Source organism: Stegodyphus dumicola, chromosome 8, assembly GCF_044657685.1.
Source record: "Stegodyphus dumicola isolate Sdum_Otavi_A_Nest chromosome 8, ASM4465768v1".
Taxonomy (NCBI): Eukaryota; Metazoa; Arthropoda; class Arachnida; order Araneae; family Eresidae; genus Stegodyphus; species Stegodyphus dumicola.
In genome coordinates this window covers 86,742,855-86,887,033 of record NC_140775.1, presented here as the reverse complement: position 1 = coordinate 86,887,033, position 144,179 = coordinate 86,742,855, and the positions used below count along the sequence as shown (strand labels likewise).

Sequence of the window (144,179 nt, the reverse complement as noted above, 5' to 3'; positions counted from 1 at the left end):
TAGTGTACTCAACATATGAGTACATACGTTATGTATATATGCTACCGTATCCATGCTTTTGCATACACCTTGTAACATGGCAATGTATTATCCAGTGTCTAACATTAATTAGCTTTAACGCCACTGTATTAAGTGCCAAATTTGTATGTATGTTTATGTATTAGTGTATTAGCATAATTACCACGTATGGTTATCGATATAAAAATGGACGTGGCGCTATACCGATTAAGCGTATTGCTAGAGGGGTGGTGCCCACGTCCTCCGTCACATGTCGCATGCCATCGTGATGACCATATCTCTTGGAATGTTGTCTTGAGGAACCTTTTTGCAACTTCTGCGGAAAAAGGAACTTCCCTGTCAATTTCTGGCTTGAGAGCTGCTGTCTTACCTAGTTTATCCGCTCGTTCGTTGCCTTTCTGCCCGGTGTGTCCTTTTATCCTGTTGATCTTTAAAGGATGGAGGAGCCTAACGTCAAGAGGATTTTTCTAAGTGCTGCCGTGTGCGGATCTTTTGGAGGAAGGCGCATTCAGAACGCTCATGCTATCTGTGAAGAATGAATTAAAAAATTAGCAACGCCTTCGCCGGGAATCGAACCACGAGCCTCTAAAATACCTTCCCAAAGTGCAGAACCACTACACCACGAAGGCACGCTAGGAAAGTGGGAGAAATACCTTATATACTCCCCCTTTAAAAAAGGGCGACAAGGGTTTTCAGGGGACTCAATCGCCAAATTCTGGGTGTGGAGAAACCTCATCCAACACCCTTTTAGTTCGGGCGCTACTATAGAGACATTAGATATCCTTTTTAGAAACAGGCCAAATGAAAAATCAGCAAGCGCCTTCGCCGGGAATCGAACCATGGACCTCTGAAATACCGGCTCAGCGTGCGGAACCACTACACCACGAAAGCACGCTAGGAAGGCGAGAGAAATACCTTGTAATGTTGCGCGCTTCCAACCTGCACGCAACAATAGTGGTGACTGCTAAGAACTGGAAAGTTGACAAAGTCTTGAGAAGGGTTTAAATCCCTTTTTATTCAACTTTAGAAATTTCAAATGCGTGCTCTTGACGCTCACAAACTACGCCGACCCGGCGGTAAAATAAAAATAAGAAACTGAAAAGAGATAATAACAAGTGACTAACTACGAGGCTCTCTAAACGTAACTAACCTCACCGCGTTCTAAGATACCGCTGATAATTCAGCAAACTTCTGAATATTACGTTGAAAGATTAACAATCTGCCGAGGCAAGCACACAGGCCGAAACGCGTGGTTCTTCAATTTCTAACTAGCCACCTCCACGCTCGTGAAGCAAGAAAGCACACCTTCGAACTCGTTTCCCTTCTATTTAACTCAGATTACTTCCGCTGACAATTTGAATCCTTGCGCGTTCTACTAAAATTTACATACTCTGGCATTGGCAATTCCAGGGGAAGTAAGGCTTGACAGGAAAGGTAGTTTAAACTTAAAATAAATGTTAGTTAAAATAAATATAAACCCTACATTTGCCGCTGCCAGAATTTGGTAAACTTGGAAGCAGGTCCTAGAAACGACCTGTTGAAAAGTTTCAACAATTCTGAACTAAAGTTTAAGAGCCTCGTTTACATAAAAATAAAAAAAAAAAAATTAAAAAAAAAAATCTGTTACCTCACGAAAAGTAGAATAAATTTCTGTAGATACTTATTTAATTCTCTCTTCTTACAGCAACCTTTCCTGGACTTCAGCAATCAATCTGTTCTCTTCCTTCCAGCATCTGGAAGGAATAAGTATCAGTATCTTTCTAAATACATTTTAATTTACACTTTCTTGACACTGAATAAGTTTTTGTTTTTGAACGATTTATTTTCCTTAGTTACTGCTTAATTCACATTCATTCAAGTATTCAAACATGAATTTAACTTTACCCTGGCTCTTCACCATGTGTGGTGTCAAACGGGAATATTCGCGTTTTAGTATTGCAACACTTCCTCTAACCACCATGATTTGTTAGAATTCAACGACCAAATAGACACACCTTACTCGACATTCTACAACTCGATGAGCTACTTTAACATTCTTAAAATTCAAGTGTATGTGGAGAACCCTACAAAACACATTCATTCTAAATTCCCCCTCATTCATCTTTAGACATGCAGGCTTTCGCTCTAAAGCATGATTTTATCTACAATTTAATACTTAAATTTGAATTCATTGCTTTCATCGTCCAGTTTTATACGAGAAAGTGCGTCAGCTACATTGTTTTCCTTACCCGGTTTATATTTAATTAAGAGATTATATTCTTGGAGTTTTAAAGCCCATCTTATTAACCTGGGCGTTAGGTTTTTCCCTGAGTAAAGTCTACCAACAGCCGCATGATCCGAAAAGACTGTTACTGGCGCTTCGCCGAAATAAACTCGAAATTTGTGTACAGCCATTAATACGGCTAATGTTTCTCTCTCTGTAGCTGTATAATTCCTTTGTGTACGATTCAATGTTTTACTAAAAAATGCCAAAGGATGGCCATTTTGCATAAGAACCGCACCCACAGCATAGTCGGACGCATCTGCTGCAATTTCCAGGTTTTCGTCCCCCTCCGGGAATTTCAAAACAGGGGCATTGATAAGCGCTTCTTTTAACCTTTCGAATGCGGTATTTGCTTCTGCTGTCCACGTGAATTTACTTTTCCTTCTTTTAATTACTAACAAGGATTCAACAATATTAGCAAAATCTTTTATGAATGACCGATAATAAGAACATAGCCCAAGGAAAGAAGAAAGTTTCTTGGCGGTGCTGGGAGGTGGGAAATTCTTGATTGCTTTTATTTTTGAATCTTGAGTTTCTGTACCCTTTTGCGAAATTTTATAACCCAGATATTTAAGTTCTTTAGTTGCGAACTTGCATTTTGAGGCATTAATTGTAAGACCGGCCTCTTTTAATAATTTAAAAACTTCTTCTAGATCTTTAATATGTTGTTCCAACGTACTACTCGTTATAATTATATCATCTAGATAGATTAAAGTCGATTTTCCTAGGACAGGTTTTAGAACAATGTCCATAGCTCTCTGGAATGTTGACGGGGCCCCACACAACCCAAAGGGCATGCGTAAAAATGCATAAGTGCCCGATTTTGTTATAAACGCTGTTATATGTATGTCTTCGGGTCTCATAGCTATTTGATAGTAGCCAGACGTTAAGTCCAACGCAGTCATGTATCTTGTAGATTTAATCTTTCTAATAATTTCCTCTATAACCGGCAAAGGGTAAACTGGGAATTTAGTAATACTATTCAGTTTTCTGTAATCGATAGCAAACCTCCAAGCCCTTTTATCCGAAGGAGGAAACTCGTTCTTTTCCCTACATAGTACGACTGGACTCGCGCACTCACTATTTATGGGCGTTATTATTTGGTTCTTCAACATTTCCTGAATATGTTCTTCTATGATTTGCTCTTTCTGTTTATCATAGCGGTAAGGTTTAGTCCTACAGGGTTTGTCGGCAGTTAACTGTATCTCATGCGTAACTATTTGACAACTACCAGGCCGTTCTGAAAACAAGTTTGAAAAAGTACTCACCACTTGCTGGATGGCTTGGCTTTCATGGTCATTCAAATGGCTAAGGTCGACTTGCGGTTATTCCACTGGTTCCACCACCCTCCGATCCATCTCCAGCACGATAGAACTTTCCTGGAAATTCAGTTTGGCCCTCGCGGCCCTTAAAAACTCCATACCTAAAATAAGTGGACTTTGCAAATTTTTTACTACAAAAATTAATACTTTAAAGCTTTCATTTTGAACCTGTATCTTTAAAGATAGTTTTCCGATACATTGATAAGTTTGTCCTTGTGCTGCTATGATTTCTGTGTTTTTATTTTTAAATAATCGTAACCTATTAAAGTTCTTCTTAAAAAAATATCACTCATAAAATTACCTTCTGCTCCTGTATCGATGAGGGCTTCTACTGGTACATCGACAACCAGGACTTGTATAATTGGTAACTGTGAGTTCTTTACGATGACCGTATTTAAGTGTCTTCTTGAGGGTTTTTTCAAAACTTCCGGAGTCTGGACCCTCGCTTTCACAGGCCCCTCTACTCGTTTAAAGCTTTCCTTTCAACTTCTGCCTTCTGGGTACGCGGACGTTTGTTTTCGACTTTCCTTTTTGGGCCTTGACCTTCGAGCTTCGATGAATTAGCTTGATAGCTCTTTCCCCCATAACAGCGGTTTGCATTTCTGGTCTGCTCATTTGAAGATTGTCTTCGGATACTTTGAGAATACGATGCCCCTCTAGCTTTATCCGCTATTCTGCGATTTTGAAACTTGACCGCCAATTCGAAGAGCTCCTGCAATGTGCTTGGGTTTCTAATTTCGAAATAGTCTTGAACAGCAGGTAACAATCTCGGTAAGATTATTTCAATAATCTACGCGTCGGGTTTCTTCCCATACAGCATATCTGTCAGCTTAATTTTTCGCAGAATAAAGTCCGTCAACTCTTCTATATTCCGTTGATAAAAACTATATAGTTCGGCTTCTAGCCTTGCTCTATCTTTCACTATGGGGAAGGCCTTAAATAATGATTTTTTGAAATTTTTAAATGTATATGTCTGGCCTCCGAATTCCCCTAATAAAAATTTGCCTATATTCTTCCACCATAGCGCGGCCTGTCCTCTTAGTGCAGATGTGGCGATGGCAACTTTTTGTCTTTCAGGCACAGAGTAGAGCTGAAAGTGATTTTCTAGGCCTTCTAGAAATATCGCCACCGAAATTTTTCCGTCGAAATTGACGTTTGGCTTAATTGACGCTCTCATCGTCTGGACCAGGTATCCAAATCCTTCCAAATGGCATGCCATTTCTTATTGTTGTCCAGCAGTTTCCATCCAATTTTCTGCCATTTCAGTTTGACAAGTGTTCGGGCGCCAATGTAATGTTGCGCGCTTCCAACCTGCACGCAACAATAGTGGTGACTGCTAAGAACTGGAAAGTAGAAAAAGTCTTGAGAAGGGTTTAAATCCCTTTTTATTCAACTTTAGAAATTTCAAATGCGTGCTCTTGACGCTCACAAAGTACGCCGACCCGGCGGTAAAATAAAAATAAGAAACTGAAAAGAGATAATAACAAGTGACTAACTACGAGGCTCTCTAAACGTAACTAACCTCACCGCGTTCTAAGATACCGCTGATAATTCAGCAAACTTCTGAATATTACGTTGAAAGATTAACAATCTGCCGAGGCAAGCACACAGGCCGAAACGCGTGGTTCTTCAATTTCTAACTAGCCACCTCCACGCTCGTGAAGCAAGAAAGCACACCTTCGAACTCGTTTCCCTTCTATTTAACTCAGATTACTTCCGCTGACAATTTGAATCCTTGCGCGTTCTACTAAAATTTACATACTCTGGCATTGGCAATTCCAGGGGAAGTAAGGCTTGACAGGAAAGGTAGTTTAAACTTAAAATAAATGTTAGTTAAAATAAATATAAACCCTACATTTGCCGCTGCCAGAATTTGGTAAACTTGGAAGCAGGTCCTAGAAACGACCTGTTGAAAAGTTTCAACAATTCTGAACTAAAGTTTAAGAGCCTCGTTTACATAAAAATAAAAAAAAAAAAATTAAAAAAAAAAATCTGTTACCTCACGAAAAGTAGAATAAATTTCTGTAGATACTTATTTAATTCTCTCTTCTTACAGCAACCTTTCCTGGACTTCAGCAATCAATCTGTTCTCTTCCTTCCAGCATCTGGAAGGAATAAGTATCAGTATCTTTCTAAATACATTTTAATTTACACTTTCTTGACACTGAATAAGTTTTTGTTTTTGAACGATTTATTTTCCTTAGTTACTGCTTAATTCACATTCATTCAAGTATTCAAACATGAATTTAACTTTACCCTGGCTCTTCACCATGTGTGGTGTCAAACGGGAATATTCGCGTTTTAGTATTGCAACACTTCCTCTAACCACCATGATTTGTTAGAATTCAACGACCAAATAGACACACCTTACTCGACATTCTACAACTCGATGAGCTACTTTAACATTCTTAAAATTCAAGTGTATGTGGAGAACCCTACAAAACACATTCATTCTAAATTCCCCCTCATTCATCTTTAGACATGCAGGCTTTCGCTCTAAAGCATGATTTTATCTACAATTTAATACTTAAATTTGAATTCATTGCTTTCATCGTCCAGTTTTATACGAGAAAGTGCGTCAGCTACATTGTTTTCCTTACCCGGTTTATATTTAATTAAGAGATTATATTCTTGGAGTTTTAAAGCCCATCTTATTAACCTGGGCGTTAGGTTTTTCCCTGAGTAAAGTCTACCAACAGCCGCATGATCCGAAAAGACTGTTACTGGCGCTTCGCCGAAATAAACTCGAAATTTGTGTACAGCCATTAATACGGCTAATGTTTCTCTCTCTGTAGCTGTATAATTCCTTTGTGTACGATTCAATGTTTTACTAAAAAATGCCAAAGGATGGCCATTTTGCATAAGAACCGCACCCACAGCATAGTCGGACGCATCTGCTGCAATTTCCAGGTTTTCGTCCCCCTCCGGGAATTTCAAAACAGGGGCATTGATAAGCGCTTCTTTTAACCTTTCGAATGCGGTATTTGCTTCTGCTGTCCACGTGAATTTACTTTTCCTTCTTTTAATTACTAACAAGGATTCAACAATATTAGCAAAATCTTTTATGAATGACCGATAATAAGAACATAGCCCAAGGAAAGAAGAAAGTTTCTTGGCGGTGCTGGGAGGTGGGAAATTCTTGATTGCTTTTATTTTTGAATCTTGAGTTTCTGTACCCTTTTGCGAAATTTTATAACCCAGATATTTAAGTTCTTTAGTTGCGAACTTGCATTTTGAGGCATTAATTGTAAGACCGGCCTCTTTTAATAATTTAAAAACTTCTTCTAGATCTTTAATATGTTGTTCCAACGTACTACTCGTTATAATTATATCATCTAGATAGATTAAAGTCGATTTTCCTAGGACAGGTTTTAGAACAATGTCCATAGCTCTCTGGAATGTTGACGGGGCCCCACACAACCCAAAGGGCATGCGTAAAAATGCATAAGTGCCCGATTTTGTTATAAACGCTGTTATATGTATGTCTTCGGGTCTCATAGCTATTTGATAGTAGCCAGACGTTAAGTCCAACGTAGTCATGTATCTTGTAGATTTAATCTTTCTAATAATTTCCTCTATAACCGGCAAAGGGTAAACTGGGAATTTAGTAATACTATTCAGTTTTCTGTAATCGATAGCAAACCTCCAAGCCCTTTTATCCGAAGGAGGAAACTCGTTCTTTTCCCTACATAGTACGACTGGACTCGCGCACTCACTATTTATGGGCGTTATTATTTGGTTCTTCAACATTTCCTGAATATGTTCTTCTATGATTTGCTCTTTCTGTTTATCATAGCGGTAAGGTTTAGTCCTACAGGGTTTGTCGGCAGTTAACTGTATCTCATGCGTAACTATTTGACAACTACCAGGCCGTTCTGAAAACAAGTTTGAAAAAGTACTCACCACTTGCTGGATGGCTTGGCTTTCATGGTCATTCAAATGGCTAAGGTCGACTTGCGGTTATTCCACTGGTTCCACCACCCTCCGATCCATCTCCAGCACGATAGAACTTTCCTGGAAATTCAGTTTGGCCCTCGCGGCCCTTAAAAACTCCATACCTAAAATAAGTGGACTTTGCAAATTTTTTACTACAAAAATTAATACTTTAAAGCTTTCATTTTGAACCTGTATCTTTAAAGATAGTTTTCCGATACATTGATAAGTTTGTCCTTGTGCTGCTATGATTTCTGTGTTTTTATTTTTAAATAATCGTAACCTATTAAAGTTCTTCTTAAAAAAAATATCACTCATAAAATTACCTTCTGCTCCTGTATCGATGAGGGCTTCTACTGGTACATCGACAACCAGGACTTGTATAATTGGTAACTGTGAGTTCTTTACGATGACCGTATTTAAGTGTCTTCTTGAGGGTTTTTTCAAAACTTCCGGAGTCTGGACCCTCGCTTTCACAGGCCCCTCTACTCGTTTAAAGCTTTCCTTTCAACTTCTGCCTTCTGGGTACGCGGACGTTTGTTTTCGACTTTCCTTTTTGGGCCTTGACCTTCGAGCTTCGATGAATTAGCTTGATAGCTCTTTCCCCCATAACAGCGGTTTGCATTTCTGGTCTGCTCATTTGAAGATTGTCTTCGGATACTTTAAGAATACGATGCCCCTCTAGCTTTATCCGCTATTCTGCGATTTTGAAACTTGACCGCCAATTCGAAGAGCTCCTGCAATGTGCTTGGGTTTCTAATTTCGAAATAGTCTTGAACAGCAGGTAACAATCTCGGTAAGATTATTTCAATAATCTACGCGTCGGGTTTCTTCCCATACAGCATATGTCAGCTTAAATTTTCGCAGAATAAAGTCCGTCAACTCTTCTATATTCCGTTGATAAAAACTATATAGTTCGGCTTCTAGCCTTGCTCTATCTTTCACTATGGGGAAGGCCTTAAATAATGATTTTTTGAAATTTTTAAATGTATATGTCTGGCCTCCGAATTCCCCTAATAAAAATTTGCCTATATTCTTCCACCATAGCGCGGCCTGTCCTCTTAGTGCAGATGTGGCGATGGCAACTTTTTGTCTTTCAGGCACAGAGTAGAGCTGAAAGTGATTTTCTAGGCCTTCTAGAAATATCGCCACCGAAATTTTTCCGTCGAAATTGACGTTTGGCTTAATTGACGCTCTCATCGTCTGGACCAGGTATCCAAATCCTTCCAAATGGCATGCCATTTCTTATTGTTGTCCAGCAGTTTCCATCCAATTTTCTGCCATTTCAGTTTGACAAGTGTTCGGGCGCCAATGTAATGTTGCGCGCTTCCAACCTGCACGCAACAATAGTGGTGACTGCTAAGAACTGGAAAGTAGAAAAAGTCTTGAGAAGGGTTTAAATCCCTTTTTATTCAACTTTAGAAATTTCAAATGCGTGCTCTTGACGCTCACAAAGTACGCCGACCCGGCGGTAAAATAAAAATAAGAAACTGAAAAGAGATAATAACAAGTGACTAACTACGAGGCTCTCTAAACGTAACTAACCTCACCGCGTTCTAAGATACCGCTGATAATTCAGCAAACTTCTGAATATTACGTTGAAAGATTAACAATCTGCCGAGGCAAGCACACAGGCCGAAACGCGTGGTTCTTCAATTTCTAACTAGCCACCTCCACGCTCGTGAAGCAAGAAGGCACACCTTCGAACTCGTTTCCCTTCTATTTAACTCAGATTAATTCCGCTGACAGTTTGAATCCTTGCGCGTTCTACTAAAATTTACATACTCTGGCAATGGCAATTCCAGGGGAAAGTAAGGCTTAACAGGAAAGATAGTTTAAACTTAAAATAAATGTTAGTTAAAATAAATATAAACCCTACAACCTTATAAAACCTTTCAATTTTTAAAATTTTTTATTTATTTATTTATTTATTATACTGCTGAAACACGAACGTTTTTGTCATTTAAAACACTTCTGTAACTGGAAGTTATACTATGACTACTACGGACGATTAGGAAAATAAATTGTGTCTAAGAACTTTTAAGCCAGGTAATAAGGAATACGTTCGGTGGTGCCGATTGACCACGTGACATCTGTACGTTAGGAAAGTATGTATGTATGCAAAGTACATACATACATACGTACGTATGTATGTATCTTGCATAACTCAGAAACAAATTACCTCAGAATGTTGAAATTTTTTATGTGGGACTGCTATATAGATGTGCACCTCCCTTTCTGGTTGCAGTCGGCCTCACCAAAAGTGTATGTGTATATATATATAAAATAGTATACGTATAATATACATATATATATATATAGTATATATGTATTCAGAAGAAAATAGTAAATTTAAATTAAATTTAAATAATTCTCTTGCGCCATTGCTGCAAGGAATGAAATTTAAATTTAACTAATATTCTCTATTCCTATAAAGCTAATATTAAATTTAATTTTAATTAAGAAATTTTAGAAATTTTAATTATGCTTCCCTATATGGATGACGAAACATGAATTGAGTAATTGGTTTGGAACCAACTTGCCCTTGATAAGTCTGTCTCCTGCCTGCTCAACAATTATTCACTTAAGCAATTATTTTTTGGAAAAATATGCTTTTTCATGGTTTTAGATACGTGCACTTATTTTACATATGCTCTCTGAATTTAAATGATATTGTAAATTAGTTCGCAGCAATAATAATTTTTTGCCAAATTAAAATTTCTTAATTAAGATTTAATCCGTTAAAAGATTTTACTTTCAAGTTACTTCAAAACATCTTTTAAAATATAACTTACTAGTATGGATTCAATCTTTTAAAATAATTCTACTTTAATTAAACTTAGGAGATGATATAATCAATTAATCAATATTGCTTAGGAAATAAATTATGATATATATATATATATATATATATATATATATATATCCACTCTGTTACTCAGCTCAGTGAGCTCAGTTTCTTTATTCTTATATGTTTGTAAATTGTGCATTTTTTGCTTTAAAAATGATTGAATTATGTTGTTCTTATCTTCCGGTTAAGGTTTCTATGCTTTTAGTTAACCTGCATGTTAGAGTTGTAGAATTATCAACAATTTAAAAGTTATTAAAGGTGCTGCTAAATCTAATTTTTTTATTATTGCAAATGAAATTATGCTTATTCATTTCTGGAATTATTATTTAAGTTATCTCATATATTGACTCAACATAGCGTCCACAACAAATTAAGTCAGTTTCTATGCCTTCAGTGTCTTTTTGCCGAGGGAAATTAAAAGTAAACTTTCAGTTTTGTGCGCCGAAAAATCTGCCTTCTTGGCCGCTGGCCGAATTACTTGTTTTTGCGTAGAAACTGTAATTTTAATTGTAAAAAATCTGTTTTTAATTGCTTTAACTGTATATAGTGTTTTATGTTTTTCTATATCTTCTAATTTTTAATATAGATATTTTGAGTTTTTATTTATTTTTCCTTTTTGCGAAGTGAGAAATGAATTAATTGAATGAGAAATATATTTCTAATGAAATTCGACGAAATAAGTTTAAGTGAAATGCAGGAGAAAAATTGCGTGTACTTTAATATTCCGCATAAGGTTTTAGGCATGTGTTTTACACATCAGATTTTGTACTTCGTGTTGAGACATACGATTTGTTTTTCTTTCTCCGAAATCTGATATAATTTTAAATGTAGGCATATGATATTCAAATTATAAACAAGGTAATAGTTTTTATAAGTTTATAATGGAAAATGTTTTCCATTCATTAGGCTTTTCTAACCTGAATTCGATTTTCATAAGCTCAACTACCTGGAATTTTCACGTATCCGGAGTTCGGCATTTCCCGAACTTTTCGAATTGTCCAGCTTTTACTGTAGCTGTATAAGATTCAGGTCAGCTGCTATTCTAGTGGCATTAATAAAAAGTTTTAATTAAGTTGAATAATAACGAATGGTTATATCTTTTAGTCTGGAAATACGTTTTTGTTAGCAACTGTGAGGTAGCTAAATACAGCGATATATTGAAAGCTTCAAAATTCGATTAAATTATTTCAAATATTTAGAAAAGCTTCATTTTCAGGATTAGTTTTCGGTTTATTTTACTGTGCATTCGTTATTAAGCAGGGGTATATGAAAAAAATTTAGCTCTACATAAATAAAAAAAAAATAGGTAATCGAATTTGAAAAAAATTGCTTTGAAATAGCGTATTATTAATATAATTATTATGATCGGATAATTTTAAATTATCTTTTAAAATATTTAACTAAAGAGCATGGTTCATTGTGCCATCAATAAATACTAAATTATTTAATCCTGATGCTGACATGCACCCCTTCACACAAAAACACCTCCACCCTCAAGTTTTACTTTTCCAATGTATGAAGCATTTCACGATAATCGGTCCGTTAAATAATTACAAATATTTATTTGGTAATACGACCTAAACAAATAATCAAGCAGAAAAACTGCACTAATAAAACCTAGTAATTCTTCTGACCGTCATGTCAAACGATACCATGATATCCAGTTGTGCAGTTTGATCTTTTAAAAACTGCTGCTTTGTTCTTCCATACGTAGTTTTCATTTGTCACTGTACTTTCTGTTCCTCTTGTCAGTAGTGCGCCTTCGATATCATCAAAGTGTGATCTTATTTTTATGCCTTCCTCTTCATGATGTTCGACATAAAGCAGAGATTATTTAGCATGTTTTTCAGTAGCTATAGGTATTAATTTTCGAAAAATTGCTTAGTTTATTTTATTCAGTATCTTTTAATGTAAAAGTGTTAGTACACTTACGAGTTTCAGTGAAATATTGCTTTTTTCATTAATAAAAATTAATATCTTAGAATGAAAAATTTTTAATAATATCTGTAAATTTCTCTTAGCAAAACTACATAAATTATTTTATGGACATATTAAAACATTTTTTTTGGAAAATCTCTACATATAATAAAAGAAAGAGTCTGTCTGTGTGTGTGTATCTTTCGTTCGCGATGCGCGTAAGCTAATAGACCCACGGCTACGAAATTTGGTACATAGGTGCATCTAGACAAGAGCCAATGCACCTCGAAGCGATTTTTTCGAAATTCGAATTATAATTTTTTTATTTTATGTTTTGTGACGAAATCGCGTCATTTTGAGACATAATGGACTATAGGAAAGCCAGATTTTTCTCTACACACTCCATTTTCACATCGCCATGAAACGTAAGCACTAAGCTATTTTACAAACTTAAAATAAATTTCGTTTTTCAATAAATCGATTAAATACGAAATTATTTAACAAAGGGAGCATAACACCTTTTCAACGGGATTTTTTCTAAAAAGGTTTATTTTTAAAAATGTACAGTTTATTTTTCTTTGATTTTTGGACACGTTAAGCTTTCATCCTTGCGACTGCTTTTTCAAACAGAATTTTGGAAAAATGATAATATTTTGTATTTAAAAAAATTTTTTTAAATGAAGCTTCCGAGTACACTTCTCACATCTCACATCTTTAAAAATATGATTTTGGCAACAATTTTCCCCTCTTATTGTTGTTGATAGATTTTTGATAAAATCGCATCATTTTGAATAGTTTCATTCTTTTAGAAATATGGGTTTGGCAACAATTTTCCATCGTATTTCTTATGTCCCTGTTTTTAAGAGATTGGCATATTTCATATTCATATATATATATATATATATATATATATATATATAATGTTTTTTTTTTTTTTTGATAAAGTTGTTCTGCAGAGTAAAATTTTTCGCGGAAGTTTATGTTTTTTGAGTTGTTTTCATGTTATTTTTTTGCTTATTTCACTGTTTGTAAGATATTGAAAAGTTTTGCAGAATAACGGAAAGTTGGTTAATTTTTTATTAGGATGATTAATATTTGTATTAAGGGATATACAGGGGTTGGACAAAAATATGGAAACACCTTTAAAAAAAACATGTTTCTTTGCTTAATATGGTGTAGGAAACCCGTTGGCATCCAAAACAGCTTGCTGTCTTCTCGGAATGGATAAATACAGTTCCTGTATGTTTGCCAAGGGAATATTATACCATTCTTCCTGCAAAACGGTGGCAAGTTCAGATAACGATGTTGGCGGTGGATAACGAGAAAGCACTTTCCGTTCCAATGTAGACCACAAAGGTTCGATAATATTCAGGTCTGGTGACTGTGGTGGCCAGAGGAGATGGGACAACTCATTCTCGTGCTCAGAAAACCAGTCCCGGACAATGTGAGCTGTGTGAACAGGGGCTTTGTCGTCTTGGAAGACACCATCACCATCGGGGAACAAAGTTTGTACCATGGGATGAACTTGATCGGCCAAAATGTTCACATAAGTCTCGGCAGTCATGTGCCCTGACACAGTTATCATGGGGCTAGCAGAGAACCACGATATGGCTGCCCAAACCATAACAGAACCCCCGCCATGTTTCACTCTTGGCAACAAGCAGTCTGTATTATAGGCTTGAGATGGCGTTCTCCAGACGTAAACTCGGCCAGAAGTGGGAAACAATGTGAAAGAAGACTCGTCAGACCATATTACTCGCTTCCACTGCTCTATAGTCCAGGTCTTTATGACTTAAACACCACCTTTTCCTGTTACGGGCATTAGCATCGCTGATGAGTGGCTTCTCAATTGCAGCACGGCCAGCAATTGCCTGTTTATGAAGCTCCCTTCTAATTGTTTTGGTACTCACAGGGTTCGGTAACACAACATTCATTTCAGCAGTAACTTTTGCAGCCGTGGTCTTCTTATTTTTCGTCACAATTGCCCTTAATGATCGTCTGTCACGATCACTAAGGACACACTTTCGTCCGCGCTGTGATTTAGCAGATGATGTTTTCCCGCTTTTCAAATATGCAGAATAAATCTTCGATACAGTACCTCTTGAAACACTAAACACCTCGGCTAGCTTACGGAAGCACTTACCATACGTGCTCCAACTAGTCTGTTAACTCTGACATAATGCAATGACAACCTCACATAACAGTACGCCGACAACAACTGAACTGTTTAGCACATTTACGAAGTTGTATAGGTGGCGTCAGTAGTCAAAAATGCCAGCGCCACCTACATATTTCATTAAAATGAATCTTTCTTTTCAAACATGCATTTCACAAGGTGTTTCCATATTTTTGTCCATCCACTGTAGCTTATTTCATTGTAATTTTTTCTATTGAAAATATAAAATAAAATATCATTAATTACACTTTGCTTTTCAGAATGTTTTGTTTTTTTGTATTCGTTTATGTTATTTATTGCTCATTTCACTGTTTTTAAGATATTGAAAAGTTTTGAGTGATTTTTTTAGGAAACAAAGTTCTTAACCTCCTTTATACCATTTGAGTTCTTAAGATTTTGCAAAGGGAAGTTGTTTAATTTATTTATTAGGATAATTAATATTTGTATTAAGAGATATTGCTTATTTCATGGTAATTTTGTTATACGTAATAACTTTTTTTTATGAAGTTGTTCTGCAGAGTAAAATTCTACGCAGTTTTAAAATTTAACGTTTAGTGTTCCCTTCAGGCATTTTTCCGGTACATTTAAAAGCCAGACGAAGGCTGGCAGCGAAGCTGCTAGTCAGTAATAAAAATGTTACCTCGTCTTCGTACGCTTTAAATCTGCACCATATTAGTAAATGTTGTAGTATTTCTGTCGGTTAGTATTTTGTAGTATATCCTGCAGTATTTATGGCAGCTTTCAAACGTCTCTGGGTGTACAGTTTACCATTCTTTGGAATATATGCATCAATCTTCCTCCATTTTTTCATCATTATTATTTTAGGTTCAGCTTTTAAATTAATGTTATGTCTTCGTACTCCAACCTCTAATTCTTTCTAAATGTGCTTTGTTGAGTTTAAATCTGGGGATTGAGAAAGTGTTTTTAGAAATTTTGGACAATTATGGACATCCAAAAGGTGAATGTTGACGGCCGTGTGCTTAGGATCGTTATCCTGATAAAAAATAAAGTTGTTTCCAGTCCCCAAATTTTGATCGGATAATTTTAAATTATCTTTTAAAATATTTAAATAAAGAGCATGGTTCATTGTGCCATCAATAAATACTAAATTACTTAATTCTGATACTGGCATGCACCCTTCACACAAAAACACCTCCATCCTCATGTTTTACTTTTCCAATCATGGTCTTGGGATTTTTAAGCTCCTCAATTTTTTTCTCCGTATAATTATACACCCATCGGAATCCAAAATTTTCAGTTTGCTTTTATCTGCAAATAAGATATGATTTCAATGCACTTCGTGCTCATTTACCATTGATTTTGAGAAGAGCCTAAGCTTTCTATTTTTTGCACTTTCAAAAGTTTTCTTCGAGCAGAGCGCCATGTAATCAAACTGATCTGAATACTCGTCGAACAGTTTTAACTGAAACTGAAGTAGAAAAATGTTTTAGTAAATTCTGTAGAAATTTTTACAGCACTCAAAGGTAAATTTTTCACAGATTTTCTAACTATAAATCTCTGCCCACTTTGAATTTTTTCGAGTATTTTTTGCCGGACAACCTCTTCTTTTTTTATTTTTCGATCCAATTTTCTTCTTTAAAGCATTTTATCTCTTATTACAACGTATAATTGCATAAATTTACTAATTTAGCAATATCTCGAATCGAATATCCATCCTTTTGATAAAAAATTATCAATTTTCGAATGCTGTTCGTTGTTTCCATACAATTAAGAGCCATTTTTAAGCATTAGACAAAATATAAAGAAGTAAAGCAAAAAATGAACCTAACAATTATTTAAGCATCACCAAAATGACAAAATGACAAAATAATCAGTAGATGATAATTTTATTTAGGAAATTTTACGGAAATGTTTCGGTGTACGATCAATTTTTTGGCAGGTTTTTATCTATACCTCCTTACATTTTCAATTTTAGGAAAAGAAAATAAGTCAGAATTAAAATTTAAAAACAATTCAAAAAAAATTAAAATCTGAAAGCTTTTACATTTTACATTACGACTAAAGGGGCGTTTTTTTAACGTTTTGTGTGTTAGCCTTATTTATTGAATATCATGTTCTTCGCACTTAAACCATAAAATACATTTCAACAGCAATACCGTAAAATAATTTTAAAATCAGCATATCTTTAGAATTTCCGAGACGCAGTCTCGCGCGCTGGATATAATTTTTTGTTTTTCGTACAGTGTTGCCATTGCTCGCTTTGAAATCGTTGAGTTTGTTAATCAAAAATTCGTTAAAGGTTTACAAAATATGAAATAGATAATAAAACAAATTCCAAATTTGGTCTTCCAGATGCCCATATTCGGGTGGAAACGTAAGTTATTCAAAATTTGATTTCTCTAGGTACAGTTGTTTTATCACAGTCCGAGAAATATACATACACTTTTGCAGAGTCTTCATTATTTAATTTCTCTAAATATAATACAAGGCTCTAATATTTGGTGGCAACAATTTGAAAAGTGAACCGACATTTATAGTGAATCAACGCAAAATACCAAAACGAAATTTATAGTCCCTCTGGGCAGATTGCCTTTTTGGACAATAAAGTTTGATTTTATTCAAATCACATGGAGATGATATGAAAAAATATTCGGATTTATATTTGAATTCATTTCCGGGTAACAGCTCTTTCTCTGCAAATTCTTAAATTGTGCGAACACTTTTGGAAGACACTGCATTTGATTGAGTAATATTAAATCACTTATGATTTAATTTAAAGAGTTTTCTACTGAATTAATTTAACTGAGTTTTCTATTTTATTCTAATTTCAGGTCTTTATTTGAGTACAGCTTCATCTTTTCGTTTTAAGTTGTAGGTAGTATTTTAATATTTTCAAGTAATTTTGAGAAATAATCTTTGGAAAGTTCTTTTCTCTTCTGCAAAGATTTTTCTTTGATTAAGTTAGTTAAATAATTGCTTGAAAGTTGGTTTTCTAGCATTTGCAGAGCTGCTCATTTTAAACAGTACTCGATTTTTAACATAACTCTTGCGAATTAATGAAACACCCTATATGAAAACTCAAATTTTGGCGTTAAAAAGTAATATGCAGTATGCTCTAATAATTAAAAACGTATCGACACTTGAATTCTGGTGCATGTATTATGAACCACCCTCTTTTCAAGATAACTGTATTCAGTAAGTGTACGTCCAAACGTAAGTGTACGTAGGTGTCATACCAAATGCTCAATTTTGCCAGTTACTGAAATTCTACTCTGCATGATCAATTGTATCAAGCATATAGATATCCTTAAGAATCACATAGGTAAATGCATTTAACTGTAAAGCTAAAATAACAATTGCTTAAACTTCTAGTAAGCAAAGTATATAAATTACAGTTGGAAAATGACAAATACTACATGTTACTAATAACAAAGTAATATTCAAGCTTTATCCCAATAATTTATTTCAGGTGTCTTTAAAAACGAAAATATTTAAGCGTTTTTTTCTCTATGAAAGACGGTTTATGCTATTCAACTGTAGTTTTGATTCCAAATATTACTGATGCAATTAAATTAGGTATGATAATTTTTTTACGGAATACATTACTTTTAAAATTTTTCTTGTAGTTGAAATGCTAAATGAGTTACTATTATATGTGCAGACTGGCTTAAAATTTTAAAATGCTTTGATCGTACAAAAAAAATCGAAATTTATACGATACTTTAATTGATATACTTGTTATATTAAAGGAGATAATTAATCGATATACTTTTCTTGATCCTTGTTATGTTAAAGGAGATAATTAATCGATATACTTTTCTTGATCCTTGTTATGTTAAAGGTGATGCTTAATCGATATACTTGTGGATGGTTAATCGATATACTTGTGGATGATTAATCGATATACTTGTAGATATCGAAGACAAAAGACCAAAAAAGCAAACATCATCTGCCCAGAGAAGTAGAAATGAAGCATTTTTTGTTTCCTCTCGCGTGCTTCAGACTGCAATATATTTTTTAAAAATGTAGAAAATAGCTCAATTAATATTTCTTTATCACTCTTGTTTTAAAAGAAGGGGAAAAATTCATTTCTGATATAAAGTTTTAATCTGTAAGAGTTGCGAAACTTTATATACGATAAATTTCTAGATGTTGAAATTTTAAAATCTTAAACATCAGGTTCTCTAAAAAAATCAAGCGATTTTTAAAATTCGCCAAAGAGTCAGAAATTAAACTACAATTTTCACTGAGATTTTTTTGGGGGGAGGTGGGGGGTCCGCTGTATTCGGTGGGGTCCAAACAGTAAAATTTCAGAATGCTTAGTTCATTCGTTAAACGAAGATAAGTGAGTAAAATCATTTAAACATTAAATAAAAAAATTAATTGAATTTGAGAGGGGACTTCAATGCATTGTTATTGGCAAGCAGTGTGTGTACAAAATCTTAACTCTATAGCTAATTAGGAAGTGGCTTAAATCTCATTGGCAAAATTTCACCCACAGTGAATCACCATGAGTGAACTTAAAAGCTTATAATAAAGTTTGGTTCTTTGAAGATCATCCCTAATCATACGAAAAGTTAAGGAGCAATGAAAAAAGTAATGCATGCCGTTTTCTTCAAAAGTACGAGAATAGCCAAAGCCATGAAGTTGGAGAGATAGAAGACAATTACAATTAACTGGTACATCACTAAGTACCTTTTAAATGTTCAGTAAGAAGAGAATGTTAAGGAACTGCTGCTTCACCGTGATAGCGTATTTTCTCATTCAGCAAGGTTGACAGTCGAAATTTCTTGAACAAAAACTCAGTGATGAAACTTCCATTCTATTCTCCTGAACTTGATATATAGGACCTTCGGCTGTTTTTTAATCTAAAACAAATTTTAAGTAGCAGTCGTTTTCATTTCCGAGATGAAAATAGAGAAGTAATAAAACATATTTTTTCTCGGTTCCAAGAAATGGATAGTTTGAAGAATTTAATCTTTGGAAAATTCGCCTATAAAAGCGCGTTGATGTTGGACGAAACTACTTTGAACACACTTAAGATTTGGAAAGTTTAAATTGTATCATTTAGTTGTATCTCTAAAATTTCAAAGTGATCCTCGTATTTCAAACCAGACAGTGGATTTCTCTTGAGTTATAATCCGGAGCAGTTAATGGCACTATATCATGGCATTAAACGCATATGGCTCACCGATTATTTCAATAAATGTATGAAAGTATATCATGTTTCTTTCTCAATGACTTCGAACATTATAGAGACATTAAGTTTTTTTGGAAGCAGGCAAGATGAAAATGAGCAACGCCTTCGCCGGGAATCGAATCACCGACCTCTAAAATACAGGCCCAGCGTGTAGACCACTACACCACGAAGTCACGCTAAGAAGGCGGGAGAAAAACATAATATTATCGTGTTCAGTACACTCTGACAGGATGTGTATAATGCTGTGCAAACTTCTATCCTGTTAAACTATCATGTTAAACTTCTGTGCATTATGCAGGATATGTATAATGTACAGAAGTTTATCGGCCACTAGGAACTACTATTTTTATTTCATGCAGATTAAGAGAAATATTTTAATTTTTTTCTTCCAAATGTTACCTTTCTCCGCATCCTATAAACAACTCGAGAGCCCATAATTCTCAAACATAAAAGGCGAAATACCCATTTACAGAAATTTTCAAGACAATAGATCGAATTATCAGAAATATTGTAAGGAAAAAATATTGTCTAAATGCGAATCTTTCATTTTATGGTATATCTGCTTTTTTCTTTACATCAAAATCGATTTCCGTTGAAGAGCTGTTAAACGTTTGTTTTTATACAAAGTATTTATTCATATATGCATATATTAATACAAATAATCAAAAACTTGTAGTAATTACTATATCCATAATTACTTAAATATTTTTAGTCATGAAGAGGTGATTTTGACGTTAATTTCGGTATTTATTTTTCCATAATTGCAATTTTTGTAATCAACCGTTTAACCCCCAAAAAAGTTTTAATCACTTTCTAATAAAAACAAGGTATATTTATGGTACAAGTAGCAGCTGTTGGCACTTTTTCTGTTAAACAGAGTAACTGCCAAGCGCTGTCTATAAAAACTAAACGACCAGGGAAGTTTTTCTTCTAATGGGGAATAAATGAGACTGCGCGTAAGCTGTCATGTATTGCGACTTTTGTTCCACGGCAGTCAAGAGTGGGGAGGAAAACTTTTTCTATGGCTTATTCACCCATGAAATATGGTTATGTCACAGGTTGTATTTGAAGAGACAAAAACTTGGGTAAAACGAAAGCTCGCGTTTCTAAAAGTAGAAAAACTACAAAAGGCACTTCACTGCAAGCGAGGTGATACACCCGTTAGTGAAGGGAGCACATTTTGTGTCCTGTATACCCAACCCCCTAAAATTTTGAAAAAGGCCTCTCGGGTCTTATTTTTTCTATTACCCCTCTTCGCGTTTTTAGAGAATAATATTTCTTTAATTTGACAGGCTTTAAAGTTGAGTCGAATATAATTTTCCCTTTTAGACGGAATATTTCCTTTTCGAGAACTTTGTAGGGAATTTTCCATCATTTTTAACAATACTGAAATTGTTTTGTTGCATTAAAATTATTCCCCTAGGCAAAAATAAGAAATTAATAAAATAAGGTAAAAATGAATATTTTCATAAAATAAGCTTTTATTTAAATTCCACAAACTGTTTAATGAATTAAAAGAAGAAAGTAATTTATAATACAGTTTCATGGCAGCAAGACATTAAAGAATTCTCTTGACCAAAAACAAAGTTATACATTTTTAAATTTTCGATAAATTTCTCACCAAATATTACAAAATTTAATATCTAGGCATAATTTGAGTCATAGAATCGAAATGTGGAAAAAATGGTATGTTATTTCAGAAAAAATCCGATTTTGCGTCAAAATCAATGCTATTTATAAATCTAATACATATTCTAGGTTGCGCTTTCGAGACATAGAAAACGCAAGTTGAATTTCGTCCAAAGAATGAAACAGTTCTACTTTCTACTGGGCTGATTGACGACGAAATTCAACTTACGTTTTTCATGTCTAGAAACCGCGACTTAGGATATGTATTAGATTTTTTATATAGCATTGTTCTAATATAGATATTTTGACACAAAATCAGACTTTTTCTGAAATGACATGCCAATTGTTTTCCATATTTCGATTATACGAACTGTCAATTTCAGCCAAAGATTGTTGTTAATTCAATTTTTTTTATTTTATTTTATTTTATTTTATTTTATTTTTGCATTAAGTACTTTTGTTTACAATTGATAAATTCAAAAAACTTTCTGTTTGAGTATAATTTAACATTTATAAATAATAAGTGGCAATCTTACCAGCAAATGCGAAGTATTGCAGCTTTAAAAGACAATTCTTACAATTTATTTTTTTCAGTTTTATATTGGTTTAAATCTATTGATTTTCAGGCGATCCAACGACATAAGACCTTCGTCTTCAGGACAAAAAATAGTTCCCCCCCCCCTCGCCAAAAATTTATGGTTCAACTTTGAATACTTTGTTACGTCTTAATAGTAGCAAGAAAGGGAAACCAAAATCTTGCGGTTTTAACGTCTCTCAATTAAACCGAAATTGATTGTGTATGTGTGTGTGTATGTCTTTTTTTTTAAAAAAAGGGAAAAAATAAGAAGTTAATACTGGTGTATTATGATGTCTCTGATTAGAAACAGCATATATATATATATATATATACCGTCATAAGTTAAATTAATTGAAATTAAATCATTACTGACGATCCACTCCACAGCCAGACTCATTGTCCTCGTTTAATCGTTTAACAAGCAGTAGGGAAAACACTCTTATCAAAAGGGGAAAAAAGCCAAACGTCCATAGAGGGGAGAATAGTCCCAAAAAAAAAAAAAAAAAAAAAAAAAAAGAATCGTCACTTTTTGCTCATTATGTATGCATGCCAGAAAAATATACTCTATTATTCTTTTTGCTGTTACAATGGAGTGTTTCTACTCTATCTTGGCAAGTATTTTTTCATTTTTCATTTAACATGTTTCATACTTTAAAATTGATGAAAGAAAAGCAGGTGATAAAAATCTATTCAGCCCCTCCCCAAAGAAGTACTTTTTTAAGTTCCGCTTTATAAAGTGTTGTTAAAATAGACTAATTTATTAAAATGACATTTTTTTCCTCTTCTTTCAACTAATGGAAGTTTTATAAAAGTAACGGAATTCTAATGGCATGGGTTTATTGCTTTGTTTGTCTGCTAAATTTTGCAGATTTATTCCTTTGCTTTCTCTGATATTTTATTCGCTTTTACCTTTAAAAATGGTAAATTGAATTAAACGTAAGGATAACGTTTTTAATTCTCTTTAATTCTCGACGTTCCCTATTATGATTAGTCACATCTCTTGGCAATTGGCTCACACAATTTCTGTATATCACAATGTATTTCTCAAACAATTGCTTTATCCTTCGCCTATACATCAAAACTGACTCAAACTTCTGGAAGCACAAGTTATGACAGGTGAAGTGAATTAAAGGAAAAAACGGAAAATAAAACTAGCCCTCAGCAGTGTCGTCATAAGTCTAGTTCTTCGTCTCATGATGAATACTATACAAAATCATTGCGTTGCGAAATATATTCAAAGAATGATTTAATCATTTTTGTTTCCTGTCGTGTGGGGAGGCAAAAGTCGCTACGATGATAATGCGACTTCATGTGGTACCCGCTAATGGTTGCGTTTGTTGAGGTTGAATATTACTTATTGTATTACATTTAATATGGGAAGTTCTCTTCCAAAGCATAAAAACATTCAAGGCACAGAGAAAATTATTGTAAATTATTGTCCTCGTTAGGCGAGGATCTTGCTAGCTGCAAAATTCTCTCTAGTCGAGAGTTAAGGATCATTCTCAATTCTTGCCTTGTCTAAAACAGTTTGCAGACTGAATTGGTCATGCCTTCTTAATTTTTCGGTTGTATTTTACGTCCTTTGATTCGTTATAGTTAAAACGATATCATAGAAGCAACAGGATCCTTAGGCCGTCAGCCTCTCTGAAATCAAGAGGCTTTGGTGACAGATAGTGCAGACAGCTAATATCCCTTGACATTAGCCATGGAGTTATGATTCTTGTAATGTTAAGTGGAACTGTAACTGAATGAATTATTGTTTCTGCAATGCCAGAGCCTGTCGTCTCACACCTTGTAATAGCTCAAACACTGCGACCTGCATTGATTTTGCCAATATACTAGACTTAATATAAATGGCCCTGCTTGAATATTCTTCAGTGTACTCTTGCATACACTCTACAAAGAACTACATTTCTAACACTTATTTTCCTAGCCATCGTAGGCATTCTTCAACAATGGATGTTCTTTTAGTAAGCACATTCTTAGTGAAGAAATGCATCACAAGATTGAAACATTTGAAGTTCAAGACAATCAGATCAAAAATCATCTTCAGAATACTTTGCGCGCACCGATCTCCAATTTTGTAGCAAAGTTCAACAAGCTTGTCAACAGAAATCATTGTCAGTCGTTTACGTTGACATTTCAAAGAATTAATGTTTCCAGCATGAATTAATGTTTATTTATTTATTTTTTTCACTTATAAAAATATGCTGCAATGAAATTATTTTTGTATTTTTTTATGTTTCTACGTTAAGTACTTAATTTTTGAATCTGGCGTCTGCTAGAAAAATTAGCTGTGTGGGGCACTTCTAGCCCTTATGATAACGCGTAGCTCATGAATTATCTCTTCGGCCTTGCATTTAAAAGACACCTGCATCAGGTAAAATGCAGGTAATAAACCAATCGCTCTAGCACCTTTCTCGTATTCTTGAGATAGCTTTTCTAAACGTATAGTTGTTTTAGTAACCTAAAATTCTCTTAGATGGGCTATTCAATGATAACTTTTGGTTAATATGTAACGTTTATCCTAAGTTTTTAACAGTTATTTTTAGTTAAAGCTACTTTCCTATCCTTCCTAATTTCAGCTTACAATTTTCTACCAGAATGTAGTTTTAGAATCGCGTTTAATGCAAATGTGTAATTAAGTCGAAATTCCACTGACTTCGTTAGAGAGCCAGAGTATCTGACTAGAGCGCTTTCGCCTACGTTTCTTTTTAAGCTATTACTTTACTCGGCCGTATTTCAGGTCCTTGATAGCTTGCTAGATTATACGATATTTAGGGGCCAACTACTTAAAAATCTTGATAGCTTCGACTATATCTTTTTAGTTAAGCATTAATTAAGTTTATTTCTTATTACTCTGACTTCAAGCCCAAACGGAGGCTTTGCTGTACGCTCCGAGAAAGGAGCTTATTTTGAGAAATAAAGGGTAGGTTAAAAACTAACAAATAATTAAGTTTTAATTTTATATAAGAATTTTATGTTGATAGTATTATATTATTCAAATACTAAATATGCATCAATATCCTTCTTCATATCTTAATTTGTTGCCAAGTGCAAAATTGAAATGTATTTATTTTAAATAGAACGTTTGCTTTTGTCTTTTGGTCAAATTATAAGGTATTTCTCCCGCTTTCTTCGCGTGCCTTTGTGTCGTCTGCATGCTGCGCGCATATTCCAGAGGTCCGCGGTTCGATTCCCGGCGAATACGTTGCATATTTTTCATTTTTCCCGCTTCCAAAATACCTAATGTCTCTACAAATTCTGAAATTTAACGACTTCTGCTATGTTTAAAATGTAATTTCACCTTTGTAAGCCGTTCATAACAGTGAAACCACATTCTAGCTATAATAAAAGGGAATTCATAATCTATTAAATCTATCTTGGGGATTCTTTGAAGTTCCTTTGAATTATGGAAACCTAATAAACAACGAGTTACTACTCCTTGACCAGTTGTCAAGTGTGCACTTGAAGCCATCGGGCTGGTTGAGTACCTTTCAGAATGTTTTGATGGAAATTAACAAATTTCAGAATTCATGGAATGGTCCACCATCCAGGTGGACACTTCGTAGAATGCCGTTTGTGTTTCGCTAAACTTAGACAGTCCATATTAAGTTTTCAGCATTACAAATAATTGCATGATAACAATGCAGGAAAGTCAGTGAAATGGAAGAAAAAGAATATTCATATTTACATATATGCAGTGCACAGAGTCCATGGAGAGCCCACTTAGCTGGGAGGATATCAAAGTAAGAGGTCACGTGACTTGGTCATCCACAAAAGTCCGAGCTCTGAGAATTAATACTTTAGTTTGAAGAGACCAAGGCAATCCATCTGAGATTCGAATATTGTAGATGCAATCTTTATATGTTACAAGTCAAAGCTAGGTGGAAAAATTTTGATTTGCACAAAGATGTTATGCGTCTGATCGTAGATGTTAGGACTTCGTAGTGAAAGGTGCATAAGTAGTATTTGTTCATAATCTCGCGCACTGGTAAAGAATTTCTCATTAGCTTTTCGTAGACACATCTTCATTGGCTCAGTTTTCAAATCATGTAGCAGATTATTTCTAGAGAAAAAATTAGAGTTAATAATAATTCGTAGAAAGTAACTTCTATATGTCAGAATCGATAGCGGTAGTTCAGGCAGGTGAAGTGCAGGATATGAGGGATTTAATTGTGAAAAGATAAAGCAGTCTCTTTTTTGGCTAAGTTCGAGAGTTTTATGATAATAGAGTACAGACACTTTTAACTTTTAATGCTTTGTTGCAAACACATAGGATATAGGAGGTCCAGGTTAATTTACGATTCAAGATAACACCTAAGCACTTTGCTCCTTTAACCAATGGTACAGGTTTGTTAAAAAGTGTCAGGTTTGCCTTGCGTTGAATATTTTGCTTTTTCTTCATGATGATTAATAGTTGATGCACACTTTCCAGCTTTTGCCACAATCTTCAGTGACTTGCAACGTTATCTGCAAACTTCCTCGAAGGCTTTCGCCATGTCCAGCATGATTATAGCAACATTTAATTTACAATGTAGAGAATATCTGGGATATTCTGCGATCCTGATCAGCTGATTAGTGGTAGATAAAGTTTCCTGCAAACCAAACTGCCATGAAGGGAGCAAGCTTGGGTAAGGCTTCATTCTATAGAGTAAGATTCGCTCATAGACCTTTCCTGAGTCTCCGGAGTAGATTAATGGACCGAAAATCATCTATTGAAAACAGTGACGGATAGGGCCGGCGGGCGACCGGTCAAATGCCCAGTGGGCCGGAGCGATTTCGAGCCGATCAAGAAAGTCGAATGATCGAATCGACAGAGATGACTCGGCGAAACAACCCTGCGCGTGAGGGAGAATGGATGCGCGGACCACATATCGCACTGAAACTAACATGGGATACGGTAGCTGTAGGCTGTAGGGTAGGGGTAGTGCAGAGCCTATAGTCGACAGTGGCAATGTATGAAAATACAGTAGAGTTGAGTTATGTTCTAATTTAACTGTGAGGTTGAAAATATTGCATTATAACTGTAATTAAAGGAGACTCTAGCGAATTTTAATCTGTCACTGAATAATGTAAGATGATAACAAAAAATATTGCAATTGAATTTTTTTACATGACCTTTTAGGTGCGTAGAATGGACAAAAGGAAAATCAAAGGACTTGCACAAAAACTTTGAGAAAAGAGACGAAAACTAATGAAGGATTGTGCAAAACATTGCTCAACAATCACAGATATATATATATATATATAGATATATGTAACCTCGAGTCTCTTAACCAGCACCTTTTCCCACGACAAATACTGCACAAGCACAAGAAGGAGAGGCCACCACTTCAAAACATTTGAAGCTGAATATCAAATACATGTGAGGACAATTCGGTGCTGCTAACAACGGACACAACCAATATAGAAAATATTACCGTAGCAACAGCAAGCCGTCCTTTTTTTACCGTCCTTTTCACATTTGTCAGCTTTCTATTTTGGACGACCGGCAGCAGCTCAAGACAGACAAGATTTTATTATCCAAAATCCGTACCAACATTCAGCTTCAAAACATTTGCCTTTTCTTCCTCATCTAGTGTTTTATAATCCTAACAGAAGTAATAGAAAAAGGTTGAGTTTCTGCAAAGAGACAAAAGGATTACTCTGCTTCATTTGTTTCGGCATCTCTAACGAAAGTACTTTTGTTAATGGATGAATGAGAGATTGCTCCACGTAATGCAACGCGTGAGTGAACATGAAGGCTGTAAAATTCAAAATAAATGTACAGATGCACATATTATGAATGTAATAGGAAAATACTTATATAGTATTTTGTTCTCAGAAACGTCGACGATTTGTCAAAAAAATGCCATAGAACGAACACAAGTGTTGGGAGTAATTATTAATGTTGTTCAATTTATCTGAAAAAGAGGATTTGCTTTCAAGTCATAGAAATGAAAATGGGCTAAGCTTAACACGTGTTAATGTGGATCATAGAAATTTCTTGGAAACGATACTGTAACTTTCAAAATAATAATCTGTTCTTCAGAGGCATATAAATGTCATAACGAAACGCTGATTGTAAACGTAGAGAGAGTAGCGTAACATTGTTATCTAAAATGAAGATTGATAGCTAGCATCAATAATGTCATGAGACAGCTGTTAGCTGAGATTCAAAAAGCGAATTTTTACTCACTTCAACTACTACTGATATACTTGGATACTACTACTGACATAAACCAAATAACAGAGTGAGCAATTACTTGAAAATGTTTAAGTTTTTATGAGGAACCAGAAGCAGCTATCTCGTGTATCCAAAATTAAGCAACTTTTGCTGTCACGTTTCTTTTTATGTTATTTAATTACGTTTTAGTGTTCTTAGTGAGACTATTTATTTCACGCTTGATAGCGGGATCCCAGGAAAGGTGACAGCATTTACGAAATCGGTTTCACAGTATCATTAAATAGCAAATGACAGCAGAAAGGAGGTAGTAGAACTTATCGCGGTTGGTAATGATGTCGCTTGCTTCAGTAATAGGATTTTGAATATTTTAACAACAATCTAGCAATATATATTGCTCAGTCTTTAGATTACTAGACAGACAGATAGATAAGAGGGTCAGGGGATCAACGTTCATTATGTTTTCGAAGAGTATCCAGCCCATGGTGGTTTTATTGGTTGAAATTTCACGCTTAGAGATTCCGAGGATCGCAATCAGAGAAATGGTCTGAAGATATTTCATGCTTAATATTGTTATGAATTTTGTACTTAGATACGTAATTTTAGTAAAACTGTTGTATTTCTTTGTAACATGAAAAATCTAAGGATGAGCTTATGCTAGAAAAGTAAGAATATAGGAGCAAGTGAATTTAAGATTGAGTATATGGTATCTCGGTAATTTTGAGAGATATCTCAAACCTGACAAAGGTTTTGATGACTTATTACTGAATTTGACGAGAAATCTCCAAAAGTCGTCAAATTTGGCGGCCATTTGCCAACATTTTCGTCAAGTCCCTGTACCACAGTAATATGTATTGAAATTTAATAAATGTAATTGACAAATATGTTAGCTGTAACCGTAATTCCACCCTCCTATTGCTTTCGAGTAATTTAGAGAAGCAGAAAGTACTGGAAATATCTCGGCGGGCAATTGAAAACTATTTAAGATTGAAGAGAAAGCATCTGTTGTCAGTTGCTTAATTATTGTTTTTGCGAGTTGTTAGTTCGGTGTGAACTGAGATATCCGAATTAACTTTCTCTTTAGAAGCACTTTGCATTGCGCTGTGTTTAACATCCTTAGTAGTTAGATGCATAACTATTGATTACATTCTGTGATACTGTGAACTCCTGTACGAGTATTTCGGCGGAAGTATCCAGAACTTTGAAGTGTTTATTTTTGATAAAAAAAAAATATATTAATTTTTCATCGGACCTGTGTGCATTCAGTCTACACCGAACCCTCACGCGCGCAATAATATTGAAAAGAATAAGGATAGCAGTAGTTGAAAATACCATATCAAGTGTGTCAGAATGTTCAAGACTGTTCGGTCAGCCAGTATACTCAAGCGGAGCAGGAATTAATACATGGTCTGTGGTGATATAGTCATGTAAGATATTTCCTTTCAAGTTGCTCCATCTGCAGTTGCAAGCAACATTATCGTTAAGATCACCTGCCCTACTAGTAGGGAGGGCAAGTGGTCGGTCTTTCCTCAGGGGTTCTGGAACCTCCAAGCTCATAATGCTTTCCCCCCGGAGTACTCTGTCAGGATATAGAATCCAGCCAGTTGCACCCCAAGGGGTTCTGCTTGGTCAGCTTCCATCTTTTCTTGGAATGTAGCAAAGGCAGTTACAAGCTGTCTTAATTGTTCTTCCATCGCTTTTCTTACTGGCATTCAATCCCACTTCTGACACCAAAAGGTTATTGCGTGCGTACGTCTTTGTAATAGATTGAAAGCACAAGTCCGAAAAAAAGTTAATAAAATTTATTCTTATCACAAGATATATAATAAAACGCTGGATTTTTCCTCAAAGATATTCGTATAATATCACAATATCACGCAATATAATCAGTAGCTCTATTTTAAATTACTAAAACGTTAACTAGAATACAATCCAAAGCGCAGAGAAAGCTAATCCGGTCAATAATAATGTAACCGAAGAGGCTATAGGAACTATAGAATATAGAAAAAGGCTATAGGAATATAACTGAAGAAGCAGTCTGAACCTAGAAATCCAGCTGTATCATTACCTCTGCTACAGTGACAGCATCTTGATCAGGAATAGGATACGCTTCAGGCCACTTGGTTAAGAAATCAATGACAGCGAAGATGTATTTGTTGCCATCAGCAGTTCGTGGCAAAGGTCCTAAGATATCAAAAGCGATACGTTCGAAAGGCAAAAGGCGCTGCTACGTTGTAACGTTGCAGTTGGTCTCGGCTGCGTTTTTTTCGGTCCTTTCCGTCCCGCACTCGCATCGCATAATCGGCACCACTTTTACACGTCTTCCTTTGCATTACTCCAGTAGAACCGTTCATGAACTCTCTGCAAGGTTCTTCATTATTCCAAAGTGGCCTCTTGTAGGGCTGCTATGCAGTTCTTTAAGGACATTCGGGATGCAGAAGTCCGATAAAAAGTTAATAAAATTTATCCTTATCACAAGAAATATAACAAAACGCTGGATTTTTCATCGAAGATATTCGTATAATATCAGGCTGTATCGGGAGCTAATGGAATCCAAAGCGCAGAGAAAGCTAATCCGGTCAACAATAATGTAATTGAAGTTCGTGAGCGCTTCTACGGGTTCGGAGTAGGTTCAATGCACAAGTCCGATTAAAATTTAATAAAATTTATTCTTATCTTGTAGAGACATTAGGTATTTTTGGAAGCACGCAAGATGAAAAATTAGCAACGCCTTCTCCGGGAATCGAACAACGGACCTCTGGAATACGAGCCCAGCTTGCAGACTATCACACCACGAAGGCATGCGAAGAAGGCGGGAGAAATACTCCCCCTTTTAAAGGGCGTCTGGAGTTTTTAGGGAAACCAATTGCCAAATCTTGGGTGCGGAGAATCATTATTCAACACCCTTTTAGTTCGGGCGCCACCGTAGAGACATTAGGTATTTTTGGAAGCAGGCAAGATGAAAAATTAGCAACGCTTTCCTCGGGAAACGAACCGAACCGAGGACCTCTGGAATATGCGCCCAGCGCGCAGACCACCACACCACGAAGGCATGCGAAGAATCCGTGAGAAATACTTTATAGTCTCAAGAAATATAAGAAAACGCTGGATTTTTCATTAAAAATATTCGTACACTATCACGCTATATCGGTAGCTATATTTCAAACTACTAAAACGTTAAATAGAATGGAATCCAAAACGCAGAAAAAGCTAATCCGGTCAACAATAATAACAACAGTAGTGAATTACATTTATTCAAATTAAATATGAATTACGAAATATCTATTTATTAAATGTTAAATGCACGTGCTTCTGTATTTTTACTTTTCCAATGCAGCTTATCTCGTGCTGCATTGCACGAGGTAATAAAACAATTTTAATTATAATTCTACTAACATTGCTATCTAAAGACAAAATTCGTAACGATACATTCATGCAGATTCTTCATTATCTAATTTCTTTAAATATAATGCAGCGCTCTGATATTTGGAGGCAATAATTTGAAAAGGTGATTCAGACTTTTATAGTGAACCAAAAAGCGAAATTAATCAAAATCAATAAAATACTTCTTAGGATATTTTAGAAACCTTGGAAATTAATAGCCCTTCAGAGCTAACGCTCCTTTGGGCTAATGAAAAATTTCTCACAGGTCATAGATGCAGAAAGAGCATTTTCAACAAAAACATGTTGTCCACAAAAACATGTTCTAGGCTGATAGTTCAATAGATGCATTATGTTTTTTAGGATCGCATTTCAAAAATGCGCAGATAATAAATTATTCTTTCTATTAACAGACATTATATGACAGACTACAGAACAAGATTTTTATGAGATATGTAATGTTCTTAATAATACTATATGTCTTGTTCTTTTATTGCATTATAATACTGTTGTTGGGAATGAATCAATACTTTAATTAATCAAAAGCCAAAAAGACACAGGCGTCACTGAACTTGATGTCCCGTTCCGAGACTGAAAAGAAAGTTTTTTTTTTCTTTTGCAGTTGAACATTGAATATATATATTTCACCTATTGTTTATATATCTATAAATAAATGTTTTTTATTTTTGCGTTAGCACTATAAAGAGTGTTAAAAGTATATCTATTATTAAAACTGTATTTATTCAGCATAAGATAAGTGTTAATTCATTGAATAGATGACGATTTCTTACGAATCCAACTTCTGAGTTAGCCATTGTTTTGCAGTAAAACACCGTATTATGGTTTTCTAACTCCCAAACATGATAACAGCTAAAATAAATTGAAAATGGAGCTTATACAGCTGAAAACCTAACAGAAATGTCTGAGAACTTCCTTATCTTCCTGTTCAGAAAAAATTATGGGGAACTGAAATCAGAAATTCCCGATTTAAAGTCACTTTCAGTTCCGGAATTGCATCTCAAAGACAATTTTTATCAACTTGAAATTCTTCCGTTTGAATATGTTGAAAAGTTAGATGAAGAAGATCATATTTCATCTGAACACTATAGAGAAAGTTTTAAACCATGTTCTTGAAAAAGATATTAAAAAATTCTTTACCTGCTGAATTATTCGAGAAGTGCAAGTTTAAAGTGTCAGAGATCAAGCTAAAGAAATTTAGCGGGGAAGAAAAGGAATTTTTGACGTTTTGGAGCCAGTTTCCGAATGTCCATGAAGATCTGACTTTTCCACATGAAGATATACTCCACTATCTTTTGCAAGCAGTTGTTCCTCAGTCCAGAGCCGCTCGAGTAGTGAGAAGATTTCCAGCAAATGTGTCAAATTGTCCGAAAGCAATCGCTAGCTTCAAGAGAGGTTTAGAAGAGAAGATTTACTTGTAGAGATATACATAAGAGATCATTAAAGTATGGTTATGCGGTAAAACAAGCAATGCGTTTGTAGTGAACGCATTCTAGTTCAGGAGGAGTGGCGCTGCAGTCACTCTTCCCCACTGCTACGTCAGTGGACAATCCCCATGGACCTTATAAGATTTTCTATAACCTATTTCTTATAAGGTCCATGACAATCCCCGGCGTACCCACCTGTACGCGATCTTCTGCAGATATTATTTGTGCTGTAAGTAAAATACCGTTTTATAAAAATGGAAGCGTTCATCTCATAGCTGCATCTAGGATCATAACATACACACACGTATTCTTACGAATCGACAAAATTTGCCCTCCTCTCAAACCTCCATACTCTGGACCACACCCAGGAATAAAGCGAACAGACAAAACATTTGTAATAGATTTAAATGGGAAACCAACTGCCGTTAAAACAATAGATAGACTCAAACCTGCCTTTTCACTTTTCGGAAATTTTAGATTTGCCTAAGTTATCTTCAAACACTAAACAATCAATCGAATTTCAAAACAACCGATAGAAAGTAGACACACCAATCTTTGCTACTCCGTTTGCAGATACCAAAGTAACAAAATCAGACAGATGTGTCCATTTTCTAAAAAGACTAATTAGTGAAATGTAAACTTGTGCCAATCAATTATTATATATGAATGGTATTTTCGTTGTTATATTTGTTTATTGCATATTCATTATTTTAATTGTCATTCCTTTAACATGTATGTTATAAATATTTGATAATCTGTTTTAAATTTTGCATATATGCACTATCATTTGTATCATATATTTTGTTATTTTCTGTCATCTATTTAAGTACTTAGTTAGTATATGCCTCTCCTTCGTTCTATTTGTCACTGGGGGAAATCTTTGTAGTGAACGTAATTCTAGCTCAGGAGTGGCAGAGCAGTCATTCTTCCACACTCTCTTTCCACACTGCTGGCGTCAATGGACAGGCCGCCAGCTCCCGCACCTGTACGCGCTCTTCTGTCTTCTCCTAATATTATTTGCGTTGTAAATAAAATACTGTTTTTAAAAAATGCAAGTTTTCATATTAGCTGCATCTAGGATCACAACGTGATCATAGCAGCATCCAGGATCATAACAGAACGCATAAAGACGGATCTTTCCACCCTCAATAAAGATTAGAGCTTTGGAAAGTCTTGGGTGGACTTAAAGAGAAGTAAGATATTTCTTACCGCCTTTAGTTGAATCCTGTCTGCCGAAGAAATACCAATTGCTTGGGAGAGGAATAGAAATTAAAAAGAAGCACTTCAGGCTGATGACCGATTCCTTGAAAATTTTCTAAAACGAGAAGAGAAAGTAGAAGAACTGATTATGTTAACAGATACTGTGTTTTGTTTCTAATCATATTTCTAAGAAAAGCGACATACTAAATAAAAATGCACATTTCGCCACTGCAGCTGCATTAGTAAGTACATCAAATTCTGAGAACTTAAGGGCATTTTTAACTGCTTCATATGTTAAAAAAAGGCACTAAATGAAAAATGTTTTTCTGCTAAAAACGTGACATTAGAAGCGAAGAAAATATATTAATTAAAAAACGATGCCTGGTTGATGTTTTGGATTCAGACGCTCTTGTAAAATACGTAGAATAAAAAAACTCTTGCATGCGCTGCAATAAAAAAATCATTGTTTAACGTGCCCCAGTCGCCAAGAAAATAAACACAAATGGAAATACTTGTAAGTTAACGTAAGTAACTTAATTGAAACCAGTGCATCAACTAATAACGGTAGAATGGAAAATGTTTATTTGATGATTTTAGCATGATCCTTAAAATTAAGTTTAAAAACACTGAGCTTAAATTACGCCCATTATTGGATACAGCTTTTCAGCATATTTTGTTATGAATTTTGTACATAGATAGATGATTTTAGTGCAATTATAATTTTATTATTAAAATTTTTTTGGTATAATGTAACATGAAAATCTAGAGGGAGAATGCGGTTCTGGAAAGGCAAAGATACAGGGGCAAGTCTATTTAGTATTGAGTAAATGGCTATCTCGCTAAATTGGCGAGATATCGCCAAAAGGTAAGCTCCGTGTATCATCGTAACAGATATTGTAATATTGATAATATGATTATAATAACAGATATTATAATAACAGATATTGTAAATGTGATTGATCACTATATTAGTTTAAACAGTAATTCGGCCCTCATATGCCCTCCAGTAATTTCTAGAAGCAGAATGTACAATACTCTAATTTATAAGAACGGAGAGAGTAACTGCTTTCAGTTTTTGTTCTGTGTTATTAATTCAGAGCGACTTCGGAGCATTGAAAGTTTCGCCTTTTAGATGCGCTTTGCGTTGTATTTACCGTTCTTAGTAGTTAGTAGCATTCGTTCTTAGTAGTATTAGAAGAAAATTTACATTTAAAACCATTAAGGCAAATTCAATTAAAGCCTTCTTTATTCGAGGGGGGGGGGAGAGAAACGCAAACACAAGTTCGCGATATTTATAATTTGCTTATTTCGGCATTAGATGACACTAAGATTCCGTTTTATTTCGACATCCTTTCATATCGAAACACTTTAGGAAAATAAAATTTGTGGTACACCGTCAAAGTGAATGATAGAATTCTCAGTGAATTGAGAGAAAGATTAGCTGTTTTGTCTAAGGTTGATTCCTCAGACTGCGAAATAGGTCTTCTCTTAGGAGCTAATATTATCGCAACTTTATTTAGTAATAAATCTGTTCTATTGGAAACAGGATTGTTTTTATTAAATTCGCTTGGGTCATGTGTTAAGTGCGAAACGCGAGTCATCTGGAACTAAGAATGATGATACTATTTTAATGTAATTTCTCTATAAGTTTATAAGGTATTTCTCCCGCCTTCTTAGCGAGCCTTCGTGGTGTAGGGGTCTGCACGCTCAGCGCGTAATTGAGATATCCGCGGTTCGATTCCCGGCGAAGGCGTTGCTAATTTTTCATCTTTCCTGGCTCCAAATAACCTAATGTCTCTAGGTTAATAACTCATCTATAAAATATTTATGGTCTTTAGAAACAATCGGCATTTCAGATCCTGAAAATATTAAAAAGAATTTAGAATATTCTAAAGTTTTGGAAGAGTTTAAAAATGATATGAAATTTCTTTCAAACAGTAGATATGAACTCTTGTATACCTTTTAAATCAGATAGGACAGATTTGCGGAAAAACGAAGATTTAGTTTGGATTTATTTTAGGCTGGTTTAGTTTATTATGACAAAGTCTAAAGCTATCTGACTAAGAGAACCTAGCTCTTATACATGATAAACATGGGAAAACCTACGAAAATGCCCACGCAATGATATGACTTTTAAAGTAGATTCATCATTTCCTTCTTTCAGTAGATGTCACAATGTTAATCAGTTTTTTATCTTTATTTATCCTTCAATTCTTACACGTTTTTATGGGATAATCAATTTTTCTTATCAGATCAGATATAGCAAACCAAACTGCGCTATATCCGATCTTATGAGAAAAATTGATTACTGACTTTAAAATTCGTTACAGGGAAGTTCCACTATATACTTAATATGAAGGGAATGTTTATAAGGAAACAAATTCCTGATACATGAGAGGAAGTTAAAAATTTATATTATTATTAAAGCCAGTTAATCAAGGTTCAAGTTTGGAGCAAAAATTGGAATTCTTATGCTTATGCAGCATAAAAGTGAATTTATTCAACGAAATTTTAAACTGCAAAGATTAATCATAGCATAATTACCATCTAATGCGATTAGAATTGCTGACTTCCGTAATATAGAGTAATAACTGCTAACAGCAGATGGTTGTTAAATTGCGTCATTTCAAAATAATGTTTTAGCATAATTCTTACACAGAGCTTCAAACAATAATAATTTCACATTAGAGAACCGAAATATAAGATTAATCATCAAAATAAAGCTACACTAAAACTAAATAATTCTAAACGGGGATTTTTATCTTGGACACGGTGCATTGTCTCTCACTTTACATCTGCCAGGTTGTTGCTTCCTGCTGTCTTCTGCCCATCAAAATCAAAGCTGTAGAAAAGGCATAAATATGATTAAGAACGTGCCCGTAGATTACGCCTATTACGATGGGTAATTCAGGCTATGATTGTGCTTTTCAAAAATAAAGAAATGTTAAATCGGCTAGGACTACAGCTACTTCTTCATAAATCTCCATGTCATCCAAATTTCATACACGTCATAAGGATGTTAAAAGTAAAATTATATCTAAAATTTACATGTTAAAATTTAAGTAACAACACACATCGGTATAATTCTTGTGATTTGTAATCTTGTACGAAGCACATAAAAGTAGTAAATAATTCTGAGGAATATTTTTATTCATATCCGTGAATCATCAGGCGGTAGGCACGAGATCGACATAATGCTCGCGACGTTAACCGCTTCTTTAAAGCGGGGAACTAATTCTTATCCACTCTCTTGGTCTAAACTGTGCATCACCAAAGCTCCCAATCTCGAGAACCATTCCCACTGAAGAATCCATTGAAGAATTTTCTTTTCCATTCTCCATTGATTTTCCATTCTCTGTTTATTTCATTCCATTCTCCATTTCTGTCTCCATGGAAGAATTTTTTTTTTCGAGAATGTTATCAAGAAGGGGTAAAGAATTCATCATAGGTTGTAGAGACATTAGGTATTATTTGGAAGCAGGCAAGATGAAAAATTAGCAATCGCCTTCGCCGGGAATCGAACCACGGACCTCTGGAAGATAAGATAACTCTTGGCTGCCCCGCCCAGGGAACAATTAAGCACATTACCACGAAGTTCCCGAAGGGATCCACTTTCCCTTCGGGAACTTCGTGGAGAACTATTACCCTTCCAGGGGACCTCCACTATCACCCTTCCAGGGGAGGATATGACACCAGGCAGCACTGGTCGTCAATAGCTACCTGCCAGTCGCATGGGCGAGCCCGTCGCAGAAGGCCGTTACCCAGCAAACTGGGGGGGATAAATCCCCCGGCTACGGATCCAACCGCTCAGAAAATGCCAAACCCCGAGGCCAGCTAATAAGTGACCTTTCCCGGGGGCATATTTCACAAGCGCACATCTGCGTAGCCACTGAGGGAGGGGTTTCGAAAATGAACCAATCAGCTTCTATTGCTGTTGTGTCGCTAAATCTTTGTGCATGTGAGGGTATGTTGTTTACGTTTTAATTTGCATTCGTTTCGGAATTATAAATGTATGGCGTAATAGTAGAAAATCTCATTGTGCTTTCATTTTATGAGTTTAATAAATTTCTGACATTTCACGTTCGCGATTTTTATCAAGCATTAATATTTGGATTGATGTTCACGGCATATTATCGCTCTTTACATCGAAAAAACGACTCAAGCTACAATTAGCCTCGAATATTATGCATTTACTAACACCAGTGGATTAAGGGAATTCAAGTGTATATTTTTTTTTAATTCAGCTGAGAAGGACTGGAAGCGTTACAATGAATCTAGTGTTTTCTTATTTCAATGCTTGCATTCTTTTGATTTTGAAGAGGCAAGATTCATAATACATATTGTGTATAACCTGATTCGCTGTTAACATTAGAACTTATATTTGAATAAACTGAATATATTCGTTGTGATTAAGATAAATTCATTCTATTTGATGAGTATTTCTTGTGTAGACAATATATTTAAGAGTAAGCAGTTATTAAATGTGAAATTTCACACAGTGTATACGAACGCAAATTAGTAAAGTTCACTTTGAATAATATTCTGCACTGGCTACTATTATAGAACATCTTTTTCATATAGATTACAATAAAGAGTGCTGACTTCTATTTACATATATAATTGGTGTAAATATTTTTGTCATATGCATAGTTTTATATAAAGATAGCATTGGGGCTCAGATGTTTATCACATATTTCTTTAATCATCTTATTTACCATTTCTTAAGTAGTATTTCACATGGATATTTTTTCGGAGTGTCCAACATATGTTTGTATGTATTTCAAATTCTTTCAACCAGATAGTGAAATCTTCACAATTGCTTATATTTGATCTAACTTCGCAATGAAAATTTCCAGAAGAAATCAACTATACTTTAATTATTTTGTACAGAAAATTGAGTTGGAAAATATTTTCAACCATCTTGCTTAAATCTTAAAGCACGCGAAAGGTCATGTGACATGACAGAAATGTTACTGGATGCCCATTGGTCGATCCTAGAAGCCACTCCCTCGGTGGCTACACAGATGTGCACTTGTGAAATATGCTTCCCGGGGCCTTCAGAACCACCAAGTTCATAAATTTTATACCCCAGTGGCCGAGACTGCCTAGGTACAAATCCTAGCCAGTAGCTTCGCAGAGTTCTCGTCGACCCCCGGGGGGGAGGACCTGTGGAATACCGGCCCAGCGTGCAGAACCGCTACACCACGAAAGCACGCTAGGAAGACGGGAGAAATACCTTATAATGTTATAAAAAGTGCTGCAAAAGTTCAGAGCTCTTTTCCAGCACTTTTTATAACATTATTAATGTATCAGACGCATTACCTCCACAATATTGCTGAAGCGCAAAAGTAAGCTGTCGACCTGAATAGACAAGAACTATAATTGAAACATGCAATATGAATTCGTTAAGATAAGCGCGAAATCAGTAGGGCACGGCGTGAAAGTAATAAAGATAAAGTAACTAAATGGCATTAAAAACAGACCTGTAGGAACTACAACACATCAAGTACACACATAATTTATGCATAAAAAAATGCGGAAAATTAAAAATGTAAATAAACTTTAAGAAAAAAATACATACTCAAGGTTTAGTTAACGTGCTTAGATGCCTTGCATTAAAAATGGCTTCAAAGATTAAGAACAGTACGAAAACTTGCCGATGGGTGTCGGAACTTCTCTGATCTCCGACATTCTACCAGCTGTGGTTCGAGTTAGTCAATGGTGGAAAATCTGAAAATACGTTATTGATTTCTTTTGGGACTATAAAAAATATGGAAGAATGTAAGAGATGTTTACAAAATTATTATGTTGTCTAATAGTCTCAGGATCTTGTTTTTCTGGCCCTTTTCCATACTCAAAACGTTTTTTGAAATGATAATTGGATAAGGCTTCAGCTGTTTTGACGCTAGTTTCCCTGTTGCTGTCGGGTTTAGCAATTTCATCTGAACTGTTAATATCTTTTCCTTCAACATAGCAGGGAGAATATCAAACCTCATGTCCAGGCCAGATACGTTACGCTCCCTTATACTTTCAGAAGTTTTTTTTTTTTTTTTTTTTTTTTTTTTTTTTACATTTAATTTTACATTTAAGTGGTTTCGGGGACATAATTTATAATTAAACACGTGAGCCATATTACTGTTACAACACTTCAGGATTTTCATTCATTTTGCCTCATATTCATTGCTTCTGTAGCCACCGGAGCACGTGGAAGAAATGCTAACATTAGTATTGCAGTTTAAAAACACAAAAGCAAGATTAATTCCAGGATGTGAGTTAGCAAAAAGAACAGTGCTCATCCACAACTGTCAACCGAGCGAGTAAATGTTGTTTGAGTAATAATACCAGCTACGACTCTGTTTTAAGGTTTTTATGTTTTGGAAAATAAGCTCTATCTTTTTATAAATATACTGCTTCTAAATTCTGTAATTAAAGTGTTTTTTCATATTAAATACATAGTTATCTTCGAATCTTTTAAAATTCTGCGTCCGTGTAGCAGAACTATGGATAGTTTAAAACGGTAAAGAACACAACTATACAGAGATATTTTACAACGTCTTTGAAAAAAGTGGAAATTGTTCTAAAAAGTGAAACTGCAAGTAAGATTGATTTGATACCCGTGATTAATATTTTTAATGACAAAGCTGACAGATTATTTCAACTAGATGAAAAATTAAAGTAACGCGGCTAGAACTGGAAACTTTAAATGAAGATGACTTTTCTAAGAACGGATGATTTAACGGAAAGCTATCGAAACCAGTGGGTTGGTATGAAAACGAAAGTTGATTTAATGTTAAGACACAATAACACGCCGAATAAATACTAATTCAGAAGTCAAACAACAAAAATCAGCGTTAATTTACAAAATTTTCACAGGACTAGTTTCGATGATTTTACCGAACCATCATCTTCAGCTGCGAAACCGCAAATGAACAAGATAGGAAATAATGTTTAGATAAGATAAGAAAGCCTGGACAACCTTTGAAACCAAATCTAACTGCGATAATAAACCTTTGAAACCAAATCTAACTGCGAGAGAAAGAGCTACAATGCGCGACATTCATTCTAACCCGGATATTGTCATTTCAAAGGCCGACAAAGGTGGCCAGATAGTCGTCATGGATAAGAACACTTACATCGATGGTGTCACTAAACTCTTAAACGAAGGACCATATAATCCGATCCCTAAAGATCCTTCACCTTCGGACTTATCCAAAATAAAAACTGCGATCAAATCTTCGCAAATCATTTCAAGCAACTTAAAACATTCGCTTATCCCATCTGTTGCGAATTGTGCCAGATTATATGCTCTTCCCAAAATTCATAAAAGTGGTATTCCTTTCCGCCCTATTGTATCAAATTTAGGTACTGCCTCATATCCATTAGCTAAATATTTAGTTTCTAGATTTTCCACTCTATTAGACAATAACATTTACACCATAAAAAATTCAATAGAGTTTGTAAAAAAGGTTAAAAACATTTCTCCTCGTAATTTACTCATGGTTTCTTTTGATGTAAAATCATTATTCACCAATGTCCCAGTGGAGGGTGCATTAAGATGTCTAGAAACCAGACTTCGCGAATTTCATTTCTCTTGCATCGAAATTGATGAGCTAATTTCTCTCACTCAACTCTGTTTGAAACAAACACATTTTGTTTTCCAAAATAAATATTACAAGCAAACTGAGGGATTAGCCATGGGAAGCCCCCTCAGTCCCATCCTGGCTGATATCTACATGCATTATTATGAATCGAAATTGTTTGAAACTTTAAACTTCCCGGCATGGTTCCGCTACGTAGACGATACTTTTACCCTGTTTGAAGGTAATAAAGATGATTTAAATAGAGTTCTTTCAACAATGAATTCTATTGATCCTGCTATTCAGTTCACTTTTGAACTTGAGACTTGCAATTCTCTTCCGTTTCTCGACATTCTGGTCACACGTAACACATCCAACTTCAGTACTACAGTTTACCGTAAACCTTCATCGGTTTGCCTTCCACCACACTTTAAATCATGTCATCCGACTAAACAAAAGTTAGCTTCATTTTATTCCTATGTTTTCCGTGCTCTTCAAGTTTGCTCCTCCAAACTAGCCCTTGATGAAGAACTAAATTATTTAAAAGCAATAGCTATTGACAGGAGCTTTTCACCCAACATTATTAATCAAGCAGTTAAAAAATTCTCATCTCAACACACTAAAAGCCACACTCTTATTTTAGGAGATTATAAAAATTCTGTTGTCATTCCCTTCTTTCCATCAATTAGCTATAAAGTTGCACATATTTTGCAGAAATTTAACTTTCGGGTTGTTTACTCTCCCATCAATAAAATTCCAACTTCTATACTCAAGGACCCCATTCCCGATATGAATTTTTGGGGTATTTATAGGATTCCTTGCCAGTGCGGTTTAATTTACATTGGCCAAACTAAGAGAGCCTTAAAATTTCGCGTCAAAGAACATGAGGCATATGTTAGAAAAAAGGAAACACAGAAGTCTTCTGTTGCTCAACATTGTTGGTCCGAAAATCACACTTTCAATTTTTCTGCTGCCAAAATTATTCAAAAAACATCTTCCATTGGAGAACTGGATTTTCTAGAGGCATTTCACATTCATAAAAATCTTTCTGTTCTAGTTAACGATCCTAATTCCAATCCAAATTTGCCTTCGGGTTTTAGAGAAATTATGTTTTAGTTCTGGTTTCGCCAACAGATGGCGCCACTTGCTTATTCTTGTCCAGGCTTTCTTATCTTATCTAAACATTATTTCCTATCTTGTTCATTTGCGGTTTTGCAGCTGAAGATGATGGTTCGGTAAAACCATCGAAACTAGTCCTGTGAAAATTTTGTAAATTAACGCTGATTTTTGTTGTTTGACTTCTGAATTAGTGATTTAATGTTATCAATCACCGAAATATAGGGCGATATTTTCAGTGTAGTAAATGAAACTAAGCGAAATTTCCGTCTTCTTAAGTTAGAATTAAAGCCTTTTGACGGTAATATTAAAAACTGGCTAGGATTCTGAGGACAATTTAAAAAAATTCATGATGATAATAGCATTGATGCAGATGACAAATTTCAGTATCTTTTACAAGCAATTGAAGGAGGTTCATTGCCAGATATTTAGTTGCAAGTTTTCCACCATGTGGCGAAAACTATTATAATGCTATTGAACGGCTGAGATCTCGTTTTGCTAAAGATGAACTCTTAATTAAAATAATTAAAACTAGATTTAAAAGTTTTCATAATTAAAACTAGATTTAGTTTTAACGCAAGCGAAATATGGCAAAAATTTTACTTTCCGGGTTCTTTATGATAAATTCGAGGCTCAGATGCGAGCAGTAGAGTCTTTAAGGGTAACTTGTGAAAAATATGAAGCAATGTTATACCATTCAGTAGAATCAGCTCTACCAGAAGTTCTTATCAAGGAGTGGGAATGCACAAATAACCGCGTAGAAAATAAAGACAAGAATTTCTTCCTTTGGAAGTCGAAATTCAAAAGCGGTTGCAACTTGCTCGATCAGTGTTTGCGAATGATTAAGAATTTAGATAATTTAAAGTGGAAGAAAAAATTCCTACTGCAGCTTGCATTGTATCTAATGAAAAGCAAAGATCTGAAAAAAAATGGCAAGGATTGTTTAATTGGTAATGAGTCGTTTCATAATACCCCAGAATGCTTTAAGACTACGGAGATGTTACTGGAGGCAAAAAAGGGGGGCTTGATTCGTTTGTTTGAAACTAGGACACAATTCTGAGATCTGCAAAGCTTATTTAAATTATTTGTATTGTATACAATAAAAAACACCATAACATTATGAGTCTAAATATAAACCAAGCAAAACAAGACAAACAGTCTGAATCGGATGCACTGGGTCTTTTGTCACCAAAAAATTCGCCAACTTTATTGTTAACTGTGGGCCCTAGTCTGGACACCATCGAGAAGAAAGAATTGACTGGACCCCCAATATTTATATTTTATTATTAATTTTCCCCCATCTTCACATCTATTCAACTTTACAAAACACACTCATTACACACACCTGGAAGACTCTATTTAATGTAAATGATAACAACTTCCTTTGACTACACTCATTACACTCATGAACACAATCGTGTTTTTTTTTTTTTTTTTTTTTTTTTTTTTTTTTTTTTTAACAAAATTATCTTACTTCCTTTCCTTTTCTTTCTATAGGCCCTTTTTTTTAAATTATAAATAATTTTTTTTTTCCTCTCCATTACTTTTGGGCCATTTATTTTTTACTTTATTTTGTCCCATCTTTTCTTCCTGGCCTTTCGAACTCGTATAAAATATACGAAGTTCTTTTTTACTCTCCTCTGAAATACGAAATTGCCCCCCCCCCTTTCTATATACCTTTCCTTCGCGCCTATGCTTGATTTTTCGCCCATCGGGCAGAAAGACTTAGCGGGTGCAACAAAAGACATCTGTCTACTTTGTCTGTCTGTCGGCCGATTTTTGCGATCTACTCGACAGAGAGCGAGTCTGGTGTCATCGTCTTGATCATTACAGAGATCGACGCATCGTCGTTTTAGAGCTAAACTGAAGACGACGGAGGTCAGGGATAGTTTTTGGAAGTGAACGTAACGGATATTTATTGAGATTTGAGGAAAGCTCAAGTGTTTCACGATAGAAATAACGCATTTGATGCTAATGATTCTACTTTTGTTGAGTTATTTCGACTTACCACACTTATAGCATGGATCCTTATCAATAAATTAAAGCCCTACTTTACCGGAGCATCCACATCAAAGACAGCAATAATTCCTGAATTAAAGCTAAGGAATAATTCGTTTGTTTTCATATCTGTATGATATAGGCTTCTGGCTATTGATCTATCAGATAAGCAATTCTTTAATTCAATTTTAGGGAAAATAATATATTTGGTGTTTTCCTTATTCACATACAAAGAAGGAGTGCTTACTTTTAATTTAAAATTGTAATTTTTAAACTAATGTATATATTAATGTATTGAATTTCATGTTTTGATAAGTTGTAGAGTCAGTAGGTTAATTGGAAGCAGAAAAGATGAAAAATATGCAACCGCCTTCGCCGGGAATCAATCCACGGAGCTCTGGAATACCGGCCCAGCGTGCAACCGTTACACCACGAAGGCACGCTAGGGAAGTGGGAGAAATACCTTATAGAGTAATTTATAAATTTTCAAACTTTATGTTTTAAATTATAATGTATTTCCCTCTACTTTTATTTTAATTTGTAGTGTATACAAATTTAATACATAAGTAAATGCATTAAGGAATAAGAAGTATATATTTAAATTATGCAATCCTAAATTCAACATTCATATTAAATTGCTTTGAGTTAAAAAAATGTTTTAAGTAGTTTTAACTGTACCGATATGAATGTCAATTTCCAATACATTTTAGAATCTCCTGTATAGTTCAAGTTAAATTAAATTCTTGTAATTATATTACTGCATGATTTATAATTAGTTATCAGATTTTTTATGTGATCTGCTTTTAGATATTACATCAGTTTTGTGTATTTTTTATTCAGATTTTTAAAATGTTTGATTTCGGTTTTACGTGATTACGTCAAAGCCTCGAGGGCTATCTGCTTAAGGTGAGGATTCCTTCCTGGAGGACTTCCTAACGGTAACTAGCTCGTATATACGTTACACATTGGGGAAAACCACGAAAACACCTAAGCAGCCAGCCCGTTCGGGGGTTCGACCCTTGGATCGAACTACCAGTGTTCCGCGATTTTACCGCTCGGCCGCTGGTGGGATCGATTTAAACAGGGTATATATAAGAATATGTCTGCAATTTCTTTCACTGCGTATGTTAATATATTTATAATACAGTTTATATATATGTGATGTACCAGCTTTAGTCGTAGCTTAAATTATCAGACAATAAGGTTAAAAAAACAGGATCCATTTATTATTATACAGGAGAAATAGCAGTTACAAAATCAGATATCCAGAGTAAATAAAAAAATTACTAATAACTTTTTGTAAGAAGTTTACTGCATCGTGACATTTAAGAAAAAGCCCCGATATTCTTTTGCGAGTCCTTTTATAGCCTCTGAAAAGGCGGAGCTTCCAAGAAATGACGTCAGCCTCGTCAGTCAATCCAGTTCGCTTTAAATATTTCCAGAACATTCTATAAATGGACGTGTAGAAAAGGTGGCAAAAACAACTTGACTTCGGTGCTGTGGATTTAATTCCACGTACTTTCAAATAAGAGAACGTTGCCATTAAAAAATGAAAAGAACATACAGTTAGAATTTTAAGTGTATTCTTGATTATGGAATTTTATTATTACATATATATATATATGAATATAGTTATTTAGTTACTTAAAACGGGTTTTGAGTACCTTAAACTTTTATGCTTCTGGATGTTACCAGAGATATGTTGGTAATGACAGATATATAGGGCTGAGCCAGAAATATGTCAGTTGGTGTATTTGAGAAGTTACAGATGCTATTTGTTCTGGTATCTTCACCATATGGATAAAATTAACAGTAAGAAATTTTCTACAAAACAAAATCAAATTACGATTCAATCGAATGTTTGGACTTCCAGGTGTCATCGACGCTGAAAATGGTACCAAAGTATCTATAATTGCACCTAATGACACGGGAAAATGCCAAGTTTCATCCATATAAACATAAAATCCTTTCATTCGCTTAATGTGCACTTGATATAAAATGTTTCCTTCCATTTTATGTAATATATATATAACAAAACATGATAGCTGTTTGGAAAAAATAATTGGCGACCTCAGAATTAACATTCTAAATTTGGTGATCTGCCTCTAAATTCATCTCTTCTCACAGGTTCAGATTTTTCTATCTGACGTAACATTTTAATGCATTCCTTTTGTCCAATTAAATTAATTGTAAACCAAAACTCTGAACTAAAACTAATCCAACTCCCACCCTTCTTCCTCTGAAGTTCAATGATACTCTGCCCCTTTTTCTGCATAGCTCTCCTGTTGGCAAGACGCTTTTAAACTATGCTGCTGCTTACTTACTTAAAATGTTCTACTTCAAAATGCAACTTATTGTATTCAAATATAATTAGGAAAATGGATGAAAAAGGATGATTTGATATGCGTAAAAAAACAAAGATTGTGATTTTTCAAGATACGTTGTGCTAAATTGCGTCATCATGCTTTACACTCTGCCAATAATGTCTTCTCGGTCATCTACGCAGTATCGTAAGCTGTTAAAGTTCTAGTGCCTTCTACGCATTTTTAAAATCATTATATATATATATATATATATATATATATATATATATAAATGTGTGTATGCATTTATATGCAAGATGATATGTTTTGTGATTTAACCAACAGTTACAGAATTTTTTTATTTTCCTTTTTATTTTGTTAAAAATTTGTTATATTTTTACTCACTAATAAATCGTTTTTTAATCCATCATTCCACAGTTTTCTGCTAATTGATATCTACGATACAAAGTATATCTGTAGTTACGTGGTAAATATAAGTCATAAATAAATAAAATTATTAATAAATTCATGAGTTGCTAAAAATTAAAAATTTTTTTGATTCAAATTCAATAAGAATATTAAACACGCGCACTCGATGCTATATTTCAGTGATTTGATTTATGACATCGTTGCATAACTTTTAGACAAGAAAAAATTTTAATCGTAAAATTTCTGTTAACAAATAGTTTACAAACACGTAACCTTTTAGAAAAATGTTCATGAAACCTTTTAGAAAAAGAAAAAAAAAAAAAAAAATTGCAACCTTTTAGAAAGTTGAAATTTAAAAAAAAATTGGCAAAAGTTCGTACGTAAAATTATACTTACGTTTCTTCACATACCTGAAGTTTTGAAAAGGCCATTTTTGACGTTTAAAATATCCATTAACTCTTCCCATTTCTTTCTTTCTATGATCTTTACTGAATGTGCTATCCAGTTTGTAGAGTTTTCCTTATTTTGCACAACAAATTTATTTTAAGTTTGATACCTATTCTAGACTTCTCAACTTCCCCTCACATTTTCTCGCCAGGATGTAAATTTAAAGTTAAGTGAAGTACATATTTAAACGGGTGAATATCTGAGTTTTTCAGAACGTGTTTCGCTAGCCAAGCGCATGTTTCGTTGTTATTTTGCTGTTACGCTAGTTCGCTCTTGACCATATAGATTTAGAATCACGCCGGTTAGGTTCGTGTGGGTCCACCTCTTAGGCGTAACATAAGTGCTATCTTGCACTATTTATTTTAGAATTGACTTACATTACATTCTACGTTTAGTTTTCACCGCAAGTTGACGGTGTTTTCGTAACGCACGAAGACCATGCCCTTCTGTTAAGTATTTTGAATTAATGAAGGGTTATTTTCACCATTCGTCAAATCAGTTTTATTCACGCCTGTGCGAGAATTCGTCAGGTCATTATAGGGTTTATTCTAGTGTATGTGGAACAAAAGAGAAATACTCTATAAGTTTACCGCTTAATAACAGCGGATTGTTTCGAAAAATTTGACCATTTACTCAAATTGGCTGGTAATTGTTTTTTTTTCTACGGCCATGCTGCGTGATAAGCACATGCGAACAGCCCTTTTGACAACAAACTACCCCCATCCCCTGAGCCTTGAGCAATGTAGAGGAGAGACAGACTGGTTGCTATGCAATAAACGTCACTTCCGCACGGAATTTCCACTTCATTTTCCGCCGACGGAATTTGAAGGGATCAGACTCATTCTTCCTTCTGCTGTCGAATGGAAAGAGAATCCCGAAAAGTTTTCCTATATCGATCTCGACCGGTGTCCAGACTAGGAGCCGTATTCTCCTAGCGTGCGACGAGATCTCGATACGAGAGTGACGTCACATATGAAGCGTCTTTCGTGCGGAGCGACAATTTGCAATTCTCGAGCACCGATCGAAACCAACGACTTCATATAACAGGATGATACAGTCAAGTAGTAGATGGACTTGAATTGAAAGACAATGCAGTGTATTTTTGGACTGATTCAACTGTTGCTTTAACTTAGTTCAAAGATGAGAGTTCTTGGAATACGTTTGTAGGAAACAGAGGATCTAGTCTGGACACCGGTCGAGATCGATATTGGAAAACCAGACGGGATAAAACTACTTATATAATTTTTTAACTCAAAGCAACTTAATGTAAATGTTGAATTTAGGATGTGCATAGTTTGAATTATATACTGCATAGTCTTTAATGCATGTCTAATGTATTACATTTTTATATACTACAAATTCAAATAAAAGTAGAGGGAAATACATTTTAATTTAAAACATAAAATTTCAATATTTATAAATTACTCATCAAAACATGAAATTATGTACATTGATATATACATTAGTTTAAAAATTAAAATTTTAAATTAAAAGTATGCACCGCTTCTTTATATGTGAAATAGGAAAACACGAAATATATTATTTTCACTAAAATTTAATTAAGGCTTTGATAATGTAGAATAAATATATAATGTAGAATCGTCAGCATCAAATGCGTTATTTCTATAGCGAAATACTCAAGTTTTTCACAAATCTTAAAAAATTAAAATATCTATTACGTACACTTTCAAAAACAATCCGTGACCTCCGCCGTCCTCAGTTTAGTTCTAAAACGACAGTCAGAAACTTAAACGGCAGCTGTCCAGCTGACGGAAAAATTTCCGACGCGTCGATCTCTGTAATGATCGAGACGATGACACCAGACTCGCTCTGTGTCGAGTAGATCGAAAAAAAAAAAAAAAAACGACCCGTTCTTCTATCTCGACGGTGTCCAGACTAGGGCCCAGAGTCAAAGAAATAAGAAAGAATACCAACCCTCCAACAGCCGCCTGGTGGGAGTGCATGATTAGAATGTTGAAAGAGATGCTAAGAAGAATTTTGGGCAGAAAACGTCTTGACTACGAACAGTTAAAAACTATTTTATGTGACTGCGAAGCTATAATAAACTCTAGGCCACTTACATATATTTAAGACAATTCGGAAGGTCTCCCGATTGTTTCTTACAAAGTATTCCTAGCAGTGAAAAGCTGATTTAAACGAAATCGGCAGTAAAAGCCTAAGTATAAGATTGCATTTAGTACAAATATTAGGGCATATTTAAGAATGAGATTTCAGAATGGGTATTTAGCAATGTTAATTCATAAAAGTAAGAGCCGGAAAGAATCTTGAAAAGTTGGGGAGGTCATTCACCTAGAAACTATTGGCAAGCGTATCAACTGGTCTTTAGGAATCGTCAGTGAAGTCTTTTCTGGAGCAGATGGGTACTCATGAATTGCCAGAGTGAGAACTGCTGATGGAGAGAAGTTGAGACTATTCCAGACTTTATCCGTTACAAATCAACAGTTCGAAAAATTTGCCTCAAGATGTTTGAAGGGATGAAAGTCCCTCTATCAAGATGCCTCTACGCCCTGCAACTAATGATTCAGATTCCGGTGAAGATCCTAGATTTTGTCAGTAGAGATGGTCGACGTGTTAAAATTCCCAACAGACTTGATTTATAACTTTTGTTGAAATTTATAGCCATCCTACAAGGCGGTGATTATTGAAAAGCGGGAGGTTGTTTGAGTAATTCAACTATTCAACTCTATTTAAACTACAATTTAACTCGTTTTAAGATTTTATGTTTAAAAAAAATAAGCTTTATCGTTTTTGTAAATATACTTCTTCTAAATTTGTAAATATCTGCAATCAAAGTGTTTTTTCATATTAAATCCATAGTTATCTTCGAATCTTTTAAAAGTGTTAAACAAACATGGCGCTTACTCCTGTTTCAATACGAGCTGACTAAAATTACGAAATAGCAAATATTTTCCTCCTTAAGTATTTTTATATCCATAAAAAATCATTACTGACACTTTATGCTCTGTATTTACACAATGTAACCAATCTTGCATTAATCAGCTCTCGTTCTATTTCAAGGGTTTGGAATCTTCTCCTCTATATGAATGGAAACACTTTTATTTTATAAATACTTGTGTTCACAGTAAAATTTTAACAGTTTACTCTTTGCCTCTGAGAACATAAAAGTAACTAATATTTGAGTCTTTACTATTTACTTGATCTGCCATAATAAGCTGTTTCTCCCTTTTTTGGTGTCGTAGTTTACTAATTTACTCTTTGTTGTTTGACTCCTCATTTGATGGCCTCTTAGATGAAAGTAACTTACATTGATTTGAAAAATCTGGCATCACTATCACCAACAATGAGGAAAAGGGGGGGGGGGCAGAGGTTAGCGTGAGAATATGATAAGTTAAAATTTTTTTCACGGAGTTGTTGATCTGTGAATCGCCATTAGTGTTCTTTGGCGCATGCGTATGGTAGATATTATATGTGAAATGAGAATTTACGCAATTGTTTGCTGAGACTATCTACGTTTTTTTCTTTTTTTCGTTCGTCAGTTACTATTATAAAAGTTTTCAGTTGGAGGTTTAATAATTTCCTGTTAGCCTAGAGGAATGTCATCTGGTAGAACATCTGGTGCAAATACTACTCCGCTAGGACGCCCGAATCCAGCAATGCTTGGATCGAAATCTACAAGTATGTTAAAACCCAGTTATATGTCGCCTTCCGGCGGGAAAAGAGATCGTGAAGATGATTATGATTACCGTAAGTAAATTTGTATATTGTCTTATTAATCGTAAATGTGTGAGTTTCTTACAATGTTTCCTTTTATGTGGAAGTTGAACCCCTATCTAATTGTCCAAAAACCGCATTATATTTATCCGAGTTTCTATCACAGTACTACTACTTATCTAAGTAACCTGCACTTTGTCAGAGAAATGTAGATGTTCAAACAACTGAGACTGAATAGTTTATAAGTGAATAATTAGCAAATAATGGTAAGCAAAATTGACATGTTCAGAACGTTCGTAAAGCAGTGACAAAATGAAATCATCCAGGTGAAAATGAATATAATGAGTTTATATGTTCGATGAAATACACTAAGTTGTTAATGCATTTATTTTTTTAAAAATCTTTTGACAAGAGCTTTAAAGTACGATTATGGGGTATTTACTTCTTTCATTTGGGACATTTATTTATGAACGTTATTTTCGTATACTTGGGACTTCAGAAGCTTTAGCATTTCATGTAGATGATATTACTTGTGTGGTTAATGGAGATTTTTTTTTAATATTTTAGAGTATGCAGTTTTTACATATTTTAAATGTCTTTGCAGTTGTATTAGTAAAAAAAGGGAAATATTTTTTTAATCTCATAATTATTTAACTTCCAGTGTAAGAACGTTATGTTTGTTAAAAAGACATAAAATGGGAAGTATTAGGTGTTCTGTATGTTTGCCAAATCAGTCTTTTGTAATGTGATATTACAGTAAATTTGTGATTATATTACTATCAATTTGTTAGTTATATATTTTGTGGTGAGTTATTTAAATTTTAACAAGTCATGAACTTTATCTTTTAAAAGGCAAATATAATATCAAATCCTAATTAAATGTTTTACTTTTTATAAGCGTAGAAAATATTAGTAATTGCGCATAAACAACAAAACTTTGTAAAATTTGGAAAAATAGTTAAAATTGAATGTATATCACCTAAATTACTTTAAATAATAAATTTAATTATGGTGCACATTTTATGCCTAAAATCCTAAAGCTACTCTATGGGTTATTTTCTTCTTTCCTGTTAGTTGACCTTCTTGGTAAATTCTGGGGCCAAGCAATGGTTTTTCTAAAAATGAAAGTTTTATTTGCGATTAAATTGTCTGAAGGATTTCCATTTAAGGAAATTGTTATTAAACTTTAAGTATGCTGTTCCATTAAAGAATACTGGATATTATATCAGTGGTTGAGTGGTTAAGACAGATGAATACTGGTATTTCAGCCTAGTTTCGGTTCAGACTGAGGCAAAAAACTAGCTTCGTAATTCTCAATGTTTTCCTGATATGTAATTTGAATACAAACAGTATTTCCTGAGGAAGTCATATCCCCTTCATGGCTTCACCATATTCAAATAACCTAATCTCAATTAAAGAAAAATTTGTTATGGATGGATAAATTTTTCAAACTCCTTTAGTTTCAGCACAATTGATAATTATAGTTTTCATAATGACTTTAGCTTTTTTTAAACTGTTTGTAATTTTGTTATGCAATTGTGATTATAGCAAAGCCTTGAGAGCTATCTGCCAAAGGGGAAGAATGTCTTCGTGGAGGACTTTCTAAACAAATTGACTCGTATACACATTGCACATGGGGCCCACCAGCGGCCGAGCAGTAAAGTTGCTGAACACTGGTAGTTCGGTCCGAGGTTCGAATCCCACGAACGGGCTGGCTGCATGGGCGTTTTCGTGGTTTTCTCCATGTGTAATGTGTATACGAGCCAGTTTCCCTTAGAAAGTTCTCCACGAAAGGCATTCCTTCCGTTAGGCAGATAGCCATCGAGGCTTTGCCATAATCACATACTAACACATTGCACATGGGGAAAACCACAAAAACGTCCATGCAACCAGCCCATTCGAAGGATTTAAGCCTTGGAACTAAATTGTCAGTGCTCAGCAACTTTGTCACCAGGTGCTAGTGGGGAGAGCTGGCACCAGGCCTTTTGTTTCACATTCAGTGTCAAAAGTTTATTCGAATTAAATATTTCCTCTTGTTTATTAAAATGAATGGTAAAATTTTGATTAGGTGTCTCTCCCTCTTCATGTTTTGTAAAAATTTTGATGCATTTAAGTTCTGCGCTTGAATGTAGAATTGGGTGCTCCTTCGATTAGTGACAATTTAAAAAAAAATTTGGCGATAAAATCTCTCTTCTGGTTACCATGATAGTTTTAACTTTGTTTTAGCTTTCTGATTTTATTTAAATGAAAATAGATTGATATATACATGGACAATTTTAAGGCAGTGTGCAATGCCTAGTTTGTGCAATTCTAGGAGGTTTTTTAGGTAAAAACAGATCGGTGTGTACATGGACACAGAGTTTGTGCAATTCTTTGACTTCTTATTTTGGTTTTGTGTAGTGGCCATCTTGAAATTGTGCCTTCCTGACCCCGATCTTTGCATCAAAAAAGACTCGCCAAAAAACAAGGGGCACCCAATTGTAAACTTTTACCAAGTTCTGCTTCTCAGTACATCCCTTAAATTTTGCTGCTTGGTACTTCTTAAAATTTGAAAAAAATTGTAACCCAGTGTAGCCACATTGGCTCTAGCACCAGCCCTACATTTGACTAAACCTTAAAAAAAAAAAAAAAAAAAAAAAAAAAAACTAGACGTAACTTTGATTGGGTAGAGTAGACTTTAAGGTACCCCTTGTATTATGGCAAAGTTGTTGTTTGATTTATCGCGAAGTTGTTGCTTCATTTATGGTAGCCTGAGTAGTTGAATAGTATGGAAACCCTATTGTGACGTAATCGGGTGCATGATTCTGGGAAATTTTGAATCGTGGGATGTTTTGTAAGCGTTTATGTGGTGTGTGTTGGTTTGATTCTTTAGACGGTAGAATGGCCGAATGTAGTAAGATTAATTTGAAGTTTCTGTACGATTTGGAGCGAAAGAGGAAAAGAGCTTTGATTGGTGTGTAAATGAAGGTTTACTTAGTAGCCATTATAAGTGTTCTGTATGTAGGAAGGATATGCGTCTAGTCGAACATAAAAACCGTTTAGATGGATTTTAATGGGTTTGTAGAAAAAAAGGTTCAGATAGTCACTATGTGAAGCGTTTGATCAGAAAGAGTACCTGGTTTGAAAAAAGTCATTTGAGTATGATTGATATTTTGATTTTTACGTGGCTCTGGGTGTACAAAGCGAACTCGAAAATCATTGTAAGTGAATATTTGCTTTTGGTAGTGCTTAAATGTATAACATGTTTTTCCTTTTTTATGTTATTTTATTGTTTGGTTTAAAATGTATTTTATTGAGATTATGTATTTTTTGTTTGCCTAATTGTAAAATTTGGTGCTCCTTTGACTTTTTAAGTGAAAATATATTGATGTATACGTGGACAAAGTAAAGGGAGTGGCGCAATGCAAGTTTGTGCAATTCTGGGAATTTTTTTTAAAGTAAAAATAGGTCGATGTGTACATGGATAAAGTTAAGAGAGCACAATGCCATTTTTGTGCAATTCGGGGATTTTTTTTAAAGTGAAAATAGGTTGACGTGTACATGGATAAAGTCAAAGGAGTGCGCAGTGTCATTTTTGTGCAGTTCGGGGATTTTTTTTTAAGTGAAAATAAGTCGATGTGTACATGGATACCGAGTTTGTACAATTGTTTGTCTTGTTTTTTTGGCGCAAAAATCGCCACTTCGCAAGCCAAAATAACGAGTCAAAGAATTGCACAAAATCGGTATCCATGTACCGCCCGAAATCCCCAAGTTTCACCAAGGGGTACCCTAAACTATACTTTTACTCTTTGATTTTCAAGGAGAGAAAGAATATTGTAAATAAAACTGTTATTATGATACACAAAACTTATTTTTCCTGGAATAAATAAACAAGCAAACAAAGCAGGGGCAGGCAAATTAAAGACAAATTCAAGAAAGTGCTCTTGTAAACCTCCTAAAGCTCACCATTGGTAGTACTTAAATCTGCATATTGTGTCTGTAATAATATCATGTCATTATCTGTTTACAGTGTATAGGTATTGCTTGTCTTCCATAACTTTAGCTGTTAGATTTAGCGTATTGAGATGTCAGTATTTTGTAGATTAAGCAACATTCAATAAGTAACTGATGAGTATTACAACTATTTCAATATATAATAATAGTATTGAAATATCTGGAATAGTAAGTACCTTTCAGCTTAAGGTAAACCATTCAATCTTGGCAAATAATGAAAATTTGAACCATGTGTTTTTTTAGTGTGATAAATTGGTGAACTTATGTGTCTTCACTTTTTCATAGTGTATTGTCCTTCAGAAATTTAATAATTCATTTCTTCTGTCCCAAAAGCCAGTTTATTATAATAATAGTATTGAAATATCTGAAATAGTAAATACCTTTCAGCTTAAGGTAAGCCATTCAATCTTGGCAAATAATGAAAAATTGAACTATGTTGTTTTTTTAGTGTGATAAATTGGTGAACTTATGTGTCTTCAATTTTTCATAGTGTATTACAGTGAAAACTTAAAAAATTAATAGTCCTTCAAAAATTTAGTAATTCATTTCTTCTTTCCCAAAAGCCAGTTTATTATATACAGTACTATTAAAAATTACTTCCATTCAAAGCATAAATGAGTTTAATAAATGGCAATTTATTTACTGCAAATTGCAATAAGTTTTAAACTTCTAAAGTAAAATTATAATTAACAATTAATTTATTAATTAACCCTAAAATAATAATTAAAAATTAATATTAAAATTAAACTATGTACATGATTTTTAAATTCATTTTTTAATTTTTTATAAAAAAATAATTTTATAATAACATTCTTGATGAAATTCAATCTCTTACAACTAACTGTTCTATCGGTTTTTGGTCTCATAATATTCAACGGTACTGTTCTGTTATCAGGACTGAATTGTATGTATGGATGCATGTGTGCATGTATGTATTTGTACATACATGTATCCATGTATACACACTATCCATATCCATGTATACACCATTTGTATACATACACTTTTAAATCTGGTCTTGATAACAGAGAGTACCTATTCAATAATAGTTTTTCAAATGTATTTTCAATTTTGTAAAACTGTTGATAGCTTAATTTTTTATCACCACCTTCGAGTTCAAAAATATTTCTTATATTGTCTTGGGAAAATGCTTTTCAATTGATGATTGCGCGTCGCGGCGGGCGCGCAATGAACTGGAAGTTGATCTGTCAGCATTATCGTTATCTTCAGGGCAGATGTTTTTATTTTATTCGGCTTATAATTCCGTACCAAATGTAGTATTTCATCTTGACGTACTCCGTCTTTGATATGATTTAAATCAAATTCCTCGTCATTTTAAATATCACGAATACAAATCAAAAAGTTTTCTGGTTGCAATTTTCTAATTTCGCCTATGCATAATGTACACATGCGCGCGTTGAAAGAAATGTTTAATAAAGTAAACAAATAAATATTAAGCTTTTGTTTTTTGGTAAATTTTGATACCCTTTATATCATAATTGCTCATTATTTTATAAATTACGGTTTCATATTTTTAATTTTATAATTTCTGCATGCCATCTTACCAGATTTAAACTGATGATCTATAATCCGGAAAAATTGATAATCCGGAATCGCCGAAGTCCCGACGAGTCCGGATTAAAGACTTGACTGTATAAGCAGCTTGACCAAAAAAAACATTGGCTAATAACAGACTCTGTAAGAATAAAATACCAAGAGAGGCTGTTAATTATGAACAAAGTTCTTCATTTGAATCAAACCTGATAGTTGGGCTAGACATATCTGCTGATGATAGCATTTTTGATCTGGTTCGTATTAAACATGCACTCTTGTATCAAGTAATGCTGTGAACATATTCCCAAATTTACTATATGTCGTGTGTATTTTTTTTACACTATATTTTTTGCCCAGTTTCCCAAGAAATGTATCTATCGTGTAGAAAAAGAGTGTATTTCTTGTGTATCAAAATTTTAGTTTAATTTTTCTTTTCTTCTTTGTTATTAAGTTTGTCAAAATCCTGTTTAAAAACTGAATTGAAAAGCAATTATTTGACTGCAGTAAATTGGAACTGTGCTTATAAACCTAGTACCGTGTAGCGTAGTATTATCTCGTGACAAATTTTTTGTGTGACAAGCTAAAATTATGAAGACAAGCGATACCTTTTGCAATTATTACCAATAATTGCATCTTCATGAATAATTATCTAATCAGAATCTTCAAAATGGCCACCAGAAGAATCTTGGTCCTCAGAGCAGGCAGAAAAGGAGAGGGAGCGGAAAAGGAAAAGGAGATCTCGTTGGGGTGGAGATGAGAAAGAAAAGGTGTTCATTCCTGGTTTGCCGACAGTATTACCAAACAACCTGAATCCCCAACAAGAGAGAGCATATTTATGTAAGTTTCCAAATTTAACAGTTTTTAATGCTTTTGTAAGAATTAATCTTTGTGTAATGGCAGGAGTGTATGGAAATATTAAATTGCAACTCAGTAAAAGCAGGAAGTAATATAACCAACGTATGTTTTTATTTATACATTCGCATTTTATTTTTTTTAAATTGTGAATGAGCCATTTTGTAATAAATAATTAGATGCATCTTACTGTTAGTATATAACTTTTTATTTAGTGATTTCAAATTAAAATTTTCTGGTTAACTGAGTGTCTAAATTATAAACAAAACTCACATAAATTTTATAGAAAAATAATAGTTTTTCTGCTTTACTTTTGATTTTGTTCTTTAGTATAATTACATTATAATTCTAAAGTTTCTTTTGTATTAAATTTTTATTTATAGGTATTTTGTGTAATTATATATTTGTATGTGATTATTTAATTTTTTTTCATTAATCTGCCTTGTGTTTTGTATTTTTGCACAGAAATATGACTTAATTTAATCTTATTTATTATTTTTCTTCCATAATTTGACAGTTGTGACACTTATTTCACATTTTCATGCATAAAATGTCAAAATTCGTTCCAAAATTTCTGTAGAAGAAAACTTGTTTCAAGATTTTTCTTCATCAGTGTCAGAATTGTCTGAATACTGTTTGGCTGTGTTTTTGAATTGTAATTATTAGACAATAAATCATAAACAGCTATGCAGATATGATCAATATTATGTAAGTAAAACTTTTAGGGCTTCATAGTTATTCATAGTAGCAAATAATTTTTGTTACTATCACATTTGAATTCTTTTCAGCCAACAGCTTTTTTTTTTTCTTTTCATATATAAGCATAGCACTACCAAAAATACTGTTTTCATATGAAATTTACATTATTGTTTCAGGTATTTATTTTTTACATATAATTTTTTAAGTAATATTGGATTCAGCAAATCATAATTCAGATGCATTGAGGATATCTGATATTTTTCTTTTCTGAAAGCATTATGTATTTTTACATGTAATGTATCAACAAGACATGAATACTTATTTGTTGTGAATTATGTGTTATCTTTGTCAAGAAATTAATTCTAAAATTTTTCTTTGTTGGTAATTGGTATTTGCTGTCTCAAATATAGAACTTTAATGATTGTTACTGTATTTTTCTTTAAATATGTTATGTTTAGTTTGATTTTAAAATATTTATTTTTCATCTTGGATCTTTAAATGTATTTGTAGTTATGATTGTTTATTTTGTATATGTTGGGATCCTTTTCACAGGTGAGGATAAACAGATTTCTGTAGTGAAAATTTGCGTCATGTTTTAACTACATTTGTGTTAATTAGGGGCTATTGCCCCATTTTCTAACCCCCTCTCTTACAGTGCAACTGCAGATTGAGGAAATAAGTAGACGTCTTCGTACCGGTGATCTTGGCATCCCTCCTAATCCTGAAGAAAGGTTTGGCTGCTAATAACAGTAAACTTTCAAACTAATTCTATAGGATTTTCCTGTTATTATTTAATGCTACTATTATTATTATTATAATTACCATTATTATTACTGTATCTAACATGTAATTACATTTAATCATCCAATATTGAAATATTTCTCCTTGCTAGATTTTATTTGCACATATAGGATAATAACAAGCATCATTATAAAATATATATTTTCTGCTGTAATAGAAAATAATTTTGAAATATTTGATTCTCTTTAATTTTTTAAAGTGATTTGGTAGTATAATATAATAAATATTTTATTTAGCATTCCATGTTTTTGTCTGCTTAGCAGGTAATTAATTTTGAATAGCAACTGTTTTTCTTGTAGATTGTAAAGGGGTAAAACTAGTTTGCAAAATTTTGAAAGGAAGGGAAATGGTCTTTTAGTAAAAAAAGGCATAACTTTGCAGCTTTAGAACTGTTGAGCATATGAAACAGCTAATATAATTTAAATTTATGAATGGTTTTTTGTAGAAAATACGTGACACCTATAAAAGCATACCATTTACATAAAGGTAAGATTTTAACTTGAAAACTTGATGAAATAATTTGTTTCAACTATGTCAATATTAACTTATTTTCATTTTATGTTTTCATTTGCCTCCCCCCCCCGCCATTTTTACATATAACTGTTTTATTTATCACTGTTTGGTTCTCTGTATGTGTAGATTATTGGGTTAATTAATGATTATAAGAAAATCAAATGAAAGCCTGTCTGTTTCGGGAGGGATGCCTTTGATGAAGTACTTATTAAAACTAGTCTAACATATGCCACATAAGTGGAGAAAATGTAGTAAATCTTTAATGTTAACTTGGTGTATCTTTTAAGTTAAACTACCAGGTTTTTTAAAAATGCTTTTACAAATCTTCATTTTTATTTGATTGGAAAATGTAATGCTAAATTCTAAGCAAGAAAATGTGAATATAACATAATCAAATTACACTAGTAATCTGCCCTTTAAAGTTCCTGAGTATGGTGTGCTTATTTTGTCAACTAGAGCTTATGAGTAAGCCTATTTTGTCAACTAGAGTTTATGAGTAAACTTCTAAGCATATACAGTTCACCGTTGTTTTAAGACTAATTATATTGTATCATAGTATGGATGCAGGAGGTCTCCACCTAATAAGAATGTATTAAGTTCTTTATAATTACCACTCATTAGTTTTTTTTTTTTTTTTTTTGTGATGAACATTAGTAAGATACTTAAGAAATGCCTAATATTTATTGTAAAATTATTATAAGAGTATAAAAACAGATATTTATTGAACAGCTAGCTTATTTTAAATTTTTCATTCATTCATTTCATACAGTTGAATAAAGTGCTTTCTTAAAAAAAAAAAAAAAAAAAAAAAATTAGTTGAAAGAAAAGTTATATGGTACCTCTCTGAGTTAATAGCACATTAAAATGTAATTTTGAATACATTCAGAAAATTATAAAGTTTACTTTTAGCAAATTATATTAAAAGGGAATTTATTAATTTTTCTTTTTTTCTTTATGAATATTGTATTAAACATGTATTTATATATCTATTACTTTAATAGCTTTAATATTATGCACATATTTGAAAACATTTTCTGTTGTGAAAGTAAATATTTATATTGTTAACCCAGCTAATTGTTTTCATTTTCTTAATGTCTTAGAGAAAATTCAGAATTCCCCCCTAAGTTAGGTTTTTATCTTTATCCATTGATTTTCAGGAACTGCATATTGAACATTTTGTAGAAAATTTGTCAAGTCTAATGTCACATGCATGACTTTATATTTCATCTCATGAGCATACATCTTTTTAAGAAGAGGAAAATTTAACTATATATCCATATGGTTTTTGACAACATGCATGAAAAATATATTGATCTGATATTTGTAAAATGCTTTCAAATTAGATTTCTAATCATTCTTTTTTTTTTTTTTTTTTTTTTGGTTAGTCTTTAATATAGGTTTTAAATGTTGGTGAAAATTCTAATCATGTATGCAGCTGTTTTGTAAATAAAAAGTATATAATTCCCAAAAATAATAAGCATATGCGGCAACAAATAATGGTGTGAAAATCAGTTTTATATTTATAATCAGTTTTTTTATTTATTTTCATGGATTTCTTTTTGAAACAGTTTCCACATTGGCCTTCTCTAGGATTTCTGCAAGAAACCATACCTGTGTCTTCTCAAACATTGAAGAGGCAACTTCCTTGAAAAAAGCAGTTGTTCTACTGAGGTTGCTTTTGGCTTACCCAAAGGAAACTTCTTGATTTAGTCATTAAAAATATTCTTTTGCAGCAATAATCTTTTGTATCTTTATGGTTTGCTCATCATCTACATAATTGATCATTGCATCAATTGTTTATTCCTTTTTTTCTCCCTTGATTTAGGTTTTCTTTGAATGGTAATAAAGTTACATGAAACAAATTTCTGTTTTTAGATTGTGAATTAGAATATCTTCTCTGTTTAGGCAATTTAGAAATAACTGTAGTTATATAAGAATTTCAAGTGCTAAATTTAACATCTGGAGACTTTATAGCTTCAGAATTAGTGTCTCCATTTGTGATGGTTTTAGAAAATATATGTTATCCATACAAACTTTAAGTTCATCGTATGTTTTTGTTACAATGGAGATGTTTTTTCAGGTCTCCTTCTCCTGAACCAATATATAACAGTGAAGGAAAGCGTCTGAACACAAGAGAGTATCGTACACGCAAGAAATTGGAAGATGACCGTCACAGTTTAATACAAGAAATGTATAGTTGTAATCCTGAATATAAACCTCCTCCTGATTATAAGTAAGCATATTATTTAGATATTTTGTAGAAACAAGGATTGATGTGGCACTGAATTACATTTTATATTTTAATGAACAAATAACTTAGTGTACTTCTTACTTAAGCTTCCTTCTGATTATAAATAAGTTATTTAGTAGGAATAAAGATTGGTGTGGCACAGAATTATATTTTGTGTTTTAAGGTATAAGAAACTTTTTTATTCTTTAAGTTTCATAGTATACTTTTGTTAGAAAGTAATAAAAGAAGTAATCTCTAGTCATGGTGAAAGTTGAGTTGTAATGTATAAATGGTTATAGAAAGGAAACTGTTATGATCTCAGAGCAGTTAGGCCATTCTGTTTTTATAAAACAGCTTTGATGTAAGAATGTATCATAATATTTTGTACATGTGTTATACATACAAGTAGTTATTCATTATCAAAAAGACAAGCAGCTAAAAAAATATCTTAATATACATTTTTGTCAGCATAGACATTCATTCTTGGATGATATTTGATCAGTGTGGCATTAACCTGACCGATAAAGAGTATTGCTGTTGTGAAAGCAGCCTTGAAATTGTCATGCCATATCTAGTTAGGAATTTTTTGTTTAAAAGTAATGTGGAATGCTGTCGTAAGAATGGTAACACAAGTCGCAGAATGTCGGTATGCTTTGCTACTGTGAAAGCAGTATAGAGCATGCTTGTCCAACCCAAAAGATTTTGTGGGCCACTTTAGAAATGCGTATCATTCTGATGGACTATATTATATGTGTGCAATAAAATGAAAAGGTTGAATTCGTAGATGTTGATCCATACTTTTTTAGATATTCTTGAAGCCAAGTATATGTAATAAGACATAGTCATTTCAAATTTAATTTCATTTTTATCTTAATTTGAAATTTATGGCCACAATTAACTTGGCACACTAATTGTGGCTGTTCCAAAACATTTTCATTTTTTATCACTTTGCCGTAAAAAGAGAGCTGAATGCAGCAGTCTGTCTTAGGCCGAGGAGCAGAAGCGAAGTGTGTTGTGTTCGGGACAAAATCTTAATTCAGAGTGGGTTAGTTTTTATTTTGATCATTAATAAAACTCTAAAAATTATTAATAGCTGTTTTCCGTCTTAGCTCATAAAAGCAATTTACATCACCAGTGTTATGCAAAAGTTATACGATAAGGATTAATCTGGGAATGACGCAGTCCAGAAGCATTTCTTATTAGCAATTACTATTTTTTAATAGAAATTCGAAAACTCTGATTAAAATGAAGGAGTAAGGGGCTATTGCAAATATAAATTAGAATTTTGATTTACATGTGCATGTGCTTGACATTAAACTTTAAAACAGAATACATTATTATGTTTTTTATTATTATTAAAATATTTATTATTAACAGAAAAATGTAAACATTTATGACTATATATTAATCAGCAGTAATAATCAATAAAACAATCAAATAATATTATATTTAGTATAATGAATTCGATATTTTTATCTGTGTTCTTTCACTTAGTTTTTTTCAAGTCGATCTCGATTTTTCCATCGGAATTGATGTTGCAGGTTTTCATTGGGTAAGGACGTATGTGATTTATGTTTTAAATTTCATTTCTGAAAAAGCAAAAAGGATTTACAGATGTAAGTTGATCTCAAAACACAAATTTTTTTGAATTCCTCCATGGGCCACAGAATTTTATAGGGCGGGCTGTGGGTTGGACATCCCTGATATAGAGGACTACCAAAAACATCTGTTCATAGCTTTTCAAGTATATAAATATCTGAAAATGTGATTTTCTGTAGTTCACCTGGATCTCTAGGTATTACATATAATCTGCTTTTATAAAAAAAAGAATGTAAAGGAAGTATGCTGAAGTATTTACACTGTTGAATATTAAAATTACTGTGCCATAAAGGAAAGCATTTAGCAGAATCATGTTTACATTACAAATACATCATAATGAAAGGATGAAGTAATTGGAATTGCGGGTAACTTTAAAGTGCAGAACATGCAGAAATCAGTATCTTGAGTATCAGTCTATGGTAAGTTTTATATGGCTAGAACATAGTATCAGACTGTAGGTAACAGTTACCTGCAAGTGTTGTGCATACTAGCTGCAGATATGCTAATCTTTCTGCAACTGTTTATCAGATGTTTGCAATACGTGGGAGAACTGAAGGAATATACAGCCAAGGCAAGGAGTTGAATACTCAATGTGATGAGGACACGTAGGACATCGTGGGCAACACGCAATCTCGTATCATCATGTTGAAAGATGGTGCAGTGACTGCCCTGAATATGTGGCAACAACTATTAAAACTCGTTAAAGAATTGAGGATTCAATAAGTTTTCATTGTCTTCCAGCAGATGGTATTACGAGAAGTATGTGTATGTAATTTAAGATCCTGATGCATCTGTATGTTGTATAGTATTGCAGCAAGCTTAAATTCAGTGTATATCATTTCATTAAATCATAAACATTTGTTTTTTGTTTTTCACTTTGCTAAACATGGAGATTTTGAGCCAAAAAAAAGTATTTGCACAGAATGCTACTGCATTGCTATATACATAAAGTAATAATAATAAATCTGAAGCTAAAGCAAACAGAATTCTTTAGATGCTTAAAAAATAGTAATTTTGATGTTGCATGTAAAGAACAATCTGAAAAAATCGGATGTATTACTGTATATGCAAAATTGCCAGATGCTAGCAAAATCATCAGGAGTTGATCACGCAACAGTTTCAAAACATTTGAAAGCATTAGGAATTATTCAACAGCGATGTCATTGGGTGGCATCCAGTTCAAGCCAGGAGACATCGAACAGTGCCTTTTCACTTGTGAACAACAGTTGCTTCAACTGGAGAAAGGGCAAGGTTTTTTTTTTTTTTTTTTTTTTTTTTTTTTTTTTTTTTTTTTGTACGGTTTTGTGACTGAAAAATGGATCTACTGTGATAACTCTAAGCATAAAAAGTCGTAGGGTAAACCTGACCATGTATCAGCATCGTCATGAAAACCAAATATCCGTTGTTCCAAATTTTTGCTCTGCATTTGGTGGAATTAGCTGGGCTGGCAACATCTAACAGAGTGTGACTGGCCTTAGCCATTGGTATACATTCTGTTTACCTGTATCACAAAGAGTAGAAGTGAACAGAATGTGTACCAATGGCATCCCATATATCTTCAATCCAAATGTAGAGTTCGTATAACAACAAACACAATAAAATTATACAGAAGAAAGGTTTCATTGAAAGTTATTGTACAAGTCTAGTAATTTCAGGATATTGCACTCTTCACAAAAACATAATTTGTAATGTGAGTAAACAGTTGATGTCAACATACTCATAAATATGTTAAGTTAATGCTTAAGGTACTGTATGTATTTTAGCACATCATAAGCAGGAGACAGCTAAACTCATTTTGAGCATATGGTTAAAGTGTGTGGAAACAACTAAGCGAGTTTTGTGCAAATTGTTATTAACCCCTTCTTTGTCGAATTCCCCCGAATTTTCTGAACCCAAAAAAGCATTTTTTTAATTTCTGAAAGTCAATATATGATCTATCCTAAATTCGAAACTGCAAAATATTTTTAACAGTAAGCAGTTTTTGATGGACCTATGGGTGGTCAAATATGTGATATCCCGTCCACCGGCAGGTTTCTCTGCCATGCACCAACTTTTAAATTTAAAAAAAAATACAGTGTGATACTATATTTATTAACTCTATTGTTTTGATGTGTTTAATATAAGTATCCACATAAAAATAATTATGCAAATTATGTAAAAAATGCTTTAGAAAATGGATTTCAAACCTTACTGTTAAAACAGCTTTTCGATCTGCTTTAAACATCAAAGCATAAAAACCACATTTATCACAAAACCAAAATCATTTACTCAATCAAAAAAAAAAATTCTTTGCTTACTTTATCAAAAAAAGTTGGCTATAAATATAAAAAAATATTTCGAGGGATTTTTTTAAATTCAAACTCTAACAGATATTGCTTGGATATTCAATAACAGATATCCAAAGTGGAAAATCTCACTTTGAAAATTGTGAAGAAACTAGGACTAGTTGTGCTATCTCTTAGCAGTATTCAGAAATACAAAATTAATAGCGGAATTTAAAGCAATGTATGAATATCGATGAATTCAGTTTCAACGATGGAATTTTTCACTTCATCAAATGGCATGTGATGTCAATCTTACAGGTACAAAATTGCCAAATGTATGAGATGCGACACCAACCAAGAACGGATTAAAGCATGAGATATGATAAAATGCATCTTCTATGAATTATGGGAGCTTTTTGGTGACAGAGTAATTTTTTAATGCAAATTTTAAAAACAGACCATAGTAGAACAGAGTGTGATGATGAAGAATTGTGTGCAGATAGTTATCGAATTCTTTATAGATATTCGAATATATCGAATTCCTATCAAATTCTTCCTGTGAAAATGAGCTTACTGGTGATGATTCTAGTAGCAATGAAATTATGCAACGTCCTAAGATTTTTTTTTCTACCCGAGAATTTTAAACAGTTCTGATTCAAGCCCGGATTCAGAGGATTCTGATTCTGAAGGAGTATGGTCATCAGTAGACAATCCATCAGTCTTAGAAGAGTATAGGCCACTCAGGAATAAATACAAAAAATGTTCTGGATAGTGTACATGCTATCAAATTTATCACTGAAAGCACCATGGAAAAGGCGAAGTTGAGGTAGTAAAATTGCATTAGTGTGTTTTTGACTGGTTACACAGGGATGTGCTGCCATTGATTATGATGTCGGCTCATTATGATGATACTACGTGTTGGATATCAGTTTCTTTCCTGGATATTTTCTGGACGGTAAGCAGTAACACCCTCATGTTAGATTAGATCATTTGGCATCTATAAGCCAATGACAGATTCAAGCTACTGAGCATATTACACAAGCCCAGTCCTATTCAATCCATTCACGATGCTGATGACATCATTGCAGATGGGCAGTACGGTGCTGTCTGAACCATAGGACACACTCAACAGATCTATGGGTGTATAGTCCTCCTCTCAAATGTTCAAGATATCTACTGCCCTATGGCAGCAAGAAATTTATTTGCCACCACTGAGCTGTGATGTGCCAGTTTCTTTTTGCCAGTAGAGTAATGTGTCCAGTAGAGTAACATATTGTTAACATCTGGCATTAAAAAAAGCAACAAAATATCATTCTATTGGGAGACTTTCCATGGACATAAAAAAACATACAGTAGAACCCATCATGGGAACTAAGGGGAAAAAAAAAAAAACTTTACGACAATGTTTTGTGTGCTCTATCAAGAAAATAACCTATGTATTGTGGTATATGTGTAAATTTTGATATAGCTTTGGACAAAAGGGCTTTGAAAGATAACATGCTTTAAAACATTATTAAATTCTTTGTTTTTGGGAAAAAATTTTAGCTGTTTAACAGACAGTGGTTTTACTATAAAGCAGAAATAATTTGCCCACAAATTACAAAAAATAAATAAATAAATAAATAAATAAAAATAAATAAATAAAAAATCAAGGACTGTATGGTGAGAATTTAAAATGTGTACATCTGCTCAAGATGTGTTATTTTACTTTTGCACTACTTGAAACAGCAAAGTTTCTTCTTATATAATACTAGATATTGCATTTTTAAAAACATCTTTTGTCTCTTGCAATTGATAAACACAATTACATTTTAAATTAAATTGAAGGTTAAATTGTTGTAGGAAAATAAAACATATTTAATATTTCCTATGCTGTAGGAAGTTTTGAGTTTTAAGTATCATATTTTTATTGTCCTGCACTTCATTTGTTCTTTTATTTATAATGATATTCTCAAGGATGACAAATATCTGAAATTCCATTGTATAAAACAAATTATAAGTATCTATACATAAAGGAAAGTTTAAAAAGCTATTTTAACTGTTTTTTAAACAAAATGTTCAAATTTAGTATTAAAAACAAGAAATAAATAATTTTCAGTCTAGTCTTCTTTTTCTTCTTTCCTTCCCCCTGCTAATGGGCTTATATGACTGAAAGATCAGTGTTCATAGTATACTTTATGAACATATGGTAATTCAGTATTTGACTTCTGTTAAAATCTATACAAAAAACTAAGTTCTTGGAAACTATTTTGGCATTTTGATGTAAATATGTCAGTCTTAGACTTCAGAGTTATGATCATATAAACTTTCTGATTATTTATTTTTATAAAGGTTTTCAGAATTCAGAAGTAGATCACAGTATATAAAATTTCCATTTTAAAATACCTTTAAATACTTCTGCAAATAAAAAAGAAATAAAACATTTCATCCATAATCATACAATCATACTAAAGTGTTTTTTTTTTTTTTTTTTTTAATATATATAGGCCTCCTCTTGTAAAAGTGTGTGAAAAGGTTATGATTCCTCAAGAAGAACATCCTGATATCAACTTTGTCGGTCTACTTATAGGTCCACGTGGAAATACTCTAAAATCAATGGAGAAAGAAGTAAGCTGTTTTAAAATTATTACATGGATGATTTTATTGTGATTTGTCCAAAATGTTTTTGTTATCATCTTGCACAAGATTTATTATAGTTGCAAAGACCTGCAATATTTATATTTAATGATTAAATAAATATAAAGTTGATTCGGAAACTAACCTCTGTTGTGGTGTGGCACTAGTAGTAGTGGGCGGAGTGCAACCATTGTTATATCAAACAATCTGTGATTCTAGTAAGTGTCATAATGCTGCACGTATGCTGGTTATAATGTCACAAAATGTGCATTGCTATTGAAAATCCCGCCAAATGTGAGGTAAGAGGAGTAATATGATTTCTTTGAGCAAAGAAACTGTTAGCGGCAGAAATTCATTGTGAATTGTGTGCCGTATATGGCTCAAACATTATGAGTGAAGGTGTAATGAATCAGTGGGTGAGATTTTTCGAATATTTAATTAAGTAGGTTTTGTAAATTCAAAGAGAGTAGAACAAATGATGAATTGGGGACTGTCTGTAGTGAGTGATGATCTTGTCAGACAAACTGATGACAAAATCGGATTCGTCAATTCACAATCTCGGAACTTTCAGAACATTTCCTGGATTGTTTTATACGAGGTAGTCATTGCAAAATTAGGCTATCAGAAGTTCTCTGCTCAAAGGGTACCGGAAATTTTCAAGGAGATCCACAAAATCAATTGAATGGGCCCTGCTTAAAACTTTTTTTTTTTTTCTTAGTACCATATGGAAGTGGATATTTTCAGAACAGAATAATGATCGGTGTCAAGACTTGGGTAGCGCATGTAAATGCTCAGACAAAAAAAACAGTCAGTGGCATGGGATCATATTGGTTCTCCAACTTGCAAGGAAGGCTATGGTCACCATGTTATGCGATGCTATAACACTTTGAGAAAACTGAAAATGTACATAGTGACTATGTTGAAAAATAAAGGACAGCTATGCCTTTCAGACGTAAATTAAAAAAAAAAAAAAAAAAAATGTTGATTCTATGTGGGTTTTTTACTTCCTTGTACGAATTAAAAAGGAAGTATTGTAATCGCGAAAAGTTTCGGGTATCATATTTCAACGAAAATATCCATTTTGACCACTATCGAATGCAATTTAATGATGTTTTTCCGTGATATCTGTATGTAAGGACAGAATGAAATACTCTTTTCCTCCAAAAAAATTATAAAACTGCCTTAAAATTAATTCTGAAAATAATTTTTCGTGGCGTCTGTACGTACGTACGTATCTTGCATAACTCAAAAACGAGTAGCCTCAGAACGTTTTGTATATAGGGCTGCTGTACCATGTAGATGTGCATCTCGTATTTTGGTTGCAATCGGCCGCGCCAAACCTATATAAATATATTTATATATATATCCACTCTGTTACCTGGCTCAGTGATCTCAGTTTTTTTACTCTTATATGTTTGTAAATTGTACATTTTTTGCTTTAAAAATGATTGAATTATGTTGTTCTTATCTTCCGGTTAAAGTTTTTATGCCTTTAGTAAATTTGTATGCAATATTTTTAGAATTATCGACAATTTTAAAGTTGTTTAAGTGCCGCTAAGCCCAACAATTTTTTTGATGGTGGTCATTGCTTGTTTACATTTTGAAACAGCAGGATAGTGGATTTGTTGCCAATCTAGAGAAACTTAGCTTCGCAACAACAAAGATAACGCCTTCATTTATTATTGCGAATGAAATCATGCTTAATCCTTTCTGGAATTTTTTCCAGAAAATAAGTGTTTAAGATTTACTTCGTAATTTTTAATATAGATATTTTGAGTTTTAATGTATTTTTGCCTTGTCGCAAAGTGAAAACTGAATTAATTGAATGAGAAATACTCAATCGTCTGTGTAAAACTGTTTCTTTTTTGTTTTGTTTGCTTAATTTCTTTTATACATCGTTCTAGCTTTATTATGGTATTTGAATAGAACATGTGGCAATGATTAGATAATTCTTTAAATGATATAAATTTTGTGCATTCTGAGTTATAATGTGAACAAAATATAATACTGTTAAGTGAACCTAGCACCAGTGTGTTCCTATAATAAACAAATATAATGAATTTTAAAGAATGCATTTATTCTATTGTGGTTTATGTGCTGTCGGCGAAGTAGATTTAATTCACTCCAATAAGTTTAAATGAAGTGCAGGAAAAAATGCGTATAATTTAATATACCGTACAAGGAAGTTTTGTGGTGTACACATCAGATTTTTTTATTTACAGAAAAATGGAGGTTAGTTTCTAAATTGCCCTCATGTAATTTTTCCTCATTTTTAATTAAAGCTGCATTTATGGTTTTCCAAGTTCAGCTAGTTTCAGCACTTTTTAAAACATACATAAAAATATTACATTAAGTGGGTATGTAAATTTAGGTATTTTTACACATCATATTTAGAAACTGTTTATTTAAATATCTTTTGATAATACAAATGTCCAGATTTTCTTACCTTCAAATTCCCATAATAAAATGCTAATTTGATACTTAAAAAAAGGATACGAATTTTTGTGTCTTCAAATTTGCATATATTTATATAACTATGCAAACTCGAAGTTATGTCTATTGAAGCTAGGATTTAATGTAATTAGCTATATATGTCTGTCTGATAAATTATTCATTTCTTTTTATTCTAAAGACAGGAGCAAAAATTATCATTCGGGGGAAAGGTTCAGTGAAAGAAGGTAAAGTAGGACGTAAAGATGGACAACCTCTTCCTGGGGAAGATGAACCTTTGCATGCTTTTGTCACGGGTAATAGCAATGAAAGTGTGAAGAAGGCTGTAAATAAGGTATGTTTTCTCTCCCTTATTTCAGGTTTATTAACCCTTTGACTAAAGCTGTTTACTCCACTGTAGCATCACCACTTAATTGGGTCACCTCATCAAAAACCTATGCATGGGCATGGAGAGTCTATAGCATTAAATTTTTTGTTTTATTTTGGAAGAAAAGGGATATTTCTGTAAAACAAGCTAAAATTTGAACAAAAACCGCGTTTGCTTTTATTAAAACACTTTGAATTTGTATTACACAGTGTAAATTAATGCATTTAATAATTATTTAAAAATTGTGGGAGCAAAGCATAGTTTAGTGACCACAGCTGCAACCATGAATAAAAATGTAACAGGTGCTTAGATTGTGAATCATTTATAATGGAGATTTTTTCCCTGTTACTTAAAGTACTGGCTGGAAAGCTAAAAGTCCTCTCGAGAGTTTTACTGGTAGAGAAAGAGGATTTGAGAGATCCTTATAAGCTCTCCAGCAAAATTAATGCAGAGCTGTACGGATAGTGTGATGAAATGATACCTTTACAATCTGTGGTAAAATTCTGGTGTCTCGCCCTCTTCCTGTCCTCTTTATTTCCACAGCTTTCAAAAAGTACAGATTTAAGGAGGCAGAAAATTACTTTTAGAAATCTAAGCTGATTTGCTGATGTTATTTATATTTAACTGTTTGCTACATTATGTTTAATTTTGTGCAGTTATTTATTGGTAAAAATGCTACTGTCCTGAAAATGTAGTTTTGCTATACATATATAATTTTATGATAAAATGTATTAAAATAACTACTAACATAATAATATAATAATAAATTATTATTTTAATTATATTGTAATTATTATATTTCTTTTTTGTCTTTGTACTAAATTCTCTATGCATTATTACATACTGGTGAAAAGAAAGAAATTTCTTGATAATCATGTATACTAATTATGCATTGAGAAATGATTGTTATATTTATCTAATTAATTATAATAATAATATTAAAGTAATTAATTGCTATATCTTTTTAATTTTTGTGGTAAAATATATTGTGCATATTTGGGTGGAGCCAAAGAATATAGTTTGATGATTTTTAGTATTTTAAAAAGTAAAGAGATGAAATATATTTGCATTGTTTATATAAAATTCGAAAATTATGAAAAAAGTTTATTCAAAATTCTTGGTCCAACAGAGGCTGCAAAGGGGTGGAAACTGTACCATATATGTTTCTTATATCAACCAAAAGTATGAAAGGCAGCTGATGATAGGATGAGCACAAGGGCTTTCCATCCCTTGGCAGTAAATTCTCTGTTTCCAGTGAAAAGAGGATTCCCATGTGGTCTCTTATCTGCATGATATTTTATTAACACCCCTTTTGAGTGGCTTAAAGTGTTTTGCCAGAGAGCCAGTCAAAGTTACATTTACAGTGGTTGAACTGTATACACTATAATATAACAATGTAATTTGGTGCGATATATTTTGAAACAGAAATCATCACATTGATTAAAGTTATTCTCATTTATTGTTTTTCATATGGATAGTACTTTTGTAATGCCCACCTCCCACACCTGGGTGTTCATGAAACAAGAGAAAATCTCTTCTCTTAAATCTTATGGTTGTTGCTGAATGTAATAAAATGATGGGCTATTGGGTTATCTGGAAAGTTCTGTAGTTTTTCGAATCGAAGCATATTTTCTTCTAATTATTTCATTACTGCTGATTAGGAGTGACGTTGGTCAAATGAGATGTTTAAATGTGAACTCTTCTGTTCACATTGCATAATTCTGTCATATGTTGTGGAATAATTTTCGTTTCCATGCAGTGCTTGAATGGAGAAACCAAAAGTTTATTTTCATCATATTATGCTTTTTTCTTTTAAAAAAAGGAAAACGTATTAGTGAAACTGCTTTTAATATTCGTGCTATGCATGAACAAAGTGTTGCTTCTGATGACACAGTTCAGATGTGATTTCAGAAGTACAGAAATTTCAGTCTTGCAGATGATGCCTGCTTTGAGCGATCTTTCTTTGTGAACAAGGTCTTCATAAAAGAAGTTATTACTGAAAATCTACATTGTACATCTAAAGAATGACCTTACAGACTAAATACTCCAAAAATAAGTTCATGATCATTTGAAGTAGATTGCTGTGATGTAAAGGTATCCCATACTTAACAGAGCAGAATATGCTTAATTACTTGAGTTTGGACATGTGATTCTTCGCTGAAAAGGAATAAAGGTGTTTTTTTTTTTTTTTTTTTTTTTGGAAACGGCACATTACTAAATATGAAAAGTGAATTCAGTACAATGTTGCAAGAAAAGATCATAGTGTAAGACAAAAACAAAAAACCTCCATTAGTAATATGGAAGGGAGAAACTCTTGCCTACAAAAAACTTCCCCCGACACGAATTATGCATATGAATCAAAAAGAAACTAGATACTATTTATAAATAATACTAAAAGGGCAAGTAAATAGTAAGTCTTAATTTAACTTACTAACTATATTTGTATTTGGAGAGTGGAGCAGCATGCCAAACTAAGTGATGTGAAGTAATGTGTTTGTTCTAACTTTATAAATAGAGGGCGCTAATATAAGGTTAAGTTGAGTGTTAAGCTGCTATCTGTCAGATTTATTTTAAAAACATATTCTGTAGACTTAAAATAATGTAAAATGTGTGCTCTGTTGCAAAAATTGTGTACTAACTGTGAAGTATTGTAAAAATACTTCACACACACACACACATATATATATAATTACAAAACAATTCTTTTGAAAGCAAAACACAAACATGCCTAGTATTTTCACACATTAAGCTGCAGAAAAATTATCATTAAAGGCATAAAGTAAGAAATTTAGAACTACTATTTCACAAAAACTTTAAATTCATCATTAATAAATTTCAAATAATCATATAAATGCAACAAATAATTTTGAAATGTTAATACCAAAACATTTCAAACTATATATATAATCTTAAAATAAATCCATCTCACAGTAATAAATAATGAACAGCTTCTTTTCATGTCTATCCCTGTTCACTGGAATAAATTGTTTGAAAAATTGTCTGCCTTTGTATTGGAGCAAACTTTCATTTATACACATGTTATTTTACGTATAAAATGAATTAACAAATGGTCATGGTACTTTTTCTGTTAATAACTGGAATTAGACACATTATTGTCACCAAAATGTATCATTAGTAGCAGTAGTAATAGTTTCTGTTCATTATTTCACAAAAAATATTACTTTTCAGTGGCTTATGCATACTCTAGCATTCTGCTAATGATAGTTTCTTATTTCGTCTCATTAAAAAGGAGACTGTGAAGCATTATAATTCACTTAGCTTCATACTGAGTTGTTATTGCTCTTTGGTTACCAGTAGTTGTTCATCTTCTCAACAAAAACTGTATCAGTTTTTATAGATAAATAACTGAAAATAATTAAAATTTTTTAAATAAATATTTTATGCCTGCTTGAAATCTTTGCGGTAAAGTTTATGAATTTTTGTTCTGAAGTTTGCCAGCATCTGAATAATATTTTGCAAAACGGTAAAGTTTACACATAATTATCCTTTATTTCTTATTATATACTTACTACATTTAATTGTGTGTTTTTTTCCTTGCAATATGATATTTCTTTATTTGATTCATTTAGCTACAGCTATTTAATTCAGTTTCTAATTTATCTGATGTGTAGTCAACTGTAACTTCTTGAGCTTTCTTGAAAAGGCAGAATTTGAAACTTCTATCAGAACAAAAAGCAAATTCTGTTCTCTATAGAGGGTTTCTTAAACTTTTTTTCAGTCGAAATTTTTTTCTTTGTCTGTATTGTCTTATCTTTATCTATTTTAAGATACATTGTATAAAAATATTTGGTAATTGTAAAATTATAATAAATTAAAGAAATATCAAAACTGCTAAGATATTTGGTGACCTCCTGTTGCAGGTCGCGACCCACAGTTTAAGAAACCCTGCTCTCTATAGTATATAAAACTAACAAAAATATCAAAGGAAAAAAAAAAAAAAAATGGCATATTTTTTCTTGAAAGCACCAGTGTGTAAACATCAAAGGTGTGCCAAAAAAAAAAAAGCATTTTGTAGTTGATGACTTTGGCATTGGACAGGAAACAAATATGAATAGAAAAATGGTGTGCATTAAGAGTTATGCAGTGTGTGTGTATTAAAAAAAAAGGATAGGAAATTTTACTGTGGAAAAGTGAGTGAAAATTTGTACATGTGGTGTATACAATTCAGAGAGAAAGGTGCACTTCTATTTTCAGGTCCTGTTTTATACCAGAAACCATTGCATTTCAATAGTGATTTCAATGAAGAATACCCAGATTTTAATTCAAGTGTCAGTTGTCATCAACGAAAGAAATGCTATAGCATCCAAGACCATCCCAAGAGTTTGGGGTGAAAAACTGTTGTCAAAATTTGAAGAAATTGAAGCATTCAAGAAAGCATTTCAGTAATTAATTAAGTAGAAAACTTAATGGATGATCAGATATTTAACTATGGTCAGTCAAGCCGTAATTATAAAATGTTGCCTAGCAAGAGTCTTGTAGACAGAACTGAAGTGGCAGCTCTTGTCTATAAGCATAAAAAGGAAAGGGGGACAATTTTAGTGAGTAGTAATTCTACAGCAGATGTCAAAATACACCTTCTAATGATTGGAAAGTACCAAAATCCTGGAACCTTTAAAACAGCTTTAAAAGATGCTCTTTGTGTAAAATATTGTTATCAGAAAAGTACATGAATGAGCAGTGCAATTTTCGAAAAAAGACTGGTTCTTTAACACTTTCATCGCAGCAGTGGCGTGCCTTTGTCCCACCCTCTGCGGCGCTTTTCGCAGCTCTAAAATTGAAACAAAACACAAATTCCTTTAAAACTTGTTTATTTTACTTTGAAAAATAATAATCGATTGTAGTCAATAACAGTTCTCACCATAATGATTTATTTGTGTTTATCGACATAAAAATGATAAAATAAAAAATAAAAATCCTAAATAATTAGAAATTAGGATCTCTCTGAATTATGTTATTTTTCAAAACAAACTACTACACTTAATGCTGGCTTTGATGTGCATGTTTTGCACAGATAATGAGTCTCTTGGTGAATTTTGTGTGAATTACATATGATGCACTTCCGTGTTGGCGTAGCTTTACTTGAGGTTGCTGTTATTATGTCCGAGTAATGTTGTCCTTTCATGCGCTACATATTGGAGAATGCAAGCAGTTGACGCCACACATTTGTTAATTATAATCCAGAACACAGTTTGGCTTGATGATGATTTCCCCTTTTCGATTTTTTTATTGGTGTTCTTCATTTTAGCTGAGTGCTTGAGGAATTCATGCTTATCCCTCCATTTCATTACTACTGTACGATCCTTTCAGTACGTGACAGTTTCTCCTCGTTTTAGCTTTGTTTTCTCAACTTGTTTGGGCAGATATTTTCTATGTGATCGCAATGTTCCGCATAACTTTTTTTTTTTTTAAGGAGCTTTTTTACCAGTGGAATACTTGTATAATAATTGTCTTTGTAAAGCGCATGTCTTTTGTTTAGGAGTTGGCCCATTAAACTCATCACTACGCTTTCAGTGTGACCTAATCCTGGCATAGGCTCCATCGTACCACAATAGACAAGTATGTTCCATACATAACCAATTGACTCACAGAGCATGTAAAATTCTACGCCATACTTGTGCTGTTTTCCTGGAATATATTGCTGAAAAACAAGCCGTCTACACCATAAAACTATCGACTCATTTTTTGAAAGTTCTTTCGTGGTGTTTACATTTTTAAAAAATTATCCAGGAGAGCATTACAGATCTTTTACAACTTGTGCAGCCTATTCTCATTGGCTTCTTCATTGTTGCTAAAGTGCCAAAACTTTAGTAAGAGCTCAAATTGGTCTCTTGCCATGGTGTCGCTAAAATTTGGTGTTGCTAACACGGAATCGCTTGACCAGTAGTTTTCAAGACAAGACTTTTGATAAGTCCCATTGCAAAAATGAGTCCCAAAAGTTTCTCCATTTCTATGGAATCTGTTGGTTTTTAACGATGTACGCGACTTTTCAGTTTGGTTGTTGATTGATGTATAAATTCCTTCATGTACCTATTGGTTTCTGATACAAATATTTCGATAACTTCTTTAGTGACTAAATATACAAAAAGATTCTATTGGTCGCAAGGAGGCTGAGAGGCCTATACAATCAGAATGCATTATACCACTGCTACCCCAAAATTAATATCATTAGGCGGAGTGTAATTCATACCAACTTTACACACATCTTCTATTATTCTGTCTGTGATTGTTATGTCAGTATTCAAGCTAGTGGCACCCTGAAGTGAATCCATATTTGCTGCACTTACTTCAGCATCCAGTTCGGCATTTGTACTTGCTTGAATCATAAACACGGCTGCTAAGTTTACAACTGCTTTCCCTATCTGAGTCAATATCATCAGCAAGCTCTTCTTATAAATCAAGAAGCTGTAGTGCCTCATCAATCGAAAGAAATTTTCGTTTACTCATTTTAACTTTGGTCAAAAAGCGTAACAAATAGGCATAACTTCTGAGAAATATAATTAAAGTGAAAGCACTACAAATTGTGCTCCTGGCACCACCTTGTAAAAATGTTGTAAAGACAAAATATTAAGGTCTGCTGTATGCTAAAAGTTGATGAAATAAGTCGCGGGACACGCTGCAATAATATAGCAAAACCTTGAGTAGAGGATGAGTTATCTCGTCCTTCACAATGAAAGTACAAGGTGTGGCTGTTAATTTCCAGGATTGCTCTAATAACACCAGAACAAATGATGTGAAAAACGTAACCTTTTAATATGTTTCGACGTAATCCCCATCTGTCGTAATACACTTCCATGCTCGGCTGTATAAGTTGTGGAAACAACTTTTAAAGTCCTCTTTCGGAAGGCTCTTCAAGGTCAATGTCATGTTCTTCTTGATGTCTACAACATCCACAAAGCATGTTATCCTGTGATCATAGTTTTGAGTTTGGAAAACAAAACAAATACTGTGGGGGGGGGCAAGTCAGGAGAGTATGGCGGAGGATGCAGCTCCACGACCTCATGCTTGGCCAAAAACCTCTTCACTGGCAACACAGTGTGGGGGTGGGACATTAAGAAGAACATGATGTCGACTTGACATTGAAGAGCCTTCTGAAAGATGATTTTAAAAGTTGTTTAAACAAATTATACAGCCGAGCACAGAATTGTATTACGGCAGATGGGGGGATTACTTCGAAACATATTAAAATGTTACGTTTTTCATATCATCTGTTCTGGTGTTATTAGAGCAGTCCTGAAAATTAATAGCAACACCTTGTATTAAGGAATTGATTTCTTTAACATGGAAGTTTTTCAGAGAAAATTTATGTAGAAAAGCTGTTTTGCTGCTACATAATGCTGCAATGCACATTGATGTTGAGAAGCTCCACGGTGGTGATGTTAATGCAATGTTTCTGCCTCCCAATATAACCATCCTATGACAAGATATCGATCAGAATGTTTTAGGAACAGTGACAAGGAACTATCACAGGTAGCTACTGCCCATAGTAAAAGGAGAAACTGAAGAAAGACAAGACAGGATTGAAAAATTGAAACAATTGAAACAATTTCATTTAGAGGATGTTGCTTAGGGCTGCACAGTCGTGGATTGACGTAATAGCTACAGCAATTACCAAATTGTGGAAAAAGCTGCTAGGTGATGATGAAAGTATGAAAATGAAAAGCTTAAATGAAACAAAAGAAATTATAACCGATGAAGAAATTGTGGTTTTTAATCAAATGCGAACCAAACAGAATTGAAGGTTAAGAGCACCATCTGTTTTTAGCTTCACAGAATTTCACATAATGACCAGAGTTAAGGCTCTAGAAACAGCACTTAAATATATTGAGCAGCAAGACAAAGCTGCAGAAATGAGCATTATTCTTGCTGCAAAAATGGCAAGATTTGGCAGTGAAGAAATGGCGCTCGTTAAGAAAGTAGATTGATTGTTATAAAAAATTTCTGTCAATCATCACAGGACTGAATTTTTGAAGTTACTGTCTGTAGAATATTCGACGTCAGACAATATAAGTTCATTTTTTTGTTTTAAAATATGATTTTTAAGTTCAGAGTGTGTAAAATTATAGCATGTTTAGGTGTTTATTAAGTTTTTTTCCCTTAGTACATTCCTATTAGCCACTATTTTTGCTTATTCAACATTGTGCCAGCCAGCTTATGTTGGATAAGCAAGATGCTACTGTATTTTCTATATCAGCATAACTTATCACAAGACTTGATATATTTTTTTAGTAGTTATATTTACTTTTCTTCTTGTCTGAATTCTCTGACATACAAGAGTCTGTTGTCTGAATCATTATTTGTTTGTAGTCAGTGCCAAGATCATTACTATGCCTATTATCATAATTTTTCAAAATCGCTTCCAAATTGAATATTTTGGATTGAAATTTATTGGTTATGTTGAATAATAATTTCAAATTTAAAAAATGGGTCACTAAGCCAGTGGCCCAGATTACATTCACAACCTGATATATAAAAGAATTTTAATTCAAGTCTCATTCAGCATTTGATGCTCAATTCTGACTTTCAGGCATATATTTTGGCTTTATTTGTGCTCCTCAGTTCTAGCTTGTTATTCTTCCAAGAATGTATTAATAGGTAGATCTTAATTTAATTAGTACAGTATCAGGGAAAACTAATGCTCCATAGGATATGAGTAAGTGTATGTAAAACATAAAAATTATATTTTATTATTGAATGATTCATTTGTCAATCTAGATTCTGCATGTCAAATTTCTCTATAGCTGATTTGTTTTATAATCTAAGTGTCGTGTACAATAATGTTAATTTATTTATCCTTTGTTAACTTGTAATCCATGTTACTGTAAATTCACTATATTTAAAATAAATAAGGAAAGTTTGGCGTGATTGATTGTAACAAATTGGATACAGTATTTAAAATAGTTCATATAGTTCATTGAAATTCTTGAGATGCTTAACTTTTGCCTTCTATATATTCCAAGTCAAGAATTCATTTTAATTGTACAAAAAAAAATTGTGGTATATTTTGTATTCTTTACTAGTTTTCCTTTGGATATTTCTTTAGTTTTATTATTATTTAATATAAAAATAGGTTTCTGATTCTTTCGTTTTACTGCAAAGTATTTATCAAAACTAATTTAAAATGTTTTGGTCTGAGATAGTAAGATAGGTTTAACTTGTAGTAATAGGCATTTATATGTTAAATTTCAGATAAAGGAAATCATTCGACAAGGTGTAGAAGTTCCAGAAGGGCAGAATGATTTAAGAAGAATGCAACTGCGAGAGTTAGCTCTGCTGAATGGGACTTTGCGAGAAAATGATGGACCTCGTTGCACAAATTGTGGAGCTACTACTCACAGAAGTTGGCAGTGCCCTGACAAACCAAATGTTACAAATAATGTTATTTGTACAAATTGTGGTTCTGCCGGTCATATTGCTAAAGATTGTCGTGAACAAAAAAATCCAACTGGAGTGATGGGAGCTCCAGATAAAGCAAAAATTGATGAAGAGGTATAAACCTTTTTCAGACTGAATTTATAATTAAAAGTTAGGTAAAATGCACTATGAATGTTTAATATTAGTATTCTATCTAATACAAAATATATTTGTTCAAATAATCTTTGTTTCTCGGCAAATAATGTAAAAATTCAGAATATTAAAATGTATGGCATATAAGAGTATTGATAATATCAATTTCACAAAATGTTTACATTTATGTTATTTTTTAATATTAAGTTTAATCTCAAGTTATGAAATGTATATTGAACTGATTTTTAGTGATATCATTCTTTAATTTTCAGTCCTGGTGAAATTATGCATTTTATATAGTTATTTGTTATGAAAATCTTATATAATATGAAGGCTAAGCCAGTTTTTTTTTTAGAAGCCTTCCATGATAGCATAATTCTGTTTGCAAAATACTCTTATGTGTCTCAAAATGAATGCCTAATCTTTTTAAAAAGAATATGTATTGCTTTACTATTCAATCTTTAAACTGAATTCAGGCAGAGCAAATTAATCTTGTAATAAATGCCACTTGAAAGGGATGCATGTATTCCTTTTAACCACATAGTAGCATTTTGAGATTGTTCTCAATATATTGTTGTGAAGTATAATTTAAGAAATTGCCATCTTAAATATATTATGGTAGGTATGCTCTATTATGCTGTGTTAAGATGTTTTATTGTGTCATGCTGTACAAGATATTTGAAAGCTTTATTTCTTTAACTCTCTGAGCAGCATGGTTTTTTGGACCTATTGATGAAAAGCAATATGTAAACAACATTTGTTTGCTAGATGTGCATAATTGCTTTATTTGGTGTTTTTTTTCATAATCTTCTATTCATTAGTGCAATATTTAGATCATTAAAGAATATAAGAAAACAAAATACTTTAAATAACAGGTTAAAGTATACTAAGTGACAGAAAATTTCATGATCGGATAAAAGGAGTTTTGCTGCTCAGAGACTTTGGAATTTTTCCTAAATGTGTACTTTCAGTTACAAAGTTTCTTAAAATGAAATAATTAAGAAAAATTTCAGCACTGTTACTAAAACAGTTTTAAAAATGGAAAATTTAATTTTTTACAAGGTCTAGTGAAGCAAAAAGCCCAGCTAATAAAAAAATTAGTCATGCTATACAAGTTAAATACAAAAAGTTTTTTTGCTTCTATGTTTGTATCATAACTGCATACTGATTTTTAAGAACTTATTAAAAAATATTTTATTTTGGCTGAAAATATGCATCAGAAAATGATCTTAGCAAATTTATTTCATAATAGTTTAAATAAAAATTTTATAAATTTTACTTGTAGTATTATGGAACTTCCTTTATTTATTAAAATATGACGAATACAGAGGCTGTATGCACAGTTTTTAGATAACTTCGCTATATATATATAAAAAAAAAAAAAAAAAATCTACTTGAAAATTTTTTGAAACTGCAACTATATTTTTGAAGGTATAAATTATCATCTGCTACCTGACATTTTTGTTTTAATGCAAATTGACACTTTTAAAGAAGTGGTGGATGGAAGGTTATATTTGTGTTCTTTCCTGAGAAAATTGTTCCTATGCAATTATTAAAAACCACTGTGAAAGCTATGGTTTTTCAATATATAAAGCTATGATAGATAATATTGTCAACAAGAAAGAAAAATAACGTCAAAGTTTTGCATCAAATGAAAAAGTTGTTCCAAATACACATCCAAGGAAGAAGATTTAAATCTTAAAAAGTCGAAAAAACATAAGGTCCGTTGTCTTTTTCTCTATGACATATCGCCAAATGCAGAACATGCTGCAGAATTCTTTATGAGAAGCAATGTTTCAAAGCATGTAAAGAAAGTTTTTCAAAGGGATTTATGCTTGTTAATGGGTTTTCGTATAACAGCAAAACAAAAATAAACAAAGTGGTGGAAAATGTTAAGCTTAACTCCACATATTATCAGAAGCATATTGTATACCTAATTTTCAAATACGAAATACCTTCTCTTTAGCTACAGTGCCATCAATCAGTAGAATTGCATCAAAACAAAGCAAGCAGTGATGCATCAAAATTCACTGTTGATTTCCTGGAAAAAATGGAACAAGATACCATTATCAGGGCCATAACCTTCACTTATATATCTACTAAATATTCTAATGTATCACCCATGGATTTTTGCACTTTTGGAATTTTAAAGAGCCGTTTGTCTAAACATCTACTTATAACCCTCCTTGGACTTAGCTATTCAAGAGGAACAGGATAAAACTTCTCTTCCAATATTGCGAAAAGCTTTGTTGCCTTAAAAATTATGGTGTAGAAACATAGTCAAGAATAAGGGCTATCAAACAAAGCATTAAAAACACAAAACTATTTGGTTATATATTTCTGTAAATATAACGAAAATCATCTAAAACATGTACAAACACCTTCTGTATTCTACTAATAGAAGTTTTTGCTTTATGGGACCATCTAAAATAAAATTTTGTATTCTTCAGACGGTTATCTTATGGTGTTAAATGAAACTGCCCTCGTAAAATTCTCTGCCTTATTTCAATGAAATTTGTAAACTGTGTATCTAAAAACAGTGTCTAAAAACTGTGTTCTGTAAGATTCAGAGCCATTTTACATTAGTTATGAAACATAAATTTAAGAACTGTAAAGACATTTCTGTCCTGACTCTTTCTGAAAATCAGATAGTTGTTAACAAATTCTTCATAATTCATAAAGAAGGCATTTATACTTGTTTTAAAAATGCAGTTTTGTATGCTTATCTTAATTATTTTTATAATACTTTTAAATATGTCTTTGATCTGCATGAGGCTGATAAATAGTAATAAGCATTCATAAAGAAAATTTTTTCATATGCAGAAACTTCTAGGCCTTTTCATCTTATTCTCTCTGCACAAGTTTTCCACCATTTCATTAGTTTAATATTCCCTCTGAGAAGGATTCTTTATCTTCCCATTTTCATCATTTCATAACAGTTGAAGTGGTTCTCTTACCCATTGGAAAATATTTTTCTTGGAAACATCACTTCGGTTTCTGGAAGGCGTGGAATTCAGTGTGCTGATAATATGGTTGATAGACTAATGAATTAAAGTGCAATTTCTCCAGAATCTGAAAATAATCCATAAAATGTCTGCAAAGTTAGAAAGGATACAAAACTCCAGTTTTTTACACATCCATTATCTCTAACATCCAGTCAGATTTGTATATATTGTCTTATATCTTTCTGTAGGAGGGAAAAAATCCTCCATATCTTAGGAGGTGCTTGCTATTATCTTTCCATTCTCTATTTCATTTTTTCAAAGTTTGTAATGACTAATTATTTTATTGCCTCCTTTGTTGTGTTTCTGGGTTGAACCACATTTGATTTTGTGTGGCTTAGCAAAATAGCAATTAACAGCAATCTTCCCTGGTCATTCATTTATATCTCTGATTAAGTGGTCTTAGAAATTGTACTGGTACTAGACTTTCTCATGGGCCTAGAATTCTATTCTTGAATGTATTCAGATGAGTATTGTTTGTTGTGATCCAATAATGATCTGCAAAAATCGGGTGAAGTTAATGCTTTATCAATAGTCATATTCACTGGCAGTCTTGAACATGATTGAAAAGAGAGGACTATGTCATAATAACTGAGTTGTACTGTAGATTTTTCAATAATGTTCATTTGTAATTATATGCAGTTAGAAGGATTTTTGATATATTAAGTAAATTTTTTTTTTAATGTTGTAGATTATTTATAAGGTTTCAGTTTCTTTGGTTTTTTCATTATATTTATGCTGATAAAATTGAAAAACAGAGGAACAAAGATTCGTTGCTAAACAATTACTTGTCTAACTAGAAGTTGCCAAACTTCCAGTAGCTTTAAGTGCAGTTGCATGGCATAGCTGTATGTATGATCGCTAGCAAAAACATTTATATGCAGTAGAATTTTAGAAATCCGCAACGCTTGGGACCAGAAGTTGTGCGGATTTTAGGATTTTGCGGATTTCAGGACAGAAAAGATAAAGCATAATATTCGGGCTAAAAGTGCAAAAATTAATAAGGCGTATTAGTTACATTTAATTAAATTATTATATACATTATTGCAATAATTTATTATATGCATTAAATTATTACATATATAAATTGATTATTCATTGTATTATATGTACACAGAATCGAGGTTTGCCGATTTCGCCTCATGCAAAGATTTCCGGTTTCGGATTCCAGTGTTAGAATCACTGTTGCTGTAAAATTTCAACAGCTTTTCTTCATTTTTCCATGTATAATACACAATCGTGTCGCAATTCCATACCATTCTGCTATAAATCGAGGAGTAGCACCTGCTTCCATCTTTTGCAGAATTTGCACTTTTTGCGTTACCGTCAATGCAACGTGTTTACGTTTTTCAACGTTGCAAGCAGCAAAATCACGAGTGTGTTTCTTATCTGTCATTGTATTAAAAAGGGCTGAAATTAAAAATATTCTTAATTTATCCACAAAATATCCAGATAAAAAAAAAAGGCAGCACTAAACAATCTCGTGAAATGAAATAACAAAGCTCAGAAAATACAGCAACATGAATCGTGAACTTGAACAAAGAGTTGAGTGAATCATCTGCTTTTTTACCTGGACGCAGATTAGAGGGAAAAAAACTTATTTATTTTATCTTATTTTTTAAACTTTTTTATATCAATAATCTGGTATTTCGTTTTGACTCATTCGGTAATTATGACATCATTATTCGGTAAGTATTTTTTTCTTCGATATTTCGTACTCATTGTTGCAGTTTCCGGAACCTATAAACTGAATGTTTATATTCTGAGAGGCAATGCGGATTTCAGGTCAGCGGATTTTCGGTATTTGACTGTATTAATATTGTGGAAGTGTATGACCATCTTGCCACTAGGCTAATCCCCAAAAAAATTTGAATTAAACATTGATAATTGGAACCTTGCAAGAGATACTATCCGAAATTTTGGAGCAACTGAATGCACTTAATTTACATTGAATTTGTTATTGTTAAATGTAGATGTCAGACAATGTAAATAACAAACAGTTTATGCAACAATGTTGTGTGTTAACCACCATTAAACTCAACATTTTAGTCTTAGTTTCTGCAACTGTTGTTTTCTCAAGAAAATGTTTTACTTTCGTTTATAGCTGATGAAGGAAGCACGTTTTCTTGCTGTGAAGTATCAAACTGGTATATATCTTACCAAAAAATTTTTTGGACATGTTACCTTATAATGCAAAAAATCCAAAATTTACAATCTAAAAATTTGAAATTGCTGTTTAGCATCTCAAAAAAAAAGTTTTCCGTAACAAATTGTAAAAGAAAAATCTAACAAATTTAAAAAACATGAGTCATGCAAATATTTTGCTTTTCTAAATTAAAAACTAAATCTTTAATATCAAGTAATATTAAAACTCATTTAATATGGAATTTAAATTTAAAAACTCTGGCATTTGTTTCTACATTTTTTTATCAGAAAGATCGGAATTATATAAAGCAGGATAAACAGAATATATATATATAAGGGTTTCTAAAATACATTGGTTTCTAGATTATTTTTTATAAAAAATTAATTTTTTTAAAAAAAGTTTAATACTTGACTTTACTTGCCTGTTTCTCAAAAGACTTCATTAGTATTTTCCTTTTAGAACTTTAATTCTTAAATGCTAATTTCTAAGGTTACCACTTTATTGGTATTTCTTTTTGGACATTCTTCACTTTTTACTTTTGGTTTTGACTTTTACCCTTGCCTACAAGAATGACGAAACACGAATTGAATGATTGGAGAGTTAGGTTTGAAGGCAACTTTCCCTTGATAAGTCTGTCTCCTGCCTGCTCAACAGTCATTCACTTATGCATTTTTAAAAAAAATTGTTTGGATTAATTTTAATTTGCTAAATTAGTGAATTTATTTTCATGGATATTAGTTTTGCACTTGATTTGCTTATGCTTCTGAATTTAAATGATATTGTAGATTAGTTCGAGAATTAAGTATTTTATATGTTTGCACTTTTTTTAAAATTATTTTGGCTTTAAATTTGCTTTTTTTTTTTTTTTTTTTTTTTTTTTTGTTAAATTTTGTCTTTAAATTTGCTTTTTTACTTTTATATGTGTTTGTTAAAATTTAAATTATTTAATTAAATTTATTTAATTAAATTCAATTTGTTGTTATATATATATATATATGGTTGTTTTTAGACATATTTTACAATGATTGTATTTAATACTTGAGGGCAGATTTTTATTCAATAATTATTTGGTTGGAAATATTTTCTGGTCTTTGTATTAATTATAGTGATTTTTACAACCTTTTATTATTTTGTTATTAAAAAATTGTATAATTTTGCTTGTTTTATCTCTTTTGTAAATTCAAAAAATGACTTGTATGTTGGGAATTTTCTATTTTCTGTAGTATATGTCATTAATGGCAGAACTTGGGGAAGGCCCGCCTGTTCCTAACAAGATGGGCTCTGTGGGATCAAGCACTCCATCTTCAGTAACACCACTGCAAGCACCACCAGGGCCACCTCGTGCAATTATGGCTCCACCACCATCAATATCAACAACACAATTCCAAGCCACAGTGAGTTCTTTATATTGCTTGAGATGTGCTAGAAATGTTGAAGGTTTATTAGAAACTTATATATTCAAACAAAATAACAACAAAGTAAAGTTGTAAAACAAAGTAAAATCGTAAATCAGTATTCTGCATCCATTTTCTGTCTTTTTGAAAATGTTTCATCATTTTTTAGTCCCTTTAGTTCTCTTCCCCCCTTACTTTTTAAAAAAATTATTATGTTAAACCCAATGTTCCCAAACTGGTGGCCTGTGAATGTATTTGTTGTTAATGTAGTTCTATAGTTTTAGAAACATAGATATATATATACTGAATTTATGTGTGTAATTGCTGTTGAAGGAAAAAGATAGGAAATCAGTGAGGGCTCTGTTACTGTATGGCATATATTACATAAAGCATAGGCTTGTATGCCAAACTGCGGGACTGGGGTAAGGTGGGAGAACTTCTTATGCTGGCACAATCAGTAAACTTAGTTTGCCAGCTGACAGTTGGGGATGCTTCATTTTTCTGGTGTTTCCAGTTTTTTTCCTATTGATTTTAGTTGGTTAGCTAGATGCATAGTTGTATTGTTCATTTACTGTATACTACATGAAGATAAACTGATGGACATTTTACAAAATCAGTTTATTTGTACTTTTTGTTAGATCTACATTACAACAAAATATATTTAGAATTTTGCATAACTTTTTAGTGTGGTTTTCATAAGAAAATTCATCTTGCTGGATATAAGTTGTAAATAAAGTTATAAAAGTAATTGTAATTAAGAGATAAACTGCAAGCCATGTTTATAAAAAAAACAAGTAAAAGAAAATTGGATGGCAAAGGATATACTTTTCAAGGTAAATTGAAAACTGTGTCTTTTTATGGTGATATATGCTAATAACATTGCATGTTTTATTTGTAATAAAGGAATATCAGCTCCAAAAAATGCAATTTATGTTGTCCCCAATTAAGTAAAGAACCTAATTGACTAATGAGCATCTGCTGCCTGTTATGAAGATACTGCTTTCCAATAATTTTTCTCCAAGGTTACAAACTTTATTAGGTCAAAACATCACTATATTATTGTCAAAAATAAGAAAGTTTATTTACTTCCAAGCATATGGTAATTTGTTGTTATTTATTTTGTCTAACCTGGAAAGTTTTCTCTGAAAACTTGAAAGACTTTTCATTGTGTAGCTTTAATGTAAATTATTTAGTAGTTTATTCCCAAAAATTTAGTATTTAGCTGTGGTATGTTTGAATTACAAAGCGTAACAAATTTCCTGCAAGTTAGATTTTGGACAAAAAATAAGCATAAATTAAAAATTTTTCCATTATGTTATTATTGTTGTTTATGGATGTTGGTAAATATTTAATAAGTAAAATTTAAGTTTTTTGTCTTTGTTTCAAGAAAATTTTTTTGAAATAAAAAATACAAATACCCAGATGCGATAAAATTACACATTCTTCATGTAGTATGAGTTTTAAATTACGAGTTTAATCTACTGAGCAACATTGTGTTTTGGATTTCCTTATAAAGAGCTGTATTTAAATATCATTTATTTGGCTAGATTTGTATAATTATTTAATCTGAATAATTTTATAACTTTTCATTTATTGGGATGAGATGATATTTATGTATTTATAATATTTAAAAAGCAAAGTAACAAATACCAAACAATAACAAATCTTATTATGAGATGAAAAGTGGTAATGCTACTGTAAGGATTGGGAGTATGCTTAATTTTATTTATTACTTTAAGTATAGTTTCTTGAAGGATAAATTATTTTTATAATTCTTATTGAAATTGTAGTAAAAAAAGGCTGTACATTTTCATGTGATAAATTAAAAGTTTGGCATGATATTCAGCACACAAAAGTGTGATATTGAAGTTTAATATGAAAGGAAAAGACTTTTAGCTTTGTTACACAGAAACAAAGAACTGAGGTTTCTTTCAGACATTCTGGAAATTATTGCAATCGATGTTCATTCTTATTTAAATATCTGCATTTTGGAATCTGACCTCATACCATATTTTTATAAAGCATATTCTATTAAATTTGAAATTCGTCTTAACATTACTTAATTTTTACAAACGTTATCTAATTCAGATTTCTAATATTATCTATATAATTCTAAATATTATATAATTCAGAAATTTCCAAAAGGTATTATATTAATCATATAGATAAAAATATTTGAGTAATAAAAGAATTACTGTTTTTAGTCAATTTTAGAATGTGACACATGGTAAAGTAGCTACTTTTTTTTAAAAAAATTAATTACTGCAGATATTTCTCTTCAAGGGTATGTATTTAATATTCTGCCTGCAGTTGGCACAAAGCATTAAGCTGTGCTGTGCTACATCTGACGCAAAAATTCCAGGAATTATAAGATAATATTAATACTAAATGCTAAATTTTATTAAGTATATTGACTGCAAAGACTAATTTGTGGGTTTTAAATATCTATCCATCATCCATAACTGAAAGCTCAAGTCACCAGAATATTTTCAAATTTTAGAAGCTCTCTATCTTCCCCCCCCCTTTTTTTTTTTTTTTTTTTTTTTGGTGTGTGTGTGCGTGTAAGATTAAGCAAACAAAGAGATTCAGAGTCAGTTTAATTTTTGTAAGAAAACAATATAAGTTAACACCTGTTTATTTGTTTTTCAATCACATTTTCAAAAAAAGTGATTAGAATTTCAGACTTGTCATCAACAGAAACCAGATCCTGACATCAAGAAAAGTGCCACTTATGTGAAAATGGATGAACATTGGTAGTGCAGTGTAAAAAAATTATGACAAACAATTTAAGTTTTCTATATGTTATATCCATATGTTTATTAACTAAATAAAGAGCAATCTGTTCCTTCAAATTTCTGCTAGAATGACTGGTGCAAGTTTGGTAAGATCTCTGCCAATTTTCATGATCAACAGAATTTTGTTTTGCTTCAGTGCTTATGTCTGGAATGTCCTTTTTTTCTTTCAAAATATTGCATAATTTAAATTTGAGCATTTGATATTCAAGTTGATACCAAATAAAATGACACTTTTTTTTTATAGTTTAAGACCAGAAAATTTTTCTTCCCTTCATTTGGCTTTTCTACTACAACTTGCATTTTTTATATGACCAGTTATCCAAAATTTTTACATATCCGGAATTTGGAATTTCCTGAGCTTTCTGGATAGTGAAATTTTGCATATTTATCAGTGGGAAGTACCATTTTTTAAATTTGTATAAAGGGGAAAAAAAAAAGTTTTTAATAAGGTTGCTTGAGTAAGCTACCAAATCAATCAGTACAAAGTAAAATGTATTGTTGTACTGCAATTAAAATATAAATCATTTAATTATTGCTTTTGCCCAGGAGTGTGTTCTGAATTTCAATGAAAAGCACATATGCTGCTCAGTGCCAAATTTTTAAATAATTATATTAATGTTTGGGAATTGGTATTAATATGTATTTCAAACTTGGCTGTATTATTTGTAAGTGAAACTTTGGGGAATATCATGTAGCATATTAAATAATGAAGTGTGCATGTCTTTCATCAGTTTTGAAAACTGAAGTGGAAATTGTTATAAAATTTTAAAATTAGTTTCGAAGATTGTTAAACAATTTATATAGTAACTACTGTTAAATTTTACTTGGTTTATGAAGATTACATTATAGTTTACATCTATATATAATCAGTTAGTCAATTATATTACTTAATTGTTGATTAATCTCATTAGTGAGAAAAAGTCATCCCACCGGTGCATTCGATCCTGATATTGGCAGAATAAGTTAAGTAAATGTTTTCACTCAAAAAGTTTTGAATATTGCTGCTTTTTTATAGATGGTATTAATTCACATATAGGTCCATTTTCAATTTGAAGGGGAAAATAAAGTAAAATCATTTAAAATGTTTCATAGTATGGACTAGTGCTAAATTTATTTATTAATTGTTCAAAGTCCATTTTTCTGTAAATTTTACCAAAAACATTTTGGGAAAATTATGCTTGAAGAACAAATTTTCATTTCATTTAAAAAGCTCACAAATTCAGATTTAGGATAAAAACCAGACTTTTCGGTATTCTGTTTGCATTATTTATAATTTCACAATACATTTTTCCATTATCACACTTTTCAGTGCGTATTTTGTCTTTTGGAAAAAAAGTTCTTTCACTATTGTGTCCTGTTTGACTACACTTTTTAATTGAAATAAGCAGAGAATTGTTTAGTTTCTGTGATATTCACATAACTGCAATTTGTATCATTTGGAAATAATAAAAGATAGCCATGACAGCTTTGCTTCTCTTACCAGTTTTATGTAATTTTATGTATTTTTGGTATCAACATGCTGATTAAAATCTCTAAAGTAGCAGCTTTTATTAAAAAAATTTTATAATTTGTTATTTAAATAAAATTCATTACATTTAATAACTGCACCTTTATAAAGCTTTATGGGTATTTTCTGCTGATTTAAATAAAAACCTCTTCTAAATCATTCAAATGTGGAAAGCTTATAAACTTTTTCTAATATAAAGCACTTTTTTTTTTTTTTATTTTTTTTTATTTTTTTTTATTTTGGAATAACTACTAATAGCACAATGAAGTGGCTAAATTCATCTTTGATCTTTGTAACATATTTTGCCCCTCTGAAACAGCTGAAAAGAACCAAACAAAAAAATTTCTTTTTAACAACATAAATTACTAAATGGCTAATTTTTTAGCATTATATATTGTAAGAAAGTCTTTCACTTTAAATTTTTTAGTTACTACACATGCCTATTAAAAAAAAGCAAAGTCTTTAATTTTTAATGCCCCCTTCACACACAGGCAAAAATTTCAAAAGCTAAGTATCTGTTGAATAATATCTGGTACTTATTATCCAGTTGACCATAAAAGTTATCTAGCATCAAACCATCAGAGTTGGTGGAGATCCTGTCAATCATTCCTGCAAAATTTTTAAGGAATTCACATCTGTTTGTTAATAAAAAATCAATGTTCTATTGGTCCCCTCCCCGTCGCCACTTCAGAAAAAGGTTCTTGTTGATTTCTACTATTTTGTTGACCCTCTGATTTAACCAAAAGCTCTGAGTACGAACCCTGCCATGAGGTAACCAAAAAAGGTTCTTGCATTTTGGACAGTTAGAAAGAAAATGTCATAAAAAAAATGATAAGCACCGCTAATCCTCAAAGTAATCACCATCGGCATCCAGCCAAAGAGAGGCTAGCTGTGCGATGATATCACAGTAAAACTCAGGAGTCTTGGATGCAAAAAGTCTGTGAGGGCCTTTTTGATGTCTTGCTGGTTGTTGAAGGGTTTCCCACAAAGATAGTTGCCCAGGGAAGGGAAAAGGTGATGGTCTGGGGAGTGTGGTGGATGGGGTAGTGTCTCCCAGTTTAGTCGCTGGATGGTGTCTCTGGCCTCTCGAGCCACATGCGGCCTCGCATTGTTATAGAGGAGGAGTACACCTTTACGATTGACCAATGCTGGCTCTTTATGCATCAATGCCTGATGCACATGTTCGAACTGCTGTGAGTACTGGCCTGCCATGATGGTTTGGCCTACTGGCAGGAGCTCATAGTGCATTTCTTGGTGACTAGTCTACCAGATACAGAGTATAATCTTATGTAGGTGGAGAGAAGGTCTCGCAATGTGAGGCATAGGGATCCGTGGTGACAACCAATGTCTGGAATGCTTGGGTGTGTCATACTAGACCCACTTTTCATTGCTGCCGAGTACTCGATCAAATATGAATGCATTGTGGTGTCGAGTAAAGCAATGACAAACAGGCAGCGACACGCTGTTGCTTTTTTGCATCAGACAGTGAGTTAGGTACCCACTTGCTCAGATTGTATGTCTTTCCTATGCAGTGCAAATGGCATCTGATCGTTTCATCAGATACCTGGAAGTGTGCAGCAAACTCACCATATGTTTGACTAATGTCACTCTCTATGGGTGCTCTCAGAGCCTCATTGTCCAGCGCTTGTGGCCAACTGCTGTATGGTGCATCACTAAGAGACATATCCCCTGACCTTAACTTCTGGAACTATTGCCTAGCAATTTTTTCATTAATGGTATCATTCCCAAAGGCCTGCCAGATTATGCGACTTGATTCTGCTGCTGACAAGCCCACTTTAAAATCATATAGCAAGCAACTCTGAATGAGTGCCTTTGACATGTCTATTTAAATCAATCGCTGTGTGAGTTATGTTTGAATTACCGATGCAACACACTTTTATACTCACGATCAGTGTCCGGACTTCTATCCTAACCACTTCATCGCCAGGTTTGGCAACTATTTTTATGTTAGGGTTCAGTCTTCCAATGTCATATCAGAAATGGCAAGAACATTTTTTATGTTACCTTGTAATAATTGTTTTAATCTCTTAACTCTTTTGTAGGCCGTATTCAGTTGACCATATTGTGTCTCGCATTTTTATGTTGGGATGCTCTAATCTTGAAAATAATCTCTTTGCTGTTCTGTAAAAGGCAGGTCCTGTATTTTAATTGCATTTTCAAAATGCAAGAAGAAATATAGCAATAACAGCAAATTTATATCCTTGTTCGTAAAAACATGAGGTGGCTTATCAAGAACCAGTCAAGTTTACATCAAACAAAAGTGCACATATTATGAATATGTTGTTACATATGCTTTGCAACAGTTTCATTGTCGACAGGATTGCATGTTACATTATCCTTTAAAAGCATCTGAGGTTTCATTCTCAGTTGTGTTTCAGATTTCTAGAAAAGATACTTAAATAGATTACTTAGTCACGTAGAACATCAAGATCTTCAGAAATAAGGATTAGCTAGTCTTAATTCTTTTAAGCTTAAAATCATCATTTTTGTTTCGTTTTTTTCATATTTCCTTGGTGCCAAGTGTTGCCAATTTATTTTGGCTTCTTTCCTGGCAATAATCGTCTTTGTAATCATCACTTCTGCAACCAAATTTTTCATCTTATTGTAAATTTATTTATTTTTTAATTTGCAATGTATTGCATTATCTGGGATTTGGTATAGTTCTCAGTAATTGATTTTAATCATTACTGTGATCTAGACTATAAATGTTATACACAATATGTTAAGCAGTTTTGTCATGTTATTATAAAAGGCGAAGCCCCCAGCCAAAACAAGTTTAGACATCAGGCCAATGTAGTTTTGTCACTGTATTCTTCATATCCTATTTAATTGCTCGGACTGCAGCAGAAAGCAGATAACATAATAGTGCAATAAATGCCAAAAAGGCACTGCCAAGATTTAGATTCTTAACCGCTTCCCTTTCAAATGTTTTTGAAAAAAATTGTAAAAAATCATCACATTTTTAAAATTTTATTATTATTTACAATGAAACAAATCAAAATGTGCAGTTTTAAGTTGAATTTTTAATTTTTTGAAGGTGTAAAAGCATTTAGTTTTAATATTAGTGTACTATCCCAAGTTATCTTGGGCAAAAAAAAAAAAAAAAAAAAAAAAAAAAAAAAAAAAAAAAAAAAAAAAGTTAAATATTAGTCTTTATATGATAATTTTTGAAACAAGGGAGAACACAAAGTGATACCTGACTTTCTGTACACTGATATCTGGTCACTTTTCTTACTGGCTTACTGCTGGAATCTCTTTTACGGGAGCACAGAGTGCACTGTCTCGTTGAATTTGATTTTTTTTTCACCTCTTCATAATCACTATCTGAAAAATCATCACTTTCGCTATCTTGCAGCATCGCCATTATTTTATTTTTTTTCAACGCAAGTATCCTTCTTTATACATTACTAATCCACAAGCCAACATATACTATACAATAGGAAAACACGTGACCAGTCCCATCAAAAGAACAGTGCAACCAACAAAACTTGGCAAACTGCCATTCAAAGCTGAATACTTCCTTTCATTTCCTCCAGGCCAAGTAAAACCATAATAAAACAAATCATACTAACAAATTCTGCTTCGCCCGAGTTTTCTCAGAATAATAATTAACTGCAGTATGTATGAACCCCAGATAACTCAAGATAATCAGGCAAGCGGTTAAATAAATTCATTTAGCTTTGTATGCATTCCATTGGAGAAATGTTCTCTGCTAGACTATATGCCATTTTTAATCTTATGCCTGCTGCTCAGTCGTACATTTTTTTTTTTACTGCAGTTTATTAATTGTTTTTTATTTTAGTTTTGCTTATTTTAATCACTTAAGAAGCAATAAATGTAACTACTTTTTTTTTCTATATTTATTTCTGTTTCATGTCTATCTTTTTTGTAAAGGGTTTCAGAGATGAAACCAATAGCAGAGTTACCAACTCTCCCGATTTAGGCAGGAGACTCCCGATTTTCAACCACTCTCCCGCCAACCCGATTTACAATATATTTCTCCCGACTTTTTCTTATTCTTAACATTTTTCACATTTTTATGGAACTTGGCTTAATACTTCGTTATATGAACAAAAAAAAAAAAAAAAGTGATTTTGGACATCTGAAAGCAATTGAATTTTATCTAGATTATATCTAAAACAAAACCTTGCAAATCAGTTGAGAATTTCTCCTTTGTGAGTGAGAGCATACATATCCAGAAACGTCGTTCTCCAGTTCTCCAATGGGCATCGAGCTCCACTTCGTGTCATCTGGCATATATCGGCCCATGAGCACAAAGCAAGCTCAAAACTGTTAGTTGCATGTTCTTTAGTTATTTCGTTCTGCCCTGAGTTGTGTGAGTACACATGCCTTCGGGAAATAGTTTTAAAAATTATCATCTTTTGTTATGTCTGTGAGAAAGGTGAAATACTCGTGTACGTTTCAAAAATCGTACATAATTGACTTTCCTTCCATTATTTTCTCAAGGAAATGTAATAAATTTGCGATGTGTACCATCTGTCGTTGCGATTTTTCGATTTTGCATGGTAGAAGGGCGGATGTTCTCAAACATGTGCATACACAAAAACACAACGACAACATGAGTTGTTTTGAAAAAAACGGAAAATTAAATTTTTCTTCGGAAACAAAGGACCGAAAAGTTATTATTGCAGAATGTCTGTTCTCTGCCTTTTTACTGGAGCACAACCTGCCACTGAATGCATCAGATCACGCTGCAGCTTTATTTAGAAAAATGTTTCCCGAGAGTGAAATCGCTAAGAAATACTCAAGTGCAAGGACCAAAACAAGTGTAATTGTTAAAGAAATGGGTTTGAAAAATAAATCTTTAGTCATTGATTGCATTAAAACAGCTCCATCCTGCCTCTTTACGAATGGAAGCAATAATACCGATTCAAAATTGTATCCAGTTGTTTCTTTTTTTTTAATCCAGAATCTTCAGAAATTGAGTGAAGTTTATTTTCTGTCCCCACTTTAGAAGGACATTCGACAGGCTTTAATATAGCGCAGCTAATTATTAAAACTTTAAAAGAAAATGCAGTCCCTCTGGATAATTTGCTTAGCACTTGGTGCTGTAACAGCTTTAAATAGTATTAAAATCTTGTAGTTTAAATAATTTAAATAATTGAACATTAAGTTATTTGTGAATGGCAATATTTGAAACCAGACTCGAGTGCCACGTGCGACTCTCGCACGAAGAATGTAATTTTTTTTTAAATGTTAGAATATGTTTTCTCTTCTTGTTTGTATGTCGCCATTTTTTTGAGTGTTAAATAAAAGTTATTGCTGTGTTCCATCATTGGAGTTGCTTCATTTCGCCAAAGTATTACAGTCTTAATTTTAGTCTTATTTTGGAGGCACCGACCAAGATCGAATAATCGTGCGTATTTTTATTTTATTAGTTCATCACTGAACATAATATTAGTGATACCAGATTATTACTTCCTGTTCATATAGAATTGCTTTATTTTATTAGTTCATCACTGAACGCAATATTAGCGATACCAGATTATTATTTCCTGTTAATATTAAATTGTCTTATTTTATTACCGTATTTGATATTATATTTAATATTCATTTTAGTTGTGCAGACGGTAGATATATATATTGCTCTATGTTATTATTCTTATTTTAATCACAATTAATGTGGTAGAGAGAATGAACTTCATATAATTTAAATATTTCATTTTTGAGGTATACGTACTTAACAAAGTGCATTTAATTTCGTGATTCCTGACTGCATTAATTAATTAAAGTAATTGAATTGAGCTATTTTGAGGAAATATAAAGAAAACAGTGTTCGTTAATTTTAAACATAAAAACAATGTCTTACTTAGGAAGAGCTCGTAAGGAAGATTTGCAAAATCTCGCGGCTGAACTGGGAGTTCATGTGACTGCAGATTTGAAAATAGTCGATTTAAAACAGAAAATTGTTGAAAGTAGAGATTATGATGAAGTATTCGTCAAAGGAGTCTTAAACACAATAATAGAAGAACGGAAAGTGAGGGAGGAAAGGGAAGAACGGAAAGAGAGGGAGTAAAGAGAAGAACGGAAAGAGAGGGAGGAAAGGGAAAGAGAAGAACGTAGGAGACAGGAAGAGCGGAGAAGGAAAGAACAGTATGAATTAGAGAGATTAAGACTTGAAGCAGAGACAAAGTCTCAAAATACCGGACAGATCCGGCCGAAAACGGAGCTGCGTCACCTTATGCAGAAATTCGATGACAAGAAAGGAGATATCAGTCTATATTTGCTATTGTTTGAAAGGCAAGCAGAATGGGCTAAAATTGATAAAGAAGAATTTGTATCTCATTTACTAGGACTACTTCCTTACGAAGTAACCCAGTTAATAGCTAGAGAACCCTCCGATAAAGCTAAAGACTATGAACACGTGAAGAATTTATTGTTAAGACGGTTTAAACTAAGCCCGGAAAAGTTTAGGCAGAAATTTATGAAACATCAAAAGAGTACCGAATCCACATGGGTGGATTTCAGTAATGAAATAGAAAATTATTGCAAGGAATGGGTGACTGGTCTAGGAGTTAAGACTTTTGATCAGTTGCTAGATTTGATGGTGATTGACCAACTTAAGCGTCGAGTTCCTCCTGAAATTCGAGATCATTTTCTTGATGAGTGGGTAGAGATGATTTCATCTAAAAAATTAGCTGAAAAACTTGATGCCTATGAAAACGTTTGCGGAAACTTTAAAAAAAAGCCTGTAGTGGATAGGCAGAAAGAAAGATACAATGCACTAACTCAAGGTAAATTGAGTTCAGATAATAAAAATAAAACTGAAAACAAAATGTCATCAGGATTTAATACGCAAAGCTTGTTTCATAGACCTAGAAGTCCACGTCCAGATGATAAATATGAAAAACAAAAGACGCCACAATGCTATCAGTGTGGGTCCTATCAACATTTAAGGCCCCAATGTCCAAAACTTAAGAATAGTACTGAATCTCCTGCTAATCTTAACAGAATTAGTGCAAAACCAGAGGATAAATTTCTATTACCTTATACTAGTATGGGTTACGTAAATGGTCATAAAATTCCTATATTAAGGGATTCAGGTGCTAGTATTGATATAGTTTGTCGCAAATACATCACGCCGGAAATGCTGACAGGTGAAAATGTGTGGGTGCAACAGCTATTAGACTTGAATCCAACCTGTTTACCATTGGCTGAGATCGAACTAAATTGCGATCTTGGGCGAATAATAACTAAGGCTGCCATTATTAGAAATGAACTCGACAAAGGAAGGTATTTATTAGGAATCGAACTTTTGCACTGTTGAATAAACAAGGAAAGGAGCCTGATAGTTGTCCTCACCAGGTTAATGCTGTCTCTACTAGAGCTCAAAGGAAAAGAGAAATAGCTGAAGAGAAGCTCTTGGAACCGATGAAGGAAGAAAATAAAGCATCCAGAGATGTTTTTGAAGAAGAAGATAATTTACCGGAACTAAATACGGAAGATGAAGCTCTCATGAAACTGGTAAAAATTGACTCAGAAGAAATTGCACAACTTCAGCTTGCTGATAAGGAACTGTCTAAAATCATCCAAGAAGTTAAAGAAGGTACATGCAAAAATGAGAACTATAGTCTGACAGGAAAAGAACTTTTAGTTAAAAAAACGACGGATAAAATGGGCTTTGAAAGACAGCTTGTCGTTATACCTTAAAAACTCAAGCCATCAATTATAAAGATGTGCCACGAAGGAACTTCTGGTCATTTGGGTGTCAAAAAGACCAAAGACAGACTTGCTAGATATTTTTACTGGATGAGGTGTTACAAAGAAACTGAAGATTTTGTAAGAACCTGTGATGCTTGTCAGCTCGCTGGAAAAGGAAATGACAAAAAGAAGGCTCCAATGACATTAGTACCAGTAATTTCCGAAATATTCACTAAAATAAAAGCCGATGCCGTTGGTCCGCTACCTATTTCGAAGACTGGAAAAAAATATATTATTACAGCTCTGTGTATGTCGTCCAAATATCCAGATGCTGTAGCGGTGACAGACATTTCTTCGCCATCTGTGATTGATGCTTTCTTACAGATTTTCAGTCGTATGGGTTTCCCAAAAGTGATCCAAACAGATCAGGGGACCTCTTTCGTCAGTGCTTTGACAGAGGAATTTTTGGAGCGTTTCGGCATTAAACATGTAAGAAGCTCTGTGTATCATCCGCAGAGTAATCCCGTTGAGCGATTCCATAGAACGCTAAAAAGGGTGTTAAGAGTCGTATGTATAGGAGCGACTTCGGATTGGGAGAATTATCTACCATCAGTTCTTTTTGCTCTCAGAACAGTCACACACGAAAGCACTGGTTTTACACCAGCAGAATTAGTTCATGGCAAAAACCTACGAACGCCAGTCACTTTACTTTATGAGCAGTGGCTAGAACCGATTGAAGAAAGTAATAATGTTGTCAGTTACGTTTTCGAACTTATTAATCGAATGAAGAAATGCCAAGAACTTGCCGTGGAAAACATGAAAGAAGCTCAACAACGGAGGAAAACATGGTACGATCGAAACGCAGTGAAAAGAGAATTTGCTAGAGGAGATTTAGTTCTTGTTTTATCAACGAATCGTCAAAATAAACTAGAAGTACAGTGGAAAGGACCTGGAAAAATAGAGCAAAAAAATTTCAGAAACCAATGATATTGTAAGTTTCGAGGAACAAAATGAGCCAAATCAAGTATATCACATTAACATGCTTAAACCATATTACAAAAGACCAGAAATGATTAATATGATAACTGAAGTGGAAGGAGACTTAGAAATGGACATTCCTCGTTTACCTTCCAATCCAAGTATATTAAATTTCTCGGACATCATAGAGGAGAATGAACTCGAGAAAAGGTTGAAATCCGAGCAAATAGAAGATTTACGAAAGATTTTATGGAAATATTCTGGTTGTTTTTCAAATAATCCTGGACTAACAAACTTAGTTTGTCACGATATTGAGCTATTAAATAACGAACCAATACAAATAAAGCCATACAGACTGTCACCCCGACAGACTGAAATTCTCAAAAAGGAAATACAGAAAATGCTCGATCTTAAAATTATAGAGCCGGGAGAATCGGACTATACATCTCCCATGATTTTGATAGAATCTTCATCAAAGGATCCTCGGCCTTGTATTGATTATCGTAAACTCAATGCTGTTACTAAAACTGAATACTATCCTTTGCCTAATATTGAAGAACGTATTGAAACTGTAGCAAAAGCAAAATATATTACCCTATTAGATTTATCTAGAGGCTACTGGCAAATTCCGTTAACAGAAAGAGCCCAAAGATATGCAACGTTTGTAACTAGTTTTGGAAGTTTCAGGCCTCTACGTTTACCCTTTGGATTAAAAAATGCCCCATATTTTTTTAGCAAAGTTATGACTAAAGTCCTGGCTGGATGCGAAGGTTTCGCTGTACCATACCTGGAATGACATTGCCATTTACTCAGAAAACTGGGAAGAGCACCTTAAAAACTTAACTTCTGTTCTAGAAAGAATACAGAAAGCAAATTTACGACTAAAACCATCAAAATGTAAATTTGCACAAGATCAAGTGAGATACCTAGGCCATGTTGTGGGACAAGGACAACGAACCCCGGATGAAGTAAAGATCCTGGCTGTAAAGGAGTATCCTACACCTAAAACCAAAACAGAAGTACGTGCTTTCTTAGGACTGGTAGGGTATTATCGCCAGTACATACCGAGATTTTCAGAAATTGCTTCACCCCTCACGGACGCTTTGAAGGGGGTAACAAAAAAAGGAAATATACAATGGTCTGAAATATGTGACAGAGCTTTTAAAAATTTAAAAGTGTTGCTATGCAAGAAACCAATTCTGTATGCTCCCGATTTTGATAAAAGGTTTATTATACAAACCGATGCCTCAGACAATGGCATGGGTATAGTACTATGCCAATTAGATGATGAACAACGTGAACATCCTATCTTGTATATAAGCAAAAAATTTACTAAGTTTGAAAAGAATTATTGTACTACTGAAAAGGAGTGCGCTGCTATCATCTACGCTATCAAGAAACTGCATTTTTATCTGGATGGTCAGCAAGAATTCTTGATTCAAACTGATCATAATCCTTTGGTCTGGCTACAATCCAACGCCAAATGTAACTCTAGATTGATGCGCTGGGCACTCTCATTACAACCTTATAATTTTAAGGTCATTCATCGCAAAGGATCTTTGCACAAGAACGTAGATGTTCTGAGTAGAATTAAGTAATGTAACTCTTAGTGTATGTAACCACGTTTAGAATTAATTTTATTGTTTAATGTATGCTCAACTAATGTATTTGAACGTTCTCCATTTCTTTCTTTTTAAATGTGGTGTAAAAGTATTGTTTAAAACTTAAAATTTTTTGGCCTGAAATTTAGAAATTTATAAGAGAAATAACCTTTGCTCTTTAAGCAAATGAGCAAGCCGAGCTTATTAAACTGTCAAATTTTACAGAACTTTTCCCTTCGGAAAAAGTCTCTCCGTTGGGGGAGAGGTTGTAACAGCTTTAAATAGTATTAAAATCTTGTAGTTTAAATAATTTAAATAGTTGAACATTAAGTTATTTGTGAATGGCAATATTTGAAACCAGACTCGAGTGCCACGTGCGACTCTCGCACGAAGAATGTATTTTTTTTTTAAATTTTAGAATATGTTTTCTCTTCTTGTTTGTATGTTGCCATTTTTTTGAGTGTTAAATAAAAGTTATTGCTGTGTTCCATCATTGGAGTTGCTTCATTTCGCCAAAGAAGCATCACAGTGCTAATAATGCACCAGTAATAATAGGCTTGAAGACTGGTGTTGCAGGCATCTTCAGAAAGGAAAATTCAGATTTGCAGATTATGAGGTGTACCTGTCACCTCTTAAATTTAGCAGCTTCTTTACCAATAAATGTGGATGAACACATTGTTGATATTTGTTATTATCTTGAAAGGAGTTTTAAAAGAAGGAAAAATTGAAACATTTCCAACAGCTACATAACTAATATTAGTGATGACGCATTAGAAAAACTTTTATTAGAGAAAGCAGGCCTACGTGACAATTGCTATGAACAAAATTATGAAGTTTCTTTCTTAACAAAAGCAAAATCTGCCACTGTTCATAACATTTGTATGAAAACTGATTAAAGTTTTTTTTTTTTTTTTTTCCGCTTCAACGATGCAAGTAATAAAAATGTTTTTTATGTGTAAGGTATTTTTGTGTTGCTTGCATTGGAGAATTAGTAACTATTTAAAGTTAATTCATTATTAAAAACTGTATTTTTATCATTTAAAAAAGTCTTTTTAACATTGTGAAAAATCTCCCAATTTCTTAAAAAAGTCTTCTGATTTATGAGTGTCATAGGTTGGCAAGTATGCAATAGAAATTTTATAAAGAGAGGAGAAAACTCAAGAATAAAAATATTTGGAGGGAAAAAATAAGCCAAAATATATTAATAAGGCACTAAAAATGCTTTACTGATTGCTTTAACAGAAAAGTACCAGATATCTTGGCGGAGGAGTTGGTGTTCAGTGTTCTACAAGATAATCCATGGTCATATACTTAGGGCTTGGTTCTATTTATTATTGAGGCATGTTAAAAAATCTCAGACTCATTAATTTTTCAAAATACTATGATCATAGTAGCCTTCTTTCATACTAAATTATGGCTCATGTTCAATATTGTAGTTGTATTTGGTGCATCTAATAATAGTCACTAGTTTTCTTAGATGCCCCAATGCAAATGTATATGGGCAGGATTTTTTTAATTATGTAATTTCAAAATAAAGCCTCATTTTTAAAGAATTTTAGTTTTATAGTGCTGTACTCAAAATAATATCCGATATCTGCTTTCCAAGCCAGTAATTTTAAGATCTGAAAAAATAAATACTGCAGTGGACATAATTTACTCTGCTATATTAAATTTGGTATGTGTGATGTCTTATAATTAAAATGACTTATTGTAGCCTATTGCAGTACAAAAATAAGTTTTTAACTTCTAGGCAATTAATATATATTCTAGAAGAAAAACAAGAAAATTGATATTTATTTATCAAGTTTTTAAGATTTCATTTGTATCATTTTGCTGTTTTAATTGTTTAAATATTATATTTTCAGAGTACTCAATCATTGTTTAACAATGCACAAAATAAAACAACATTTGTGCGAGCTACTGCACCCTCTACTACGGTGATGCAGACTTCTATGTTTGTTCCACCACCTGTTATGTCTCAAATGCCTCCGCCGCCCCCACCTGTATCTTCAACTATAACTCAGCTGATGCCACCATGGACGCAGCCACCCTTTCAAGCTCCTACATCTATCCAGCAAAGTGTTTTAACTACACAGGTATAGTTTTAGAAAAGCATTACTCAAATTATTTTTCATTAAAGTTCTGATCAATTATGTTGATGTGTTTAGAATAGGCAATATTTTATAATATGTTGTACATTCCTCCACGTACAATTTATGTGACTAAGAACAGTTTTTTTTTTCCTTGAGGGTCTGTAAATTTTCATGAAATATTTCTGAACAATTTATATCATATTAGGATCATTTAAAAATCATTTTATTAGGTATATACTATTATGCAAAAATTAAAATAGGACAGGCTGTCAGATGTGATGCCACTCAGCGGTGTTTTATTATCCTCAGTACAAGGTACACTGTTAATGTATAAGACGACGAAAAAAGGAAACAACACTGACAAACAAAGCAATTCAAAAAATGCAGAGACCTTTTCTTCAAAAGTGGAATCTAGGCACAGCTGGGCAGAAAAGGAAACATCGGAAGAAAAAAAAAAAAAAAAAATTATGTACAATGATCTCTGTGATTAAATGTGCACTGTCATATCATGCTTAATGCGAAATCATCAACAAGCTTTTAAGGCTTCGTGAGCCATTCTCTTGTAGCTGATCACAGCTGCAGAATCATTGCTGGTAATGTGATACTAGGCATATCCCAAAAACATCCGTTAGTGGTTAATTAGATTTAGGTTTAGAGGGCTATGTTGCTAATATCTTCATTCTTTAACAGCTCAGTAATGGCTGCTGTATTAATGAAATGTAACATTATCATCCATGAAGAGAAATTCAGGCCTCACAGAATCTCCAAAAAGACACACAGATGTAGAAGAATCTCAATGTGGCAGTGCTCGCCCTTGACTGAACCTTTTTTGGAAAATTTGAAACTCTGTGTAACCACGTAGTTTTTTCCTTTTCTCAAACAAGAACTCTTACCTCTAAATCAGTGCCTTTCAATTTTACTGGAGGGTTGATTGCATGTTCCTCATCTTCTGCAAGTGTTCGGAATTTCGAGTGAGACCAGGGTTCGTAGCGGTCCTTACAAGTGCTTATAAGTCCTTATATTTGAAAATAAAATATAAAGGCCCTTATAGGTGCTTGCTTTTTCTTTAAAGCCCTTATTTTTTTGTTTTTAGTGCTTATTTTTTGCTTTTAGTGCTTTTTTAATCCTTTTTTTTTTTTTTTTTTAATGAACGTGCATTTTTTTTCCGTACCGAAGCCGAAACTAAATAAACAACTTTTCTTCCTTATATGCAATGTCAGATGGTGAATCATACTCCCGGAAATTTGCTTTTCCTCCCTTTTTCTGCATTACCGTAACCTATGGTGTGCGCGAGAGTACAGACAGGTGCACGTCGTTCTATTGGTCAAAGAATTGCGAAAATGGTAGAAAATTCCGTTACATTCGGTATTCTTTTCCTCCCACCCAAATACTACACACGTTTGAATTTCTATCAAGATTTTAATAATTTGCATTCTCGTTCCGCGTGGTCAGTTCATATTCGTGTTTATTATGATCGTTATGCTTATATTATGAGTATATGCATGAATATTTATAATAATATAGTTGCAGTAACTGCTGAAGTATAGATAAACTTCCAAAAATGGGTGTGTTTTTACACAGATTAGCTTTCTAGGGAATAATATTTGGAATGGCTTAAATAAAAGGAAGGTAATCGAATAGTCAAAATAAATTCTCCCCCCCCCCAATACATTATACAGTACAGAGGTTCTCCACTTTCTCCGCAAAATCTCTAATATTGAAGCAGCGTATTCCCCCCCCCTCCAACACTGTCCAATCTGGATTGAATAGGACTAAAAGTTTTTGCAGTCTACCCAACCTAAGCGAAGATTGATTCTATTCCTGAAATTTAACGCAGTCTGTTGAAAATTAGAATCAGAAACACCCCAAATTAGTAAGTCTCTTTCTTTTCCTTTATTTAGTTCTTTATTTAGTTCCTTTATTTAGTTCATCATTAAATCTTGTAATATAGTTTAGTTCTGCAAAGTTTTTTTTTTTTTTTTTTTTTTCCTTCTCATTGTAAACTAATTCTGTAAATTGAACTGTCATTTAAAATTTAAAAAAAAAAAAATGTGAATTGTTTTCCATGGTTGAGGTAATGCTCATTTTCTTAATAAATATTGCATTGCTTATATTTTAAATTACAAGTCTAATTTTTCTTTTAAGGTTATGCAGTTGTGTATAATATAATTAGACAGGTGCTTATTTTTTCCTTAAAATGTGCTTGAAAAGTGCTTATAGGTGCTTATTTTTTTAACTAAAATGTTGCTATGAACCCTGTGAGACTGAATTGGCTCTCTTTCATAAATAGCAATTAATCCCCAATTTCTGAGCTGTGTAGTTCTTCTGTTCCAGGTACTGTAGTAAACACCATCTCTGATGGCTAGATATCAGTGGCACATTTCACATTAGTGGTCGAATGAACAAATCGCTTAAAAGCAGTTTGGTAGCCACATGAAATTTGGTTTTGGATGTTGAATACCATGTTTCTTGTGACAAGTGATTCTGGTGTTCAAAATTCTCTACAAGCTCATGGCATGGTGTGTGTCCTGAGTTCCTGCACATATTATACGAGTTATATTTCTCTCTTCCAATTTTCCCATAATTTGACCTAGTTAAAGTCATCTATTTGTTGTCTGCAGGACTATCTGGTGGTTGCATCACACAGTGATGATTATTCAGTATTATTTCAAACTGATATGCATTGTACAATAACTTGGTATTAAATATTAAACATATATATGCTTTGTTCTTTTTGTTCTTCCCACACATCCACACTATCTAGTGTTTGCATATGTGTGCTTGTCTTACTGTCCCAGGACTCGCCAATAACCAAGTGATAAGATCACTGAATAATGGTTGCCGACCCAGATTCAAATTTCAATGATTGCACTCGCTGCTTAAGTATTTTTGTGGTTTTCCTTATGTGTATTATGAATTAGTTTTACACAGAAAGTCCTCTACAAAGGCAGCCTTTCCCTTCGGCAGGATACTACTTTTTAATAATCAATTCTTACTACACCAGACCTTATGTATTAGTCTTTCTGTTCATTTAACTGTTATGTTAATTTCTTCAATCTATCCTAAGTTTTTATCCATTAGTGTACGTGAAATGTTTTGTTCTTGATATGTTTAGTAATATTTGTAAGCATAGTATATTTCCGTATATAATAGTTTCATATAATGTCATAATATTTTTTATGCATAGCAGTAAAAAGATAAAATCTAGAAGTATTTTAATGGGATGGCAGAAGTGCAAGGGAGAAAAGGAATTCTTTCCTTTCTGAAAAATTCTTATTCAAATATGACCATTTTCTATTATAATTGACTAACTGTAAATAAATTGGAATTTTGATTGGAATTGGTAGATGGGCACACAATTTTTTGGCGAAAAATATTACGTTTGGTAGTAGATGATGATTAATAAGACTTATGGTAACCCATGGTTTGAGCGCTGTTTACGTCATTTAATTTTTTAAATAATGCATTTTAATATGCATAAATTATGTGTTTAAAATATTATTTATGACTGTTGAATATTAAAAATTCATTTAATTTTGCATTTTTATTTGAAATACAGTACAAAGTTCAAAATCCGGACATCCATTGTCTATCCGGAATGATCTAAAATCCGGACCTCAAAGCCACAAACCTTTTTTTTTTTTTTTTTTTTTTTTTTTGGTATGCTTTATGCATGCGCATTTGATTTTTGCTTCCACAATAAAACATGTGGAGATTTTCACTTAAAAATTCCGATTCTTAATTTCACTTAGGCACTAAATAAAATATATCATTATGAAAAAATAATCATGTAAGCATACATTTGTGAGATTAATAATTTGGCTCTGTAGCTGAGTATCTGCTTGGCATTACATCTCAAACCGAAACATTAATCTATTTTATATCCCTGACTCTGCTATTAATAATTTGGCTCTGCAGCTGAATATCTGCTTGGCATTACATCTCAAACCGAAACATTAATCTTTTTTTTGTCCCTGACCCCAACCTGGCGAGTCATTATTTATTATATTTTTCTTTTAGTACAGCATGTTTATCAATACATGACAGCTTCAGTAATAACTCATGCAGTGATGTCTAAACTTTTTTTATATTAGTAATTCAATAACAAGAGTAAGGCAACCTTTTCTGCTAACATTACACTTGGTGATGATTATAGATTTTTTAAATGCTCTAAGAAATGTTGACAAGGAAAAATTCAACAAAAATTTCTTTTCATATTCTAAAAATAGATTTTGTTAATGAAACTCATAGGCCAAAAGATTACATTTAGTGCTATTTTAATTAAGAATAACTGATGTGTTATTCACCATAAACCCAGAAGCCACTGCAGAATTTAGGGAAGACACAATTTTTCGGAATTTGGGGAAGCACTGAGCGGTAAAATTAAGGAATGAGAAGTTTTTTATAATTTAGGGGGCAAAGCACTAGGATCCAAAATTTAGGTGCGATGAAAATTTAGAACTTGGGAGGGCACTTTGTAGCAGAATTTAGAGACTGCACCAGGCAGTATCTACCACCGGCCCTAGATAAAGCCTTAAGTATATGTGGGAGTTTATTTATTTAGGACTCGGATTAGTTTTAAGCTTGTGCAAGAAATAAACTTAGATATAGTAAACAACTAATACAATTCAGGCTTAAAGTCAGTACACAATAGGAGCAAGACAAAATTTAGCGGAACAACTTGGCTTTCATCGCCAATCTTGTGATACACAGCCAATAATGTATAATGGATGCTATTAAGCTAGGCTAAAATTATCTTAACTGATTTTAAGGAATTTCAGTTAACGTAGCAGACTGCGCTGATCCTTAATCTTCTAATTTGATCCAGCTTATTATTTTTTGCAGACTGTTACTATTACAGCAATTTTATAAAAATTAAGCTTGAACTTTCTATTATATCAAAAAGCATTTCCAGTTCGGGAGCTGCCAAAGGATCTACAAAGCGAAACCATGTTTTGATTGAAAGTGGAATTGCTGCAAAAAATTGATAAAGGCATATCTGTCTCAAAGTTATACAAGGAGTATGGCTTTGGAAAGTCAACTGTATGTGACATAAGAAAAAGGAGCTTTTTGAATTTTTTATGGAAGCACTTACATTGAAAGAAATGTTTAATAAAGCAAACAAATGTTAAGCTTTTTTTGTAAATTTTAGTACCCTTTAGATCATAATTGTTCTTTATTTCATAAATTATGATTTCATTTTTTTAATTGTACAATTTCTATATGCCATCTTATCAGATTTAAATTGATGATCTATCCAGAAAAATCTCAAATCCGGAATCGCCCAACGAGTCCGGATTTCGGACTTTGTACTGTAGTAATTTTGTTGTGTTTTAAATACTTTATGCTATAAATGATGAAATCAATGGTGTTATTTTATCTTTAAAATAATGCGTTTTAATATATATAACTTTATTTTAATATGTATAAATCTTGTGCTTTAAATATTATTTTTGTGTGTTAAATATTCAAATATGATTTAATTTTGCATTTTTACTTGAAAAAACTGATTAAACCGATTTTATTATTTTATGATTATTAGCTCGCTGATTGGTTACATGATACTTTTGCATTACTGCACTATTTTAGGAATTTTGTTCCATTTTTCATATACGCAGATTTTAGAATTTGTTCTGTTCTGGATTTTACTTGATTTGGATAGCAGTGGGTTCTTCAGTTCTACCTATGTAATTTTTGTGGTAGATGATTGTGGGTTCTTTTCATACTTCATACATCAAATAACCTGGTGCTTTTTAAATGTTTTTATTCAGAGGAATACAGTACAACAATTATATCTTTCATTATTTCACAAATCTGTTCTTAATATTTTCTGCTATTTTTAAAACCATTTAGTGCATTCTACAGGATTCATTTTATTGTTTTTATCTGCATTTCACTGGTGTTGGTGTCCTCACTCTTCATAGAGGCCGCCAGTGCCTCACACCTCCCCATGCAGGTGGCTGCTCAAACAGTGTGGTTTAAAAAAAAAAAAAAAAACTTTATATAAAATCAACTAAATGAGCAATATCTAAAAATAACATTAATCGTATATGAATACGAACATAGATATTTGAAACATAAGATTCAATTCCCTGCCATCAGCTGTAAGAATTTCATGAATTGTCAGTCCAAAGTCATTTGGCACCTTTCTATATTTGAATCCAACTGGCATATATCTAATTCTATCTTAATAATGTAATCTATAATAATTATCGAAACTGTCATCAAACATTGTGCCATCTGAATCAAAAACTGGTTTAGGTTTTAGAAATTACTTTAGCAAATAAGGATTTCTTTTTAACCTTTATCCTTCCTATGTGAGTCGACTGAATTATTTCTCAAACTCTGATTTAGAATAAATAAATTTTAGAATTTGTAATTTCAACACCTGCTGATTTTTCAGAAGCACTTTCTTTAAGCTGTTCTTCACTGCACTCATTGCTTTTATTTGCGTCTAATCTAGTGGTCCGAATCTTTGGTATCGAGTTCCTCGTCATATGGAAATATTGTTTTTTTCTTGAAGAGCATAATAATTATCATTAAAAGGCACTTTCGTTTTCTGGGTATGTTTTCCAGGATTAAAATCACTTTCAATATAATATTCATCAAGGTTCAATTCATCTTGTCCAGACATTTCTTTCAACTTTAAAAATTGTTCTTCAAGTTCCTTTCTCATTAGCTTTCAAACGTTTTAGTTCTCTTTCCTGCACTTTCTCCCTTTTTTTCCTTTTCAATGTATTCTTCATGCTTCTTCTTTCTTTTAATAACAACACATCTGAGAGAATCTTTAATCGTCCTTGGATATTGCTTAATGAATTTTGAATCCAGCTCTTCAAATCGCAAATCATACTTATGTTCAAACAATTCCTGCTTTTACATATCTTTATCATCATCACTTATGAAGAAATTACTGCAACATCAGTAATTTCTTCATAAGCAGGAATCTCATAAATATTTTTCTTTATACTTAAATAAAATTTCTCATTCTCATCCAGGTTTGGGCCATTCCAAAACTTCTTCAAAGAGGGCATTTCTTTCTTAACATCATTTGGTACTTCCTTATCTTTTAGCCTTTCAACCATTTTAAATAATCAGCCTCTTCATCTTTTTCAGTGTCCTGACAGACTTGCAGTAAATCATTTGCATCATCCTCTTCATCAGAACTAACTGGAATATCTTTGAAACCATTATATTTGATCAACATTTCAGAATATCAACACAGCTTTCAAAATTACCTTTACATAAAATCAGTACATTATAACCTCTAAAACTTAATAGTAAATCATATACTAGATTGTTAACTCTAGCACACATGACTGTAACATGTGTGTACACTGAATTTGGTTGTGAACTCATCACTAAATTTACATTATTAAAGATTATGTTAACTTTCTGTCCAAACGCAGATTTTAATATTGCACTTCCACATGGTTTTTTATAATATTCTGGTACAACAGTACTCTTTATAATACTGATCTGAGTGGCAGCATCCATGACACCATTTAACACTTTATTATCATATTTTACTTTTACTGTAATTAAAGAATCAAAATGACTGTTAATTTTGTGAGACCTATCCTTCAAACTTGTTAATGCATCATTTGATGTAACGTGTTGGAGCGAAAGTTCTGTTCTGTCGTATTTTAAATAGGCAGGTGATTTTTCTTGTAAATAAAAAAAAATCTGCCTAGTGAGTCATTTGGATTTTTTTATTTTATTTTATTTATTTTTCAGCTGCTTTATAATATAAAAGGAGTCCTTTTTTGATGTTCATCATTTACTTTTGATATTTAAAGTGAAAAACATGTTAGTAAATAAATAGCACTTACGACACTGCATTTTTTATGAATTCCAAAAAGGAAGCAACGCATTGGTTGCATGTAAAAATTTATGTGCGGTATTTGGAAAAGATGTTTATTGTAAATGTTCGTACTTGTCAAAGATGAAAATTTCGTTCCGGGTATCTGAGCCTCCAAAAAAGTGATCGATCTGAACGACCATCCAAGATCGATAATGATGTTTTGCGATCCATGTTGGAAAATAATCCACATTTAATAAGTCGAGAAATTGCAGGAGAGTTTTGTGTTCATCATATAACTATTGGAGATCACATTAAATCTCTTGGTTTTGTGTTAAAGCAAAGTGTTTGTGTTCCACGTGAATTAACGGAAAAGAATTTGTTTGATCGTGTAAGAATGTGTTCATCACATCTGATTAGACACAAAGTGGAGCTGTTTTTGGACAGGCTGGTTACTGGAGATGAAAAGTGGATTCTTTACGAGAATATTAAGAGAAAAAAAAATCTTACTGCAAACGAGGAACATCATCAGCAACAGTTCCAAAACCAAGTATCCATCGACGAAAAGTACTGTGCTGTTTGTGGTGGGACAGGAAAGGTCCAGTGTACTAGGAGTTGCTGAAAGAGAGAAAAACCATTAACGTGGATCTGTACTGCAATCAGCTGGATAAGTTGAATGTAGCTATCAAAGAAAAAAGGCCAGCATTAGCATCCAGAAAAGGAATAGTGTTCCACCATGATAATGCTCGACCGCATACTGCAGTGGTGACACAACAAAAACTGTATGCGTTAGAATGAGAAGTCCTTAGTCACCCACCGTATTCACCTGACAGTGCACCATCTGATTATTACCTGTTCAGATCTGTGCAAAATTTTCTAACGGGGAAAAAATTCAAGTCTTTTGAAAGTGTTTCTAAGACAGTTGCTGACTATTTTAACTCCAAGGACAAGAACTTCTACAAAACAGAAATTTACAGGTTAGCTGAAAGATGGCAACAGGTTGTAGCAAATAATGGAGCATATATAATTAATTGATTAATATTAAACACATATTTTTATAATTCAAATATTTTCTTTAAAATACAAGAAAACTTTCCCTCCAACCCAATATTTTGCTATAAGGTGATTTTCTATTTTACTGCATTGTTTATTGATTTCCAAATTTTGCTTTTCAGAATTATATAAAGACATATAATGAGGTTTACTGCATAATTCACAACAAAATTTTATTCTGCAATCTTTCTCTATATGCCTCTTCCTGAAGCATTTGTAACACCAACCCTGCCCTTTTAGCTTTTCTCTTTCCAAGCCTATGTCAATATTTGACACAGTTTTCTGCATCGTGGGTTTGTGACTCACAAAATAAACATACTTTAGACACGGATGATACGGTGTAAATCTTTTCGCTAGTCCATTGTTTATATTCGCATCACTCCTGGCAACGATCTACACCTATACATAAAGGCTTGTTGGGGGTGCTATACCGAAACTCTTAAGTTTGTATAGCCATTCTATCAGCTGCATTAAATGCATTTTCTCTCTCTCAAGCTTGTAGTTCTTTTATGAGGAATTCTGGAAATTTATTTATATTTAAACATGCCTCATCATCATTCATATGACTATTCTAATACTAAATCTGCTGCAGTTACTCTATATAAAGCTGGAATCAACATATTGATTGTCAATTCCAGATTGTTGTTCAGAATAAACATTTAAAGAAGAAAGATTTCAAACTTGTATTTCTGTAATGTCATATCATTTTCCTAATTTTAAAACATCATTTGATGGGTAAACGGGAAAGAGATTTAGGAGTAATTGCATATGTGCATTTATAACTTTGCATCTTCCAAATCTAGTACAGTCAAAAGTCTTTAATCCGGACTCGTCGGGACTTCGGTGATTCCGGATTATAGATCATCCGTTTAAATCTGGTAAGATGGCATGCAGAAATTATAAAACTAAAAATATGAAACCCTAATTTATGAAATAAAAAACAATTATGATCTAAGGGGTATCAAAATTTACAAAAAAAAAAAGCTTTATATTTATTTGTTTACTTTATTAAACATCTCTTTCAACACGTGCATGCGTAAAGCATGCATTACACATAGTCGCAATTAGAAAATTGCAACCAGAAAACTATTTGATGTGTATTCGTGATATTTATAATGGCGAGGAATTTGATTTAAATCATATTAAAGATGGAGTACATCGAGATGAAATACTACATTTAGTAAGGAATTATAAGCCAAATAAAATAAAAACATCTGCCCTGAAGATAAGGATAGTGCTGACCGATCAACTTCCAGTTCACTGTGCGTCGCGACGTCCCCCCCTCCCCCTGCAGAGCAGTGTGAAATTGCTAAACAGATTTCGGAATGGTTAGAGAATCAAAGAATATGCCTTTATCCATTTTTTGCAGCAATTCCACTTTTTGTTTGATGGACATTGAAACATGCTTTCACCTTTGGCAGCTCCAGAATCGGAAATTCTTTTTGACATAATCGAAAGTTGAAGCTTACTTTTATAAAATTGCTCTAACAGTCTGCAAAAAATAATAAGCCGGATCCAATTAGAAGATTGAGGAACAACGCAATCTGCAACATTAACTGAATTAGATAATTTCAGCTTAGCTTACACCATCCGTTATACATTAAATACGCATGTGTAAAGGTATTATGCACGTGCATCGACACATTACACGTGGACACATGCGCAGAAATTTTGTAGCTTTGAGGTCCGGATTAAAGACTTTTGACTGTATATACAATTTGTATTGTTACGTTTTAATTTCCTTCAGATATTGAAAAACTTTCTATTACATTGATGGCAGTTCCAGTTACGTCGGATTTTAAGCAATTAAATTTTTCTACTCTCGAGAGGGCAATATTGTCCTGTATCGTGATTTTGAATGAATTCCAAAATTTTATCCATTGGCAGATGTCGCCATAAAATTTGGAAATCTCTAATTTTGGAAAACAGACTTAATGATTTTCACTCTTATGTTCAGTTGACCAAGTATGCAAGTTTGTTTTGTATTGTTTTAGACTTGATTTTAAATATCTATTTATTCTATATTTACATTTATTTTAGCCTTATAACTAATTCAAAGTTCTTTCATTTATTCAAAGAACTTTCAATTTCTGTTTCAAGTTTCTTTTCATCATCTAAATTTTACAGTTCTTTTTCAGTATCATTATTATTTTTTATATTGTGATATACATTGTTTACAATGTTAGTTATTGATATTCTGAAAACCCCACACTTTTTTTCCAAGTCCCATATTTTATCCATTTTAACATAAACAGTGTAAAATTCTTACCTTTAGAAGTATTTGTACACTTTATAATCTGATTCAAAAGTAAAGATAATCTATCTTAAGACACCATTATCCTATTTCACTTTTTGATACCAATTTGTTGTGATATGACAGATGATTGTAGGTTCTCTTCATAATTTGCCATCAAACATCAAATAATTTTGTGCTTTTTAAACATTTTTACTCAGAGAAATACAGTACAACAACTATATCTTTCATATATCTCAGAAATCTGTTTTTAAGATTTTCTGCTATTTTTAAAACTGTTTAGTGTGTTCTGTTTTTAGTTACAATGCAATAATCATTCCGACGTGTTCTATTTTATTGATTTTTTCTGCATTTCGCTGGCATTGGCATCCTTGCTCTTTGCCTCATAGTCATTATTAGGAAGTGCAACAATTATTGGTATCAGAATTTTATAATTCTCCTTTAAGACCTTATTTTGGCTAACCTGCCTTTACAAATCAGAGGTTAAGTTACAAATTGGTGCAAGGGTCAGAGGAAATTTATTTTAAAATTTTTGGAGAAACCTTGCTAATTGCTTCATCAGTGAAGTGCAAGAGATATGGCTGACGGATGAAGTTTGTTAAAAAAGTTAATTCTGAGGACGGTCGCATATGGATGGTATCATAATTGTGATGGAATTTTTTAAAAAATGCCGTAACGTTAAAAAAAGTATTACATATTCCTCCATTTTTACTGACAGTTAACTTTCAGTTGCTGTCATTTTAACTCTGGTATATGAAATATTCATGGGTTCTTCATAAAAAAAGAATTCAAAATGAGCTTGGCATTTTTTTCAGAGGCTGAAGCCAACTGATGCAGTTATACAACCAGTGTTTTAGAGAATTTTGTAGGAACTAAAATGGAGAAGATCATGGGGCCTGGGAAAACTGGGGAGACTGATGAGTCTAATTGGGAAAAGAAAGTATAATAAGGTTCGAGTGATTGGAGGGCAGTGGGTTTGTGGGGGGGGGTAGAGTGCGTTCAGGTGGCTGTTTTTTGGTTCCTGTGGAAGAAAGATCAGCAGATACTGTTCTCGCTTTAACTAAGGATTGGATCGAACTGGGAACCCAGATTATTTAGAATTGCTGGAAAGCTTATGACTGTTTGAGAGAAGAAAGTTTTAATCACTTGCAAGTTAACCATTTACTCTGTTTCATAGATCCTGAGACTGGAGCTAGCACAAATACTGTTGAAAGACAATAGCATGACTTCAAAAACTTTTTGCCTGTTTACGTTCATCGAGGAAACTTTGAAGGGTACATAGCCTAGTATTTGTTAAAGAAAATTTACTCTTCATTGAATGAGCATCCTTATGTCAAATTTCTCAAAATTGTTCAAAATATAAATTAGCTGATAGGCATATAGTTCAAGGAGGAGTTCTCCATTAATTTGCCTGTAAATTGTTTTTTTCTATTTATAATTTTTTTTTTTTTTTTTTTTTTTTTTTTTAATTTTTTAAATTCCTGCCCTTGCTTTTTCATTTTTTAAATTTTTTTCATTGAAATCTAAATTATGATTCGGATTTTTTTAATGATGGTACTTACTAATATATGCTTAAAAGTTATTGGACACTATACAAAAATGTTAGTATATATTTTTCTATGGCTGTGCTATTTTGTATTGTCACAGATGTTTTATATTTAAATAATTGTATTATATAAATATTACTTTATTTTGAAGTACTTCAAGTAACATTTTAATCTTATTAAATGTTTATGCAGTGTTTTTATTCTATTTCTTTGTCATAAAAGTAATAATTTAAACTTACTTTAGTATATTATTTATATTCTTAGTAAATGTATTTATGCCTGCCATCTTGAAAAACGTTTTCAACCAAAAATTATTACACTATTTAAACTATATTGCATAATTTTAAACTTTAGAATATTTTGCTGTACTTAATGGCATTTTTCAAGATGGCTGGCAATTGTAAAATCAGCAACAACAAGTGTGCTAAAACAAAAGTACGGAAACCTGTGCGCCCATCTACCAAATTAGCACATTGGAGTTGTAACTGAGGTTATAGTATATTCATTAATTAAAGAACTGTATTTTTATTCATGTCTATGTATGTGTAATGATTTCTTAACATTATGAACTTAATTTTCTAACTTCCTTCTCAGCAGCCTGTCTTCTCACAGGGAACTACTCCAGTTGTGGGAATGCTTGCTCCTCCCCCTCCACCACCCAGTCTGCCATCAGTATCACAGCCAGCTTCAATCTCTACAACTAATTGGATTACTCCACCAACTATTACGCAAGGTAAATTTATTTTAAAAAAGTTGTTAAAGTGCAAATGATCATGCTCCATGTGAACTAATACAGTAGTTCAATTTTAAATGTATTAAGGATTTTGAATTACTGAAGTGATTTAAATCAATCATAATGCTTGCTATATGTTACAGTTACATTATCTTCCCTATGGTGATATTTTTTGTATTTTTAAAATAAATTTGTACAATAGAATAAATTTACTTCTGTGGAAGCTTTTTTCAAAAATAATCTTTTCTTCCGTACATTTTATATTGATATATAGTTATGTAATTGATATGTACAGGGTTTGTACGGTCTTTAAGAGTCCTTAAAAGTCCTTAAATTTTTTGGAATCGATTTTTGTTCCTTAAAAGTCCTTAATTTTGGCCAAAATCAGTAGAAGGTCCTTAATTTTAATCATCTGAAATTTCTGTCTGTTTTTACGACTGCCATTTTGAGTGTGAATTAGCATTTTGGAGGAATACTTTTGGCGATTCACTGACGTATATGGTTATCTTTTGAATGGGTTCATGGCTTATAATTTGTTTCTATTTTTAATATAAATGACGGGATACTTGAGTTTCTAAGCAAAAAGTGAAACATAAGCATTTCGAAATTCATTTATTGTAATAAAGAGCTCTTAAACAATTTTCGCTTTTGGGAATGTGAATTCTTTTATTAAACGGTTCTAAATTTGGTGCTTTTCAACATTTTGGCGATTTTTAAGACCAATTTCTATAGAAAATTTTTAATTCTGAAATCAAAATTTTTCGATGATTTTTTTTTAAAAACATCATAACTTTGATAAAAACATTAAAATAAAACATTTTTATTTTCTGCTGTCATATTATAAAGTTTCATTTTGGCAACTTATTGTACGATATTTTGAATCTGAAAAATAAACAAGGTATAATGCTATAAAGCACAATTTATGAAACAACTCTTAGCAAAAGCAAAATTCTATGTAATTAATTTAAAATAATTTCTTTTTAATTTTTTCATAGTAAGCATTTTTCCTAAGTAATTGTCTCGAAATATTGAAAATTCTCAGAATATGCATCGGTTTCATCTATAATAGTAATTTTACACTTTTCCCTCCTTTTTTTTTTTTTTTTTTTTTTTTTTTTGCAAAATATTTCTGGCTTTTTGCTGTTACCGAATTGATTGGGATAATTTTTCTTTAGTATTTTTGACATTGCAGCTTTGAAAATTTAGAAGGATTTGAAAGCAAGATTTATAGGCCCACGCTTCTAGAAGATTCGAGAAATATGTGACAAAGTGAAAAATGTCTCCATGGTATCAACACGTAATGGATGTATTTTACAGAATGTTTGCGATGAATTTCTTACTTTTTGGAGAACATCTGGAAGAACAATGAAGACATGAATAATATTTGAGTGTTTTTATTCCTGATACTAAAATCTTTTTCTTAACATGTTTATCTTCCCTTTATTTTCTTTACTTTTCACTAGACAAGCATGGAAAATATCAAAAATGCTTCTAATCGTATCACTTGGGAAGGCATTATAGAAAGGAATTTTTTTATTAATAAGGAAATTGAAAACTTACAATTTAAAAGATTCATCTAATATGCCTTAATGCAGCATACACAGAGCTGGCATTAGCCATTTTTCCACCTGATGCAATCTCTGTGGATCCTAAATTTTAAACGCTTTGCTATTTCTAGATTTTGTTGTTCGGTGTGTCACTAAATTCTAAAAATTCTGCCACACCAGCTTTGTAACCGGGCTTTACCATATATATTTCATATTTCTTCTGAATGTTCATATTACTTAAGAAATAGAATTAGCCACTTTTTCTATGCATTCTAAATGTATTTAGTATTTTTTAGAATAACAGAAATAATTAGATCCAAAAATTCTAAAATGAAAAGGAACCGTGTTGAAGAAAGAAACTGAATACATAAAGAAAATTACTCCTCAAAGATATTATTATGTAACTTACCCAATTTTTTATAATTTCAGCCTTTCAGTTTATGATTCAGTCAGGGGTTTGGGACTATTTAACTTTTACCAGATCAAGTAAACCCTCATAGGTACCTTGAGATGTTGACAAGTTAGGAGATAAGCATGCAGAAACTAGCGAGAGCATTGGTTTGCATATTGAGACAACTCTGTAATTGTTAGAAAAGATGATTAAAGAGAAGGAAATCGATATAAACTAGCCAAAATGTTTGGAAAGGCTTCAAATTAAAATGAAGGATAAATATTTTGTTGAGTGTTGTTACAAAACATAAATGTTTTGTAGCTTTTAATGTGTATCCTAATATCGTTTAAGAATCAATGCCATAAATTACATGTATTTTAAACTGTGAAATTTTATAAGATTTTGATTTTAATAGGCTTTTTTTTAACAAATATTGTTAAAAAATAAAATTTAATAGTGGCCATGTAAATCCATAATGACTAGGTTATCTAATTACCTAATTTAATTATTTATAACTAACTGCTTTCCCTTAAAAGTTATCTCTACATATTGTTACGAATTTGGTATATAAAAAGCTAATGTTAGTTCAATTATAAATTAAATGGTTTTATTTCTCGCGCAGTGCAGCGCGTGACGAATATTAAAAGAAAGCTAAGCCGGAAAAATTAAAAATACAAGAGCGCGTGCGTTAAATAAATAAATATCTCTTTTTGATTTCGAGAAAGTGCTGGAAAATTCTAGCGCGTGATTTTAAAATCTTATATAAGGAGGAAAACATCTCAGTTTGTAGTAGTTGCTTAGTTTGTTGTTGTTTAGAAACTGCTCTTGTTGATTGTAGCGAATTCGCGGATTAGCGTTCTTTAGCTGTTTTGAATGACATTCTATTGGACATTTGAGTAGTTAAAAGATAACTACTGTGAGATATTGTAATACTGCATGATAATTTGAGAAAATTTAAGCATTTTTGTTGTGATAATAATAAATTTTTGTTCATTTTTCATCGGACTTGTGCGTTCATTTCATAACGAACCCGTACGCACGCAACAATTTTTGGTGTCAGAAGTGGGATTTGAATGCCAATAACAAGAGGGATGGAAGAACAATTGAGACAGCTCATTACTGCTTTTGCTGCTTTCCAAGAAAAGATGGAAGCTGGCCAATCATCTTTTAAAGAAGAAATGAAATTGGGCCAGGAATCCCTCAAGGAAGAAATGAAAACGGCACGGGAACAAATGAAGTTGGGCCAGGAATCCGTTAAAGGAGAAATGAAATTGGGCCAGGAATCCGTTAAGGAAGAGTTGAAATCTCTTAAAAATGAGATGAAAGCAGGTCAGGACGAAATGAAAAGAGAAATTACCTGCGTAATAGAAAATAAATTTGAGGCTATGGAAGGCAGAATAGACGCGGTTGAAACTAAAGTTGGACAAATAGAAGAAAGAGTTTCTTCGGTAAAAGAACAAGTAGAAGAAAGAATTTCTTCTGTAAAAGAACATATAGAAGAGAGAGTTTCTGCCGTCGAACAACAAATTGATGATAGGGTTTCTGCTGCCGTCGCCAAAGAAGTTGACAGCCTAAAGAAGTGCATAGCAATGGTAGGAAACAATTCTGAAGGTTTCAAATTTTTATCGATGCCTGCTCGTTCCGTTCTGAAACTATCTACATATGATGGGAAGACCTCCTGGCAGGTGTGTAGGACACAATTTTCTATCGTTGCGGATGCGAATGGATGGGATTCCCAAGCTAAGGCCTGTCATCTCGCCGCTTCTCTGAGAGCAGACGCAGCGGATATCTTGCAGACGCTTCCCGAAAATCAAAGGCTAGATTTCGAAGCTCTATCCGGCGCATTGGAGCTGCGCTTCGGCGAGAAATGTTTAAAAGACTACAGCAGGCTCCAATTAAAATCTTGTCAACAGAAGCTCACCGAAACGCTTCAGGAGCTCGCCACGGATGTTGAAAGGCTGTCACATCACGCCTTTTCGGAGTGCCCGACAGAAACAAAGGAAATCCTGTCCCTGCAATATTTCATTGATGGCATCCGGGACCCTGAAATACAGAAAGCACTGCGAATGGCGGATGTTAAAGATCTGAAAAGCGCTTTAGTGTATACCATGAAACTTGAGGCAGCCCAGCAAGCAACTCTTAGGGATAGCTACCCAGTCAGAGCTGTGCGAGTCCACGACCCAGGGGACCAATTGATGGCTCGTTTAGATGATTTATCCAGACAAGTCGATGCTTTGATACGGAGTAGCAGTGAGAACAAAGTGGCTGTAAGATGTTGGAGATGTGGTTCTGAAGGTCACCTACGACGGCATTGCAGAACACCCAAGGGCACGGATAATAAAACGGATGAGTTGACAAGACCAGTGAATGCTTTAAGACGGAATATTGGTGAAACAAAACCGACCCTAAAGTGCTGGAATTGCGGTGTTGAAGGCCACCTAAGAAGGAACTGCAGAACTCCCCAGAGCACGGAAAATAAGGCATACGATTTAAACAGACAATTAAATGCCACGGAAAGGAAAAGGACATACAAGAAACCAAAGTGCTGGAACTGTAGAGCTGAAGGCCACGTACGAAAGAATTGCAGAACACCCCAGGATACGAAAATTGAGACAATTTCTGAGCAACGACACAGGAAACAAATTAATGACCATATCAAGGAACGGAGGTTGCCAGATAATGAAAAACCCTGTTTTAAAGCGCTTAAGATCTCTATAGTGAGTGGCAACAATAACGGACTGTCCATCAATGGGAATATCGATGGAGTTCCTTGCAATATGATCATTGACACAGGAGCTAATGTTACCATCATTAGGAAAGATTTAGCTGAACAGTTTAAAGATAAACTTATTTGGAAGCCATCCTGTGTTACCCTTCAGACTGCATCTGGTGACAAGATCGACATAACTGGGAAGTTAAACGTAAACATCACGTTTGGAAGTGCCGCCTACCATCACACGGCATATGTGGCGGATATTACAGATCCATGCATACTCGGATTGGACTTTTTAAGGAAATACAATTTTTCCTTAGATTTCAAAAACAATAAGCTGCTTTCAGGATCTGAAGACATGACTATCCATCCTAAGAAGGGATCCTCACCTGGAAATGCCGACACTTTGTCCGAAAGAACCAGCTCGAGAAACAGCCGAAATCATGCTAAGGTCGAAAAGAAACACCAGACTACCAGCTATTCTCCCTCTCAGATGCTCTTTGGTCGAGACCTTCTTCTGCCTTGTGACCGCCTGTTTCATTGCCGTACGGATGCGCCTTCATCGCCTGAGGAACACATCCAAGATGTCAAGGCCCGTTTTGAAGTGATGCACCGTTCCGCACGAAAGCGAGTGAACTTGGCGACGGAGAAAGTGAAGACCAGGTACAACACGAGAGCTGCTGGACATAGATCCAACGAAGGAGACAAGGTGTGGTTGTGGAATCCGATTCGACGAAAAGGAGTCAGGCCTGATTTACAGTCACCTTGGGATGGTTCGCACACAATCCTAAACAGGCTAAATGACGTCATGGTTCGGATCCGTGAGTCTTCGAACTCTTACGACAGGTTAGCTCATTACTATGGCCATAGTACGTAATGTAAATAATTGTAAATAGTATCAGACCATGGTCCTTTTTGTTTATAAATGTGTATTTAGTATTTAGTATTTGATTTGCATTTAGTATTTGATTTGTATTTAGTATTTGTTTTGTATTTAGTATTTGATAGCATTTGATTTGTTTAAGTTAGTTATTGCATTTATTGTTTATATTGTTTGATATTGTAATGTAATGTTTATGGCTCAGTTGCATTTATGCCACAGTTGTAAGTTTAGCTTCCTGTCCAGGGATTGTACTGCCCGGGACGTGCAGTCCTTGGGAAGGGGGCAGTGTTACGAATTTGGTATTTAAAAAGCTAATGTTAGTTCAATTATAAATTAAATGGTTTTATTTCTCGCGCAGTGCAGCGCGTGACGAATATTAAAAGAAAGCTAAGCCGGAAAAATTAAAAATACAAGAGCGCATGCGTTAAATAAATAAATATCTCTTTTTGATTTCGAGAAAGTGCTGGAAAATTCTAGCGCGTGATTTTAAAATCTTATAAAAGGAGGAAAACATCTCAGTTTGTAGTAGTTGCTTAGTTTGTTGTTGTTTAGAAACTGCTCTTGTTGATTGTAGCGAATTCGCGGATTAGCGTTCTTTAGCTGTTTTGAATGACATTCTATTGGACATTTGAGTAGTTAAAAGATAACTACTGTGAGATATTGTAATACTGCATGATAATTTGAGAAAATTTAAGCATTTTTGTTGTGATAATAATAAATTTTTGTTCATTTTTCATCGGACTTGTGCGTTCATTTCATAACGAACCCGTACGCACGCAACAATTTTTGGTGTCAGAAGTGGGATTTGAATGCCAATAACAAGAGGGATGGAAGAACAATTGAGACAGCTCATTACTGCTTTTGCTGCTTTCCAAGAAAAGATGGAAGCTGGCCAATCATCTTTTAAAGAAGAAATGAAATTGGGCCAGGAATCCCTCAAGGAAGAAATGAAAACGGCACGGGAACAAATGAAGTTGGGCCAGGAATCCGTTAAAGGAGAAATGAAATTGGGCCAGGAATCCGTTAAGGAAGAGTTGAAATCTCTTAAAAATGAGATGAAAGCAGGTCAGGACGAAATGAAAAGAGAAATTACCTGCGTAATAGAAAATAAATTTGAGGCTATGGAAGGCAGAATAGACGCGGTTGAAACTAAAGTTGGACAAATAGAAGAAAGAGTTTCTTCGGTAAAAGAACAAGTAGAAGAAAGAATTTCTTCTGTAAAAGAACATATAGAAGAGAGAGTTTCTGCCGTCGAACAACAAATTGATGATAGGGTTTCTGCTGCCGTCGCCAAAGAAGTTGACAGCCTAAAGAAGTGCATAGCAATGGTAGGAAACAATTCTGAAGGTTTCAAATTTTTATCGATGCCTGCTCGTTCCGTTCTGAAACTATCTACATATGATGGGAAGACCTCCTGGCAGGTGTGTAGGACACAATTTTCTATCGTTGCGGATGCGAATGGATGGGATTCCCAAGCTAAGGCCTGTCATCTCGCCGCTTCTCTGAGAGCAGACGCAGCGGATATCTTGCAGACGCTTCCCGAAAATCAAAGGCTAGATTTCGAAGCTCTATCCGGCGCATTGGAGCTGCGCTTCGGCGAGAAATGTTTAAAAGACTACAGCAGGCTCCAATTAAAATCTTGTCAACAGAAGCTCACCGAAACGCTTCAGGAGCTCGCCACGGATGTTGAAAGGCTGTCACATCACGCCTTTTCGGAGTGCCCGACAGAAACAAAGGAAATCCTGTCCCTGCAATATTTCATTGATGGCATCCGGGACCCTGAAATACAGAAAGCACTGCGAATGGCGGATGTTAAAGATCTGAAAAGCGCTTTAGTGTATACCATGAAACTTGAGGCAGCCCAGCAAGCAACTCTTAGGGATAGCTACCCAGTCAGAGCTGTGCGAGTCCACGACCCAGGGGACCAATTGATGGCTCGTTTAGATGATTTATCCAGACAAGTCGATGCTTTGATACGGAGTAGCAGTGAGAACAAAGTGGCTGTAAGATGTTGGAGATGTGGTTCTGAAGGTCACCTACGACGGCATTGCAGAACACCCAAGGGCACGGATAATAAAACGGATGAGTTGACAAGACCAGTGAATGCTTTAAGACGGAATATTGGTGAAACAAAACCGACCCTAAAGTGCTGGAATTGCGGTGTTGAAGGCCACCTAAGAAGGAACTGCAGAACTCCCCAGAGCACGGAAAATAAGGCATACGATTTAAACAGACAATTAAATGCCACGGAAAGGAAAAGGACATACAAGAAACCAAAGTGCTGGAACTGTAGAGCTGAAGGCCACGTACGAAAGAATTGCAGAACACCCCAGGATACGAAAATTGAGACAATTTCTGAGCAACGACACAGGAAACAAATTAATGACCATATCAAGGAACGGAGGTTGCCAGATAATGAAAAACCCTGTTTTAAAGCGCTTAAGATCTCTATAGTGAGTGGCAACAATAACGGACTGTCCATCAATGGGAATATCGATGGAGTTCCTTGCAATATGATCATTGACACAGGAGCTAATGTTACCATCATTAGGAAAGATTTAGCTGAACAGTTTAAAGATAAACTTATTTGGAAGCCATCCTGTGTTACCCTTCAGACTGCATCTGGTGACAAGATCGACATAACTGGGAAGTTAAACGTAAACATCACGTTTGGAAGTGCCGCCTACCATCACACGGCATATGTGGCGGATATTACAGATCCATGCATACTCGGATTGGACTTTTTAAGGAAATACAATTTTTCCTTAGATTTCAAAAACAATAAGCTGCTTTCAGGATCTGAAGACATGACTATCCATCCTAAGAAGGGATCCTCACCTGGAAATGCCGACACTTTGTCCGAAAGAACCAGCTCGAGAAACAGCCGAAATCATGCTAAGGTCGAAAAGAAACACCAGACTACCAGCTATTCTCCCTCTCAGATGCTCTTCGGTCGAGACCTTCTTCTGCCTTGTGACCGCCTGTTTCATTGCCGTACGGATGCGCCTTCATCGCCTGAGGAACACATCCAAGATGTCAAGGCCCGTTTTGAAGTGATGCACCGTTCCGCACGAAAGCGAGTGAACTTGGCGACGGAGAAAGTGAAGACCAGGTACAACACGAGAGCTGCTGGACATAGATCCAACGAAGGAGACAAGGTGTGGTTGTGGAATCCGATTCGACGAAAAGGAGTCAGGCCTGATTTACAGTCACCTTGGGATGGTTCGCACACAATCCTAAACAGGCTAAATGACGTCATGGTTCGGATCCGTGAGTCTTCGAACTCTTACGACAGGTTAGCTCATTACTATGGCCATAGTACGTAATGTAAATAATTGTAAATAGTATCAGACCATGGTCCTTTTTGTTTATAAATGTGTATTTAGTATTTAGTATTTGATTTGCATTTAGTATTTGATTTGTATTTAGTATTTGTTTTGTATTTAGTATTTGATAGCATTTGATTTGTTTAAGTTAGTTATTGCATTTATTGTTTATATTGTTTGATATTGTAATGTAATGTTTATGGCTCAGTTGCATTTATGCCACAGTTGTAAGTTTAGCTTCCTGTCCAGGGATTGTACTGCCCGGGACGTGCAGTCCTTGGGAAGGGGGCAGTGTTACGAATTTGGTATTTAAAAAGCTAATGTTAGTTCAATTATAAATTAAATGGTTTTATTTCTCGCGCAGTGCAGCGCGTGACGAATATTAAAAGAAAGCTAAGCCGGAAAAATTAAAAATACAAGAGCGCATGCGTTAAATAAATAAATATCTCTTTTTGATTTCGAGAAAGTGCTGGAAAATTCTAGCGCGTGATTTTAAAATCTTATAAAAGGAGGAAAACATCTCAGTTTGTAGTAGTTGCTTAGTTTGTTGTTGTTTAGAAACTGCTCTTGTTGATTGTAGCGAATTCGCGGATTAGCGTTCTTTAGCTGTTTTGAATGACATTCTATTGGACATTTGAGTAGTTAAAAGATAACTACTGTGAGATATTGTAATACTGCATGATAATTTGAGAAAATTTAAGCATTTTTGTTGTGATAATAATAAATTTTTGTTCATTTTTCATCGGACTTGTGCGTTCATTTCATAACGAACCCGTACGCACGCAACAATTTTTGGTGTCAGAAGTGGGATTTGAATGCCAATAACAAGAGGGATGGAAGAACAATTGAGACAGCTCATTACTGCTTTTGCTGCTTTCCAAGAAAAGATGGAAGCTGGCCAATCATCTTTTAAAGAAGAAATGAAATTGGGCCAGGAATCCCTCAAGGAAGAAATGAAAACGGCACGGGAACAAATGAAGTTGGGCCAGGAATCCGTTAAAGGAGAAATGAAATTGGGCCAGGAATCCGTTAAGGAAGAGTTGAAATCTCTTAAAAATGAGATGAAAGCAGGTCAGGACGAAATGAAAAGAGAAATTACCTGCGTAATAGAAAATAAATTTGAGGCTATGGAAGGCAGAATAGACGCGGTTGAAACTAAAGTTGGACAAATAGAAGAAAGAGTTTCTTCGGTAAAAGAACAAGTAGAAGAAAGAATTTCTTCTGTAAAAGAACATATAGAAGAGAGAGTTTCTGCCGTCGAACAACAAATTGATGATAGGGTTTCTGCTGCCGTCGCCAAAGAAGTTGACAGCCTAAAGAAGTGCATAGCAATGGTAGGAAACAATTCTGAAGGTTTCAAATTTTTATCGATGCCTGCTCGTTCCGTTCTGAAACTATCTACATATGATGGGAAGACCTCCTGGCAGGTGTGTAGGACACAATTTTCTATCGTTGCGGATGCGAATGGATGGGATTCCCAAGCTAAGGCCTGTCATCTCGCCGCTTCTCTGAGAGCAGACGCAGCGGATATCTTGCAGACGCTTCCCGAAAATCAAAGGCTAGATTTCGAAGCTCTATCCGGCGCATTGGAGCTGCGCTTCGGCGAGAAATGTTTAAAAGACTACAGCAGGCTCCAATTAAAATCTTGTCAACAGAAGCTCACCGAAACGCTTCAGGAGCTCGCCACGGATGTTGAAAGGCTGTCACATCACGCCTTTTCGGAGTGCCCGACAGAAACAAAGGAAATCCTGTCCCTGCAATATTTCATTGATGGCATCCGGGACCCTGAAATACAGAAAGCACTGCGAATGGCGGATGTTAAAGATCTGAAAAGCGCTTTAGTGTATACCATGAAACTTGAGGCAGCCCAGCAAGCAACTCTTAGGGATAGCTACCCAGTCAGAGCTGTGCGAGTCCACGACCCAGGGGACCAATTGATGGCTCGTTTAGATGATTTATCCAGACAAGTCGATGCTTTGATACGGAGTAGCAGTGAGAACAAAGTGGCTGTAAGATGTTGGAGATGTGGTTCTGAAGGTCACCTACGACGGCATTGCAGAACACCCAAGGGCACGGATAATAAAACGGATGAGTTGACAAGACCAGTGAATGCTTTAAGACGGAATATTGGTGAAACAAAACCGACCCTAAAGTGCTGGAATTGCGGTGTTGAAGGCCACCTAAGAAGGAACTGCAGAACTCCCCAGAGCACGGAAAATAAGGCATACGATTTAAACAGACAATTAAATGCCACGGAAAGGAAAAGGACATACAAGAAACCAAAGTGCTGGAACTGTAGAGCTGAAGGCCACGTACGAAAGAATTGCAGAACACCCCAGGATACGAAAATTGAGACAATTTCTGAGCAACGACACAGGAAACAAATTAATGACCATATCAAGGAACGGAGGTTGCCAGATAATGAAAAACCCTGTTTTAAAGCGCTTAAGATCTCTATAGTGAGTGGCAACAATAACGGACTGTCCATCAATGGGAATATCGATGGAGTTCCTTGCAATATGATCATTGACACAGGAGCTAATGTTACCATCATTAGGAAAGATTTAGCTGAACAGTTTAAAGATAAACTTATTTGGAAGCCATCCTGTGTTACCCTTCAGACTGCATCTGGTGACAAGATCGACATAACTGGGAAGTTAAACGTAAACATCACGTTTGGAAGTGCCGCCTACCATCACACGGCATATGTGGCGGATATTACAGATCCATGCATACTCGGATTGGACTTTTTAAGGAAATACAATTTTTCCTTAGATTTCAAAAACAATAAGCTGCTTTCAGGATCTGAAGACATGACTATCCATCCTAAGAAGGGATCCTCACCTGGAAATGCCGACACTTTGTCCGAAAGAACCAGCTCGAGAAACAGCCGAAATCATGCTAAGGTCGAAAAGAAACACCAGACTACCAGCTATTCTCCCTCTCAGATGCTCTTCGGTCGAGACCTTCTTCTGCCTTGTGACCGCCTGTTTCATTGCCGTACGGATGCGCCTTCATCGCCTGAGGAACACATCCAAGATGTCAAGGCCCGTTTTGAAGTGATGCACCGTTCCGCACGAAAGCGAGTGAACTTGGCGACAGAGAAAGTGAAGACCAGGTACAACACGAGAGCTGCTGGACATAGATCCAACGAAGGAGACAAGGTGTGGTTGTGGAATCCGATTCGACGAAAAGGAGTCAGGCCTGATTTACAGTCACCTTGGGATGGTTCGCACACAATCCTAAACAGGCTAAATGACGTCATGGTTCGGATCCGTGAGTCTTCGAACTCTTACGACAGGTTAGCTCATTACTATGGCCATAGTACGTAATGTAAATAATTGTAAATAGTATCAGACCATGGTCCTTTTTGTTTATAAATGTGTATTTAGTATTTAGTATTTGATTTGCATTTAGTATTTGATTTGTATTTAGTATTTGTTTTATATTTAGTATTTGATAGCATTTGATTTGTTTAAGTTAGTTATTGCATTTATTGTTTATATTGTTTGATATTGTAATGTAATGTTTATGGCTCAGTTGCATTTATGCCACAGTTGTAAGTTTAGCTTCCTGTCCAGGGATTGTACTGCCCGGGACGTGCAGTCCTTGGGAAGGGGGCAGTGTTACGAATTTGGTATTTAAAAAGCTAATGTTAGTTCAATTATAAATTAAATGGTTTTATTTCTCGCGCAGTGCAGCGCGTGACGAATATTAAAAGAAAGCTAAGCCGGAAAAATTAAAAATACAAGAGCGCATGCGTTAAATAAATAAATATCTCTTTTTGATTTCGAGAAAGTGCTGGAAAATTCTAGCGCGTGATTTTAAAATCTTATAAAAGGAGGAAAACATCTCAGTTTGTAGTAGTTGCTTAGTTTGTTGTTGTTTAGAAACTGCTCTTGTTGATTGTAGCGAATTCGCGGATTAGCGTTCTTTAGCTGTTTTGAATGACATTCTATTGGACATTTGAGTAGTTAAAAGATAACTACTGTGAGATATTGTAATACTGCATGATAATTTGAGAAAATTTAAGCATTTTTGTTGTGATAATAATAAATTTTTGTTCATTTTTCATCGGACTTGTGCGTTCATTTCATAACGAACCCGTACGCACGCAACAATTTTTGGTGTCAGAAGTGGGATTTGAATGCCAATAACAAGAGGGATGGAAGAACAATTGAGACAGCTCATTACTGCTTTTGCTGCTTTCCAAGAAAAGATGGAAGCTGGCCAATCATCTTTTAAAGAAGAAATGAAATTGGGCCAGGAATCCCTCAAGGAAGAAATGAAAACGGCACGGGAACAAATGAAGTTGGGCCAGGAATCCGTTAAAGGAGAAATGAAATTGGGCCAGGAATCCGTTAAGGAAGAGTTGAAATCTCTTAAAAATGAGATGAAAGCAGGTCAGGACAAAATGAAAAGAGAAATTACCTGCGTAATAGAAAATAAATTTGAGGCTATGGAAGGCAGAATAGACGCGGTTGAAACTAAAGTTGGACAAATAGAAGAAAGAGTTTCTTCGGTAAAAGAACAAGTAGAAGAAAGAATTTCTTCTGTAAAAGAACATATAGAAGAGAGAGTTTCTGCCGTTGAACAACAAATTGATGATAGGGTTTCTGCTGCCGTCGCCAAAGAAGTTGACAGCCTAAAGAAGTGCATAGCAATGGTAGGAAACAATTCTGAAGGTTTCAAATTTTTATCGATGCCTGCTCGTTCCGTTCTGAAACTATCTACATATGATGGGAAGACCTCCTGGCAGGTGTGTAGGACACAATTTTCTATCGTTGCGGATGCGAATGGATGGGATTCCCAAGCTAAGGCCTGTCATCTCGCCGCTTCTCTGAGAGCAGACGCAGCGGATATCTTGCAGACGCTTCCCGAAAATCAAAGGCTAGATTTCGAAGCTCTATCCGGCGCATTGGAGCTGCGCTTCGGCGAGAAATGTTTAAAAGACTACAGCAGGCTCCAATTAAAATCTTGTCAACAGAAGCTCACCGAAACGCTTCAGGAGCTCGCCACGGATGTTGAAAGGCTGTCACATCACGCCTTTTCGGAGTGCCCGACAGAAACAAAGGAAATCCTGTCCCTGCAATATTTCATTGATGGCATCCGGGACCCTGAAATACAGAAAGCACTGCGAATGGCGGATGTTAAAGATCTGAAAAGCGCTTTAGTGTATACCATGAAACTTGAGGCAGCCCAGCAAGCAACTCTTAGGGATAGCTACCCAGTCAGAGCTGTGCGAGTCCACGACCCAGGGGACCAATTGATGGCTCGTTTAGATGATTTATCCAGACAAGTCGATGCTTTGATACGGAGTAGCAGTGAGAACAAAGTGGCTGTAAGATGTTGGAGATGTGGTTCTGAAGGTCACCTACGACGGCATTGCAGAACACCCAAGGGCACGGATAATAAAACGGATGAGTTGACAAGACCAGTGAATGCTTTAAGACGGAATATTGGTGAAACAAAACCGACCCTAAAGTGCTGGAATTGCGGTGTTGAAGGCCACCTAAGAAGGAACTGCAGAACTCCCCAGAGCACGGAAAATAAGGCATACGATTTAAACAGACAATTAAATGCCACGGAAAGGAAAAGGACATACAAGAAACCAAAGTGCTGGAACTGTAGAGCTGAAGGCCACGTACGAAAGAATTGCAGAACACCCCAGGATACGAAAATTGAGACAATTTCTGAGCAACGACGCAGGAAACAAATTAATGACCATATCAAGGAACGGAGGTTGCCAGATAATGAAAAACCCTGTTTTAAAGCGCTTAAGATCTCTATAGTGAGTGGCAACAATAACGGACTGTCCATCAATGGGAATATCGATGGAGTTCCTTGCAATATGATCATTGACACAGGAGCTAATGTTACCATCATTAGGAAAGATTTAGCTGAACAGTTTAAAGATAAACTTATTTGGACGCCATCCTGTGTTACCCTTCAGACTGCATCTGGTGACAAGATCGACATAACTGGGAAGTTAAACATAAACATCACGTTTGGAAGTGCCGCCTACCATCACACGGCATATGTGGCGGATATTACAGATCCATGCATACTCGGATTGGACTTTTTAAGGAAATACAATTTTTCCTTAGATTTCAAAAACAATAAGCTGCTTTCAGGATCTGAAGACATGACTATCCATCCTAAGAAGGGATCCTCACCTGGAAATGCCGACACTTTGTCCGAAAGAACCAGCTCGAGAAACAGCCGAAATCATGCTAAGGTCGAAAAGAAACACCAGACTACCAGCTATTCTCCCTCTCAGATGCTCTTCGGTCGAGACCTTCGTCTGCCTTGTGACCGCCTGTTTCATTGCCGTACGGATGCGCCTTCATCGCCTGAGGAACACATCCAAGATGTCAAGGCCCGTTTTGAAGTGATGCACCGTTCCGCACGAAAGCGAGTGAACTTGGCGACGGAGAAAGTGAAGACCAGGTACAACACGAGAGCTGCTGGACATAGATCCAACGAAGGAGACAAGGTGTGGTTGTGGAATCCGATTCGACGAAAAGGAGTCAGGCCTGATTTACAGTCACCTTGGGATGGTTCGCACACAATCCTAAACAGGCTAAATGACGTCATGGTTCGGATCCGTGAGTCTTCGAACTCTTACGACAGGTTAGCTCATTACTATGGCCATAGTACGTAATGTAAATAATTGTAAATAGTATCAGACCACGGTCCTTTTTGTTTATAAATGTGTATTTAGTATTTAGTATTTGATTTGCATTTAGTATTTGATTTGTATTTAGTATTTGTTTTGTATTTAGTATTTGATAGCATTTGATTTGTTTAAGTTAGTTATTGCATTTATTGTTTATATTGTTTGATATTGTAATGTAATGTTTATGGCTCAGTTGCATTTATGCCACAGTTGTAAGTTTAGCTTCCTGTCCAGGGATTGTACTGCCCGGGACGTGCAGTCCTTGGGAAGGGGGCAGTGTTACGAATTTGGTATTTAAAAAGCTAATGTTAGTTCAATTATAAATTAAATGGTTTTATTTCTCGCGCAGTGCAGCGCGTGACGAATATTAAAAGAAAGCTAAGCCGGAAAAATTAAAAATACAAGAGCGCATGCGTTAAATAAATAAATATCTCTTTTTGATTTCGAGAAAGTGCTGGAAAATTCTAGCGCGTGATTTTAAAATCTTATAAAAGGAGGAAAACATCTCAGTTTGTAGTAGTTGCTTAGTTTGTTGTTGTTTAGAAACTGCTCTTGTTGATTGTAGCGAATTCGCGGATTAGCGTTCTTTAGCTGTTTTGAATGACGTTCTATTGGACATTTGAGTAGTTAAAAGATAACTACTGTGAGATATTGTAATACTGCATGATAATTTGAGAAAATTTAAGCATTTTTGTTGTGATGATAATAAATTTTTGTTCATTTTTCATCGGACTTGTGCATTCATTTCATAATGAACCCGTACGCACGCAACAATATTAAAGCGAGTTATTGTCTTTTTCTAACATTTACTGTGGTCACAAGATAAAACACAAAAATTAAAAAAATTCAAGTAAAACTTATTCTTTGCATCTAGTGAAACTTAAAAATAACACAAAACAACTTATCATAAATATAAAATCTTTATTGCATAACTGATTAAATAAAAAAATAATATTAATGCCATTTTTAAGCTTAGTTTTTGAACATTCAATAGAAGGGCGGAGAACTAAATATTCATTAAAAAAACATGAATTCAAAACATTCAGTAAAGAATTTCCTGCGACATAAACACAAAAACTAGAAAATATTTGTTCTTTTTTAAGATTTCTGATAAAATTTTACATCAAGTTCCTGCTTTTCATAAGTGCATTTGTTAGTACTCCTAGTGTTGTAATATAAAAAATTTCAGATTCTGAAATCATAACCAAAAGCATCTCGAATATATGCTAAAAGAATAAGTATGAAGTCCATTTAAGTAATCTTTCTGAAAGATAAGTAAGTCTGTATAGCCATTCAACATCATTATACCCTAAATTTTAGCAATTTTATGCAAAAAAAGTTTATATATTTTCAGTTTATCCTTTTCAACTTCTCATTATTCTTGAGATCAGTTAATGCTAGATGCATATATAGTAATTATCATGTTGTAAAATTGTGAAGTCTAAATTGAATTTTTGTGTGTGTGCATATCAATATTAAGAATAAACTTGTATTTCTTATAGCTGCTCCATGGCCAATGCCTCCACAGGTTCTTGCTACTGGGCCAATGCCTGTGCCCCCTCCTCCAGGAATTGCACCTATTCCTCCTCCACCTCCAGCTATGACTACCATGTATCCTTGGGCTGGGTTTATGGGAGTTCCACCACCACCTCCAATTCAAACTTCTCTTCAGACTCCTACGATTCAAACTACTCTTCAGACTCCTACAATTCAAACTTCTCTTCAGACCCTTGCTGCTCAACCACCTCCACCACCACCACCAGCAAGCTCTGTGCCTTCAACTGGTACTACATCCTCAACAACTCAAAATGTTCAGTTGTCAACTCTAGCTCTTCCATCTCTTCTGACGGCTCCTCCGCCTCCACCACCAAGTTAAAAAAAAAACATCGTTGGTTCAAAGCATGCATGTTATAACTTGCCTCAAGACCACTTTCATATATATTATAGAATTTGCTTCTATATGGTGATGTAAACCAGTTTGTCAGCATTTTCGAATCATCTCAGCACATTTTTTCTTGAATAAATTCTTATTCCTAGAATGTATGCGTGTTCATCTTTTTTTGTGTGCGTGAATATTTTAAATTATTTTTTCTTAGCATTAGATACATGCACAGAAAAACGTGACTTTGTTATGGATTACATGGATGTAAAAATTTTGTTGTAAACAAAATACTCTTCAACTGAATGAGTATTTATTTGTAAGATAATTGTTCAAATGCATAATTTTTAAATAAATTGCCTGAAAGAAATATGCTAAAGTTTAAAAAAGAAAATCATTTGCAGTTTGAAACTAAATATGTGCAAATTTATATTGGTAAAACAAATTCCGAAATGTCTCTGTAGAACATTTTTTGTCAGAAAATAATTCATATTACATTTTAAACATACAAAAAACACAGTTAGCCTCAGTGGATTCTGTGAAATTAATTTTCTGTTCCACTGATGTTTTATAATCTCTTCAATGATCATATTGTAATATATAAAAACAAAGTGATTCTTCTTCTGAGATGACTTTGGTCTTTTATTTTATTCATTTGGTCAGGCTAGGTTATGAAAAATAAGCAAGAGCTATCTTCCTAGCAAGAGTGATGCCTCCGTAATTGATTCTGGTCTTTTATTGGTTTTGCTAGATTATGCAAAGCAAGCAAAGGCTATCTTCCTAAAAGGAAGGATGCCTCTATAAAGGATTTCCTAAGGGAAACTGGCTCATATACATGTTACAAATGGAGAAAATCATGATAACATCCATGTAGCCAACCTGTTTGTTTAGAATCGGAACTACTAGTATTTATAATTGCTTGGCCATAATTTTTTGTGGATTTAGAGACCTTATGTTTGTTTATATTCCCAGAAATGCAAGTCACTTTGAAAAGTGGTTGCCAAGAGAAGGTTTTGTATATATTTTAAATATTGTAATTAAATAAAAAAACTTAAAAATCACATCCTTAAACGTTATACATTTGCAACTAATATTGTTTTAAACAAACAAATTTTCCAAGTTATACAGTCAAAAGTCGTTAATTCGGACACCCATAATCCGGACCTCAAAGCTAAAAACTTTCTGCACATGCACCGCATTGACACATGCACATAGGCATTTACGCGTGCGCGTAAGACCTTTACAACTGCGCATATGCGTGTGCGCAAGCACAGAATACGTTTTCGCGTGCGCGTTTTATGTATAACGGACGGTATAAGCTAAAATTATCTAATTATCTATTTCAGTTAATGTTGATGATTGTGTTGTTGATGATGTTGATAACCTTCGAATCGGATCCGGCTTATTTTTTGCACACTGTAAGAGCAATTTTATAAAAGTAAACTTGAACTTTCGATTATGTCAAATATAATTTCCGATGCTGGAGCTCCCAAAGGATCTACAAAACGAAAGTATGTTTCGATGTCCATGAAACAAAAAGTGGAATTGTGGCAAGAAATGGATGAAGAAGGTGACGGAGAGGTTAGTGAAAACGAAAAAAATTCGATTGACAAGTTAGTCGGTATTCTCGGCACAGCAATTACGGGACTTGAACAGCGGAACTTTGTAACTGAACAAGAAATTTTGTCTGTTTATAGAATTAAAGAGAAAGTATTATCACATAAAATGAAGCAACTTACATTGAAAGAAATGTTTAATAAAGTAAACAAACAAATATTAAGCTTTTTTTTTTTTTTTGTAAATTTTGATACCCTTTAGATCATAATTGTTCTTTATTTCATAAATTACGGTTTAATATTTTTAATTTTAGAATTTCTGCATGCCATCTTACGAGATTTAAACTGATGATCTATAATCCGGGAATCGCCGAAGTCCCGATGGGCCCGGATTAACGACTTTTGACTGTATTCACTTTTAAAATGTTCAGTATGAATTATTTTCAGAATGAACAACTTCTCAATCTGTGGCTGCCGTGAGAATGTTTGGCTTTATATATTTTAAGTATTTTAATTAAATTAAAAAAATTAAAAGTTGCATGCTTCAAAGTTATGCGTTTGCAGCTAATGTTGCTTTAAACAAACAAATTTTCCAAGTTATATTCACTTTTAAAATGCTCAGTGTGAGTTATTTTAATAATTAACAACTTCTCAATCTGTAATCCAGCTCATCTAATTATTTCTTCTGACATGTTTTAGTTCATTCACTTCATTTTCTGTATAATTCAGAAATTCAAATGGAAAGAATTAAACAAAACTTACGTTGTTCCTAAAAATGAAGTCTCTGAAAATGAGATCCATTGATCTCTTGTCTCACATGCACTCATTTATACATGGATAACCAATGCTTTTTCTGTCAGATTTGCATCATCGTATTTCAGTGGAATAAATCCTGCATCAGTGCTAACAGAAACAGAATTTTCAAAAAAAGCATGTTAAACTAATCTTCATATGTTTAGCTGTTTCATTACATGAAATCTTGAACATGAGAGCATCTGCTCTCAATAGTAGTAGTTGCTGGCTGTTAGCTCAGCATGAGTTCTGAGTTCTATCTCCGTTTTAGCTTTGCGCTTTAACTGCAATTTGCTTTGTGTTTAACACTTATAGTAGTTTGAAGTGTAACTACTGATTGTACTCAGTGATACTGCGAACAGCTGTGCGAATATTTTTGTGGAACGTTCCAGAACTCTTAAGGGTTTCTTTTGAAAAAATAAATCTTATCAATTTATCATCGGACCTGTATGCATTTAGTTTATTACCAACCCGTACGCACACAACACTTTTTGATGTTGGCATATTGATAAATCTTACCAATCTATCATCGGAGCTGTGTACATTCAATCTATTATTGAACCTGTACACACACAACACTTTTTACGTGTCAGCAGTAGGTAGGAATGCCAGTGACAAGAGCATTTGAGGAGCAACTCTGTCATAGTTGAAAACAGATTTGAAGAAAGAATTTCTGCCGTCCAAGAACAAATGAAGAAAGGGTTTCTGCTGATGTCACCAAAGAAGTTGACACCTTAAAGAAATTCACGACTGCAGGAAGCAATTTTGATAGTTATGAAATTTATGTATGCTTTCTGCAAATTACGTATGCTTTCTCGTCCCTCTCTGAAGCTATCCACGTATGATGGGCAGGCCTTTTGGCAAGTGTATAAGATAAAATTTTCTATAGTGCCTGCTGCAAATGGACAGGATTCCCAAGATAAGGCCTATCATCTCACCACATCTCTGAGAGCAGACGCAGCGGATATCCTTCAAACTTCCCGAAAACTAGATGCTAGACTTTGAAGTTCTATCCAGCGCTTTGGGAAGAAGTGTTAAAAAGATTATAGCAGGCTTCTGTTAAAATCCCATCAACAGAAGCTCACAGATATTGAAAAGGTGTCTATCTGGCCTTTTCATAATGCCTGAAAGAAACAAGAAATCCTGCCTCAGTACTACTTTGTAGATGACATCCGGGATCCTGAAATGCAGAAAGTTCTGCGAATGACGGATTTCAAGGATTTAAATAATGCTCTAGTGTACGCCATGCAATTTGAGGCAACTCGTAGATATGGCCACTCATGTAGAGCTGCTCAAGTTCAGGAGCCAGTGGATCAAATGACTGCTCGTCTAGATGATTTTTAACCAGACAATTCAATGCATTGGTACGGAAAAGGAGTGACAAGAAGCCGTACCTAAAATGCTTGGAACTGTGGTGCTGAAAGCCAAGTCCGAAGGAATTTCAGAAAACCCTAGGGGATGGAAGTTAAGATCGCTCCCAGTAAGAAGGAGGGAAACTAAGTGTTCATCTTGCGGGGCGGAGGTTCCCAAATAATGAGGAACCCCATTTTAAAGTGCTTTTATATTTCTGCCATGAGTGGTGGCAGTAAAGGACTGTTCATCGTGGGGCATAGCAATGGAGTTCCCTGCAATACGACGATAGATACAGGAGCCAACGTTACCATCATCAAAAAAGATTTGGCTCAACAACTGAAAGGTAAACTGACCTTGACGCTGCTGTGTGTCACCTCCCAGACTGTTCAGAGAGAAGACTGATATTGAAGGAAAATAAAACATAAATATCACGTTTCGAAGTGCCGGCCATCACCACATGGCATACGTAGTAAATATTACAGACCGTTGCATACTCGGATTAGACTGTATTACGGAAGTACAATTTTTCCTTCGACTTTAAAAATAACGAACTGCTTTCTGCTTTTGAGGAAACCTATTCGCAGTTAGTGATGAAATAGTTAAATCTATCAAATGAAGACAATATCATATTACCAGCAAGAACAGAAATTTTACTTCCTGAATTCGTAGCAGAATACAGAAATTTCCAGTACGGTGCATTGGAATATTCCAAGAACTGTAACACCCTGTGAGAACTACTAGTAGCTTTGGCACTTGTCGACTTAGCGAAGATAGTTATCTCGGTGAGAGTCACCACAACTAAGGGATGAAGAGAGAAGTGCTGCTGAACATGTCATTCGAGAATTTCAAGATATTTTCTCCCACACATCTGATGTAGGTCGAAACAGTTTGGCTTAGTATAGTACTAATACGGGAGATCATTTGCCAATCAAGCAACATCTAAGATGTCTATCAATTGCTAAACAGGATGACATAGGAAAACATTTAAAGGACATTCAAGAAAGACTTTATAGAGCCTTCAGCAAGCCCTTGGGCCTCTCCCAACGTCCTGGTCAGGAAGAAAGATGGTTCGTTGATGGTTTTGGGTTGAAAATCGCCGGTTTAGCGACATCAGGAAGAAAGTTACTCTCTTTCTCGAATTGATGACATTCTGGATATTTGTTTTGGAAGCAAAAGTAAGCGGCTTTCAATGCTTGATTTAATTAGTGAATATTAGTAGGCAGAAATACACCCTGATGAACAAGAAAAGATGACATTTCACTGCCGAACAACATCTTTGGTAGTTCAAGATGACACCATTTGGATTATGTAATGCTCCAGGAACATTTGAATACCTCGTGGAGACCATCCTAAGATATCTTTCTTATGAAGCCTTTTTTAAATATCTAGATGACATCATCGGTAAGAACATTTAGAAAAATCTTAGGAAGGTGCTTCGGAAATTGAAAGAAGTCAGTCTGAAGTGAAACCCCTCCAAATGTAAATTATTCGGACAGGAAGGGACTTACTTCGAGCATGCCATCTCTTCCAAAAGTTTTCAGCAGTTAAAGACTGAGACGCCCCAAAAAGAAGGTTTCCAGGGTTTTTCACCTACTGTAGGAAATTTGTGAAGGACTTTGCTTCCATCTCAAGGCCCATTCATAAGTTGACAGAGAACAAGCAAAAGGTTTTGTGGACAAAAGTATGTAAGGTTTTATTTAACAACCTGAAGGAAGTTTTAACATCTGCTCCAATCCTGACGTATCCTCAGCTCGAACAAACATTCATTCTTTACACACATGTCTCTTGGCTCTTCATATCGACGTTTCTTTCAGGGCTGTGGAGTCGGTAGGGAAAATGACCGACTCCTAGAATTTTAAAGACTCCGACGCTGATTTCGACTCCACACATATACACATGGGTTACAGCTTATTTTTTAATACTTTACCGGCCGCTAGCGGGTCATCAGAATACGCATGTCCGACCGGCCGCAGATTCTCCTTAATAATAAAATGCAGATGATAAAGCAAATGGCAATTGTTTATCGCTATGGCTACCGATTGATATTGACCGATAACGATTAATAGGTAGCCCCGAGAAAAAAGCGATTAATAGGGCAATCGGTCTGTAGGCGTTAGCGAAAAAAAAACGATTAATAGGCGATTGGTTGGTAAAGTGTTAATATAAAAGAAGTAATAGATACTACAGAAAAAAAAATTGATGGAATAGCAAATTATTTATATTAATTAGCATTTATTATGAAATAGAAAAACTGGCATTAGTAATTTCTAAGAAACAGTATAGCCTTCGGCAAGATTTTCTTTGTTAAAGGATCATGTATCCGATTTGATAAACTTCAGAGCTGAGACGAGTCTTTCCACATTAACTTGAGTAGGAGGAAGAGCTGTTATTGTTAGGACTACTTCTTTTAACTTTTCAGGATAAATTTTTATTAGTTCTAAAAGGGGTGTCTTGCAAGAGCAATCATATTTCACTATTTCTTCAAATTCTGTGTAGAAATCTTCCTTGTATTTTTTAATTTTTATATCTAAGGCTCTTGGTTCTTTATTTTCATTCGATTTGCCTTAGTCTATTCAATATTATTCAAATATTTCTCAAAATCTAAGTCATCACTGGAAGAGGATGATAGATACTCAGTTGCTATGTCTACAGTTTGACTATCCTGATTTGAATACTCCAATGATTATGAGATTAATTTCATTCTTAAAGTTCATAGATGGCTTTCTATGCCTTTTTAATTTGTTCATCATCCAACAAAATTCGGTGTTTTCTATCTACATATATTAAACTCAGCACGATCTCATTGTCTACCAAGCTAGTTTCTCTTTTCTTCATTGAAGAAATGATTCCTTCTGTAATGAACCCTCCATTTCAGAAAAAACAAACATCAGTTTCTCGCCAATCTTTTTGTGGTTATATACGGTGTAGAAAGTAGAGTTTCCAATTCTGCAAGATCATTCCACAGTCTTTCTGTTAGTGAAGCATTAGGGTTATCTACATCTTCTAAAAAAGATTTTAATTCTAACAACCTTTATGTCAGCGGTTGCCAACCGGTGGTCCGTGAAAACGTTTTGATGGTCCGCAGAAAAATTGGGACATTATTTATATTTTTATGAAGATTCAGTTTAAAAAATGGCGAGTAACAAAACCTATTATGGAATATAGATTATACTTTTTTAATTTTAGATACTACTTTTACAGAAGTTCCTTCTGAATTTAGCAACGTTTTAGCTACTTTTGCAGGTGTATCTAGCGATATTTGAAATTGAGAGTTGGCATCCATAGACATGCTGCTGTTATCAATAATAACGCGAACCGGAATTCTCTTTCCTTTTGAATTACAAACATATGCTATTGTAATCTTTAATAACACAGTTTTTCTCCGTGTCAAAAGGCAAATTGATAGATTTTCATGAAAAGCATCTGCATTCTTGTTTATAATTGCATCACTGGAAGTTTCCGTTTTTGTTTTGTCTAGCTGTTGATCGATGGCGCCATTGCTGAGTAAGCGATGATTATTATGTTTACAATAATTAAAAAGTGATTGCATAACATTTTCAGTTTAATGATATTGTTTTGCGTTTGCCAGTTTGTTCTTGCTTTTCGTGAAGTTCATTTTCAGTGGTATGGAAATGTGAAGCTTTCTGTACAAGAAGGTAAGATTTTTGTACTTTTCATATAATTTTCAATGTTAATGAAATATGTGTATCAGGGAGATGTTAATAGTGTTTTAATTGTTACTCATAATAAGGAGCGTAGCCTGAATTTCCATATAAAGGCATGCTGCTGAACACCAAATGTTTCGAAAATTAGATTAAGAAATGAAAATTAGAATTACATGTATTGGAAAGTTGAATATTACTTTTGCGTATTAATATGTTGTTTTTAAGGTCTGATTTAAGGTGCTTTATTAATTCATATTAGTGGTTCGCCAAATATAAAATTACATATGTAGTGGTCCGTAAAGTTCTAAGAAGTGACGACCGCTGCTCTATGTCATTAAATATATACCAGCCATCGCATTGCTTGATCAATAACTGCTCCTTTTCCTACTCGCTTCCTAAGAATGGCATCAATTTTGGGAGTTCTTGTTGCTATGGCTGCTTAAGTAAATTTACCAGTGAGATTTGTAACTAAATGAGTCAGTTTAATCAATAATGGTTTATATCAAATCCATCTTCTTCCCTTATATTTATTTATTAATATGCCAAGAATAGAAATCAAGTACATATTAATATATATTGATAAATAAAAATAGTAATTCAGTTTGTCAGTAAACCTTTTTCAATTCACTTTAATTTCATTTCAAATTCAAACTGTCCAACAAAAGCTGGAGTCGGAGTCGACGTGCTTTCAGTGACTCCAACTCCTTTTACCACAAAATCTCCCTAACTCCGATTCCGACTCCACATCCCTGGTTTCTTTCCTTCCGACTCTGCCATTCTGGATTCTTTCCTTTTTCATCTTGGCAGTTTAATCTTAGACCTTGAGTGCCCCTCGCTGTGTTTGGCGCTTCCTGTAAAATATCTTTAAACATAGGTATATCAGCACGATCAATATATTTTCTGACTTGATTCACATTGGCGGCGATATTACTTACGTTTTCTCCTTTTAAGTATACCACTATGCCCATAATACGGGTTGATCGTAAATGGTCGTACAAAACGAGGATAAAAGTTGGATATTTTCTCTTGTGGGTTGCAAGACGCGACGTTTTTAAGTTTCAGCACTTTATCGCCTACCTTGAAATTAAAGTCTCTTTATTTCCTGTCATAATAAACTGTTTGCTTTGCTCTGGCTATGTCTGAATTTTTATTTTCTAGTCTATTATTTTTTGAATATCATTTATCTTAAACTCTGCCTTCCTCTTCTGCATAAAGAACAGTTTGCCTAAGGGGGTAAATATATTTCTCCCCAAAAATAATTCACAAGGAGTTTTTCCAATGGCATCGTGCTGAGCCGTTCTCAGGGCAAAAGCCAGCTTCTTAACGCAGTCATCCCAGAGTCGGTGATAAGTTCTTACATAGCTAAGAATGATTTTTAGTGTTTCTACTTAAGCGCTCGGCAGTATTTCATTGAGCCTATAAGGGACCATCTTTAAGTGGCATATGCCAAGCCCTGCACACAGATCTTCGAAAATTTGGCTAATAAATCGGGAGCCGTTATCTGATATTACCCTAAGTAGATCACCATATTTTAGAATATATTTATTCAAAAATGAATCGAATACAACTTTTGCTTAGGCTCTTTTAAGGGGGTCTTTCGAGAAATGATCGACAAAAACTAGTAGATATATATTTTAATTACTTTCACTTTCGGATTTGGCCTATCCCTATTATTTCATTGTCAAAGTAGCACTTATATTATTTAGATACCCGGCCGGGCTGCAATTTACATCGTTAACTAATTG

General features: G+C 33.7%; 1 protein-coding gene across 4 annotated transcripts; it reads left to right on the top strand.

Annotated features, from left to right (window-relative positions):
- The first annotated feature begins 51,256 nt into the window (after positions 1-51,256).
- Positions 51,257-135,232, top strand: LOC118199366 (splicing factor 1-like). 4 transcript variants are annotated; one of them, XM_035371206.2, is made up of 11 exons: positions 51,257-51,635; positions 57,828-57,986; positions 59,356-59,431; positions 62,095-62,247; positions 68,594-68,714; positions 71,356-71,508; positions 80,749-81,048; positions 87,438-87,608; positions 104,038-104,268; positions 117,512-117,650; positions 134,692-135,232. In XM_035371206.2, exons 1-11 carry the CDS (start codon positions 51,485-51,487, stop codon positions 135,063-135,065), a joined length of 2,028 nt encoding a protein of 675 aa, XP_035227097.1. In that variant the 5' UTR covers positions 51,257-51,484; the 3' UTR covers positions 135,066-135,232. The 4 variants fall into 4 exon arrangements, with proteins under 4 accessions (XP_035227097.1, XP_035227096.1, XP_035227095.1 ...); XM_035371205.2 differs by having other exon boundaries at positions 57,807-57,986; positions 117,515-117,650; XM_035371204.2 differs by having other exon boundaries at positions 57,807-57,986.
- The last annotated feature ends 8,947 nt before the right edge of the window (positions 135,233-144,179 follow it).

Coding starts and splice junctions, on each gene's coding strand:
- LOC118199366 (XM_035371204.2), top strand. CDS start 51,485: ATGTCATCTGGTAGAACATCTGGTGCAAATACTACTCCGCTAGGACGC. Junction 81,049..87,437: donor AAGCAAAAATTGATGAAGAG/GTATAAACCTTT, acceptor TATTTTCTGTAG/TATATGTCATTAATGGCAGA. Junction 87,609..104,037: donor CAACACAATTCCAAGCCACA/GTGAGTTCTTTA, acceptor TTATATTTTCAG/AGTACTCAATCATTGTTTAA.